General features: G+C 24.6%; 1 protein-coding gene across 1 annotated transcript; it reads right to left on the bottom strand.

Moving 5' to 3' along the window:
* Window positions 1-70,081: 70,081 nt before the first annotated feature.
* Window positions 70,082-70,783, bottom strand: LOC149057918 (uncharacterized). The gene has a single exon (XM_089221425.1). It carries the CDS (start codon window positions 70,781-70,783, stop codon window positions 70,082-70,084), a length of 702 nt encoding a protein of 233 aa, XP_089077551.1.
* Between the last annotated feature and the right edge of the window lie 73,396 nt (window positions 70,784-144,179).

Here is a 144,179-nt window from a genome sequence, read left to right as displayed (position 1 = left end):
ATCATACTTTTTATATTTTTAACGTTAAGTTCACATTATTTTACATCTAAAACACGTGTTTACAATACATTTGGGTGAATACAAAAAATAGAAAAAAAAATTTGTTAAAAAATGGTGATAATTCCGCTAAATATCGTTAAAAGTCATTTGTATTGACCTAATCATACTTTTTATATTTTTATCGTTAAGTTCACATTATTTTACATCTAAAACACGTATTTACAATACATTTGGGTGAATACAAAAAATAGAAAAAAAATTTGGGAAAAAATTTGGTAAAAAATGGTGATAATTCCGCTAAATATCGTTTAAAGTCATTTGTATTGAACTAATCATACTTTTTATATTTTTATCGTTAAGTTCACATTATAATACATCTAGAACACGTCTTTAAAATACATTTGGGTGAATATAAAAGGTCGTAAAAAAATTTTGAAATACAGGTGATGAATCCGCTAAATATCGTTAAAAGTCATTTGTATTGACCTAATCATACTTTTTATATTTTTATCGTTAAGTTCACTTTATTTTACATCTAAAACACGTATTTAGAATACATTTGGGTGAATACAAAAAATAGAAAAAAAATTTGGGAAAAAATTTGGTAAAAAATGGTGATAATTCCGCTAAATATCGTTTAAAGTCATTTGTATTGAACTAATCATACTTTTTATATTTTTATCGTTAAGTTCACATTATTTTACATCTAAAACACGTATTTACAATACATTTGGGTGAATACAAAAAATAGAAAAAAAATTTGGGAAAAAATTGGGTAAAAAATGGTGATAATTCCGCTAAATATCGTTTAAAGTCATTTGTATTGAACTAATCATACTTTTTATATTTTTATCGTTAAGTTCATATTATTTTACATCTAAAACACGTATTTACAATACATTTGGGTGAATACAAAAAATAGATAAAAAATTTGGGAAAAAATTTGGTAAAAAATGGTGATAATTCCGCTAAATATCGTTTAAAGTCATTTGTATTGAACTAATCATACTTTTTATATTTTTAACGTTAAGTTCACATTATTTTACATCTAAAACACGTGTTTACAATACATTTGGGTGAATACAAAAAATAGAAAAAAAAATTTGTTAAAAAATGGTGATAATTCCGCTAAATATCGTTAAAAGTCATTTGTATTGACCTAATCATACTTTTTATATTTTTATCGTTAAGTTCACATTATTTTACATCTAAAACACGTATTTACAATACATTTGGGTGAATACAAAAAATAGAAAAAAAATTTGGGAAAAAATTTGGTAAAAAATGGTGATAATTCCGCTAAATATCGTTTAAAGTCATTTGTATTGAACTAATCATACTTTTTATATTTTTATCGTTAAGTTCACATTATAATACATCTAGAACACGTCTTTAAAATACATTTGGGTGAATATAAAAGGTCGTAAAAAAATTTTGAAATACAGGTGATGAATCCGCTAAATATCGTTAAAAGTCATTTGTATTGACCTAATCATACTTTTTATATTTTTATCGTTAAGTTCACTTTATTTTACATCTAAAACACGTATTTAGAATACATTTGGGTGAATACAAAAAATAGAAAAAAAATTTGGGAAAAAATTTGGTAAAAAATGGTGATAATTCCGCTAAATATCGTTTAAAGTCATTTGTATTGAACTAATCATACTTTTTATATTTTTATCGTTAAGTTCACATTATTTTACATCTAAAACACGTATTTACAATACATTTGGGTGAATACAAAAAATAGAAAAAAAATTTGGGAAAAAATTGGGTAAAAAATGGTGATAATTCCGCTAAATATCGTTTAATGTCATTTGTATTGAACTAATCATACTTTTTATATTTTTATCGTTAAGTTCGCATTATTTTACATCTAAAACACGTCTTTACAATACATTTGGGTGAATATAAAAGGTCGTAAAAAAATTTTGAAATACAGGTGATGAATCCGCTAAATATCGTCTTAAGTCATTTCTATTAAACTAATCATACTTTTTATATTTTTAACGTTAAGTTCACATTATTTTACATCTAAAACACGTGTTTACAATACATTTGGGTGAATACAAAAAATAGAAAAAAAAATTTGTTAAAAAATGGTGATAATTCCGCTAAATATCGTTAAAAGTCATTTGTATTGACCTAATCATACTTTTTATATTTTTATCGTTAAGTTCACATTATTTTACATCTAAAACACGTATTTACAATACATTTGGGTGAATACAAAAAATAGAAAAAAAATTTGGGAAAAAATTTGGTAAAAAATGGTGATAATTCCGCTAAATATCGTTTAAAGTCATTTGTATTGAACTAATCATACTTTTTATATTTTTATCGTTAAGTTCACATTATAATACATCTAGAACACGTCTTTAAAATACATTTGGGTGAATATAAAAGGTCGTAAAAAAATTTTGAAATACAGGTGATGAATCCGCTAAATATCGTTAAAAGTCATTTGTATTGACCTAATCATACTTTTTATATTTTTATCGTTAAGTTCACTTTATTTTACATCTAAAACACGTATTTAGAATACATTTGGGTGAATACAAAAAATAGAAAAAAAATTTGGGAAAAAATTTGGTAAAAAATGGTGATAATTCCGCTAAATATCGTTTAAAGTCATTTGTATTGAACTAATCATACTTTTTATATTTTTATCGTTAAGTTCACATTATTTTACATCTAAAACACGTATTTACAATACATTTGGGTGAATACAAAAAATAGAAAAAAAATTTGGGAAAAAATTGGGTAAAAAATGGTGATAATTCCGCTAAATATCGTTTAAAGTCATTTGTATTGAACTAATCATACTTTTTATATTTTTATCATTAAGTTCGCATTATTTTACATCTAAAACACGTCTTTACAATACATTTGGGTGAATATAAAAGGTCGTAAAAAAATTTTGAAATACAGGTGATGAATCCGCTAAATATCGTCTTAAGTCATTTCTATTAAACTAATCATACTTTTTATATTTTTAACGTTAAGTTCACATTATTTTACATCTAAAACACGTGTTTACAATACATTTGGGTGAATACAAAAAATAGAAAAAAATTTGGGAAAAAATTGGGTAAAAAATGGTGATAATTCCGCTAAATATCGTTTAAAGTCATTTGTATTGAACTAATCATACTTTTTATATTTTTATCGTTAAGTTCACATTATAATACATCTAGAACACGTCTTTAAAATACATTTGGGTGAATATAAAAGGTCGTAAAAAAATTTTGAAATACAGGTGATGAATCCGCTAAATATCGTTAAAAGTCATTTGTATTGACCTAATCATACTTTTTATATTTTTATCGTTAAGTTCACTTTATTTTACATCTAAAACACGTATTTAGAATACATTTGGGTGAATACAAAAAATAGAAAAAAAATTTGGGAAAAAATTTGGTAAAAAATGGTGATAATTCCGCTAAATATCGTTTAAAGTCATTTGTATTGAACTAATCATACTTTTTATATTTTTATCGTTAAGTTCACATTATAATACATCTAGAACACGTCTTTAAAATACATTTGGGTGAATATAAAAGGTCGTAAAAAAATTTTGAAATACAGGTGATGAATCCGCTAAATATCGTCTTAAGTCATTTCTATTAAACTAATCATACTTTTTATATTTTTAACGTTAATTTCACATTATTTTACATCTAAAACACGTATTTACAATACATTTGGGTGAATACAACAAATAGAAAAAAAATTTGGGAAAAAATTGGGTAAAAAATGGTGATAATTCCGCTAAATATCGTTTAAAGTCATTTGTATTGAACTAATCATACTTTTTATATTTTTATCGTTAAGTTCACATAATTTTACATCTAAAACACGTCTTTACAATACATTTGGGTGAATATAAAAGGTCGTAAAAAAATTTTGAAATACAGGTGATGAATCCGCTAAATATCGTCTTAAGTCATTTCTATTAAACTAATCATACTTTTTATATTTTTAACGTTAAGTTCACATTATTTTACATCTAAAACACGTGTTTACAATACATTTGGGTGAATACAAAAAATAGAAAAAAAAATTTGTTAAAAAATGGTGATAATTCCGCTAAATATCGTTAAAAGTCATTTGTATTGACCTAATCATACTTTTTATATTTTTATCGATAAGTTCACATTATTTTACATCTAAAACACGTATTTACAATACATTTGGGTGAATACAAAAAATAGAAAAAAAATTTGGGAAAAAATTTGGTAAAAAATGGTGATAATTCCGCTAAATATCGTTTAAAGTCATTTGTATTGAACTAATCATACTTTTTATATTTTTATCGTTAAGTTCACATTATAATACATCTAGAACACGTCTTTAAAATACATTTGGGTGAATATAAAAGGTCGTAAAAAAATTTTGAAATACAGGTGATGAATCCGCTAAATATCGTTAAAAGTCATTTGTATTGACCTAATCATACTTTTTATATTTTTATCGTTAAGTTCACTTTATTTTACATCTAAAACACGTATTTAGAATACATTTGGGTGAATACAAAAAATAGAAAAAAAATTTGGGAAAAAATTTGGTAAAAAATGGTGATAATTCCGCTAAATATCGTTTAAAATCATTTGTATTGAACTAATCATACTTTTTATATTTTTATCGTTAAGTTCACATTATTTTACATCTAAAACACGTATTTACAATACATTTGGGTGAATACAAAAAATAGAAAAAAAATTTGGGAAAAAATTGGGTAAAAAATGGTGATAATTCCGCTAAATATCGTTTAAAGTCATTTGTATTGAACTAATCATACTTTTTATATTTTTATCGTTAAGTTCGCATTATTTTACATCTAAAACACGTCTTTACAATACATTTGGGTGAATATAAAAGGTCGTAAAAAAATTTTGAAATACAGGTGATGAATCCGCTAAATATCGTCTTAAGTCATTTCTATTAAACTAATCATACTTTTTATATTTTTAACGTTAAGTTCACATTATTTTACATCTAAAACACGTGTTTACAATACATTTGGGTGAATACAAAAAATAGAAAAAAATTTGGGAAAAAATTGGGTAAAAAATGGTGATAATTCCGCTAAATATCGTTTAAAGTCATTTGTATTGAACTAATCATACTTTTTATATTTTTATCGTTAAGTTCACATTATTTTACATCTAAAACACGTGTTTACAATACATTTGGGTGAATACAAAAAATAGAAAAAAAAATTTGTTAAAAAATGGTGATAATTCCGCTAAATATCGTTAAAAGTCATTTGTATTGACCTAATCATACTTTTTATATTTTTATCGTTAAGTTCACATTATTTTACATCTAAAACACGTATTTACAATACATTTGGGTGAATACAAAAAATAGAAAAAAAATTTGGGAAAAAATTTGGTAAAAAATGGTGATAATTCCGCTAAATATCGTTTAAAGTCATTTGTATTGAACTAATCATACTTTTTATATTTTTATCGTTAAGTTCACATTATAATACATCTAGAACACGTCTTTAAAATACATTTGGGTGAATATAAAAGGTCGTAAAAAAATTTTGAAATACAGGTGATGAATCCGCTAAATATCGTTAAAAGTCATTTGTATTGACCTAATCATACTTTTTATATTTTTATCGTTAAGTTCACTTTATTTTACATCTAAAACACGTATTTAGAATACATTTGGGTGAATACAAAAAATAGAAAAAAAATTTGGGAAAAAATTTGGTAAAAAATGGTGATAATTCCGCTAAATATCGTTTAAAGTCATTTGTATTGAACTAATCATACTTTTTATATTTTTATCGTTAAGTTCACATTATAATACATCTAGAACACGTCTTTAAAATACATTTGGGTGAATATAAAAGGTCGTAAAAAAATTTTGAAATACAGGTGATGAATCCGCTAAATATCGTCTTAAGTCATTTCTATTAAACTAATCATACTTTTTATATTTTTAACGTTAATTTCACATTATTTTACATCTAAAACACGTATTTACAATACATTTGGGTGAATACAACAAATAGAAAAAAAATTTGGGAAAAAATTGGGTAAAAAATGGTGATAATTCCGCTAAATATCGTTTAAAGTCATTTGTATTGAACTAATCATACTTTTTATATTTTTATCGTTAAGTTCACATAATTTTACATCTAAAACACGTCTTTACAATACATTTGGGTGAATATAAAAGGTCGTAAAAAAATTTTGAAATACAGGTGATGAATCCGCTAAATATCGTCTTAAGTCATTTCTATTAAACTAATCATACTTTTTATATTTTTAACGTTAAGTTCACATTATTTTACATCTAAAACACGTGTTTACAATACATTTGGGTGAATACAAAAAATAGAAAAAAAAATTTGTTAAAAAATGGTGATAATTCCGCTAAATATCGTTAAAAGTCATTTGTATTGACCTAATCATACTTTTTATATTTTTATCGATAAGTTCACATTATTTTACATCTAAAACACGTATTTACAATACATTTGGGTGAATACAAAAAATAGAAAAAAAATTTGGGAAAAAATTTGGTAAAAAATGGTGATAATTCCGCTAAATATCGTTTAAAGTCATTTGTATTGAACTAATCATACTTTTTATATTTTTATCGTTAAGTTCACATTATAATACATCTAGAACACGTCTTTAAAATACATTTGGGTGAATATAAAAGGTCGTAAAAAAATTTTGAAATACAGGTGATGAATCCGCTAAATATCGTTAAAAGTCATTTGTATTGACCTAATCATACTTTTTATATTTTTATCGTTAAGTTCACTTTATTTTACATCTAAAACACGTATTTAGAATACATTTGGGTGAATACAAAAAATAGAAAAAAAATTTGGGAAAAAATTTGGTAAAAAATGGTGATAATTCCGCTAAATATCGTTTAAAATCATTTGTATTGAACTAATCATACTTTTTATATTTTTATCGTTAAGTTCACATTATTTTACATCTAAAACACGTATTTACAATACATTTGGGTGAATACAAAAAATAGAAAAAAAATTTGGGAAAAAATTGGGTAAAAAATGGTGATAATTCCGCTAAATATCGTTTAAAGTCATTTGTATTGAACTAATCATACTTTTTATATTTTTATCGTTAAGTTCGCATTATTTTACATCTAAAACACGTCTTTACAATACATTTGGGTGAATATAAAAGGTCGTAAAAAAATTTTGAAATACAGGTGATGAATCCGCTAAATATCGTCTTAAGTCATTTCTATTAAACTAATCATACTTTTTATATTTTTAACGTTAAGTTCACATTATTTTACATCTAAAACACGTGTTTACAATACATTTGGGTGAATACAAAAAATAGAAAAAAATTTGGGAAAAAATTGGGTAAAAAATGGTGATAATTCCGCTAAATATCGTTTAAAGTCATTTGTATTGAACTAATCATACTTTTTATATTTTTATCGTTAAGTTCACATTATTTTACATCTAAAACACGTGTTTACAATACATTTGGGTGAATACAAAAAATAGAAAAAAAAATTTGTTAAAAAATGGTGATAATTCCGCTAAATATCGTTAAAAGTCATTTGTATTGACCTAATCATACTTTTTATATTTTTATCGTTAAGTTCACATTATTTTACATCTAAAACACGTATTTACAATACATTTGGGTGAATACAAAAAATAGAAAAAAAATTTGGGAAAAAATTTGGTAAAAAATGGTGATAATTCCGCTAAATATCGTTTAAAGTCATTTGTATTGAACTAATCATACTTTTTATATTTTTATCGTTAAGTTCACATTATAATACATCTAGAACACGTCTTTAAAATACATTTGGGTGAATATAAAAGGTCGTAAAAAAATTTTGAAATACAGGTGATGAATCCGCTAAATATCGTTAAAAGTCATTTGTATTGACCTAATCATACTTTTTATATTTTTATCGTTAAGTTCACTTTATTTTACATCTAAAACACGTATTTAGAATACATTTGGGTGAATACAAAAAATAGAAAAAAAATTTGGGAAAAAATTTGGTAAAAAATGGTGATAATTCCGCTAAATATCGTTTAAAGTCATTTGTATTGAACTAATCATACTTTTTATATTTTTATCGTTAAGTTCACATTATAATACATCTAGAACACGTCTTTAAAATACATTTGGGTGAATATAAAAGGTCGTAAAAAAATTTTGAAATACAGGTGATGAATCCGCTAAATATCGTCTTAAGTCATTTCTATTAAACTAATCATACTTTTTATATTTTTAACGTTAATTTCACATTATTTTACATCTAAAACACGTATTTACAATACATTTGGGTGAATACAACAAATAGAAAAAAAATTTGGGAAAAAATTGGGTAAAAAATGGTGATAATTCCGCTAAATATCGTTTAATGTCATTTGTATTGAACTAATCATACTTTTTATATTTTTATCGTTAAGTTCACATAATTTTACATCTAAAACACGTCTTTACAATACATTTGGGTGAATATAAAAGGTCGTAAAAAAATTTTGAAATACAGGTGATGAATCCGCTAAATATCGTCTTAAGTCATTTCTATTAAACTAATCATACTTTTTATATTTTTAACGTTAAGTTCACATTATTTTACATCTAAAACACGTGTTTACAATACATTTGGGTGAATACAAAAAATAGAAAAAAAAATTTGTTAAAAAATGGTGATAATTCCGCTAAATATCGTTAAAAGTCATTTGTATTGACCTAATCATACTATTTATATTTTTATCGTTAAGTTCACATTATTTTACATCTAAAACACGTATTTACAATACATTTGGGTGAATACAAAAAATAGAAAAAAAATTTGGGAAAAAATTTGGTAAAAAATGGTGATAATTCCGCTAAATATCGTTTAAAGTAATTTGTATTGAACTAATCATACTTTTTATATTTTTATCGTTAAGTTCACATTATAATACATCTAGAACACGTCTTTAAAATACATTTGGGTGAATATAAAAGGTCGTAAAAAAATTTTGAAATACAGGTGATGAATCCGCTAAATATCGTCTTAAGTCATTTCTATTAAACTAATCATACTTTTTATATTTTTAACGTTAATTTCACATTATTTTACATCTAAAACACGTATTTACAATACATTTGGGTGAATACAACAAATAGAAAAAAAATTTGGGAAAAAATTGGGTAAAAAATGGTGATAATTCCGCTAAATATCGTTTAAAGTCATTTGTATTGAACTAATCATACTTTTTATATTTTTATCGTTAAGTTCACATAATTTTACATCTAAAACACGTCTTTACAATACATTTGGGTGAATATAAAAGGTCGTAAAAAAATTTTGAAATACAGGTGATGAATCCGCTAAATATCGTCTTAAGTCATTTCTATTAAACTAATCATACTTTTTATATTTTTAACGTTAAGTTCACATTATTTTACATCTAAAACACGTGTTTACAATACATTTGGGTGAATACAAAAAATAGAAAAAAAAATTTGTTAAAAAATGGTGATAATTCCGCTAAATATCGTTTAAAGTCATTTGTATTGAACTAATCATACTTTTTATATTTTTATCGTTAAGTTCACATTATAATACATCTAGAACACGTCTTTAAAATACATTTGGGTGAATATAAAAGGTCGTAAAAAAATTTTGAAATACAGGTGATGAATCCGCTAAATATCGTTAAAAGTCATTTGTATTGACCTAATCATACTTTTTATATTTTTATCGTTAAGTTCACTTTATTTTACATCTAAAACACGTATTTAGAATACATTTGGGTGAATACAAAAAATAGAAAAAAAATTTGGGAAAAAATTTGGTAAAAAATGGTGATAATTCCGCTAAATATCGTTTAAAGTCATTTGTATTGAACTAATCATACTTTTTATATTTTTATCGTTAAGTTCACATTATAATACATCTAGAACACGTCTTTAAAATACATTTGGGTGAATATAAAAGGTCGTAAAAAAATTTTGAAATACAGGTGATGAATCCGCTAAATATCGTCTTAAGTCATTTCTATTAAACTAATCATACTTTTTATATTTTTAACGTTAATTTCACATTATTTTACATCTAAAACACGTATTTACAATACATTTGGGTGAATACAACAAATAGAAAAAAAATTTGGGAAAAAATTGGGTAAAAAATGGTGATAATTCCGCTAAATATCGTTTAATGTCATTTGTATTGAACTAATCATACTTTTTATATTTTTATCGTTAAGTTCACATAATTTTACATCTAAAACACGTCTTTACAATACATTTGGGTGAATATAAAAGGTCGTAAAAAAATTTTGAAATACAGGTGATGAATCCGCTAAATATCGTCTTAAGTCATTTCTATTAAACTAATCATACTTTTTATATTTTTAACGTTAAGTTCACATTATTTTACATCTAAAACACGTGTTTACAATACATTTGGGTGAATACAAAAAATAGAAAAAAAAATTTGTTAAAAAATGGTGATAATTCCGCTAAATATCGTTAAAAGTCATTTGTATTGACCTAATCATACTATTTATATTTTTATCGTTAAGTTCACATTATTTTACATCTAAAACACGTATTTACAATACATTTGGGTGAATACAAAAAATAGAAAAAAAATTTGGGAAAAAATTTGGTAAAAAATGGTGATAATTCCGCTAAATATCGTTTAAAGTAATTTGTATTGAACTAATCATACTTTTTATATTTTTATCGTTAAGTTCACATTATAATACATCTAGAACACGTCTTTAAAATACATTTGGGTGAATATAAAAGGTCGTAAAAAAATTTTGAAATACAGGTGATGAATCCGCTAAATATCGTCTTAAGTCATTTCTATTAAACTAATCATACTTTTTATATTTTTAACGTTAATTTCACATTATTTTACATCTAAAACACGTATTTACAATACATTTGGGTGAATACAACAAATAGAAAAAAAATTTGGGAAAAAATTGGGTAAAAAATGGTGATAATTCCGCTAAATATCGTTTAAAGTCATTTGTATTGAACTAATCATACTTTTTATATTTTTATCGTTAAGTTCACATAATTTTACATCTAAAACACGTCTTTACAATACATTTGGGTGAATATAAAAGGTCGTAAAAAAATTTTGAAATACAGGTGATGAATCCGCTAAATATCGTCTTAAGTCATTTCTATTAAACTAATCATACTTTTTATATTTTTAACGTTAAGTTCACATTATTTTACATCTAAAACACGTGTTTACAATACATTTGGGTGAATACAAAAAATAGAAAAAAAAATTTGTTAAAAAATGGTGATAATTCCGCTAAATATCGTTAAAAGTCATTTGTATTGACCTAATCATACTTTTTATATTTTTATCGTTAAGTTCACATTATTTTACATCTAAAACACGTATTTACAATACATTTGGGTGAATACAAAAAATAGAAAAAAAATTTGGGAAAAAATTTGGTAAAAAATGGTGATAATTCCGCTAAATATCGTTTAAAGTCATTTGTATTGAACTAATCATACTTTTTATATTTTTATCGTTAAGTTCACATTATAATACATCTAGAACACGTCTTTAAAATACATTTGGGTGAATATAAAAGGTCGTAAAAAAATTTTGAAATACAGGTGATGAATCCGCTAAATATCGTCTTAAGTCATTTCTATTAAACTAATCATACTTTTTATATTTTTAACGTTAAGTTCACATTATTTTACATCTAAAACACGTGTTTACAATACATTTGGGTGAATACAAAAAATAGAAAAAAAAATTTGTTAAAAAATGGTGATAATTCCGCTAAATATCGTTAAAAGTCATTTGTATTGACCTAATCATACTTTTTATATTTTTATCGATAAGTTCACATTATTTTACATCTAAAACACGTATTTACAATACATTTGGGTGAATACAAAAAATAGAAAAAAAATTTGGGAAAAAATTTGGTAAAAAATGGTGATAATTCCGCTAAATATCGTTTAAAGTCATTTGTATTGAACTAATCATACTTTTTATATTTTTATCGTTAAGTTCACATTATAATACATCTAGAACACGTCTTTAAAATACATTTGGGTGAATATAAAAGGTCGTAAAAAAATTTTGAAATACAGGTGATGAATCCGCTAAATATCGTTAAAAGTCATTTGTATTGACCTAATCATACTTTTTATATTTTTATCGTTAAGTTCACTTTATTTTACATCTAAAACACGTATTTAGAATACATTTGGGTGAATACAAAAAATAGAAAAAAAATTTGGGAAAAAATTTGGTAAAAAATGGTGATAATTCCGCTAAATATCGTTTAAAATCATTTGTATTGAACTAATCATACTTTTTATATTTTTATCGTTAAGTTCACATTATTTTACATCTAAAACACGTATTTACAATACATTTGGGTGAATACAAAAAATAGAAAAAAAATTTGGGAAAAAATTGGGTAAAAAATGGTGATAATTCCGCTAAATATCGTTTAAAGTCATTTGTATTGAACTAATCATACTTTTTATATTTTTATCGTTAAGTTCGCATTATTTTACATCTAAAACACGTCTTTACAATACATTTGGGTGAATATAAAAGGTCGTAAAAAAATTTTGAAATACAGGTGATGAATCCGCTAAATATCGTCTTAAGTCATTTCTATTAAACTAATCATACTTTTTATATTTTTAACGTTAAGTTCACATTATTTTACATCTAAAACACGTGTTTACAATACATTTGGGTGAATACAAAAAATAGAAAAAAATTTGGGAAAAAATTGGGTAAAAAATGGTGATAATTCCGCTAAATATCGTTTAAAGTCATTTGTATTGAACTAATCATACTTTTTATATTTTTATCGTTAAGTTCACATTATTTTACATCTAAAACACGTGTTTACAATACATTTGGGTGAATACAAAAAATAGAAAAAAAAATTTGTTAAAAAATGGTGATAATTCCGCTAAATATCGTTAAAAGTCATTTGTATTGACCTAATCATACTTTTTATATTTTTATCGTTAAGTTCACATTATTTTACATCTAAAACACGTATTTACAATACATTTGGGTGAATACAAAAAATAGAAAAAAAATTTGGGAAAAAATTTGGTAAAAAATGGTGATAATTCCGCTAAATATCGTTTAAAGTCATTTGTATTGAACTAATCATACTTTTTATATTTTTATCGTTAAGTTCACATTATAATACATCTAGAACACGTCTTTAAAATACATTTGGGTGAATATAAAAGGTCGTAAAAAAATTTTGAAATACAGGTGATGAATCCGCTAAATATCGTTAAAAGTCATTTGTATTGACCTAATCATACTTTTTATATTTTTATCGTTAAGTTCACTTTATTTTACATCTAAAACACGTATTTAGAATACATTTGGGTGAATACAAAAAATAGAAAAAAAATTTGGGAAAAAATTTGGTAAAAAATGGTGATAATTCCGCTAAATATCGTTTAAAGTCATTTGTATTGAACTAATCATACTTTTTATATTTTTATCGTTAAGTTCACATTATAATACATCTAGAACACGTCTTTAAAATACATTTGGGTGAATATAAAAGGTCGTAAAAAAATTTTGAAATACAGGTGATGAATCCGCTAAATATCGTCTTAAGTCATTTCTATTAAACTAATCATACTTTTTATATTTTTAACGTTAATTTCACATTATTTTACATCTAAAACACGTATTTACAATACATTTGGGTGAATACAACAAATAGAAAAAAAATTTGGGAAAAAATTGGGTAAAAAATGGTGATAATTCCGCTAAATATCGTTTAATGTCATTTGTATTGAACTAATCATACTTTTTATATTTTTATCGTTAAGTTCACATAATTTTACATCTAAAACACGTCTTTACAATACATTTGGGTGAATATAAAAGGTCGTAAAAAAATTTTGAAATACAGGTGATGAATCCGCTAAATATCGTCTTAAGTCATTTCTATTAAACTAATCATACTTTTTATATTTTTAACGTTAAGTTCACATTATTTTACATCTAAAACACGTGTTTACAATACATTTGGGTGAATACAAAAAATAGAAAAAAAAATTTGTTAAAAAATGGTGATAATTCCGCTAAATATCGTTAAAAGTCATTTGTATTGACCTAATCATACTATTTATATTTTTATCGTTAAGTTCACATTATTTTACATCTAAAACACGTATTTACAATACATTTGGGTGAATACAAAAAATAGAAAAAAAATTTGGGAAAAAATTTGGTAAAAAATGGTGATAATTCCGCTAAATATCGTTTAAAGTAATTTGTATTGAACTAATCATACTTTTTATATTTTTATCGTTAAGTTCACATTATAATACATCTAGAACACGTCTTTAAAATACATTTGGGTGAATATAAAAGGTCGTAAAAAAATTTTGAAATACAGGTGATGAATCCGCTAAATATCGTCTTAAGTCATTTCTATTAAACTAATCATACTTTTTATATTTTTAACGTTAATTTCACATTATTTTACATCTAAAACACGTATTTACAATACATTTGGGTGAATACAACAAATAGAAAAAAAATTTGGGAAAAAATTGGGTAAAAAATGGTGATAATTCCGCTAAATATCGTTTAAAGTCATTTGTATTGAACTAATCATACTTTTTATATTTTTATCGTTAAGTTCACATAATTTTACATCTAAAACACGTCTTTACAATACATTTGGGTGAATATAAAAGGTCGTAAAAAAATTTTGAAATACAGGTGATGAATCCGCTAAATATCGTCTTAAGTCATTTCTATTAAACTAATCATACTTTTTATATTTTTAACGTTAAGTTCACATTATTTTACATCTAAAACACGTGTTTACAATACATTTGGGTGAATACAAAAAATAGAAAAAAAAATTTGTTAAAAAATGGTGATAATTCCGCTAAATATCGTTAAAAGTCATTTGTATTGACCTAATCATACTTTTTATATTTTTATCGTTAAGTTCACATTATTTTACATCTAAAACACGTATTTACAATACATTTGGGTGAATACAAAAAATAGAAAAAAAATTTGGGAAAAAATTTGGTAAAAAATGGTGATAATTCCGCTAAATATCGTTTAAAGTCATTTGTATTGAACTAATCATACTTTTTATATTTTTATCGTTAAGTTCACATTATAATACATCTAGAACACGTCTTTAAAATACATTTGGGTGAATATAAAAGGTCGTAAAAAAATTTTGAAATACAGGTGATGAATCCGCTAAATATCGTTAAAAGTCATTTGTATTGACCTAATCATACTTTTTATATTTTTATCGTTAAGTTCACTTTATTTTACATCTAAAACACGTATTTAGAATACATTTGGGTGAATACAAAAAATAGAAAAAAAATTTGGGAAAAAATTTGGTAAAAAATGGTGATAATTCCGCTAAATATCGTTTAAAGTCATTTGTATTGAACTAATCATACTTTTTATATTTTTATCGTTAAGTTCACATTATTTTACATCTAAAACACGTATTTACAATACATTTGGGTGAATACAAAAAATAGAAAAAAAATTTGGGAAAAAATTGGGTAAAAAATGGTGATAATTCCGCTAAATATCGTTTAAAGTCATTTGTATTGAACTAATCATACTTTTTATATTTTTATCGTTAAGTTCGCATTATTTTACATCTAAAACACGTCTTTACAATACATTTGGGTGAATATAAAAGGTCGTAAAAAAATTTTGAAATACAGGTGATGAATCCGCTAAATATCGTCTTAAGTCATTTCTATTAAACTAATCATACTTTTTATATTTTTAACGTTAAGTTCACATTATTTTACATCTAAAACACGTGTTTACAATACATTTGGGTGAATACAAAAAATAGAAAAAAATTTGGGAAAAAATTGGGTAAAAAATGGTGATAATTCCGCTAAATATCGTTTAAAGTCATTTGTATTGAACTAATCATACTTTTTATATTTTTATCGTTAAGTTCACATTATTTTACATCTAAAACACGTATTTACAATACATTTGGGTGAATACAAAAAATAGATAAAAAATTTGGGAAAAAATTTGGTAAAAAATGGTGATAATTCCGCTAAATATCGTTTAAAGTCATTTGTATTGAACTAATCATACTTTTTATATTTTTATCGTTAAGTTCACATTATTTTACATCTAAAACACGTCTTTACAATACATTTGGGTGAATATAAAAGGTCGTAAAAAAAATTTGAAATACAGGTGATGAATCCGCTAAATATCGTCTTAAGTCATTTCTATTAAACTAATCATACTTTTTATATTTTTAACGTTAATTTCACATTATTTTACATCTAAAACACGTATTTACAATACATTTGGGTGAATACAACAAATAGAAAAAAAATTTGGTAAAAAATGGTGATAATTCCGCTAAATATCGTTTAAAGTCATTTGTATTGAACTAATCATACTTTTTATATTTTTATCGTTAAGTTCACATTATTTTACATCTAAAACACGTATTTACAATACATTTGGGTGAATACAAAAAATAGAAAAAAAATTTGGGAAAAAATTGGGTAAAAAATGGTGATAATTCCGCTAAATATCGTTTAAAGTCATTTGTATTGAACTAATCATACTTTTTATATTTTTATCGTTAAGTTCACATTATTTTACATCTAAAACACGTATTTACTATACATTTGGGTGAATACAAAAAATAGATAAAAAATTTGGGAAAAAATTTGATAAAAAATGGTGATAATTCCGCTAAATATCGTTTAAAGTCATTTGTATTGAACTAATCATACTTTTTATATTTTTATCGTTAAGTTCACATTATTTTACATCTAAAACACGTATTTACAATACATTTGGGTGAATACAAAAAATAGAAAAAAAATTTGGGAAAAAATTTGGTAAAAAATGGTGATAATTCCGCTAAATATCGTTTAAAGTCATTTGTATTGAACTAATCATACTTTTTATATTTTTATCGTTAAGTTCACATTATAATACATCTAGAACACGTCTTTAAAATACATTTGGGTGAATATAAAAGGTCGTAAAAAAATTTTGAAATACAGGTGATGAATCCGCTAAATATCGTTAAAAGTCATTTGTATTGACCTAATCATACTTTTTATATTTTTATCGTTAAGTTCACTTTATTTTACATCTAAAACACGTATTTAGAATACATTTGGGTGAATACAAAAAATAGAAAAAAATTTGGGAAAAAATTGGGTAAAAAATGGTGATAATTCCGCTAAATATCGTTTAAAGTCATTTGTATTGAACTAATCATACTTTTTATATTTTTATCGTTAAGTTCACATTATTTTACATCTAAAACACGTATTTACAATACATTTGGGTGAATACAAAAAATAGATAAAAAATTTGGGAAAAAATTTGGTAAAAAATGGTGATAATTCCGCTAAATATCGTTTAAAGTCATTTGTATTGAACTAATCATACTTTTTATATTTTTATCGTTAAGTTCACATTATTTTACATCTAAAACACGTATTTACAATACATTTGGGTGAATATAAAAGGTCGTAAAAAAATTTTGATATACAGGTGATGAATCCGCTAAATATCGTCTTAAGTCATTTCTATTAAACTAATCATACTTTTTATATTTTTAACGTTAAGTTCACATTATTTTACATCTAAAAAACATGTTTACAATACATTTGGGTGAATACAAAAAATAGAAAAAAAATTTGGTAAAAAATGGTGATAATTCCGCTAAATATCGTTTAAAGTCATTTGTATTGAACTAATCATACTTTTTATATTTTTATCGTTAAGTTCACATAATTTTACATCTAAAACACGTCTTTACAATACATTTGGGTGAATATAAAAGGTCGTAAAAAAATTTTGAAATACAGGTGATGAATCCGCTAAATATCGTCTTCAGTCATTTCTATTAAACTAATCATACTTTTTATATTTTTAACGTTAAGTTCACATTATTTTACATCTAAAACACGTGTTTACAATACATTTGGGTGAATACAAAAAATAGAAAAAAAATTTGTTAAAAAATGGTGATAATTCCGCTAAATATCGTTAAAAGTCATTTGTATTGACCTAATCATACTTTTTATATTTTTATCGTTAAGTTCACATTATTTTACATCTAAAACACGTATTTACAATACATTTGGGTGAATACAAAAAATAGAAAAAAAATTTGGGAAAAAATTTGGTAAAAAATGGTGATAATTCCGCTAAATATCGTTTAAAGTCATTTGTATTGAACTAATCATACTTTTTATATTTTTATCGTTAAGTTCACATTATTTTACATCTAAAACACGTCTTTACAATACATTTGGGTGAATATAAAAGGTCGTAAAAAAATTTAGAAATACAGGTGATGAATCCGCTAAATATCGTCTTAAGTAATTTCTATTAAACTAATCATACTTTTTATATTTTTAACGTTAAGTTCACATTATTTTACATCTAAAACACGTGTTTACAATACATTTGGGTGAATACAAAAAATAGAAAAAAAATTTGGTAAAAAATAGTGATAATTCTGCTAAATATCGTTTAAAGTCATTTGTATTGAACTAATCATACTTTTTATATTTTTATCGTTAAGTTCACATTATTTTACATCTAAAAAACATGTTTACAATACATTTGGGTGAATACAAAAAATAGAAAAAAAATTTGGTAAAAAATGGTGATAATTCCGCTAAATATCGTTTAAAGTCATTTGTATTAAACTAATCATACTTTTTATATTTTTAACGTTAAGTTCACATTATTTTACATCTAAAACACGTATTTACAATACATTTGGGTGAATATAAAAGGTCGTAAAAAAATTTTGAAATACAGGTGATGAATCCGCTAAATATCGTCTTAAGTCATTTCTATTAAACTAATCATACTTTTTATATTTTTAACGTTAAGTTCACATTATTTTACATCTAAAACACGTGTTTACAATACATTTGGGTGAATACAAAAAATAGAAAAAAAATTTGTTAAAAAATGGTGATAATTCCGCTAAATATCGTTAAAAGTCATTTGTATTGACCTAATCATACTTTTTATATTTTTATCGTTAAGTTCACATTATTTTACATCTAAAACACGTATTTACAATACATTTGGGTGAATACAAAAAATAGAAAAAAAATTTGGGAAAAAATTTGGTAAAAAATGGTGATAATTCCGCTAAATATCGTTTAAAGTCATTTGTATTGAACTAATCATACTTTTTATATTTTTATCGTTAAGTTCACATTATTTTACATCTAAAACACGTCTTTACAATACATTTGGGTGAATATAAAAGGTCGTAAAAAAATTTAGAAATACAGGTGATGAATCCGCTAAATATCGTCTTAAGTAATTTCTATTAAACTAATCATACTTTTTATATTTTAACGTTAAGTTCACATTATTTTACATCTAAAACACGTGTTTACAATACATTTGGGTGAATACAAAAAATAGAAAAAAAAATTGGTAAAAAATAGTGATAATTCCGCTAAATATCGTTTAAAGTCATTTGTATTGAACTAATCATACTTTTTATATTTTTATCGTTAAGTTCACATTATTTTACATCTAAAAAACATGTTTACAATACATTTGGGTGAATACAAAAAATAGAAAAAAAATTTGGTAAAAAATGGTGATAATTCCGCTAAATATCGTTTAAAGTCATTTGTATTAAACTAATCATACTTTTTATATTTTTAACGTTAAGTTCACATTATTTTACATCTAAAACACGTATTTACAATACATTTGGGTGAATACAAAAAATAGAAAAAAAATTTGGGAAAAAATTGGGTAAAAAATGGTGATAATTCCGCTAAATATCGTTTAAAGTCATTTGTATTGAACTAATCATACTTTTTATATTATTATCGTTAAGTTCACATAATTTTACATCTAAAACACGTCTTTACAATACATTTGGGTGAATATAAAAGGTCGTAAAAAAATTTTGAAATACAGGTGATGAATCCGCTAAATATCGTCTTAAGTCATTTCTATTAAACTAATCATACTTTTTATATTTTTATCGTTAAGTTCACATTATTTTACATCTAAAACACGTATTTACAATACATTTGGGTGAATACAAAAAATAGAAAAAAAATTTGGGAAAAAATTGGGTAAAAAATGGTGATAATTCCGCTAAATATCGTTTAAAGTCATTTGTATTGAACTAATCATACTTTTTATATTTTTATCGTTAAGTTCACATTATTTTACATCTAAAACACGTATTTACTATACATTTGGGTGAATACAAAAAATAGATAAAAAATTTGGGAAAAAATTTGGTAAAAAATGGTGATAATTCCGCTAAATATCGTTTAAAGTCATTTGTATTGAACTAATCATACTTTTTATATTTTTATCGTTAAGTTCACATTATTTTACATCTAAAAAACATGTTTACAATACATTTGGGTGAATACAAAAAATAGAAAAAAAATTTGGTAAAAAATGGTGATAATTCCGCTAAATATCGTTTAAAGTCATTTGTATTGAACTAATCATACTTTTTATATTTTTATCGTTAAGTTCACATTATTTTACATCTAAAACACGTATTTACAATACATTTGGGTGAATACAAAAAATAGAAAAAAAATTTGGGAAAAAATTTGGTAAAAAATGGTGATAATTCCGCTAAATATCGTTAAAAGTCATTTGTATTGAACTAATCATACTTTTTATATTTTTATCGTTAAGTTCACATTATTTTACATCTAAAACACGTCTTTACAATACATTTGGGTGAATATAAAAGGTCGTAAAAAAAATTTGAAATACAGGTGATGAATCCGCTAAATATCGTCTTAAGTCATTTCTATTAAACTAATCATACTTTTTATATTTTTAACGTTAATTTCACATTATTTTACATCTAAAACACGTATTTACAATACATTTGGGTGAATACAACAAATAGAAAAAAAATTTGGTAAAAAATGGTGATAATTCCGCTAAATATCGTTTAAAGTCATTTGTATTGAACTAATCATACTTTTTATATTTTTATCGTTAAGTTCACATTATTTTACATCTAAAACACGTATTTACAATACATTTGGGTGAATACAAAAAATAGAAAAAAAATTTGGGAAAAAATTGGGTAAAAAATGGTGATAATTCCGCTAAATATCGTTTAAAGTCATTTGTATTGAACTAATCATACTTTTTATATTTTTATCGTTAAGTTCACATTATTTTACATCTAAAACACGTATTTACTATACATTTGGGTGAATACAAAAAATAGATAAAAAATTTGGGAAAAAATTTGATAAAAAATGGTGATAATTCCGCTAAATATCGTTTAAAGTCATTTGTATTGAACTAATCATACTTTTTATATTTTTATCGTTAAGTTCACATTATTTTACATCTAAAACACGTATTTACTATACATTTGGGTGAATACAAAAAATAGATAAAAAATTTGGGAAAAAATTTGGTAAAAAATGGTGATAATTCCGCTAAATATCGTTTAAAGTCATTTGTATTGAACTAATCATACTTTTTATATTTTTATCGTTAAGTTCACATTATTTTACATCTAAAAAACATGTTTACAATACATTTGGGTGAATACAAAAAATAAAAAAAAAATTTGGTAAAAAATGGTGATAATTCCGCTAAATATCGTTTAAAGTCATTTGTATTGAACTAATCATACTTTTTATATTTTTATCGTTAAGTTCACATTATTTTACATCTAAAACACGTATTTACAATACATTTGGGTGAATACAAAAAATAGAAAAAAAATTTGGGAAAAAATTTGGTAAAAAATGGTGATAATTCCGCTAAATATCGTTAAAAGTCATTTGTATTGAACTAATCATACTTTTTATATTTTTATCGTTAAGTTCACATTATTTTACATCTAAAACACGTCTTTACAATACATTTGGGTGAATATAAAAGGTCGTAAAAAAAATTTGAAATACAGGTGATGAATCCGCTAAATATCGTCTTAAGTCATTTCTATTAAACTAATCATACTTTTTATATTTTTAACGTTAATTTCACATTATTTTACATCTAAAACACGTATTTACAATACATTTGGGTGAATACAACAAATAGAAAAAAAATTTGGTAAAAAATGGTGATAATTCCGCTAAATATCGTTTAAAGTCATTTGTATTGAACTAATCATACTTTTTATATTTTTATCGTTAAGTTCACATTATTTTACATCTAAAACACGTATTTACAATACATTTGGGTGAATACAAAAAATAGAAAAAAAATTTGGGAAAAAATTGGGTAAAAAATGGTGATAATTCCGCTAAATATCGTTTAAAGTCATTTGTATTGAACTAATCATACTTTTTATATTTTTATCGTTAAGTTCACATTATTTTACATCTAAAACACGTATTTACTATACATTTGGGTGAATACAAAAAATAGATAAAAAATTTGGGAAAAATTTGATAAAAAATGGTGATAATTCCGCTAAATATCGTTTAAAGTCATTTGTATTGAACTAATCATACTTTTTATATTTTTATCGTTAAGTTCACATTATTTTACATCTAAAAAACATGTTTACAATACATTTGGGTGAATACAAAAAATAGAAAAAAAATTTGGTAAAAAATGGTGATAATTCCGCTAAATATCGTTTAAAGTCATTTGTATTGAACTAATCATACTTTTTATATTTTTATCGTTAAGTTCACATTATTTTACATCTAAAACACGTATTTACAATACATTTGGGTGAATACAAAAAATAGAAAAAAAATTTGGGAAAAAATTTGGTAAAAAATGGTGATAATTCCGCTAAATATCGTTAAAAGTCATTTGTATTGAACTAATCATACTTTTTATATTTTTATCGTTAAGTTCACATTATTTTACATCTAAAACACGTCTTTACAATACATTTGGGTGAATATAAAAGGTCGTAAAAAAATTTTGAAATACAGGTGATGAATCCGCTAAATATCGTCTTAAGTCATTTCTATTAAACTAATCATACTTTTTATATTTTTAACGTTAAGTTCACATTATTTTACATCTAAAACACGTGTTTACAATACATTTGGGTGAATACAAAAAATAGAAAAAAAATTTGTTAAAAAATGGTGATAATTCCGCTAAATATCGTTAAAAGTCATTTGTATTGACCTAATCATACTTTTTATATTTTTATCGTTAAGTTCACATTATTTTACATCTTAAACACGTATTTACAATACATTTGGGTGAATACAAAAAATAGAAAAAAAATTTGGGAAAAAATTTGGTAAAAAATGGTGATAATTCCGCTAAATATCGTTTAAAGTCATTTGTATTGAACTAATCATACTTTTTATATTTTTATCGTTAAGTTCACATTATTTTACATCTAAAACACGTCTTTACAATACATTTGGGTGAATATAAAAGGTCGTAAAAAAATTTAGAAATACAGGTGATGAATCCGCTAAATATCGTCTTAAGTAATTTCTATTAAACTAATCATACTTTTTATATTTTTAACGTTAAGTTCACATTATTTTACATCTAAAACACGTGTTTACAATACATTTGGGTGAATACAAAAAATAGAAAAAAAATTTGGTAAAAAATAGTGATAATTCCGCTAAATATCGTTTAAAGTCATTTGTATTGAACTAATCATACTTTTTATATTTTTATCGTTAAGTTCACATTATTTTACATCTAAAAAACATGTTTACAATACATTTGGGTGAATACAAAAAATAGAAAAAAAATTTGGTAAAAAATGGTGATAATTCCGCTAAATATCGTTTAAAGTCATTTGTATTGAACTAATCATACTTTTTATATTTTTATCGTTAAGTTCACATTATTTTACATCTAAAACACGTATTTACAATACATTTGGGTGAATACAAAAAATAGAAAAAAAATTTGGGAAAAAATTTGGTAAAAAATGGTGATAATTCCGCTAAATATCGTTAAAAGTCATTTGTATTGAACTAATCATACTTTTTATATTTTTATCGTTAAGTTCACATTATTTTACATCTAAAACACGTCTTTACAATACATTTGGGTGAATATAAAAGGTCGTAAAAAAATTTTGAAATACAGGTGATGAATCCGCTAAATATCGTCTTAAGTCATTTCTATTAAACTAATCATACTTTTTATATTTTTATCGTTAAGTTCACATTATTTTACATCTAAAACACGTATTTACAATACATTTGGGTGAATACAAAAAATAGATAAAAAATTTGGGAAAAAATTTGGTAAAAAATGGTGATAATTCCGCTAAATATCGTTTAAAGTCATTTGTATTGAACTAATCATACTTTTTATATTTTTATCGTTAAGTTCACATTATTTTACATCTAAAACACGTATTTACAATACATTTGGGTGAATACAAAAAATAGAAAAAAAATTTGGGAAAAAATTGGGTAAAAAATGGTGATAATTCCGCTAAATATCGTTTAAAGTCATTTGTATTGAACTAATCATACTTTTTATATTTTTATCGTTAAGTTCACATTATTTTACATCTAAAACACGTATTTACTATACATTTGGGTGAATACAAAAAATAGATAAAAAATTTGGGAAAAAATTTGGTAAAAAATGGTGATAATTCCGCTAAATATCGTTTAAAGTCATTTGTATTGAACTAATCATACTTTTTATATTTTTATCGTTAAGTTCACATTATTTTACATCTAAAAAACATGTTTACAATACATTTGGGTGAATACAAAAAATAGAAAAAAAATTTGGTAAAAAATGGTGATAATTCCGCTAAATATCGTTTAAAGTCATTTGTATTGAACTAATCATACTTTTTATATTTTTATCGTTAAGTTCACATTATTTTACATCTAAAACACGTATTTACAATACATTTGGGTGAATACAAAAAATAGAAAAAAAATTTGGGAAAAAATTTGGTAAAAAATGGTGATAATTCCGCTAAATATCGTTAAAAGTCATTTGTATTGAACTAATCATACTTTTTATATTTTTATCGTTAAGTTCACATTATTTTACATCTAAAACACGTCTTTACAATACATTTGGGTGAATATAAAAGGTCGTAAAAAAAATTTGAAATACAGGTGATGAATCCGCTAAATATCGTCTTAAGTCATTTCTATTAAACTAATCATACTTTTTATATTTTTAACGTTAATTTCACATTATTTTACATCTAAAACACGTATTTACAATACATTTGGGTGAATACAACAAATAGAAAAAAAATTTGGTAAAAAATGGTGATAATTCCGCTAAATATCGTTTAAAGTCATTTGTATTGAACTAATCATACTTTTTATATTTTTATCGTTAAGTTCACATTATTTTACATCTAAAACACGTATTTACAATACATTTGGGTGAATACAAAAAATAGAAAAAAAATTTGGGAAAAAATTGGGTAAAAAATGGTGATAATTCCGCTAAATATCGTTTAAAGTCATTTGTATTGAACTAATCATACTTTTTATATTTTTATCGTTAAGTTCACATTATTTTACATCTAAAACACGTATTTACTATACATTTGGGTGAATACAAAAAATAGATAAAAAATTTGGGAAAAAATTTGATAAAAAATGGTGATAATTCCGCTAAATATCGTTTAAAGTCATTTGTATTGAACTAATCATACTTTTTATATTTTTATCGTTAAGTTCACATTATTTTACATCTAAAAAACATGTTTACAATACATTTGGGTGAATACAAAAAATAGAAAAAAAATTTGGTAAAAAATGGTGATAATTCCGCTAAATATCGTTTAAAGTCATTTGTATTGAACTAATCATACTTTTTATATTTTTATCGTTAAGTTCACATTATTTTACATCTAAAACACGTATTTACAATACATTTGGGTGAATACAAAAAATAGAAAAAAAATTTGGGAAAAAATTTGGTAAAAAATGGTGATAATTCCGCTAAATATCGTTAAAAGTCATTTGTATTGAACTAATCATACTTTTTATATTTTTATCGTTAAGTTCACATTATTTTACATCTAAAACACGTCTTTACAATACATTTGGGTGAATATAAAAGGTCGTAAAAAAAATTTGAAATACAGGTGATGAATCCGCTAAATATCGTCTTAAGTCATTTCTATTAAACTAATCATACTTTTTATATTTTTAACGTTAATTTCACATTATTTTACATCTAAAACACGTATTTACAATACATTTGGGTGAATACAACAAATAGAAAAAAAATTTGGGAAAAAATTGGGTAAAAAATGGTGATAATTCCGCTAAATAACGTTTAAAGTCATTTGTATTGAACTAATCATACTTTTTATATTTTTATCGTTAAGTTCACATAATTTTACATCTAAAACACGTCTTTACAATACATTTGGGTGAATATAAAAGGTCGTAAAAAAATTTTGAAATACAGGTGATGAATCCGCTAAATATCGTCTTAAGTCATTTCTATTAAACTAATCATACTTTTTATATTTTTAACGTTAAGTTCACATTATTTTACATCTAAAACACGTGTTTACAATACATTTGGGTGAATACAAAAAATAGAAAAAAAAATTTGTTAAAAAATGGTGATAATTCCGCTAAATATCGTTAAAAGTCATTTGTATTGACCTAATCATACTTTTTATATTTTTATCGTTAAGTTCACATTATTTTACATCTAAAACACGTATTTACAATACATTTGGGTGAATACAAAAAATAGAAAAAAAATTTGGGAAAAAATTTGGTAAAAAATGGTGATAATTCCGCTAAATATCGTTTAAAGTCATTTGTATTGAACTAATCATACTTTTTATATTTTTATCGTTAAGTTCACATTATTTTACATCTAAAACACGTCTTTAAAATACATTTGGGTGAATATAAAAGGTCGTAAAAAAATTTTGAAATACAGGTGATGAATCCGCTAAATATCGTTAAAAGTCATTTGTATTGACCTAATCATACTTTTTATATTTTTATCGTTAAGTTCACTTTATTTTACATCTAAAACACGTATTTAGAATACATTTGGGTGAATACAAAAAATAGAAAAAAAATTTGGTAAAAAATTTGGTAAAAAATGGTGATAATTCCGCTAAATATCGTTTAAAGTCATTTGTATTGAACTAATCATACTTTTTATATTTTTATCGTTAAGTTCACATTATTTTACATCTAAAACACGTATTTACAATACATTTGGGTGAATACAAAAAATAGAAAAAAAATTTGGGAAAAAATTGGGTAAAAAATGGTGATAATTCCGCTAAATATCGTTTAAAGTCATTTGTATTGAACTAATCATACTTTTTATATTTTTATCGTTAAGTTCACATTATTTTACATCTAAAACACGTCTTTAAAATACATTTGGGTGAATATAAAAGGTCGTAAAAAAATTTTGAAATACAGGTGATGAATCCGCTAAATATCGTCTTAAGTCATTTCTATTAAACTAATCATACTTTTTATATTTTTATCGTTAAGTTCACTTTATTTTACATCTAAAACACATATTTAGAATACATTTGGGTGAATACAAAAAATAGAAAAAAAATTTGGGAAAAAATTTGGTAAAAAATGGTGATAATTCCGCTAAATATCGTTTAAAGTCATTTGTATTGAACTAATCATACTTTTTATATTTTTATCGTTAAGTTCACATTATTTTACATCTAAAACACGTATTTACAATACATTTGGGTGAATACAAAAAATAGAAAAAAAATTTGGGAAAAAATTGGGTAAAAAATGGTGATAATTCCGCTAAATATCGTTTAAAGTCATTTGTATTGAACTAATCATACTTTTTATATTTTTATCGTTAAGTTCGCATTATTTTACATCTAAAACACGTCTTTACAATACATTTGGGTGAATATAAAAGGTCGTAAAAAAATTTTGAAATACAGGTGATGAATCCGCTAAATATCGTCTTAAGTCATTTCTATTAAACTAATCATACTTTTTATATTTTTAACGTTAAGTTCACATTATTTTACATCTAAAACACGTGTTTACAATACATTTGGGTGAATACAAAAAATAGAAAAAAATTTGGGAAAAAATTGGGTAAAAAATGGTGATAATTCCGCTAAATATCGTTTAAAGTCATTTGTATTGAACTAATCATACTTTTTATATTTTTATCGTTAAGTTCACATTATTTTACATCTAAAACACGTATTTACAATACATTTGGGTGAATACAAAAAATAGATAAAAAATTTGGGAAAAAATTTGGTAAAAAATGGTGATAATTCCGCTAAATATCGTTTAAAGTCATTTGTATTGAACTAATCATACTTTTTATATTTTTATCGTTAAGTTCACATTATTTTACATCTAAAACACGTATTTACAATACATTTGGGTGAATATAAAAGGTCGTAAAAAAATTTTGATATACAGGTGATGAATCCGCTAAATATCGTCTTAAGTCATTTCTATTAAACTAATCATACTTTTTATATTTTTAACGTTAAGTTCACATTATTTTACATCTAAAACACGTGTTTACAATACATTTGGGTGAATACAAAAAATAGAAAAAAAAATTTGTTAAAAAATGGTGATAATTCCGCTAAATATCGTTAAAAGTCATTTGTATTGACCTAATCATACTTTTTATATTTTTATCGTTAAGTTCACATTATTTTACATCTAAAACACGTATTTACAATACATTTGGGTGAATACAAAAAATAGAAAAAAAATTTGGGAAAAAATTTGGTAAAAAATGGTGATAATTCCGCTAAATATCGTTTAAAGTCATTTGTATTGAACTAATCATACTTTTTATATTTTTATCGTTAAGTTCACATTATTTTACATCTAAAACACGTCTTTAAAATACATTTGGGTGAATATAAAAGGTCGTAAAAAAATTTTGAAATACAGGTGATGAATCCGCTAAATATCGTTAAAAGTCATTTGTATTGACCTAATCATACTTTTTATATTTTTATCGTTAAGTTCACTTTATTTTACATCTAAAACACGTATTTACAATACTTTTGGGTGAATACAAAAAATAGAAAAAAAATTTGGGAAAAAATGGTGATAATTCCGCTAAATATCGTTAAATGTCATTTGTATTGACCTAATCATACTTTTTATATTTTTATCGTTAAGTTCACATTATTTTACATCTAAAACACGTATTTACAATACATTTGGGTGAATACAAAAAATAGAAAAAAAATTTGGGAAAAAATTTGGTAAAAAATGGTGATAATTCCGTTAAATATCGTTTAAAGTCATTTGTATTGAACTAATCATACTTTTTATATTTTTATCGTTAAGTTCACATTATTTTACATCTAAAACACGTATTTACAATACATTTGGGTGAATATAAAAGGTCGTAAAAAAATTTTGATATACAGGTGATGAATCCGCTAAATATCGTCTTAAGTCATTTCTATTAAACTAATCATACTTTTTATATTTTTAACGTTAAGTTCACATTATTTTACATCTAAAAAACATGTTTACAATACATTTGGGTGAATACAAAAATTAGAAAAAAAATTTGGTAAAAAATGGTGATAATTCCGCTAAATATCGTTTAAAGTCATTTGTATTGAACTAATCATACTTTTTATATTTTTATCGTTAAGTTCACATTATTTTACATCTAAAACACGTATTTACAATACATTTGGGTGAATATAAAAGGTCGTAAAAAAATTTTGATATACAGGTGATGAATCCGCTAAATATCGTCTTAAGTCATTTCTATTAAACTAATCATACTTTTTATATTTTTAACGTTAAGTTCACATTATTTTACATCTAAAACACGTGTTTACAATACATTTGGGTGAATACAAAAAATAGAAAAAAAAATTTGTTAAAAAATGGTGATAATTCCGCTAAATATCGTTAAAAGTCATTTGTATTGACCTAATCATACTTTTTATATTTTTATCGTTAAGTTCACATTATTTTACATCTAAAACACGTATTTACAATACATTTGGGTGAATACAAAAAATAGAAAAAAAATTTGGGAAAAAATTTGGTAAAAAATGGTGATAATTCCGCTAAATATCGTTTAAAGTCATTTGTATTGAACTAATCATACTTTTTATATTTTTATCGTTAAGTTCACATTATTTTACATCTAAAACACGTCTTTAAAATACATTTGGGTGAATATAAAAGGTCGTAAAAAAATTTTGAAATACAGGTGATGAATCCGCTAAATATCGTTAAAAGTCATTTGTATTGACCTAATCATACTTTTTATATTTTTATCGTTAAGTTCACTTTATTTTACATCTAAAACACGTATTTACAATACTTTTGGGTGAATACAAAAAATAGAAAAAAAATTTGGGAAAAAATGGTGATAATTCCGCTAAATATCGTTAAATGTCATTTGTATTGACCTAATCATACTTTTTATATTTTTATCGTTAAGTTCACATTATTTTACATCTAAAACACGTATTTACAATACATTTGGGTGAATACAAAAAATAGAAAAAAAATTTGGGAAAAAATTTGGTAAAAAATGGTGATAATTCCGTTAAATATCGTTTAAAGTCATTTGTATTGAACTAATCATACTTTTTATATTTTTATCGTTAAGTTCACATTATTTTACATCTAAAACACGTATTTACAATACATTTGGGTGAATATAAAAGGTCGTAAAAAAATTTTGATATACAGGTGATGAATCCGCTAAATATCGTCTTAAGTCATTTCTATTAAACTAATCATACTTTTTATATTTTTAACGTTAAGTTCACATTATTTTACATCTAAAAAACATGTTTACAATACATTTGGGTGAATACAAAAATTAGAAAAAAAATTTGGTAAAAAATGGTGATAATTCCGCTAAATATCGTTTAAAGTCATTTGTATTGAACTAATCATACTTTTTATATTTTTATCGTTAAGTTCACATAATTTTACATCTAAAACACGTCTTTACAATACATTTGGGTGAATATAAAAGGTCGTAAAAAAATTTTGAAATACAGGTGATGAATCCGCTAAATATCGTCTTAAGTCATTTCTATTAAACTAATCATACTTTTTATATTTTTAACGTTAAGTTCACATTATTTTACATCTAAAACACGTGTTTACAATACATTTGGGTGAATACAAAAAATAGAAAAAAAAATTTGTTAAAAAATGGTGATAATTCCGCTAAATATCGTTAAAAGTCATTTGTATTGACCTAATCATACTTTTTATATTTTTATCGTTAAGTTCACATTATTTTACATCTAAAACACGTATTTACAATACATTTGGGTGAATACAAAAAATAGAAAAAAAATTTGGGAAAAAATTTGGTAAAAAATGGTGATAATTCCGCTAAATATCGTTTAAAGTCATTTGTATTGAACTAATCATACTTTTTATATTTTTATCGTTAAGTTCACATTATTTTACATCTAAAACACGTCTTTAAAATACATTTGGGTGAATATAAAAGGTCGTAAAAAAATTTTGAAATACAGGTGATGAATCCGCTAAATATCGTTAAAAGTCATTTGTATTGACCTAATCATACTTTTTATATTTTTATCGTTAAGTTCACTTTATTTTACATCTAAAACACGTATTTACAATACATTTGGGTGAATACAAAAAATAGAAAAAAAATTTGGGAAAAAATTTGGTAAAAAATGGTGATAATTCCGCTAAATATCGTTTAAAGTCATTTGTATTGAACTAATCATACTTTTTATATTTTTATCGTTAAGTTCACATTATTTTACATCTAAAACACGTATTTACAATACATTTGGGTGAATACAAAAAATAGAAAAAAAATTTGGGAAAAAATTGGGTAAAAAATGGTGATAATTCCGCTAAATATCGTTTAAAGTCATTTGTATTGAACTAATCATACTTTTTATATTTTTATCGTTAAGTTCACATTATTTTACATCTAAAACACGTCTTTAAAATACATTTGGGTGAATATAAAAGGTCGTAAAAAAATTTTGAAATACAGGTGATGAATCCGCTAAATATCGTCTTAAGTCATTTCTATTAAACTAATCATACTTTTTATATTTTTATCGTTAAGTTCACTTTATTTTACATCTAAAACACGTATTTAGAATACATTTGGGTGAATACAAAAAATAGAAAAAAAATTTGGGAAAAAATTTGGTAAAAAATGGTGATAATTCCGCTAAATATCGTTTAAAGTCATTTGTATTGAACTAATCATACTTTTTATATTTTTATCGTTAAGTTCGCATTATTTTACATCTAAAACACGTCTTTACAATACATTTGGGTGAATATAAAAGGTCGTAAAAAAATTTTGAAATACAGGTGATGAATCCGCTAAATATCGTCTTAAGTCATTTCTATTAAACTAATCATACTTTTTATATTTTTAACGTTAAGTTCACATTATTTTACATCTAAAACACGTGTTTACAATACATTTGGGTGAATACAAAAAATAGAAAAAAATTTGGGAAAAAATTGGGTAAAAAATGGTGATAATTCCGCTAAATATCGTTTAAAGTCATTTGTATTGAACTAATCATACTTTTTATATTTTTATCGTTAAGTTCACATTATTTTACATCTAAAACACGTATTCACAATACATTTGGGTGAATACAAAAAATAGATAAAAAATTTGGGAAAAAATTTGGTAAAAAATGGTGATAATTCCGCTAAATATCGTTTAAAGTCATTTGTATTGAACTAATCATACTTTTTATATTTTTATCGTTAAGTTCACATTATTTTACATCTAAAACACGTATTTACAATACATTTGGGTGAATATAAAAGGTCGTAAAAAAATTTTGATATACAGGTGATGAATCCGCTAAATATCGTCTTAAGTCATTTCTATTAAACTAATCATACTTTTTATATTTTTAACGTTAAGTTCACATTATTTTACATCTAAAACACGTGTTTACAATACATTTGGGTGAATACAAAAAATAGAAAAAAAAATTTGTTAAAAAATGGTGATAATTCCGCTAAATATCGTTAAAAGTCATTTGTATTGACCTAATCATACTTTTTATATTTTTATCGTTAAGTTCACATTATTTTACATCTAAAACACGTATTTACAATACATTTGGGTGAATACAAAAAATAGAAAAAAAATTTGGGAAAAAATTTGGTAAAAAATGGTGATAATTCCGCTAAATATCGTTTAAAGTCATTTGTATTGAACTAATCATACTTTTTATATTTTTATCGTTAAGTTCACATTATTTTACATCTAAAACACGTCTTTAAAATACATTTGGGTGAATATAAAAGGTCGTAAAAAAATTTTGAAATACAGGTGATGAATCCGCTAAATATCGTTAAAAATCATTTGTATTGACCTAATCATACTTTTTATATTTTTATCGTTAAGTTCACTTTATTTTACATCTAAAACACGTATTTAGAATACATTTGGGTGAATACAAAAAATAGAAAAAAAATTTGGGAAAAAATGGTGATAATTCCGCTAAATATCGTTAAATGTCATTTGTATTGACCTAATCATACTTTTTATATTTTTATCGTTAAGTTCACATTATTTTACATCTAAAACACGTATTTACAATACATTTGGGTGAATACAAAAAATAGAAAAAAAATTTGGGAAAAAATTTGGTAAAAAATGGTGATAATTCCGTTAAATATCGTTTAAAGTCATTTGTATTGAACTAATCATACTTTTTATATTTTTATCGTTAAGTTCACATTATTTTACATCTAAAACACGTATTTACAATACATTTGGGTGAATATAAAAGGTCGTAAAAAAATTTTGATATACAGGTTATGAATCCGCTAAATATCGTCTTAAGTCATTTCTATTAAACTAATCATACTTTTTATATTTTTAACGTTAAGTTCACATTATTTTACATCTAAAACACGTGTTTACAATACATTTGGGTGAATACAAAAAATAGAAAAAAAAATTTGTTAAAAAATGGTGATAATTCCGCTAAATATCGTTAAAAGTCATTTGTATTGACCTAATCATACTTTTTATATTTTTATCGTTAAGTTCACATTATTTTACATCTAAAACACGTATTTACAATACATTTGGGTGAATATAAAAGGTCGTAAAAAAATTTTGATATACAGGTGATGAATCCGCTAAATATCGTCTTAAGTCATTTCTATTAAACTAATCATACTTTTTATATTTTTAACGTTAAGTTCACATTATTTTACATCTAAAAAACATGTTTACAATACATTTGGGTGAATACAAAAATTAGAAAAAAAATTTGGTAAAAAATGGTGATAATTCCGCTAAATATCGTTTAAAGTCATTTGTATTGAACTAATCATACTTTTTATATTTTTATCGTTAAGTTCACATTATTTTACATCTAAAACACGTCTTTAAAATACATTTGGGTGAATATAAAAGGTCGTAAAAAAATTTTGAAATACAGGTGATGAATCCGCTAAATATCGTTAAAAGTCATTTGTATTGACCTAATCATACTTTTTATATTTTTATCGTTAAGTTCACTTTATTTTACATCTAAAACACGTATTTAGAATACATTTGGGTGAATACAAAAAATAGAAAAAAAATTTGGGAAAAAATGGTGATAATTCCGCTAAATATCGTTAAATGTCATTTGTATTGACCTAATCATACTTTTTATATTTTTATCGTTAAGTTCACATTATTTTACATCTAAAACACGTATTTACAATACATTTGGGTGAATACAAAAAATAGAAAAAAAATTTGGGAAAAAATTTGGTAAAAAATGGTGATAATTCCGTTAAATATCGTTTAAAGTCATTTGTATTGAACTAATCATACTTTTTATATTTTTATCGTTAAGTTCACATTATTTTACATCTAAAACACGTATTTACAATACATTTGGGTGAATATAAAAGGTCGTAAAAAAATTTTGATATACAGGTGATGAATCCGCTAAATATCGTCTTAAGTCATTTCTATTAAACTAATCATACTTTTTATATTTTTAACGTTAAGTTCACATTATTTTACATCTAAAAAACATGTTTACAATACATTTGGGTGAATACAAAAATTAGAAAAAAAATTTGGTAAAAAATGGTGATAATTCCGCTAAATATCGTTTAAAGTCATTTGTATTGAACTAATCATACTTTTTATATTTTTATCGTTAAGTTCACATAATTTTACATCTAAAACACGTCTTTACAATACATTTGGGTGAATATAAAAGGTCGTAAAAAAATTTTGAAATACAGGTGATGAATCCGCTAAATATCGTCTTAAGTCATTTCTATTAAACTAATCATACTTTTTATATTTTTAACGTTAAGTTCACATTATTTTACATCTAAAACACGTGTTTACAATACATTTGGGTGAATACAAAAAATAGAAAAAAAAATTTGTTAAAAAATGGTGATAATTCCGCTAAATATCGTTAAAAGTCATTTGTATTGACCTAATCATACTTTTTATATTTTTATCGTTAAGTTCACATTATTTTACATCTAAAACACGTATTTACAATACATTTGGGTGAATACAAAAAATAGAAAAAAAATTTGGGAAAAAATTTGGTAAAAAATGGTGATAATTCCGCTAAATATCGTTTAAAGTCATTTGTATTGAACTAATCATACTTTTTATATTTTTATCGTTAAGTTCACATTATTTTACATCTAAAACACGTCTTTAAAATACATTTGGGTGAATATAAAAGGTCGTAAAAAAATTTTGAAATACAGGTGATGAATCCGCTAAATATCGTTAAAAGTCATTTGTATTGACCTAATCATACTTTTTATATTTTTATCGTTAAGTTCACTTTATTTTACATCTAAAACACGTATTTACAATACATTTGGGTGAATACAAAAAATAGAAAAAAAATTTGGGAAAAAATTTGGTAAAAAATGGTGATAATTCCGCTAAATATCGTTTAAAGTCATTTGTATTGAACTAATCATACTTTTTATATTTTTATCGTTAAGTTCACATTATTTTACATCTAAAACACGTATTTACAATACATTTGGGTGAATACAAAAAATAGAAAAAAAATTTGGGAAAAAATTGGGTAAAAAATGGTGATAATTCCGCTAAATATCGTTTAAAGTCATTTGTATTGAACTAATCATACTTTTTATATTTTTAACGTTAAGTTCACATTATTTTACATCTAAAAAACATGTTTACAATACATTTGGGTGAATACAAAAATTAGAAAAAAAATTTGGTAAAAAATGGTGATAATTCCGCTAAATATCGTTTAAAGTCATTTGTATTGAACTAATCATACTTTTTATATTTTTATCGTTAAGTTCACATTATTTTACATCTAAAACACGTCTTTAAAATACATTTGGGTGAATATAAAAGGTCGTAAAAAAATTTTGAAATACAGGTGATGAATCCGCTAAATATCGTTAAAAGTCATTTGTATTGACCTAATCATACTTTTTATATTTTTATCGTTAAGTTCACTTTATTTTACATCTAAAACACGTATTTAGAATACATTTGGGTGAATACAAAAAATAGAAAAAAAATTTGGGAAAAAATGGTGATAATTCCGCTAAATATCGTTAAATGTCATTTGTATTGACCTAATCATACTTTTTATATTTTTATCGTTAAGTTCACATTATTTTACATCTAAAACACGTATTTACAATACATTTGGGTGAATACAAAAAATAGAAAAAAAATTTGGGAAAAAATTTGGTAAAAAATGGTGATAATTCCGTTAAATATCGTTTAAAGTCATTTGTATTGAACTAATCATACTTTTTATATTTTTATCGTTAAGTTCACATTATTTTACATCTAAAACACGTATTTACAATACATTTGGGTGAATATAAAAGGTCGTAAAAAAATTTTGATATACAGGTGATGAATCCGCTAAATATCGTCTTAAGTCATTTCTATTAAACTAATCATACTTTTTATATTTTTAACGTTAAGTTCACATTATTTTACATCTAAAAAACATGTTTACAATACATTTGGGTGAATACAAAAATTAGAAAAAAAATTTGGTAAAAAATGGTGATAATTCCGCTAAATATCGTTTAAAGTCATTTGTATTGAACTAATCATACTTTTTATATTTTTATCGTTAAGTTCACATAATTTTACATCTAAAACACGTCTTTACAATACATTTGGGTGAATATAAAAGGTCGTAAAAAAATTTTGAAATACAGGTGATGAATCCGCTAAATATCGTCTTAAGTCATTTCTATTAAACTAATCATACTTTTTATATTTTTAACGTTAAGTTCACATTATTTTACATCTAAAACACGTGTTTACAATACATTTGGGTGAATACAAAAAATAGAAAAAAAAATTTGTTAAAAAATGGTGATAATTCCGCTAAATATCGTTAAAAGTCATTTGTATTGACCTAATCATACTTTTTATATTTTTATCGTTAAGTTCACATTATTTTACATCTAAAACACGTATTTACAATACATTTGGGTGAATACAAAAAATAGAAAAAAAATTTGGGAAAAAATTTGGTAAAAAATGGTGATAATTCCGCTAAATATCGTTTAAAGTCATTTGTATTGAACTAATCATACTTTTTATATTTTTATCGTTAAGTTCACATTATTTTACATCTAAAACACGTCTTTAAAATACATTTGGGTGAATATAAAAGGTCGTAAAAAAATTTTGAAATACAGGTGATGAATCCGCTAAATATCGTTAAAAGTCATTTGTATTGACCTAATCATACTTTTTATATTTTTATCGTTAAGTTCACTTTATTTTACATCTAAAACACGTATTTACAATACATTTGGGTGAATACAAAAAATAGAAAAAAAATTTGGGAAAAAATTTGGTAAAAAATGGTGATAATTCCGCTAAATATCGTTTAAAGTCATTTGTATTGAACTAATCATACTTTTTATATTTTTATCGTTAAGTTCACATTATTTTACATCTAAAACACGTATTTACAATACATTTGGGTGAATACAAAAAATAGAAAAAAAATTTGGGAAAAAATTGGGTAAAAAATGGTGATAATTCCGCTAAATATCGTTTAAAGTCATTTGTATTGAACTAATCATACTTTTTATATTTTTATCGTTAAGTTCACATTATTTTACATCTAAAACACGTCTTTAAAATACATTTGGGTGAATATAAAAGGTCGTAAAAAAATTTTGAAATACAGGTGATGAATCCGCTAAATATCGTCTTAAGTCATTTCTATTAAACTAATCATACTTTTTATATTTTTATCGTTAAGTTCACTTTATTTTACATCTAAAACACGTATTTAGAATACATTTGGGTGAATACAAAAAATAGAAAAAAAATTTGGGAAAAAATTTGGTAAAAAATGGTGATAATTCCGCTAAATATCGTTTAAAGTCATTTGTATTGAACTAATCATACTTTTTATATTTTTATCGTTAAGTTCGCATTATTTTACATCTAAAACACGTCTTTACAATACATTTGGGTGAATATAAAAGGTCGTAAAAAAATTTTGAAATACAGGTGATGAATCCGCTAAATATCGTCTTAAGTCATTTCTATTAAACTAATCATACTTTTTATATTTTTAACGTTAAGTTCACATTATTTTACATCTAAAACACGTGTTTACAATACATTTGGGTGAATACAAAAAATAGAAAAAAATTTGGGAAAAAATTGGGTAAAAAATGGTGATAATTCCGCTAAATATCGTTTAAAGTCATTTGTATTGAACTAATCATACTTTTTATATTTTTATCGTTAAGTTCACATTATTTTACATCTAAAACACGTATTTACAATACATTTGGGTGAATACAAAAAATAGATAAAAAATTTGGGAAAAAATTTGGTAAAAAATGGTGATAATTCCGCTAAATATCGTTTAAAGTCATTTGTATTGAACTAATCATACTTTTTATATTTTTATCGTTAAGTTCACATTATTTTACATCTAAAACACGTCTTTAAAATACATTTGGGTGAATATAAAAGGTCGTAAAAAAATTTTGAAATACAGGTGATGAATCCGCTAAATATCGTTAAAAATCATTTGTATTGACCTAATCATACTTTTTATATTTTTATCGTTAAGTTCACATTATTTTACATCTAAAACACGTATTTACAATACATTTGGGTGAATACAAAAAATAGAAAAAAAATTTGGGAAAAAATTTGGTAAAAAATGGTGATAATTCCGCTAAATATCGTTTAAAGTCATTTGTATTGAACTAATCATACTTTTTATATTTTTATCGTTAAGTTCACATTATTTTACATCTAAAACACGTCTTTAAAATACATTTGGGTGAATATAAAAGGTTGTAAAAAAATTTTGAAATACAGGTGATGAATCCGCTAAATATCGTTAAAAGTCATTTGTATTGACCTAATCATACTTTTTATATTTTTATCGTTAAGATCACTTTATTTTACATCTAAAACACGTATTTACAATACATTTGGGTGAATACAAAAAATAGAAAAAAAATTTGGGAAAAAATTTGGTAAAAAATGGTGATAATTCCGCTAAATATCGTTTAAAGTCATTTGTATTGAACTAATCATACTTTTTATATTTTTATCGTTAAGTTCACATTATTTTACATCTAAAACACGTCTTTAAAATACATTTGGGTGAATATAAAAGGTCGTAAAAAAATTTTGAAATACAGGTGATGAATCCGCTAAATATCGTTAAAAATCATTTGTATTGACCTAATCATACTTTTTATATTTTTATCGTTAAGTTCACTTTATTTTACATCTAAAACACGTATTTAGAATACATTTGGGTGAATACAAAAAATAGAAAAAAAATTTGGGAAAAAATGGTGATAATTCCGCTAAATATCGTTAAATGTCATTTGTATTGACCTAATCATACTTTTTATATTTTTATCGTTAAGTTCACATTATTTTACATCTAAAACACGTATTTACAATACATTTGGGTGAATACAAAAAATAGAAAAAAAATTTGGGAAAAAATTTGGTAAAAAATGGTGATAATTCCGTTAAATATCGTTTAAAGTCATTTGTATTGAACTAATCATACTTTTTATATTTTTATCGTTAAGTTCACATTATTTTACATCTAAAACACGTATTTACAATACATTTGGGTGAATATAAAAGGTCGTAAAAAAATTTTGATATACAGGTGATGAATCCGCTAAATATCGTCTTAAGTCATTTCTATTAAACTAATCATACTTTTTATATTTTTAACGTTAAGTTCACATTATTTTACATCTAAAAAACATGTTTACAATACATTTGGGTGAATACAAAAATTAGAAAAAAAATTTGGTAAAAAATGGTGATAATTCCGCTAAATATCGTTTAAAGTCATTTGTATTGAACTAATCATACTTTTTATATTTTTATCGTTAAGTTCACATAATTTTACATCTAAAACACGTCTTTACAATACATTTGGGTGAATATAAAAGGTCGTAAAAAAATTTTGAAATACAGGTGATGAATCCGCTAAATATCGTCTTAAGTCATTTCTATTAAACTAATCATACTTTTTATATTTTTAACGTTAAGTTCACATTATTTTACATCTAAAACACGTGTTTACAATACATTTGGGTGAATACAAAAAATAGAAAAAAAATTTGTTAAAAAATGGTGATAATTCCGCTAAATATCGTTAAAAGTCATTTGTATTGACCTAATCATACTTTTTATATTTTTATCGTTAAGTTCACATTATTTTACATCTAAAACACGTATTTACAATACATTTGGGTGAATACAAAAAATAGAAAAAAAATTTGGGAAAAAATTTGGTAAAAAATGGTGATAATTCCGCTAAATATCGTTTAAAGTCATTTGTATTGAACTAATCATACTTTTTATATTTTTATCGTTAAGTTCACATTATTTTACATCTAAAACACGTCTTTAAAATACATTTGGGTGAATATAAAAGGTTGTAAAAAAATTTTGAAATACAGGTGATGAATCCGCTAAATATCGTTAAAAGTCATTTGTATTGACCTAATCATACTTTTTATATTTTTATCGTTAAGTTCACTTTATTTTACATCTAAAACACGTATTTACAATACATTTGGGTGAATACAAAAAATAGAAAAAAAATTTGGGAAAAAATTTGGTAAAAAATGGTGATAATTCCGCTAAATATCGTTTAAAGTCATTTGTATTGAACTAATCATACTTTTTATATTTTTATCGTTAAGTTCACATTATTTTACATCTAAAACACGTATTTACAATACATTTGGGTGAATACAAAAAATAGAAAAAAAATTTGGGAAAAAATTGGGTAAAAAATGGTGATAATTCCGCTAAATATCGTTTAAAGTCATTTGTATTGAACTAATCATACTTTTTATATTTTTATCGTTAAGTTCGCATTATTTTACATCTAAAACACGTCTTTACAATACATTTGGGTGAATATAAAAGGTCGTAAAAAAATTTTGAAATACAGGTGATGAATCCGCTAAATATCGTCTTAAGTCATTTCTATTAAACTAATCATACTTTTTATATTTTTAACGTTAAGTTCAAATTATTTTACATCTAAAACACGTGTTTACAATACATTTGGGTGAATACAAAAAATAGAAAAAAATTTGGGAAAAAATTGGGTAAAAAATGGTGATAATTCCGCTAAATATCGTTTAAAGTCATTTGTATTGAACTAATCATACTTTTTATATTTTTATCGTTAAGTTCACATTATTTTACATCTAAAACACGTATTTACAATACATTTGGGTGAATATAAAAGGTCGTAAAAAAATTTTGATATACAGGTGATGAATCCGCTAAATATCGTCTTAAGTCATTTCTATTAAACTAATCATACTTTTTATATTTTTAACGTTAAGTTCACATTATTTTACATCTAAAACACGTGTTTACAATACATTTGGGTGAATACAAAAAATAGAAAAAAAAATTTGTTAAAAAATGGTGATAATTCCGCTAAATATCGTTAAAAGTCATTTGTATTGACCTAATCATACTTTTTATATTTTTATCGTTAAGTTCACATTATTTTACATCTAAAACACGTATTTACAATACATTTGGGTGAATACAAAAAATAGAAAAAAAATTTGGGAAAAAATTTGGTAAAAAATGGTGATAATTCCGCTAAATATCGTTTAAAGTCATTTGTATTGAACTAATCATACTTTTTATATTTTTATCGTTAAGTTCACATTATTTTACATCTAAAACACGTCTTTAAAATACATTTGGGTGAATATAAAAGGTCGTAAAAAAATTTTGAAATACAGGTGATGAATCCGCTAAATATCGTTAAAAATCATTTGTATTGACCTAATCATACTTTTTATATTTTTATCGTTAAGTTCACTTTATTTTACATCTAAAACACGTATTTAGAATACATTTGGGTGAATACAAAAAATAGAAAAAAAATTTGGGAAAAAATTTGGTAAAAAATGGTGATAATTCCGCTAAATATCGTTTAAAGTCATTTGTATTGAACTAATCATACTTTTTATATTTTTATCGTTAAGTTCACATTATTTTACATCTAAAACACGTCTTTAAAATACATTTGGGTGAATATAAAAGGTCGTAAAAAAATTTTGAAATACAGGTGATGAATCCGCTAAATATCGTTAAAAATCATTTGTATTGACCTAATCATACTTTTTATATTTTTATCGTTAAGTTCACTTTATTTTACATCTAAAACACGTATTTAGAATACATTTGGGTGAATACAAAAAATAGAAAAAAAATTTGGGAAAAAATGGTGATAATTCCGCTAAATATCGTTAAATGTCATTTGTATTGACCTAATCATACTTTTTATATTTTTATCGTTAAGTTCACATTATTTTACATCTAAAACACGTATTTACAATACATTTGGGTGAATACAAAAAATAGAAAAAAAATTTGGGAAAAAATTTGGTAAAAAATGGTGATAATTCCGTTAAATATCGTTTAAAGTCATTTGTATTGAACTAATCATACTTTTTATATTTTTATCGTTAAGTTCACATTATTTTACATCTAAAACACGTATTTACAATACATTTGGGTGAATATAAAAGGTCGTAAAAAAATTTTGATATACAGGTGATGAATCCGCTAAATATCGTCTTAAGTCATTTCTATTAAACTAATCATACTTTTTATATTTTTAACGTTAAGTTCACATTATTTTACATCTAAAACACGTGTTTACAATACATTTGGGTGAATACAAAAAATAGAAAAAAAAATTTGTTAAAAAATGGTGATAATTCCGCTAAATATCGTTAAAAGTCATTTGTATTGACCTAATCATACTTTTTATATTTTTATCGTTAAGTTCACATTATTTTACATCTAAAACACGTATTTACAATACATTTGGGTGAATACAAAAAATAGAAAAAAAATTTGGGAAAAAATTTGGTAAAAAATGGTGATAATTCCGCTAAATATCGTTTAAAGTCATTTGTATTGAACTAATCATACTTTTTATATTTTTATCGTTAAGTTCACATTATTTTACATCTAAAACACGTATTTACAATACATTTGGGTGAATACAAAAAATAGAAAAAAAATTTGGGAAAAAATTGGGTAAAAAATGGTGATAATTCCGCTAAATATCGTTTAAAGTCATTTGTATTGAACTAATCATACTTTTTATATTTTTATCGTTAAGTTCGCATTATTTTACATCTAAAACACGTCTTTACAATACATTTGGGTGAATATAAAAGGTCGTAAAAAAATTTTGAAATACAGGTGATGAATCCGCTAAATATCGTCTTAAGTCATTTCTATTAAACTAATCATACTTTTTATATTTTTAACGTTAAGTTCAAATTATTTTACATCTAAAACACGTGTTTACAATACATTTGGGTGAATACAAAAAATAGAAAAAAATTTGGGAAAAAATTGGGTAAAAAATGGTGATAATTCCGCTAAATATCGTTTAAAGTCATTTGTATTGAACTAATCATACTTTTTATATTTTTATCGTTAAGTTCACATTATTTTACATCTAAAACACGTATTTACAATACATTTGGGTGAATATAAAAGGTCGTAAAAAAATTTTGATATACAGGTGATGAATCCGCTAAATATCGTCTTAAGTCATTTCTATTAAACTAATCATACTTTTTATATTTTTAACGTTAAGTTCACATTATTTTACATCTAAAACACGTGTTTACAATACATTTGGGTGAATACAAAAAATAGAAAAAAAAATTTGTTAAAAAATGGTGATAATTCCGCTAAATATCGTTAAAAGTCATTTGTATTGACCTAATCATACTTTTTATATTTTTATCGTTAAGTTCACATTATTTTACATCTAAAACACGTATTTACAATACATTTGGGTGAATACAAAAAATAGAAAAAAAATTTGGGAAAAAATTTGGTAAAAAATGGTGATAATTCCGCTAAATATCGTTTAAAGTCATTTGTATTGAACTAATCATACTTTTTATATTTTTATCGTTAAGTTCACATTATTTTACATCTAAAACACGTCTTTAAAATACATTTGGGTGAATATAAAAGGTCGTAAAAAAATTTTGAAATACAGGTGATGAATCCGCTAAATATCGTTAAAAATCATTTGTATTGACCTAATCATACTTTTTATATTTTTATCGTTAAGTTCACTTTATTTTACATCTAAAACACGTATTTAGAATACATTTGGGTGAATACAAAAAATAGAAAAAAAATTTGGGAAAAAATGGTGATAATTCCGCTAAATATCGTTAAATGTCATTTGTATTGACCTAATCATACTTTTTATATTTTTATCGTTAAGTTCACATTATTTTACATCTAAAACACGTATTTACAATACATTTGGGTGAATACAAAAAATAGAAAAAAAATTTGGGAAAAAATTTGGTAAAAAATGGTGATAATTCCGTTAAATATCGTTTAAAGTCATTTGTATTGAACTAATCATACTTTTTATATTTTTATCGTTAAGTTCACATTATTTTACATCTAAAACACGTATTTACAATACATTTGGGTGAATATAAAAGGTCGTAAAAAAATTTTGATATACAGGTGATGAATCCGCTAAATATCGTCTTAAGTCATTTCTATTAAACTAATCATACTTTTTATATTTTTAACGTTAAGTTCACATTATTTTACATCTAAAACACGTGTTTACAATACATTTGGGTGAATACAAAAAATAGAAAAAAAAATTTGTTAAAAAATGGTGATAATTCCGCTAAATATCGTTAAAAGTCATTTGTATTGACCTAATCATACTTTTTATATTTTTATCGTTAAGTTCACATTATTTTACATCTAAAACACGTATTTACAATACATTTGGGTGAATATAAAAGGTCGTAAAAAAATTTTGATATACAGGTGATGAATCCGCTAAATATCGTCTTAAGTCATTTCTATTAAACTAATCATACTTTTTATATTTTTAACGTTAAGTTCACATTATTTTACATCTAAAACACGTGTTTACAATACATTTGGGTGAATACAAAAAATAGAAAAAAAAATTTGTTAAAAAATGGTGATAATTCCGCTAAATATCGTTAAAAGTCATTTGTATTGACCTAATCATACTTTTTATATTTTTATCGTTAAGTTCACATTATTTTACATCTAAAACACGTATTTACAATACATTTGGGTGAATACAAAAAATAGAAAAAAAATTTGGGAAAAAATTTGGTAAAAAATGGTGATAATTCCGCTAAATATCGTTTAAAGTCATTTGTATTGAACTAATCATACTTTTTATATTTTTATCGTTAAGTTCACATTATTTTACATCTAAAACACGTCTTTAAAATACATTTGGGTGAATATAAAAGGTCGTAAAAAAATTTTGAAATACAGGTGATGAATCCGCTAAATATCGTTAAAAATCATTTGTATTGACCTAATCATACTTTTTATATTTTTATCGTTAAGTTCACTTTATTTTACATCTAAAACACGTATTTAGAATACATTTGGGTGAATACAAAAAATAGAAAAAAAATTTGGGAAAAAATGGTGATAATTCCGCTAAATATCGTTAAATGTCATTTGTATTGACCTAATCATACTTTTTATATTTTTATCGTTAAGTTCACATTATTTTACATCTAAAACACGTATTTACAATACATTTGGGTGAATACAAAAAATAGAAAAAAAATTTGGGAAAAAATTTGGTAAAAAATGGTGATAATTCCGTTAAATATCGTTTAAAGTCATTTGTATTGAACTAATCATACTTTTTATATTTTTATCGTTAAGTTCACATTATTTTACATCTAAAACACGTATTTACAATACATTTGGGTGAATATAAAAGGTCGTAAAAAAATTTTGATATACAGGTGATGAATCCGCTAAATATCGTCTTAAGTCATTTCTATTAAACTAATCATACTTTTTATATTTTTAACGTTAAGTTCACATTATTTTACATCTAAAACACGTGTTTACAATACATTTGGGTGAATACAAAAAATAGAAAAAAAAATTTGTTAAAAAATGGTGATAATTCCGCTAAATATCGTTAAAAGTCATTTGTATTGACCTAATCATACTTTTTATATTTTTATCGTTAAGTTCACATTATTTTACATCTAAAACACGTATTTACAATACATTTGGGTGAATACAAAAAATAGAAAAAAAATTTGGGAAAAAATTTGGTAAAAAATGGTGATAATTCCGCTAAATATCGTTTAAAGTCATTTGTATTGAACTAATCATACTTTTTATATTTTTATCGTTAAGTTCACATTATTTTACATCTAAAACACGTCTTTAAAATACATTTGGGTGAATATAAAAGGTCGTAAAAAAATTTTGAAATACAGGTGATGAATCCGCTAAATATCGTTAAAAGTCATTTGTATTGACCTAATCATACTTTTTATATTTTTATCGTTAAGTTCACTTTATTTTACATCTAAAACACGTATTTACAATACATTTGGGTGAATACAAAAAATAGAAAAAAAATTTGGGAAAAAATTTGGTAAAAAATGGTGATAATTCCGCTAAATATCGTTTAAAGTCATTTGTATTGAACTAATCATACTTTTTATATTTTTATCGTTAAGTTCACATTATTTTACATCTAAAACACGTATTTACAATACATTTGGGTGAATACAAAAAATAGAAAAAAAATTTGGGAAAAAATTGGGTAAAAAATGGTGATAATTCCGCTAAATATCGTTTAAAGTCATTTGTATTGAACTAATCATACTTTTTATATTTTTATCGTTAAGTTCACATTATTTTACATCTAAAACACGTCTTTAAAATACATTTGGGTGAATATAAAAGGTCGTAAAAAAATTTTGAAATACAGGTGATGAATCCGCTAAATATCGTCTTAAGTCATTTCTATTAAACTAATCATACTTTTTATATTTTTATCGTTAAGTTCACTTTATTTTACATCTAAAACACGTATTTAGAATACATTTGGGTGAATACAAAAAATAGAAAAAAAATTTGGGAAAAAATTTGGTAAAAAATGGTGATAATTCCGCTAAATATCGTTTAAAGTCATTTGTATTGAACTAATCATACTTTTTATATTTTTATCGTTAAGTTCGCATTATTTTACATCTAAAACACGTCTTTACAATACATTTGGGTGAATATAAAAGGTCGTAAAAAAATTTTGAAATACAGGTGATGAATCCGCTAAATATCGTCTTAAGTCATTTCTATTAAACTAATCATACTTTTTATATTTTTAACGTTAAGTTCACATTATTTTACATCTAAAACACGTGTTTACAATACATTTGGGTGAATACAAAAAATAGAAAAAAATTTGGGAAAAAATTGGGTAAAAAATGGTGATAATTCCGCTAAATATCGTTTAAAGTCATTTGTATTGAACTAATCATACTTTTTATATTTTTATCGTTAAGTTCACATTATTTTACATCTAAAACACGTATTTACAATACATTTGGGTGAATACAAAAAATAGATAAAAAATTTGGGAAAAAATTTGGTAAAAAATGGTGATAATTCCGCTAAATATCGTTTAAAGTCATTTGTATTGAACTAATCATACTTTTTATATTTTTATCGTTAAGTTCACATTATTTTACATCTAAAACACGTCTTTAAAATACATTTGGGTGAATATAAAAGGTCGTAAAAAAATTTTGAAATACAGGTGATGAATCCGCTAAATATCGTTAAAAATCATTTGTATTGACCTAATCATACTTTTTATATTTTTATCGTTAAGTTCACTTTATTTTACATCTAAAACACGTATTTAGAATACATTTGGGTGAATACAAAAAATAGAAAAAAAATTTGGGAAAAAATGGTGATAATTCCGCTAAATATCGTTAAATGTCATTTGTATTGACCTAATCATACTTTTTATATTTTTATCGTTAAGTTCACATTATTTTACATCTAAAACACGTATTTACAATACATTTGGGTGAATACAAAAAATAGAAAAAAAATTTGGGAAAAAATTTGGTAAAAAATGGTGATAATTCCGTTAAATATCGTTTAAAGTCATTTGTATTGAACTAATCATACTTTTTATATTTTTATCGTTAAGTTCACATTATTTTACATCTAAAACACGTATTTACAATACATTTGGGTGAATATAAAAGGTCGTAAAAAAATTTTGATATACAGGTGATGAATCCGCTAAATATCGTCTTAAGTCATTTCTATTAAACTAATCATACTTTTTATATTTTTAACGTTAAGTTCACATTATTTTACATCTAAAAAACATGTTTACAATACATTTGGGTGAATACAAAAATTAGAAAAAAAATTTGGTAAAAAATGGTGATAATTCCGCTAAATATCGTTTAAAGTCATTTGTATTGAACTAATCATACTTTTTATATTTTTATCGTTAAGTTCACATAATTTTACATCTAAAACACGTCTTTACAATACATTTGGGTGAATATAAAAGGTCGTAAAAAAATTTTGAAATACAGGTGATGAATCCGCTAAATATCGTCTTAAGTCATTTCTATTAAACTAATCATACTTTTTATATTTTTAACGTTAAGTTCACATTATTTTACATCTAAAACACGTGTTTACAATACATTTGGGTGAATACAAAAAATAGAAAAAAAATTTGTTAAAAAATGGTGATAATTCCGCTAAATATCGTTAAAAGTCATTTGTATTGACCTAATCATACTTTTTATATTTTTATCGTTAAGTTCACATTATTTTACATCTAAAACACGTATTTACAATACATTTGGGTGAATACAAAAAATAGAAAAAAAATTTGGGAAAAAATTTGGTAAAAAATGGTGATAATTCCGCTAAATATCGTTTAAAGTCATTTGTATTGAACTAATCATACTTTTTATATTTTTATCGTTAAGTTCACATTATTTTACATCTAAAACACGTCTTTAAAATACATTTGGGTGAATATAAAAGGTTGTAAAAAAATTTTGAAATACAGGTGATGAATCCGCTAAATATCGTTAAAAGTCATTTGTATTGACCTAATCATACTTTTTATATTTTTATCGTTAAGTTCACTTTATTTTACATCTAAAACACGTATTTACAATACATTTGGGTGAATACAAAAAATAGAAAAAAAATTTGGGAAAAAATTTGGTAAAAAATGGTGATAATTCCGCTAAATATCGTTTAAAGTCATTTGTATTGAACTAATCATACTTTTTATATTTTTATCGTTAAGTTCGCATTATTTTACATCTAAAACACGTCTTTAAAATACATTTGGGTGAATATAAAAGGTCGTAAAAAAATTTTGAAATACAGGTGATGAATCCGCTAAATATCGTCTTAAGTCATTTCTATTAAACTAATCATACTTTTTATATTTTTATCGTTAAGTTCACTTTATTTTACATCTAAAACACGTATTTAGAATACATTTGGGTGAATACAAAAAATAGAAAAAAAATTTGGGAAAAAATTTGGTAAAAAATGGTGATAATTCCGCTAAATATCGTTTAAAGTCATTTGTATTGAACTAATCATACTTTTTATATTTTTATCGTTAAGTTCACATTATTTTACATCTAAAACACGTATTTACAATACATTTGGGTGAATACAAAAAATAGAAAAAAAATTTGGGAAAAAATTGGGTAAAAAATGGTGATAATTCCGCTAAATATCGTTTAAAGTCATTTGTATTGAACTAATCATACTTTTTATATTTTTATCGTTAAGTTCGCATTATTTTACATCTAAAACACGTCTTTACAATACATTTGGGTGAATATAAAAGGTCGTAAAAAAATTTTGAAATACAGGTGATGAATCCGCTAAATATCGTCTTAAGTCATTTCTATTAAACTAATCATACTTTTTATATTTTTAACGTTAAGTTCACATTATTTTACATCTAAAACACGTGTTTACAATACATTTGGGTGAATACAAAAAATAGAAAAAAATTTGGGAAAAAATTGGGTAAAAAATGGTGATAATTCCGCTAAATATCGTTTAAAGTCATTTGTATTGAACTAATCATACTTTTTATATTTTTATCGTTAAGTTCACATTATTTTACATCTAAAACACGTATTTACAATACATTTGGGTGAATACAAAAAATAGATAAAAAATTTGGGAAAAAATTTGGTAAAAAATGGTGATAATTCCGCTAAATATCGTTTAAAGTCATTTGTATTGAACTAATCATACTTTTTATATTTTTATCGTTAAGTTCACATTATTTTACATCTAAAACACGTATTTACAATACATTTGGGTGAATATAAAAGGTCGTAAAAAAATTTTGATATACAGGTGATGAATCCGCTAAATATCGTCTTAAGTCATTTCTATTAAACTAATCATACTTTTTATATTTTTAACGTTAAGTTCACATTATTTTACATCTAAAACACGTGTTTACAATACATTTGGGTGAATACAAAAAATAGAAAAAAAAATTTGTTAAAAAATGGTGATAATTCCGCTAAATATCGTTAAAAGTCATTTGTATTGACCTAATCATACTTTTTATATTTTTATCGTTAAGTTCACATTATTTTACATCTAAAACACGTATTTACAATACATTTGGGTGAATACAAAAAATAGAAAAAAAATTTGGGAAAAAATTTGGTAAAAAATGGTGATAATTCCGCTAAATATCGTTTAAAGTCATTTGTATTGAACTAATCATACTTTTTATATTTTTATCGTTAAGTTCACATTATTTTACATCTAAAACACGTCTTTAAAATACATTTGGGTGAATATAAAAGGTCGTAAAAAAATTTTGAAATACAGGTGATGAATCCGCTAAATATCGTTAAAAATCATTTGTATTGACCTAATCATACTTTTTATATTTTTATCGTTAAGTTCACTTTATTTTACATCTAAAACACGTATTTAGAATACATTTGGGTGAATACAAAAAATAGAAAAAAAATTTGGGAAAAAATGGTGATAATTCCGCTAAATATCGTTAAATGTCATTTGTATTGACCTAATCATACTTTTTATATTTTTATCGTTAAGTTCACATTATTTTACATCTAAAACACGTATTTACAATACATTTGGGTGAATACAAAAAATAGAAAAAAAATTTGGGAAAAAATTTGGTAAAAAATGGTGATAATTCCGTTAAATATCGTTTAAAGTCATTTGTATTGAACTAATCATACTTTTTATATTTTTATCGTTAAGTTCACATTATTTTACATCTAAAACACGTATTTACAATACATTTGGGTGAATATAAAAGGTCGTAAAAAAATTTTGATATACAGGTGATGAATCCGCTAAATATCGTCTTAAGTCATTTCTATTAAACTAATCATACTTTTTATATTTTTAACGTTAAGTTCACATTATTTTACATCTAAAAAACATGTTTACAATACATTTGGGTGAATACAAAAATTAGAAAAAAAATTTGGTAAAAAATGGTGATAATTCCGCTAAATATCGTTTAAAGTCATTTGTATTGAACTAATCATACTTTTTATATTTTTATCGTTAAGTTCACATAATTTTACATCTAAAACACGTCTTTACAATACATTTGGGTGAATATAAAAGGTCGTAAAAAAATTTTGAAATACAGGTGATGAATCCGCTAAATATCGTCTTAAGTCATTTCTATTAAACTAATCATACTTTTTATATTTTTAACGTTAAGTTCACATTATTTTACATCTAATACACGTGTTTACAATACATTTGGGTGAATACAAAAAATAGAAAAAAAATTTGTTAAAAAATGGTGATAATTCCGCTAAATATCGTTAAAAGTCATTTGTATTGACCTAATCATACTTTTTATATTTTTATCGTTAAGTTCACATTATTTTACATCTAAAACACGTATTTACAATACATTTGGGTGAATACAAAAAATAGAAAAAAAATTTGGGAAAAAATTTGGTAAAAAATGGTGATAATTCCGCTAAATATCGTTTAAAGTCATTTGTATTGAACTAATCATACTTTTTATATTTTTATCGTTAAGTTCACATTATTTTACATCTAAAACACGTCTTTAAAATACATTTGGGTGAATATAAAAGGTTGTAAAAAAATTTTGAAATACAGGTGATGAATCCGCTAAATATCGTTAAAAGTCATTTGTATTGACCTAATCATACTTTTTATATTTTTATCGTTAAGTTCACTTTATTTTACATCTAAAACACGTATTTACAATACATTTGGGTGAATACAAAAAATAGAAAAAAAATTTGGGAAAAAATTTGGTAAAAAATGGTGATAATTCCGCTAAATATCGTTTAAAGTCATTTGTATTGAACTAATCATACTTTTTATATTTTTATCGTTAAGTTCGCATTATTTTACATCTAAAACACGTCTTTACAATACATTTGGGTGAATATAAAAGGTCGTAAAAAAATTTTGAAATACAGGTGATGAATCCGCTAAATATCGTCTTAAGTCATTTCTATTAAACTAATCATACTTTTTATATTTTTAACGTTAAGCTCACATTATTTTACATCTAAAACACGTGTTTACAATACATTTGGGTGAATACAAAAAATAGAAAAAAAAATTTGTTAAAAAATGGTGATAATTCCGCTAAATATCGTTTAAAGTCATTTGTATTGAACTAATCATACTTTTTATATTTTTATCGTTAAGTTCACATAATTTTACATCTAAAACACGTCTTTACAATACATTTGGGTGAATATAAAAGGTCGTAAAAAAATTTTGAAATACAGGTGATGAATCCGCTAAATATCGTCTTAAGTCATTTCTATTAAACTAATCATACTTTTTATATTTTTAACGTTAAGTTCACATTATTTTACATCTAAAACACGTGTTTACAATACATTTGGGTGAATACAAAAAATAGAAAAAAAATTTGTTAAAAAATGGTGATAATTCCGCTAAATATCGTTAAAAGTCATTTGTATTGACCTAATCATACTTTTTATATTTTTATCGTTAAGTTCACATTATTTTACATCTAAAACACGTATTTACAATACATTTGGGTGAATACAAAAAATAGAAAAAAAATTTGGGAAAAAATTTGGTAAAAAATGGTGATAATTCCGCTAAATATCGTTTAAAGTCATTTGTATTGAACTAATCATACTTTTTATATTTTTAGCGTTAAGTTCACATTATTTTACATCTAAAACACGTCTTTAAAATACATTTGGGTGAATATAAAAGGTTGTAAAAAAATTTTGAAATACAGGTGATGAATCCGCTAAATATCGTTAAAAGTCATTTGTATTGACCTAATCATACTTTTTATATTTTTATCGTTAAGTTCACTTTATTTTACATCTAAAACACGTATTTACAATACATTTGGGTGAATACAAAAAATAGAAAAAAAATTCGGGAAAAAATTTGGTAAAAAATGGTGATAATTCCGCTAAATATCGTTTAAAGTCATTTGTATTGAACTAATCATACTTTTTATATTTTTATCGTTAAGTTCACATTATTTTACATCTAAAACACGTCTTTAAAATACATTTGGGTGAATATAAAAGGTCGTAAAAAAATTTTGAAATACAGGTGATGAATCCGCTAAATATCGTTAAAAGTCATTTCTATTAAACTAATCATACTTTTTATATTTTTATCGTTAAGTTCACTTTATTTTACATCTAAAACACGTATTTAGAATACATTTGGGTGAATACAAAAAATAGAAAAAAAATTTGGGAAAAAATTTGGGAAAAAATTTGGTAAAAAATGGTGATAATTCCGCTAAATATCGTTTAAAGTCATTTGTATTGAACTAATCATACTTTTTATATTTTTATCGTTAAGTTCACATTATTTTACATCTAAAACACGTATTTACAATACATTTGGGTGAATACAAAAAATAGAAAAAAAATTTGGGAAAAAATTGGGTAAAAAATGGTGATAATTCCGCTAAATATCGTTTAAAGTCATTTGTATTGAACTAATCATACTTTTTATATTTTTATCGTTAAGTTCGCATTATTTTACATCTAAAACACGTCTTTACAATACATTTGGGTGAATATAAAAGGTCGTAAAAAAATTTTGAAATACAGGTGATGAATCCGCTAAATATCGTCTTAAGTCATTTCTATTAAACTAATCATACTTTTTATATTTTTAACGTTAAGTTCACATTATTTTACATCTAAAACACGTGTTTACAATACATTTGGGTGAATACAAAAAATAGAAAAAAATTTGGGAAAAAATTGGGTAAAAAATGGTGATAATTCCGCTAAATATCGTTTAAAGTCATTTGTATTGAACTAATCATACTTTTTATATTTTTATCGTTAAGTTCACATTATTTTACATCTAAAACACGTATTTACAATACATTTGGGTGAATACAAAAAATAGATAAAAAATTTGGGAAAAAATTTGGTAAAAAATGGTGATAATTCCGCTAAATATCGTTTAAAGTCATTTGTATTGAACTAATCATACTTTTTATATTTTTATCGTTAAGTTCACATTATTTTACATCTAAAACATGTATTTACAATACATTTGGGTGAATATAAAAGGTCGTAAAAAAATTTTGATATACAGGTGATGAATCCGCTAAATATCGTCTTAAGTCATTTCTATTAAACTAATCATACTTTTTATATTTTTAACGTTAAGTTCACATTATTTTACATCTAAAACACGTGTTTACAATACATTTGGGTGAATACAAAAAATAGAAAAAAAAATTTGTTAAAAAATGGTGATAATTCCGCTAAATATCGTTAAAAGTCATTTGTATTGACCTAATCATACTTTTTATATTTTTATCGTTAAGTTCACATTATTTTACATCTAAAACACGTATTTACAATACATTTGGGTGAATACAAAAAATAGAAAAAAAATTTGGGAAAAAATTTGGTAAAAAATGGTGATAATTCCGCTAAATATCGTTTAAAGTCATTTGTATTGAACTAATCATACATTTTATATTTTTATCGTTAAGTTCACATTATTTTACATCTAAAACACGTCTTTAAAATACATTTGGGTGAATATAAAAGGTCGTAAAAAAATTTTGAAATACAGGTGATGAATCCGCTAAATATCGTTAAAAGTCATTTGTATTGACCTAATCATACTTTTTATATTTTTATCGTTAAGTTCACTTTATTTTACATCTAAAACACGTATTTAGAATACATTTGGGTGAATACAAAAAATAGAAAAAAAATTTGGGAAAAAATGGTGATAATTCCGCTAAATATCGTTAAATGTCATTTGTATTGACCTAATCATACTTTTTATATTTTTATCGTTAAGTTCACATTATTTTACATCTAAAACACGTATTTACAATACATTTGGGTGAATACAAAAAATAGAAAAAAAATTTGGGAAAAAATTTGGTAAAAAATGGTGATAATTCCGTTAAATATCGTTTAAAGTCATTTGTATTGAACTAATCATACTTTTTATATTTTTATCGTTAAGTTCACATTATTTTACATCTAAAACACGTATTTACAATACATTTGGGTGAATATAAAAGGTCGTAAAAAAATTTTGATATACAGGTGATGAATCCGCTAAATATCGTCTTAAGTCATTTCTATTAAACTAATCATACTTTTTATATTTTTAACGTTAAGTTCACATTATTTTACATCTAAAAAACATGTTTACAATACATTTGGGTGAATACAAAAAATAGAAAAAAAATTTGGTAAAAAATGGTGATAATTCCGCTAAATATCGTTTAAAGTCATTTGTATTCAACTAATCATACTTTTTATATTTTTATCGTTAAGTTCACATAATTTTACATCTAAAACACGTCTTTACAATACATTTGGGTGAATATAAAAGGTCGTAAAAAAATTTTGAAATACAGGTGATGAATCCGCTAAATATCGTCTTAAGTCATTTCTATTAAACTAATCATACTTTTTATATTTTTAACGTTAAGTTCACATTATTTTACATCTAAAACACGTGTTTACAATACATTTGGGTGAATACAAAAAATAGAAAAAAAATTTGTTAAAAAATGGTGATAATTCCGCTAAATATCGTTAAAAGTCATTTGTATTGACCTAATCATACTTTTTATATTTTTATCGTTAAGTTCACATTATTTTACATCTAAAACACGTATTTACAATACATTTGGGTGAATACAAAAAATAGAAAAAAAATTTGGGAAAAAATTTGGTAAAAAATGGTGATAATTCCGCTAAATATCGTTTAAAGTCATTTGTATTGAACTAATCATACTTTTTATATTTTTATCGTTAAGTTCACATTATTTTACATCTAAAACACGTCTTTAAAATACATTTGGGTGAATATAAAAGGTCGTAAAAAAATTTTGAAATACAGGTGATGAATCCGCTAAATATCGTTTAAAGTCATTTGTATTGAACTAATCATACTTTTTATATTTTTATCGTTAAGTTCACATTATTTTACATCTAAAACACGTATTTACAATACATTTGGGTGAATATAAAAGGTCGTAAAAAAATTTTGATATACAGGTGATGAATCCGCTAAATATCGTCTTAAGTCATTTCTATTAAACTAATCATACTTTTTATATTTTTAACGTTAAGTTCACATTATTTTACATCTAAAAAACATGTTTACAATACATTTGGGTGAATACAAAAAATAGAAAAAAAATTTGGTAAAAAATGGTGATAATTCCGCTAAATATCGTTTAAAGTCATTTGTATTGAACTAATCATACTTTTTATATTTTTATCGTTAAGTTCACATAATTTTACATCTAAAACACGTCTTTACAATACATTTGGGTGAATATAAAAGGTCGTAAAAAAATTTTGAAATACAGGTGATGAATCCGCTAAATATCGTCTTAAGTCATTTCTATTAAACTAATCATACTTTTTATATTTTTAACGTTAAGTTCACATTATTTTACATCTAAAACACGTATTTACAATACATTTGGGTGAATACAAAAAATAGAAAAAAAATTTGGGAAAAAATTGGGTAAAAAATGGTGATAATTCCGCTAAATATCGTTTAAAGTCATTTGTATTGAACTAATCATACTTTTTATATTTTTATCGTTAAGTTCACATAATTTTACATCTAAAACACGTCTTTACAATACATTTGGGTGAATATAAAAGGTCGTAAAAAAATTTTGAAATACAGGTGATGAATCCGCTAAATATCGTCTTAAGTCATTTCTATTAAACTAATCATACTTTTTATATTTTTATCGTTAAGTTCACATTATTTTACATCTAAAACACGTATTTACAATACATTTGGGTGAATACAAAAAATAGATAAAAAATTTGGGAAAAAATTTGGTAAAAAATGGTGATAATTCCGCTAAATATCGTCTTAAGTAATTTCTATTAAACTAATCATACTTTTTATATTTTTAACGTTAAGTTCACATTATTTTACATCTAAAACACGTGTTTACAATACATTTGGGTGAATACAAAAAATAGAAAAAAAATTTGGTAAAAAATAGTGATAATTCCGCTAAATATCGTTTAAAGTCATATGTATTGAACTAATCATACTTTTTATATTTTTATCGTTAAGTTCACATTATTTTACATCTAAAACACGTATTTACAATACATTTGGGTGAATACAAAAAATAGAAAAAAAATTTGGGAAAAAATTTGGTAAAAAATGGTGATAATTCCGCTAAATATCGTTAAAAGTCATTTGTATTGAACTAATCATACTTTTTATATTTTTATCGTTAAGTTCACATTATTTTACATCTAAAACACGTATTTACAATACATTTGGGTGAATATAAAAGGTCGTAAAAAAATTTTGATATACAGGTGATGAATCCGCTAAATATCGTCTTAAGTCATTTCTATTAAACTAATCATACTTTTTATATTTTTAACGTTAAGTTCACATTATTTTACATCTAAAAAACATGTTTACAATACATTTGGGTGAATACAAAAAATAGAAAAAAAATTTGGTAAAAAATGGTGATAATTCCGCTAAATATCGTTTAAAGTCATTTGTATTGAACTAATCATACTTTTTATATTTTTATCGTTAAGTTCACATAATTTTACATCTAAAACACGTCTTTACAATACATTTGGGTGAATATAAAAGGTCGTAAAAAAATTTTGAAATACAGGTGATGAATCCGCTAAATATCGTCTTAAGTCATTTCTATTAAACTAATCATACTTTTTATATTTTTAACGTTAAGTTCACATTATTTTACATCTAAAACACATGTTTACAATACATTTGGGTGAATACAAAAAATAGAAAAAAAATTTGTTAAAAAATGGTGATAATTCCGCTAAATATCGTTAAAAGTCATTTGTATTGACCTAATCATACTTTTTATATTTTTATCGTTAAGTTCACATTATTTTACATCTAAAACACGTATTTACAATACATTTGGGTGAATACAAAAAATAGAAAAAAAATTTGGGAAAAAATTTGGTAAAAAATGGTGATAATTCCGCTAAATATCGTTTAAAGTCATTTGTATTGAACTAATCATACTTTTTATATTTTTATCGTTAAGTTCACATTATTTTACATCTAAAACACGTCTTTACAATACATTTGGGTGAATATAAAAGGTCGTAAAAAAATTTAGAAATACAGGTGATGAATCCGCTAAATATCGTCTTAAGTAATTTCTATTAAACTAATCATACTTTTTATATTTTTAACGTTAAGTTCACATTATTTTACATCTAAAACACGTGTTTACAATACATTTGGGTGAATACAAAAAATAGAAAAAAAATTTGGTAAAAAATAGTGATAATTCCGCTAAATATCGTTTAAAGTCATATGTATTGAACTAATCATACTTTTTATATTTTTATCGTTAAGTTCACATTATTTTACATCTAAAACACGTATTTACAATACATTTGGGTGAATACAAAAAATAGAAAAAAAATTTGGGAAAAAATTTGGTAAAAAATGGTGATAATTCCGCTAAATATCGTTAAAAGTCATTTGTATTGAACTAATCATACTTTTTATATTTTTATCGTTAAGTTCACATTATTTTACATCTAAAACACGTCTTTACAATACATTCGGGTGAATATAAAAGGTCGTAAAAAAATTTTGAAATACAGGTGATGAATCCGCTAAATATCGTCTTAAGTCATTTCTATTAAACTAATCATACTTTTTATATTTTTAACGTTAAGTTCACATTATTTTACATCTAAAACACGTATTTACAATACATTTGGGTGAATACAAAAAATAGAAAAAAAATTTGGGAAAAAATTGGGTAAAAAATGGTGATAATTCCGCTAAATATCGTTTAAAGTCATTTGTATTGAACTAATCATACTTTTTATATTTTTATCGTTAAGTTCACATAATTTTACATCTAAAACACGTCTTTACAATACATTTGGGTGAATATAAAAGGTCGTAAAAAAATTTTGAAATACAGGTGATGAATCCGCTAAATATCGTCTTAAGTCATTTCTATTAAACTAATCATACTTTTTATATTTTTATCGTTAAGTTCACATTATTTTACATCTAAAACACGTATTTACAATACATTTGGGTGAATACAAAAAATAGATAAAAAATTTGGGAAAAAATTTGGTAAAAAATGGTGATAATTCCGCTAAATATCGTCTTAAGTAATTTCTATTAAACTAATCATACTTTTTATATTTTTAACGTTAAGTTCACATTATTTTACATCTAAAACACGTGTTTACAATACATTTGGGTGAATACAAAAAATAGAAAAAAAATTTGGTAAAAAATAGTGATAATTCCGCTAAATATCGTTTAAAGTCATATGTATTGAACTAATCATACTTTTTATATTTTTATCGTTAAGTTCACATTATTTTACATCTAAAACACGTATTTACAATACATTTGGGTGAATACAAAAAATAGAAAAAAAATTTGGGAAAAAATTTGGTAAAAAATGGTGATAATTCCGCTAAATATCGTTAAAAGTCATTTGTATTGAACTAATCATACTTTTTATATTTTTATCGTTAAGTTCACATTATTTTACATCTAAAACACGTCTTTACAATACATTCGGGTGAATATAAAAGGTCGTAAAAAAATTTTGAAATACAGGTGATGAATCCGCTAAATATCGTCTTAAGTCATTTCTATTAAACTAATCATACTTTTTATATTTTTAACGTTAAGTTCACATTATTTTACATCTAATACACGTATTTACAATACATTTGGGTGAATACAAAAAATAGAAAAAAAATTTGGGAAAAAATTGGGTAAAAAATGGTGATAATTCCGCTAAATATCGTTTAAAGTCATTTGTATTGAACTAATCATACTTTTTATATTTTTATCGTTAAGTTCACATAATTTTACATCTAAAACACGTCTTTACAATACATTTGGGTGAATATAAAAGGTCGTAAAAAAATTTTGAAATACAGGTGATGATTCCGCTAAATATCGTCTTAAGTCATTTCTATTAAACTAATCATACTTTTTATATTTTTATCGTTAAGTTCACATTATTTTACATCTAAAACACGTATTTACAATACATTTGGGTGAATACAAAAAATAGATAAAAAATTTGGGAAAAAATTTGGTAAAAAATGGTGATAATTCCGCTAAATATCGTTTAAAGTCATTTGTATTGAACTAATCATACTTTTTATATTTTTATCGTTAAGTTCACATTATTTTACATCTAAAACACGTATTTACAATACATTTGGGTGAATACAAAAAATAGAAAAAAAATTTGGGAAAAAATTTGGTAAAAAATGGTGATAATTCCGCTAAATATCGTCTTAAGTAATTTCTATTAAACTAATCATACTTTTTATATTTTTAACGTTAAGTTCACATTATTTTACATCTAAAACACGTGTTTACAATACATTTGGGTGAATACAAAAAATAGAAAAAAAATTTGGTAAAAAATAGTGATAATTCCGCTAAATATCGTTTAAAGTCATATGTATTGAACTAATCATACTTTTTATATTTTTATCGTTAAGTTCACATTATTTTACATCTAAAACACGTATTTACAATACATTTGGGTGAATACAAAAAATAGAAAAAAAATTTGGGAAAAAATTTGGTAAAAAATGGTGATAATTCCGCTAAATATCGTTAAAAGTCATTTGTATTGAACTAATCATACTTTTTATATTTTTATCGTTAAGTTCACATTATTTTACATCTAAAACACGTCTTTACAATACATTCGGGTGAATATAAAAGGTCGTAAAAAAATTTTGAAATACAGGTGATGAATCCGCTAAATATCGTCTTAAGTCATTTCTATTAAACTAATCATACTTTTTATATTTTTAACGTTAAGTTCACATTATTTTACATCTAATACACGTATTTACAATACATTTGGGTGAATACAAAAAATAGAAAAAAAATTTGGGAAAAAATTGGGTAAAAAATGGTGATAATTCCGCTAAATATCGTTTAAAGTCATTTGTATTGAACTAATCATACTTTTTATATTTTTATCGTTAAGTTCACATAATTTTACATCTAAAACACGTCTTTACAATACATTTGGGTGAATATAAAAGGTCGTAAAAAAATTTTGAAATACAGGTGATGATTCCGCTAAATATCGTCTTAAGTCATTTCTATTAAACTAATCATACTTTTTATATTTTTATCGTTAAGTTCACATTATTTTACATCTAAAACACGTATTTACAATACATTTGGGTGAATACAAAAAATAGATAAAAAATTTGGGAAAAAATTTGGTAAAAAATGGTGATAATTCCGCTAAATATCGTTTAAAGTCATTTGTATTGAACTAATCATACTTTTTATATTTTTATCGTTAAGTTCACATTATTTTACATCTAAAACACGTATTTACAATACATTTGGGTGAATACAAAAAATAGAAAAAAAATTTGGGAAAAAATTGGGTAAAAAATGGTGATAATTCCGCTAAATATCGTTTAAAGTCATTTGTATTGAACTAATCATACTTTTTATATTTTTATCGTTAAGTTCACATTATTTTACATCTAAAACACGTATTTACTATACATTTGGGTGAATACAAAAAATAGATAAAAAATTTGGAAAAAATTTGGTAAAAAATGGTGATAATTCCGCTAAATATCGTTTAAAGTCATTTGTATTGAACTAATCATACTTTTTATATTTTTATCGTTAAGTTCACATTATTTTACATCTAAAAAACATGTTTACAATACATTTGGGTGAATACAAAAAATAGAAAAAAAATTTGGTAAAAAATGGTGATAATTCCGCTAAATATCGTTTAAAGTCATTTGTATTGAACTAATCATACTTTTTATATTTTTATCGTTAAGTTCACATTATTTTACATCTAAAACACGTATTTACAATACATTTGGGTGAATACAAAAAATAGAAAAAAAATTTGGGAAAAAATTTGGTAAAAAATGGTGATAATTCCGCTAAATATCGTTAAAAGTCATTTGTATTGAACTAATCATACTTTTTATATTTTTATCGTTAAGTTCACATTATTTTACATCTAAAACACGTCTTTACAATACATTTGGGTGAATATAAAAGGTCGTAAAAAAAATTTGAAATACAGGTGATGAATCCGCTAAATATCGTCTTAAGTCATTTCTATTAAACTAATCATACTTTTTATATTTTTAACGTTAATTTCACATTATTTTACATCTAAAACACGTATTTACAATACATTTGGGTGAATACAACAAATAGAAAAAAAATTTGGTAAAAAATGGTGATAATTCCGCTAAATATCGTTTAAAGTCATTTGTATTGAACTAATCATACTTTTTATATTTTTATCGTTAAGTTCACATTATTTTACATCTAAAACACGTATTTACAATACATTTGGGTGAATACAAAAAATAGAAAAAAAATTTGGGAAAAAATTGGGTAAAAAATGGTGATAATTCCGCTAAATATCGTTTAAAGTCATTTGTATTGAACTAATCATACTTTTTATATTTTTATCGTTAAGTTCACATTATTTTACATCTAAAACACGTATTTACTATACATTTGGGTGAATACAAAAAATAGATAAAAAATTTGGGAAAAAATTTGATAAAAAATGGTGATAATTCCGCTAAATATCGTTTAAAGTCATTTGTATTGAACTAATCATACTTTTTATATTTTTATCGTTAAGTTCACATTATTTTACATCTAAAAAACATGTTTACAATACATTTGGGTGAATACAAAAAATAGAAAAAAAATTTGGTAAAAAATGGTGATAATTCCGCTAAATATCGTTTAAAGTCATTTGTATTGAACTAATCATACTTTTTATATTTTTATCGTTAAGTTCACATTATTTTACATCTAAAACACGTATTTACAATACATTTGGGTGAATACAAAAAATAGAAAAAAAATTTGGGAAAAAATTTGGTAAAAAATGGTGATAATTCCGCTAAATATCGTTAAAAGTCATTTGTATTGAACTAATCATACTTTTTATATTTTTATCGTTAAGTTCACATTATTTTACATCTAAAACACGTCTTTACAATACATTTGGGTGAATATAAAAGGTCGTAAAAAAATTTTGAAATACAGGTGATGAATCCGCTAAATATCGTCTTAAGTCATTTCTATTAAACTAATCATACTTTTTATATTTTTAACGTTAATTTCACATTATTTTACATCTAAAACACGTATTTACAATACATTTGGGTGAATACAACAAATAGAAAAAAAATTTGGTAAATAATGGTGATAATTCCGCTAAATATCGTTTAAAGTCATTTGTATTGAACTAATCATACTTTTTATATTTTTATCGTTAAGTTCACATTATTTTACATCTAAAACACGTATTTACAATACATTTGGGTGAATACAAAAAATAGAAAAAAAATTTGGGAAAAAATTGGGTAAAAAATGGTGATAATTCCGCTAAATATCGTTTAAAGTCATTTGTATTGAACTAATCATACTTTTTATATTTTTATCGTTAAGTTCACATTATTTTACATCTAAAACACGTATTTACTATACATTTGGGTGAATACAAAAAATAGATAAAAAATTTGGGAAAAAATTTGATAAAAAATGGTGATAATTCCGCTAAATATCGTTTAAAGTCATTTGTATTGAACTAATCATACGTTTTATATTTTTATCGTTAAGTTCACATTATTTTACATCTAAAAAACATGTTTACAATACATTTGGGTGAATACAAAAAATAGAAAAAAAATTTGGTAAAAAATGGTGATAATTCCGCTAAATATCGTTTAAAGTCATTTGTATTGAACTAATCATACTTTTTATATTTTTATCGTTAAGTTCACATTATTTTACATCTAAAACACGTATTTACAATACATTTGGGTGAATACAAAAAATAGAAAAAAAATTTGGGAAAAAATTGGGTAAAAAATGGTGATAATTCCGCTAAATATCGTTTAAAGTCATTTGTATTGAACTAATCATACTTTTTATATTTTTATCGTTAAGTTCACATTATTTTACATCTAAAACACGTATTTACTATACATTTGGGTGAATACAAAAAATAGATAAAAAATTTGGGAAAAAATTTGATAAAAAATGGTGATAATTCCGCTAAATATCGTTTAAAGTCATTTGTATTGAACTAATCATACTTTTTATATTTTTATCGTTAAGTTCACATTATTTTACATCTAAAAAACATGTTTACAATACATTTGGGTGAATACAAAAAATAGAAAAAAAATTTGGTAAAAAATGGTGATAATTCCGCTAAATATCGTTTAAAGTCATTTGTATTGAACTAATCATACTTTTTATATTTTTATCGTTAAGTTCACATTATTTTACATCTAAAACACGTATTTACAATACATTTAGGTGAATACAAAAAATAGAAAAAAAATTTGGGAAAAAATTTGGTAAAAAATGGTGATAATTCCGCCAAATATCGTTAAAAGTCATTTGTATTGAACTAATCATACTTTTTATATTTTTATCGTTAAGTTCACATTATTTTACATCTAAAACACGTCTTTACAATACATTTGGGTGAATATAAAAGGTCGTAAAAAAATTTTGAAATACAGGTGATGAATCCGCTAAATATCGTCTTAAGTCATTTCTATTAAACTAATCATACTTTTTATATTTTTAACGTTAATTTCACATTATTTTACATCTAAAACACGTATTTACAATACATGTGGGTGAATACAACAAATAGAAAAAAAATTTGGTAAAAAATGGTGATAATTCCGCTAAATATCGTTTAAAGTCATTTGTATTGAACTAATCATACTTTTTATATTTTTATCGTTAAGTTCACATTATTTTACATCTAAAACACGTATTTACAATACATTTGGGTGAATACAAAAAATAGAAAAAAAATTTGGGAAAAAATTGGGTAAAAAATGGTGATAATTCCGCTAAATATCGTTTAAAGTCATTTGTATTGAACTAATCATACTTTTTATATTTTTATCGTTAAGTTCACATTATTTTACATCTAAAACACGTATTTACTATACATTTGGGTGAATACAAAAAATAGATAAAAAATTTGGGAAAAAATTTGATAAAAAATGGTGATAATTCCGCTAAATATCGTTTAAAGTCATTTGTATTGAACTAATCATACTTTTTATATTTTTATCGTTAAGTTCACATTATTTTACATCTAAAAAACATGTTTACAATACATTTGGGTGAATACAAAAAATAGAAAAAAAATTTGGTAAAAAATGGTGATAATTCCGCTAAATATCGTTTAAAGTCATTTGTATTGTACTAATCATACTTTTTATATTTTTATCGTTAAGTTCACATTATTTTACATCTAAAACACGTATTTACAATACATTTGGGTGAATATAAAAGGTCGTAAAAAAATTTTGAAATACAGGTGATGAATCTGCTAAATATCGTCTTAAGTCATTTCTATTAAACTAATCATACTTTTTATATTTTTATTGTTAAGTTCACATAATTTTACATCTAAAACACGTCTTTACAATACATTTGGGTGAATATAAAAGGTCGTAAAAAAATTTTGAAATACAGGTGATGAATCCGCTAAATATCGTCTTAAGTCATTTCTATTAAACTAATCATACTTTTTATATTTTTAACGTTAAGTTCACATTATTTTACATCTAAAACACGTGTTTACAATACATTTGGGTGAATACAAAAAATAGAAAAAAAATTTGGGAAAAAATTGGGTAAAAAATGGTGATAATTCCGCTAAATATCGTTTAAAGTCATTTGTATTGAACTAATCATACTTTTTATATTTTTATCGTTAAGTTCACATTATTTTACATCTAAAACACATCTTTACAATACATTTGGGTGAATATAAAAGGTCGTAAAAAAATTTTGAAATACAGGTGATGAATCCGCTAAATATCGTCTTAAGTCATTTCTATTAAACTAATCATACTTTTTATATTTTTATCGTTAAGTTCACATTATTTTACATCTAAAACACGTGTTTACAATACATTTGGGTGAATACAAAAAATAGAAAAAAAATTTGGGAAAAAATTGGGTAAAAAATGGTGATAATTCCGCTAAATATCGTTTAAAGTCATTTGTATTGAACTAATCATACTTTTTATATTTTTATCGTTAAGTTCACATTATTTTACATCTAAAACACGTATTTACAATACATTTGGGTGAATACAAAAAATAGAAAAAAAATTTGGGAAAAAATTTGGTAAAAAATGGTGATAATTCCGCTAAATATCGTTTAAAGTCATTTTTATTGAACTAATCATACTTTTTATATTTTTATCGTTAAGTTCACATTATTTTACATCTAAAACACGTCTTTACAATACATTTGGGTGAATATAAAAGGTCGTAAAAAAATTTTGAAATACAGGTGATGAATCCGCTAAATATCGTCTTAAGTCATTTCTATTAAACTAATCATACTTTTTATATTTTTATCGTTAAGTTCACATTATTTTACATCTAAAACACGTATTTACAATACATTTGGGTGAATACAAAAAATAGATAAAAAATTTGGGAAAAAATTTGGTAAAAAATGGTGATAATTCCGCTAAATATCGTTTAAAGTCATTTGTATTGAACTAATCATACTTTTTATATTTTTATCGTTAAGTTCACATTATTTTACATCTTTTTTTTTTTTTTTTTTTTTTTTTTTTTTTTTTTACATTTTGAATCGAGCACTGGGGGTGGCACCGACGTGAGTCATTTCACCCCCCAGCACCCATCGTTTATTGAAACAAAAAGACAAAACATGACATATTACATTACATTGCGTGTTTTTTGAAAAGTACAGGTTCAGGGAGCCTCTAACACCCTTCCTTTGGCCTTCGGCCTACAGAATTAAACTTAACTAGTATTTTGATCATCGCCTTGTTGCCTCCGTCTTTCCTCTTCTGTTTTCTTTTGGAGCACGTCCTGGATGAAGGAGCTGATTGTGTTCCAGGTAGCCGTGTCTCTCAGCATCAATTCCGTCATGCAGTCTGGGGAAAGCGTCTTGCCCGTTAATGTCTCCACTCTTGACCTCCGTCTTTCCCATGCGTCGCATTTGAAAATTGTGTGGAAAGCGTCGTCGGTGTGGTGGCCGCAGTACCAGCACTCAGCGGAGGCTATTTTACCGTATTTGTGCAGGTAAGACCCGAAGCAACCGTGTCCGGTTAGCGCTTGCGTCAGCCAGTAGTTCACCGACCCGTGCTTCCGGTTCTTCCATGTCTCTATGTTTCTTATTAATCCGTGCGTCCACCGGCCCTTGGAGCTGCTGTCCCATCTGGACTGCCATGTTAGGGCTATTGTGTTGTCGGTTTCTTGCAGAGTGATCTGCAGCCCCGGGTTCTGACGTTGATCATGTAATGCCTTCCGTCTGATAGCTAGCAGGTCTATAGGGGTCGTGCCTGTCACGACTAGCACTGCGTCCGTGGATGTCGTTCGATAAGCGCACGCGACCCGTAGGGCGATACGTCTTTGGACTCTCGCGAGCTCGGCTAATCCCCTTTGACTCATTTTCCCTGCCCATACTGGCGCTCCGTATAATAGGAGAGAGTGCACGACGCTTGATACTAGGGTCCGTTTTGCCTGCTTTGCGGCGCTTACATTCGGTAGTATCCTAGACAGGTTCTGGACAGCTTTGTTGGCCTTGGCCGCCGTCAGTATTGCGTGCTCGGTAAAAGTCAGTTTCTGGTCCAATTGTAAGCCCAGGTACTTAATGTTCTGGCTTGCGTTGATTCGTGTCCCACTGATATCAATCGTCAATTGGTTATGTTTTCGCCTGTTTGTTATTACCATGGCCTCGGTTTTGTGGAGCGCCAAGTTGAGTCCCGCCGATTGTAGCCAGGTCCTTGTTGTTTCCGCTGCTGATTCAAGCATTCTTTTCAGGTCCCAGGTTTCTTTGCCCCGGGCTATGATGGCTACATCATCTGCGAAAGCCAAGAACATTGCGCCTAGAGGGAGTCTTAAATTGAGAAGCCCGTCGTACAGAATGTTCCACAGGGTTGGCCCGAGGACTGAACCCTGTGGTACGCCGCTTGAGAGGTTTATGGTGGATTCTGCTCCGCTCGGTTCTAGGTAATGAAGAGTCCTGTCTGTGAAATAATGGTCAATGATTCCGCAGAGGTAGGCTGGTAGTCCTTTGGAGCTCATGGCTTCCAGGATCTTTTCCCAAGGAGCAGAATTGAACGCGTTTTGTATGTCCAGCGTTAACATTCCCACTTTGTGATTGGAGCCAGCTTCGTTCACGAACTTGCATACCTGGTTTATTGCGTCTGTTGTGCTTCGGCCTCTGCGAAAGCCGTACTGATTGTCTGCGAGCCCGTCTTGGGCGCTAGATTCCAGGATGTCCCTCAGGCGGATGTCAATGATTTTCTCGAACAGCTTTCCAGTGCAGTTGAGTAGACACAGTGGCCTGTATGAGGAAGGCACTCCTGCAGGCTTACCGGGCTTCTTAATAAGTACCAGCCGAGATCTCTTCCACGCTCGTGGGAAGTGTCCCTCTTCTAGGCATTTGTTGTACAATTGTAGCAGGATATCTGGTTGGCGGCGAACGATCGCCTTGAGTACCTCGATAGTAATTCCATCGATGCCTGGGGAGATATTGTTCTTCATTGATTTGGCGGCTCTGGTCAGTTCTTCTAAAGTTATATTAGGTGCATTTTCCCTTGGCCAGGTGCGGCGATTTACGTGTGGATGCACGGGAAAGAGCCCGTTTACTACCGTTTGGAGGACTCCAGGTTGCTGCAATTCGATTGCTGGACGGCTTCTGGTAAGCTTGCCCATGACCAATTTATAAGGTTTGCCCCAGGGGTCGCGTTCTACCTCGTCGCATAGGTTCTTCCAGCCGCGCTCCTTAGCGTTTTTGATAGCTTTGGAAAGTTCTAACCTGGCCGCTTTCATCGCGTTGAGTTCCGCGACGCAGTCTTCTGGCCTGGCTCTTCTTTTCTTTCTCTGGTGGATTCTACGGGTGTGATTTGCTGTCTTCCTCAAGATGCTTAGTGCTGGTGACCACCAGTAGACAGACTTCCTCCGGCTCGGTGTTGTATGCATTTCCACTCCACAGACTTCTTTGATCATTACGGCGAAAGTTGTAGCACAGCTTTCGGCATCTAACGCTGTGGTACTAGTGAGAGCGCCAGCTTCTAGGAATTCTTCTAGTTTCCGGTAGTCGAATTTGAGTGGAGTTACTCTTGTTTGAGGGCCCGTGTTGATTGATTGCAGTGTAAATGTTATGTAGTTGTGATCGCTCAGCGAGGTAGCGTCCGAGACTTTCCAATTTTTTTATGTTAGCCGCTAGCCCTGGAGACGCTAGTGTAATGTCGACAACAGACTCTGAGTTTCCGCGCTGGAATGTCGGGGAGGAGCCTCTATTGCATATGACGAGTCCGAGGGAGGTGACCAGGTCTATCAAAGCCTCGCCTCTCTTATTGCTACTCCTGGATCCCCACGATGTGTGCCACGCGTTGAAGTCGCCAGCTATAATGACTTCAGTGCTCTTTCCCCTGACACTCCTCTCTAGCCTGGTCAGGAATTGCTCGTACTCCTGGAGTGTGGAGTTCGGGGACCAGTAACACGAGTAGAGTGTTATGCCTTCTGATTCGATCCATCTGAAACCGTTATCGCCTTGGCCAGCGTCGTTTATAAGGCGGTTTTGATGGCAGAGTATGGCTGCTTTACCGTTGCTGTCCGGGTACCAGTGTTGTGCGCCTGCTTTGTTGTATTCAGAGACGAAAATGTAGTCAATATCGTTCTCGATTGCTGATTGGCACATCAGGTCTTGCGCTGCTCTTGAGCAGTGCAAGTTTATTTGGAGGAAGTGCGTCATTTTTTCGCTTTGGCAGCTTCTAGCGCGCGTTTGTACGCGTGGCATCTGGAGCTGCCCAATGTATGGTCGCTAGAAGCTTCTTCTTTGCATAGCAGGCAACTGGCCTCATCTTTGCATTCTTTGCTTTTGTGCCCTTCTTTACCGCACTTCCAGCAGAAGTTGCTTCGTTCCTCGTTTGTGCAGGTTTGTCTCGTGTGACCGTATCCTTGACACCGGAAGCACTTCTTCACCTCGGTTTTTAATCTGGTTCTGCAGCTGGCAAATCCTATCCTTAACCGAGTTTTTAGTAGACTGTTCGCGACGATCGTGGGTACAGAAACAGTGACTACTAAGGTTCCACGGTCTATTTTTCTCTTGTCGGTGATTTTGATGCTTCCTTTACATTTTGTGTGTTCTTCAATGGCTTTTGTGATTTCGTCGTCTGTGGCTTCTTCGTCTGCGTCTCTGATTTCGATTAAGGATGTGTCAGAGAGCCTGGTGCAGCTGACGTTGTTGCCGATCGTGTTGGAGATGGCTCTTGTGAGGGTTTCTGTGTTTTCTGTTTCTCTGTTGAGCACCATCCTTAGGTGGCCGTCCCTTGTTTTGGTGATCATTGTTATGGATCCACCGACCCCCTTCACCTCATCACTTGATTTGATCTTCTTGAGCATTTCCACGTACGACATTTGATCAGCTTTCACGATAACGACGTCTGGCCTAGTCCGAATTTGTTCTCCTTTGTGTATCTTCTTTCGTCTGGTCGTGGCTTTCCTGTCGGTGACTGTCGTCCAGCTTGCTTTGTCCTCGTGGTCTGATTGCATGTCCCGTCCGATACTCTGTTGTTGGCTCTGCACCTGTTGTGGAGTCCTCGTCTTTGCGTTCTGAGGGGCGCTTTTGTTCTGTGTGTCGGGAGATGGGCCATGGTGCAATGCTACTTTAGAAGCATAGCTGGGTCCCAAAGCAGCCTGAGCGGTCTTTATTTCGTTTATTTCCGCTTGCTGCTTGTTTGCGCAGGCCTTAAGGTCTTCGCAGATCTTTAGAATGGCTTCTTGTATGTCTAGGCTCGCTGCGTTCTGGTCTGGTATGTTCGCTTTTGCTGCGGCCTTCTCCGCCTCGTAGAAGGCATTGTGGACGCAGCTTGTTGATGATCTTAGAGCCTCGGTAGAGCTCTCAACCTCGTCGATGGCTTTCACAACTGTTGGTGATTTCGTTTTTTCCTTGGTAAGTTTTAGGTGCTCCACGCTTGTTAGCAGAGCATTTAGTGTTTTGTACTGCTGCTTGATAGTGTTCTTAAGGTTTACCAACGTCGCTTGCAGGTTTGGCTCTTTTCCTCTCTTGGCGCTTGAGTTCAACAGTCCAGCGTGGAGTTTCGGGTTGTCGGATCTCTCCGGCAGCTGCGTGCCTTGTGTTGGCATGGCTACCTCAGCACTAGTAGTGTTGAGACTGACAGAGGCCTGGCTGTCCACCCCTGTAGTCCTGTGGTCGTTGGATGACGACCCCCGGGAGCCCACTTGCTCACTCCCGACTGCCGGCACCTGGGGGTCCGAATCCCCTGGTGCGGTAACCAAATTTCTGTTTTGAACGTCCATTTGTAGTTTTTTGAAGGGTGCCTCTCCCTTGCGTTTTAGCCCTGCCGCCAGGGGGATTTTATTTCGGTGTTACCTTCACCTATGTCCGTTTGCAGGCGCTTGCAGGTGGACAAGACCTGCCCGACCAGTTAAGGTCAGGCTCTGTGTGTGGGCCTAAGTAAGGCTGGGACCGCTCGGTAAGACCTAATTAAAGGCCCGCAAGCTCCCCCACCGCGTCAAGGTGGGTCCCGTCGGGGGAGACATTATTTTACATCTAAAACACGTATTTACTATACATTTGGGTGAATACAAAAAATAGATAAAAAATTTGGAAAAAATTTGGTAAAAAATGGTGATAATTCCGCTAAATATCGTTTAAAGTCATTTGTATTGAACTAATCATACTTTTTATATTTTTATCGTTAAGTTCACATTATTTTACATCTAAAAAACATGTTTACAATACATTTGGGTGAATACAAAAAATAGAAAAAAAATTTGGTAAAAAATGGTGATAATTCCGCTAAATATCGTTTAAAGTCATTTGTATTGAACTAATCATACTTTTTATATTTTTATCGTTAAGTTCACATTATTTTACATCTAAAACACGTATTTACAATACATTTGGGTGAATACAAAAAATAGAAAAAAAATTTGGGAAAAATTTGGGTAAAAAATGGTGATAATTCCGCTAAATATCGTTTAAAGTCATTTGTATTGAACTAATCATACTTTTTATATTTTTATCGTTAAGTTCACATTATTTTACATCTAAAACACGTCTTTACAATACATTTGGGTGAATATAAAAGGTCGTAAAAAAATTTTGAAATACAGGTGATGAATCTGCTAAATATCGTCTTAAGTCATTTCTATTAAACTAATCATACTTTTTATATTTTTAACGTTAAGTTCACATTATTTTACATCTAAAACACGTGTTTACAATACATTTGGGTAAATACAAAAAATAGAAAAAAAATTTGGTAAAAAATGGTGATAATTCCGCTAAATATCGTTTAAAGTCATTTGTATTGAACTAATCATACTTTTTATATTTTTATTGTTAAGTTCACATAATTTTACATCTAAAACACGTCTTTACAATACATTTGGGTGAATATAAAAGGTCGTAAAAAAATTTTGAAATACAGGTGATGAATCCGCTAAATATCGTCTTAAGTCATTTCTATTAAACTAATCATACTTTTTATATTTTTAACGTTAAGTTCACATTATTTTACATCTAAAACACGTGTTTACAATACATTTGGGTGAATACAAAAAATAGAAAAAAAATTTGGGAAAAAATTGGGTAAAAAATGGTGATAATTCCGCTAAATATCGTTTAAAGTCATTTGTATTGAACTAATCATACTTTTTATATTTTTATCGTTAAGTTCACATTATTTTACATCTAAAACACATCTTTACAATACATTTGGGTGAATATAAAAGGTCGTAAAAAAATTTTGAAATACAGGTGATGAATCCGCTAAATATCGTCTTAAGTCATTTCTATTAAACTAATCATACTTTTTATATTTTTATCGTTAAGTTCACATTATTTTACATCTAAAACACGTGTTTACAATACATTTGGGTGAATACAAAAAATAGAAAAAAAATTTGGTAAAAAATGGTGATAATTCCGCTAAATATCGTTTAAAGTCATTTGTATTGAACTAATCATACTTTTTATATTTTTATTGTTAAGTTCACATAATTTTACATCTAAAACACGTCTTTACAATACATTTGGGTGAATATAAAATGTCGTAAGAAAATTTTGAAATACAGGTGTTGAATCCGCTAAATATCGTCTTAAGTCATTTGTATTGAACTAATCATACTTTTTATATTTTTATCGTTAAGTTCACATAATTTTACATCTAAAACACGTCTTTACAATACATTTGGGTGAATATAAAAGGTCGTAAAAAAATTTTGAAATACAGGTGATGAATCCGCTAAATATCGTCTTAAGTCATTTCTATTAAACTAATCATACTTTTTATATTTTTAACGTTAAGTTCACATTATTTTACATCTAAAACACGTGTTTACAATACATTTGGGTGAATACAAAAAATAGAAAAAAAATTTGGGAAAAAATTGGGTAAAAAATGGTGATAATTCCGCTAAATATCGTTTAAAGTCATTTGTATTGAACTAATCATACTTTTTATATTTTTATCGTTAAGTTCACATTATTTTACATCTAAAACACGTATTTACAATACATTTGGGTGAATACAAAAAATAGAAAAAAAATTTGGGAAAAAATTTGGTAAAAAATGGTGATAATTCCGCTAAATATCGTTTAAAGTCATTTTTATTGAACTAATCATACTTTTTATATTTTTATCGTTAAGTTCACATTATTTTACATCTAAAACACGTCTTTACAATACATTTGGGTGAATATAAAAGGTCGTAAAAAAATTTTGAAATACAGGTGATGAATCCGCTAAATATCGTCTTAAGTCATTTCTATTAAACTAATCATACTTTTTATATTTTTAACGTTAAGTTCACATTATTTTACATCTAAAACACGTATTTACAATACATTTGGGTGAATACAAAAAATAGAAAAAAAATTTGGTAAAAAATGGTGATAATTCCGCTAAATATCGTTTAAAGTCATTTGTATTGAACTAATCATACTTTTTATATTTTTATTGTTAAGTTCACATAATTTTACATCTTAAACACGTCTTTACAATACATTTGGGTGAATATAAAAGGTCGTAAAAAAATTTTGAAATACAGGTGATGAATCCGCTAAATATCGTCTTAAGTCATTTCTATTAAACTAATCATACTTTTTATATTTTTAACGTTAAGTTCACATTATTTTACATCTAAAACACGTGTTTACAATACATTTGGGTGAATACAAAAAATAGAAAAAAAATTTGGTAAAAAATGGTGATAATTCCGCTAAATATCGTTTAAAGTCATTTGTATTGAACTAATCATACTTTTTATATTTTGATCGTTAAGTTCACATTATTTTACATCTAAAACACGTTTTTACAATACATTTGGGTGAATACAAAAAATAGAAAAAAAATTTGGGAAAAAATTTGGTAAAAAATGGTGATAATTCCGCTAAATATCGTTTAAAGTCATTTGTATTGAACTAATCATACTTTTTATATTTTTATCGTTAAGTTCACATTATTTTACATCTAAAACACGTGTTTACAATACATTTGGGTGAATACAAAAAATAGAAAAAAAATTTGGTAAAAAATGGTGATAATTCCGCTAAATATCGTTTAAAGTCATTTGTATTGAACTAATCATACTTTTTATATTTTGATCGTTAAGTTCACATTATTTTACATCTAAAACACGTATTTACAATACATTTGGGTGAATACAAAAAATAGAAAAAAAATTTGGGAAAAAATTTGGTAAAAAATGGTGATAATTCCGCTAAATATCGTTTAAAGTCATTTGTATTGAACTAATCATACTTTTTATATTTTTATCGTTAAGTTCACATTATTTTACATCTAAAACACGTAATTACAATACATTTGGGTGAATACAAAAAATAGAAAAAAAATTTGGGAAAAAATTTGGTAAAAAATGGTGATAATTCCGCTAAATATCGTTTAAAGTCATTTGTATTGAACTAATCATACTTTTTATATTTTTATCGTTAAGTTCACATTATTTTACATCTAAAACACGTATTTACAATACATTTGGGTGAATACAAAAAATAGAAAAAAAATTTGGGAAAAATTTGGGTAAAAAATGGTGATAATTCCGCTAAATATCGTTTAAAGTCATTTGTATTGAACTAATCATACTTTTTATATTTTTATCGTTAAGTTCACATTATTTTACATCTAAAACACGTCTTTACAATACATTTGGGTGAATATAAAAGGTCGTAAAAAAATTTTGAAATACAGGTGATGAATCCGCTAAATATCGTCTTAAGTCATTTCTATTAAACTAATCATACTTTTTATATTTTTAACGTTAAGTTCACATTATTTTACATCTAAAACACGTGTTTACAATACATTTGGGTGAATACAAAAAATAGAAAAAAAATTTGGTAAAAAATGGTGATAATTCCGCTAAATATCGTTTAAAGTCATTTGTATTGAACTAATCATACTTTTTATATTTTTATTGTTAAGTTCACATAATTTTACATCTAAAACACGTCTTTACAATACATTTGGGTGAATATAAAAGGTCGTAAAAAAATTTTGAAATACAGGTGTTGAATCCGCTAAATATCGTCTTAAGTCATTTGTATTGAACTAATCATACTTTTTATATTTTTATCGTTAAGTTCACATAATTTTACATCTAAAACACGTCTTTACAATACATTTGGGTGAATATAAAAGGTCGTAAAAAAATTTTGAAATACAGGTGATGAATCCGCTAAATATCGTCTTAAGTCATTTCTATTAAACTAATCATACTTTTTATATTTTTAACGTTAAGTTCACATTATTTTACATCTAAAACACGTGTTTACAATACATTTGGGTGAATACAAAAAATAGAAAAAAAATTTGGGAAAAAATTGGGTAAAAAATGGTGATAATTCCGCTAAATATCGTTTAAAGTCATTTGTATTGAACTAATCATACTTTTTATATTTTTATCGTTAAGTTCACATTATTTTACATCTAAAACACGTATTTACAATACATTTGGGTGAATACAAAAAATAGAAAAAAAATTTGGGAAAAAATTTGGTAAAAAATGGTGATAATTCCGCTAAATATCGTTTAAAGTCATTTTTATTGAACTAATCATACTTTTTATATTTTTATCGTTAAGTTCACATTATTTTACATCTATAACACGTATTTACAATACATTTGGGTGAATACAAAAAATAGAAAAAAAATTTGGGAAAAAATTGGGTAAAAAATGGTGATAATTCCGCTAAATATCGTTTAAAGTCATTTGTATTGAACTAATCATACTTTTTATATTTTTATCGTTAAGTTCACATTATTTTACATCTAAAACACGTCTTTACAATACATTTGGGTGAATATAAAAGGTCGTAAAAAAATTTTGAAATACAGGTGATGAATCCGCTAAATATCGTCTTAAGTCATTTCTATTAAACTAATCATACTTTTTATATTTTTAACGTTAAGTTCACATTATTTTACATCTAAAACACGTATTTACAATACATTTGGGTGAATACAAAAAATAGAAAAAAAATTTGGTAAAAAATGGTGATAATTCCGCTAAATATCGTTTAAATCATTTGTATTGAACTAATCATACTTTTTATATTTTTATTGTTAAGTTCACATAATTTTACATCTTAAACACGTCTTTACAATACATTTGGGTGAATATAAAAGGTCGTAAAAAAATTTTGAAATACAGGTGATGAATCCGCTAAATATCGTCTTAAGTCATTTCTATTAAACTAATCATACTTTTTATATTTTTAACGTTAAGTTCACATTATTTTACATCTAAAACACGTGTTTACAATACATTTGGGTGAATACAAAAAATAGAAAAAAAATTTGGTAAAAAATGGTGATAATTCCGCTAAATATCGTTTAAAGTCATTTGTATTGAACTAATCATACTTTTTATATTTTGATCGTTAAGTTCACATTATTTTACATCTAAAACACGTATTTACAATACATTTGGGTGAATACAAAAAATAGAAAAAAAATTTGGGAAAAAATTTGGTAAAAAATGGTGATAATTCCGCTAAATATCGTTTAAAGTCATTTGTATTGAACTAATCATACTTTTTATATTTTTATCGTTAAGTTCACATTATTTTACATCTAAAACACGTGTTTACAATACATTTGGGTGAATACAAAAAATAGAAAAAAAATTTGGGAAAAAATTTGGTAAAAAATGGTGATAATTCCGCTAAATATCGTTTAAAGTCATTTGTATTGAACTAATCATACTTTTTATATTTTTATCGTTAAGTTCACATTATTTTACATCTAAAAAACACGTCTTTACAATACATTTGGGTGAATATAAAAGGTCGTAAAAAAATTTTGAAATACAGGTGATGAATCCGCTAAATATCGTCTTAAGTCATTTCTATTAAACTAATCATACTTTTTATATTTTTAACGTTAAGTTCACATTATTTTACATCTAAAACACGTGTTTACAATACATTTGGGTGAATACAAAAAATAGAAAAAAAATTTGGTAAAAAATGGTGATAATTCCGCTAAATATCGTTTAAAGTCATTTGTATTGAACTAATCATACTTTTTATATTTTTATTGTTAAGTTCACATAATTTTACATCTAAAACACGTCTTTACAATACATTTGGGTGAATATAAAAGGTCGTAAAAAAATTTTGAAATACAGGTGTTGAATCCGCTAAATATCGTCTTAAGTCATTTGTATTGAACTAATCATACTTTTTATATTTTTATCGTTAAGTTCACATTATTTTACATCTAAAAAACGTGTTTACAATACATTTGGGTGAATACAAAAAATTTGGGAAAAAATTTGGTAAAAAATGGTGATAATTCCGCTAAATATCGTTTAAAGTCATTTGTATTGAACTAATCATACTTTTTATATTTTTATTGTTAAGTTCACATAATTTTACATCTTAAACACGTCTTTACAATACATTTGGGTGAATATAAAAGGTCGTAAAAAAATTTTGAAATACAGGTGATGAATCCGCTAAATATCGTCTTAAGTCATTTCTATTAAACTAATCATACTTTTTATATTTTTATCGTTAAGTTCACATAATTTTACATCTAAAACACGTCTTTACAATACATTTGGGTGAATATAAAAGGTCGTAAAAAAATTTTGAAATACAGGTGATGAATCCGCTAAATATCGTCTTAAGTCATTTCTATTAAACTAATCATACTTTTTATATTTTTAATGTTAAGGTCACATTATTTTACATCTAAAACACGTGTTTACAATACATTTGGGTGAATATAAAAGGTCGTAAAAAAATTTTGAAATACAGGTGATGAATCCGCTAAATATCGTCTTAAGTCATTTCTATTAAACTAATCATACTTTTTATATTTTTAACGTTAAGTTCACATTATTTTACATCTAAAACACGTATTTAAAGTACATTTGGGTGAATACAAAAAATAGAAAAAAAATTTGGGAAAAAATTGGGTAAAAAATGGTGATAATTCCGCTAAATATCGTTTAAAGTCATTTGTATTGAACTAATCATACTTTTTATATTTTTATTGTTAAGTTCACATAATTTTACATCTTAAACACGTCTTTACAATACATTTGGGTGAATATAAAAGGTCGTAAAAAAATTTTGAAATACAGGTGATGAATCCGCTAAATATCGTCTTAAGTCATTTCTATTAAACTAATCATACTTTTTATATTTTTAACGTTAAGTTCACATTATTTTACATCTAAAACACGTGTTTACAATACATTTGGGTGAATACAAAAAATAGAAAAAAAATTTGGTAAAAAATGGTGATAATTCCGCTAAATATCGTTTAAAGTCATTTGTATTGAACTAATCATACTTTTTATATTTTTATCGTTAAGTTCACATTATTTTACATCTAAAACACGTATTTACAATACATTTGGGTGAATACAAAAAATAGAAAAAAAATTTGGGAAAAAATTTGGTAAAAAATGGTGATAATTCCGCTAAATATCGTTTAAAGTCATTTGTATTGAACTAATCATACTTTTTATATTTTTATCGTTAAGTTCACATTATTTTACATCTAAAACACGTGTTTACAATACATTTGGGTGAATACAAAAAATAGAAAAAAAATTTGGGAAACAATTTGGTAAAAAATGGTGATAATTCCGCTAAATATCGTTTAAAGTCATTTGTATTGAACTAATCATACTTTTTATATTTTTATCGTTAAGTTCACATTATTTTACATCTAAAACACGTATTTACAATACATTTGGGTGAATACAAAAAATAGAAAAAAAATTTGGGAAAAATTTGGGTAAAAAATGGTGATAATTCCGCTAAATATCGTTTAAAGTCATTTGTATTGAACTAATCATACTTTTTATATTTTTATCGTTAAGTTCACATTATTTTACATCTAAAACACGTCTTTACAATACATTTGGGTGAATATAAAAGGTCGTAAAAAAATTTTGAAATACAGGTGATGAATCTGCTAAATATCGTCTTAAGTCATTTCTATTAAACTAATCATACTTTTTATATTTTTAACGTTAAGTTCACATTATTTTACATCTAAAACACGTGTTTACAATACATTTGGGTGAATACAAAAAATAGAAAAAAAATTTGGTAAAAAATGGTGATAATTCCGCTAAATATCGTTTAAAGTCATTTGTATTGAACTAATCATACTTTTTATATTTTTATTGTTAAGTTCACATAATTTTACATCTAAAACACGTCTTTACAATACATTTGGGTGAATATAAAAGGTCGTAAAAAAATTTTGAAATACAGGTGTTGAATCCGCTAAATATCGTCTTAAGTCATTTGTATTGAACTAATCATACTTTTTATATTTTTATCGTTAAGTTCACATAATTTTACATCTAAAACACGTCTTTACAATACATTTGGGTGAATATAAAAGGTCGTAAAAAAATTTTGAAATACAGGTGATGAATCCGCTAAATATCGTCTTAAGTCATTTCTATTAAACTAATCATACTTTTTATATTTTTAACGTTAAGTTCACATTATTTTACATCTAAAAAACGTGTTTACAATACATTTGGGTGAATACAAAAAATTTGGGAAAAAATTTGGTAAAAAATGGTGATAATTCCGCTAAATATCGTTTAAAGTCATTTGTATTGAACTAATCATACTTTTTATATTTTTATTGTTAAGTTCACATAATTTTACATCTTAAACACGTCTTTACAATACATTTGGGTGAATATAAAAGGTCGTAAAAAAATTTTGAAATACAGGTGATGAATCCGCTAAATATCGTCTTAAGTCATTTCTATTAAACTAATCATACTTTTTATATTTTTAACGTTAAGTTCACATTATTTTACATCTAAAACACGTGTTTACAATACATTTGGGTGAATACAAAAAATAGAAAAAAAATTTGGTAAAAAATGGTGATAATTCCGCTAAATATCGTTTAAAGTCATTTGTATTGAACTAATCATACTTTTTATATTTTTATCGTTAAGTACACATTATTTTACATCTAAAACACGTATTTACAATACATTTGGGTGAATACAAAAAATAGAAAAAAAATTTGGGAAAAAATTTGGTAAAAAATGGTGATAATTCCGCTAAATATCGTTTAAAGTCATTTTTATTGAACTAATCATACTTTTTATATTTTTATCGTTAAGTTCACATTATTTTACATCTAAAACACGTGTTTACAATACATTTGGGTGAATACAAAAAATAGAAAAAAAATTTGGGAAAAAATTGGGTAAAAAATGGTGATAATTCCGCTAAATATCGTTTAAAGTCATTTGTATTGAACTAATCATACTTTTTATATTTTTATCGTTAAGTTCACATTATTTTACATCTAAAACACGTATTTACAATACATTTGGGTGAATACAAAAAATAGAAAAAAAATTTGGGAAAAAATTTGGTAAAAAATGGTGATAATTCCGCTAAATATCGTTTAAAGTCATTTGTATTGAACTAATCATACTTTTTATATTTTGATCGTTAAGTTCACATTATTTTACATCTAAAACACGTATTTACAATACATTTGGGTGAATACAAAAAATAGAAAAAAAATTTGGGAAAAAATTTTGTAAAAAATGGTGATAATTCCGCTAAATATCGTTTAAAGTCGTTTGTATTGAACTAATCATACTTTTTATATTTTTATCGTTAAGTTCACATTATTTTACATCTAAAACACGTATTTACAATACATTTGGGTGAATACAAAAAATAGAAAAAAAATTTGGGAAAAATTTGGGTAAAAAATGGTGATAATTCCGCTAAATATCGTTTAAAGTCATTTGTATTGAACTAATCATACTTTTTATATTTTTATCGTTAAGTTCACATTATTTTACATCTAAAACACGTCTTTACAATACATTTGGGTGAATATAAAAGGTCGTAAAAAAATTTTGAAATACAGGTGATGAATCCGCTAAATATCGACTTAAGTCATTTCTATTAAACTAATCATACTTTTTATATTTTTATCGTTAAGTTCACATTATTTTACATCTAAAACACGTGTTTACAATACATTTGGGTGAATACAAAAAATAGAAAAAAAATTTGGTAAAAAATGGTGATAATTCCGCTAAATATCGTTTAAAGTCGTTTGTATTGAACTAATCATACTTTTTATATTTTTATCGTTAAGTTCACATTATTTTACATCTAAAACACGTATTTACAATACATTTGGGTGAATACAAAAAATAGAAAAAAAATTTGGGAAAAATTTGGGTAAAAAATGGTGATAATTCCGCTAAATATCGTTTAAAGTCATTTGTATTGAACTAATCATACTTTTTATATTTTTATCGTTAAGTTCACATTATTTTACATCTAAAACACGTCTTTACAATACATTTGGGTGAATATAAAAGGTCGTAAAAAAATTTTGAAATACAGGTGATGAATCCGCTAAATATCGACTTAAGTCATTTCTATTAAACTAATCATACTTTTTATATTTTTATCGTTAAGTTCACATTATTTTACATCTAAAACACGTGTTTACAATACATTTGGGTGAATACAAAAAATAGAAAAAAAATTTGGTAAAAAATGGTGATAATGCCGCTAAATATCGTCTTAAGTCATTTCTTTTAAACTAATCATACTTTTTATATTTTTAACGTTAAGTTCACATTATTTTACATCTAAAACACGTGTTTACAATACATTTGGGTGAATACAAAAAATAGAAAAAAAATTTGGGAAAAAATTGGGTAAAAAATGGTGATAATTCCGCTAAATATCGTTTAAAGTCATTTGTATTGAACTAATCATACTTTTTATATTTTTATCGTTAAGTACACATTATTTTACATCTAAAACACGTATTTACAATACATTTGGGTGAATACAAAAAATAGAAAAAAAATTTAGGAAAAAATTTGGTAAAAAATGGTGATAATTCCGCTAAATATCGTTTAAAGTCATTTTTATTGAACTAATCATACTTTTTATATTTTTATCGTTAAGTTCACATTATTTTACATCTAAAACACGTGTTTACAATACATTTGGGTGAATACAAAAAATAGAAAAAAAATTTGGGAAAAAATTGGGTAAAAAATGGTGATAATTCCGCTAAATATCGTTTAAAGTCATTTGTATTGAACTAATCATACTTTTTATATTTTTATCGTTAAGTTCACATTATTTTACATCTAAAACACGTATTTACAATACATTTGGGTGAATACAAAAAATAGAAAAAAAATTTGGTAAAAAATGGTGATAATTCCGCTAAATATCGTTTAAAGTCATTTGTATTGAACTAATCATACTTTTTATATTTTGATCGTTAAGTTCACATTATTTTACATCTAAAACACGTATTTACAATACATTTGGGTGAATATAAAAAATAGAAAAAAAATTTGGGAAAAAATTTTGTAAAAAATGGTGATAATTCCGCTAAATATCGTTTAAAGTCGTTTGTATTGAACTAATCATACTTTTTATATTTTTATCGTTAAGTTCACATTATTTTACATCTAAAACACGTCTTTACAATACATTTGGGTGAATATAAAAGGTCGTAAAAAAATTTTGAAATACAGGTGATGAATCCGCTAAATATCGACTTAAGTCATTTCTATTAAACTAATCATACTTTTTATATTTTTATCGTTAAGTTCACATTATTTTACATCTAAAACACGTGTTTACAATACATTTGGGTGAATACAAAAAATAGAAAAAAAATTTGGTAAAAAATGGTGATAATTCCGCTAAATATCGTCTTAAGTCATTTCTATTAAACTAATCATACTTTTTATATTTTTAACGTTAAGTTCACATTATTTTACATCTAAAACACGTGTTTACAATACATTTGGGTGAATACAAAAAATAGAAAAAAATTTGGTAAAAAATGGTGATAATTCCGCTAAATATCGTTTAAAGTCATTTGTATTGAACTAATCATACTTTTTATATTTTTATTGTTAAGTTCACATAATTTTACATCTAAAACACGTCTTTACAATACATTTGGGTGAATATAAAAGGTCGTAAAAAAATTTTGAAATACAGGTGTTGAATCCGCTAAATATCGTCTTAAGTCATTTGTATTGAACTAATCATACTTTTTATATTTTTATCGTTAAGTTCATATAATTTTACATCTAAAACACGTATTTACAATACATTTGGGTGAATATAAAAGGTCGTAAAAAAATTTTGAAATACAGGTGATGAATCCGCTAAATATCGTCTTAAGTCATTTCTATTAAACTAATCATACTTTTTATATTTTTAACGTAAAGTTCACATTATTTTACATCTAAAAAACGTGTTTACAATACATTTGGGTGAATACAAAAAATTTGGGAAAAAATTTGGTAAAAAATGGTGATAATTCCGCTAAATATCGTTTAAAGTCATTTGTATTGAACTAATCATACTTTTTATATTTTTATCGTTAAGTTCACATTATTTTACATCTAAAACACGTCTTTACAATACATTTGGGTGAATATAAAAGGTCGTAAAAAAATTTTGAAATACAGGTGATGAATCCGCTAAATATCGACTTAAGTCATTTCTATTAAACTAATCATACTTTTTATATTTTTATCGTTAAGTTCACATTATTTTACATCTAAAACACGTGTTTACAATACATTTGGGTGAATACAAAAAATAGAAAAAAAATTTGGTAAAAAATGGTGATAATTCCGCTAAATATCGTTTAAAGTCGTTTGTATTGAACTAATCATACTTTTTATATTTTTATCGTTAAGTTCACATTATTTTACATCTAAAACACGTATTTACAATACATTTGGGTGAATACAAAAAATAGAAAAAAAATTTGGGAAAAATTTGGGTAAAAAATGGTGATAATTCCGCTAAATATCGTTTAAAGTCATTTGTATTGAACTAATCATACTTTTTATATTTTTATCGTTAAGTTCACATTATTTTACATCTAAAACACGTCTTTACAATACATTTGGGTGAATATAAAAGGTCGTAAAAAAATTTTGAAATACAGGTGATGAATCCGCTAAATATCGACTTAAGTCATTTCTATTAAACTAATCATACTTTTTATATTTTTATCGTTAAGTTCACATTATTTTACATCTAAAACACGTGTTTACAATACATTTGGGTGAATACAAAAAATAGAAAAAAAATTTGGTAAAAAATGGTGATAATTCCGCTAAATATCGTCTTAAGTCATTTCTTTTAAACTAATCATACTTTTTATATTTTTAACGTTAAGTTCACATTATTTTACATCTAAAACACGTGTTTACAATACATTTGGGTGAATACAAAAAATAGAAAAAAAATTTGGGAAAAAATTGGGTAAAAAATGGTGATAATTCCGCTAAATATCGTTTAAAGTCATTTGTATTGAACTAATCATACTTTTTATATTTTTATCGTTAAGTACACATTATTTTACATCTAAAACACGTATTTACAATACATTTGGGTGAATACAAAAAATAGAAAAAAAATTTAGGAAAAAATTTGGTAAAAAATGGTGATAATTCCGCTAAATATCGTTTAAAGTCATTTTTATTGAACTAATCATACTTTTTATATTTTTATCGTTAAGTTCACATTATTTTACATCTAAAACACGTGTTTACAATACATTTGGGTGAATACAAAAAATAGAAAAAAAATTTGGGAAAAAATTGGGTAAAAAATGGTGATAATTCCGCTAAATATCGTTTAAAGTCATTTGTATTGAACTAATCATACTTTTTATATTTTTATCGTTAAGTTCACATTATTTTACATCTAAAACACGTATTTACAATACATTTGGGTGAATACAAAAAATAGAAAAAAAATTTGGTAAAAAATGGTGATAATTCCGCTAAATATCGTTTAAATTCATTTGTATTGAACTAATCATACTTTTTATATTTTGATCGTTAAGTTCACATTATTTTACATCTAAAACACGTATTTACAATACATTTGGGTGAATATAAAAAATAGAAAAAAAATTTGGGAAAAAATTTTGTAAAAAATGGTGATAATTCCGCTAAATATCGTTTAAAGTCGTTTGTATTGAACTAATCATACTTTTTATATTTTTATCGTTAAGTTCACATTATTTTACATCTAAAACACGTCTTTACAATACATTTGGGTGAATATAAAAGGTCGTAAAAAAATTTTGAAATACAGGTGATGAATCCGCTAAATATCGACTTAAGTCATTTCTATTAAACTAATCATACTTTTTATATTTTTATCGTTAAGTTCACATTATTTTACATCTAAAACACGTATTTACAATACATTTGGGTGAATATAAAAGGTCGTAAAAAAATTTTGAAATACAGGTGATGAATCCGCTAAATATCGTCTTAAGTCATTTCTATTAAACTAATCATACTTTTTATATTTTTAACGTAAAGTTCACATTATTTTACATCTAAAAAACGTGTTTACAATACATTTGGGTGAATACAAAAAATTTGGGAAAAAATTTGGTAAAAAATGGTGATAATTCCGCTAAATATCGTTTAAAGTCATTTGTATTGAACTAATAATACTTTTTATATTTTTATTGTTAAGTTCACATAATTTTTCATCTTAAACACGTCTTTACAATACATTTGGGTGAATATAAAAGGTCGTAAAAAAATTTTGAAATACAGGTGATGAATCCGCTAAATATCGTCTTAAGTCATTTCTATTAAACTAATCATACTTTTTATATTTTTAACGTTAAGTTCACATTATTTTACATCTAAAACACGTGTTTACAATACATTTGGGTGAATACAAAAAATAGAAAAAAAATTTGGTAAAAAATGGTGATAATTCCGCTAAATATCGTTTAAAGTCATTTGTATTGAACTAATCATACTTTTTATATTTTGATCGTTAAGTTCACATTATTTTACATCTAAAACACGTATTTACAATACATTTGGGTGAATACAAAAAATAGAAAAAAAATTTGGGAAAAAATTTGGTAAAAAATGGTGATAATTCCGCTAAATATCGTTTAAAGTCATTTGTATTGAACTAATCATACTTTTTATATTTTTATCGTTAAGTTCACATTATTTTACATCTAAAACACGTGTTTACAATACATTTGGGTGAATACAAAAAATAGAAAAAAAATTTGGGAAACAATTTGGTAAAAAATGGTGATAATTCCGCTAAATATCGTTTAAAGTCATTTGTATTGAACTAATCATACTTTTTATATTTTGATCGTTAAGTTCACATTATTTTACATCTAAAACACGTATTTACAATACATTTGGGTGAATACAAAAAATAGAAAAAAAATTTGGGAAAAATTTGGGTAAAAAATGGTGATAATTCCGCTAAATATCGTTTAAAGTCATTTGTATTGAACTAATCATACTTTTTATATTTTTATCGTTAAGTTCACATTATTTTACATCTAAAACACGTCTTTACAATACATTTGGGTGAATATAAAAGGTCGTAAAAAAATTTTGAAATACAGGTGATGAATCCGCTAAATATCGTCTTAAGTCATTTCTATTAAACTAATCATACTTTTTATATTTTTAACGTTAAGTTCACATTATTTTACATCTAAAACACGTGTTTACAATACATTTGGGTGAATACAAAAAATAGAAAAAAAATTTGGTAAAAAATGGTGATAATTCCGCAAAATATCGTTTAAAGTCATTTGTATTGAACTAATCATACTTTTTATATTTTTATTGTTAATTTCACATAATTTTACATCTAAAACACGTCTTTACAATACATTTGGGTCAATATAAAAGGTCGTAAAAAAATTTTGAAATACAGGTGTTGAATCCGCTAAATATCGTCTTAAGTCATTTGTATTGAACTAATCATACTTTTTATATTTTTATCGTTAAGTTCACATAATTTTACATCTAAAACACGTCTTTACAATACATTTGGGTGAATATAAAAGGTCGTAAAAAAATTTTGAAATACAGGTGATGAATCCGCTAAATATCGTCTTAAGTCATTTCTATTAAACTAATCATACTTTTTATATTTTTAACGTTAAGTTCACATTATTTTACATCTAAAACACGTGTTTACAATACATTTGGGTGAATACAAAAAATAGAAAAAAAATTTGGGAAAAAATTGGGTAAAAAATGGTGATAATTCCGCTAAATATCGTTTAAAGTCATTTGTATTGAACTAATCATACTTTTTATATTTTTATCGTTAAGTACACATTATTTTACATCTAAAACACGTATTTACAATACATTTGGGTAAATACAAAAAATAGAAAAAAAATTTGGGAAAAAATTTGGTAAAAAATGGTGATAATTCCGCTAAATAACGTTTAAAGTCATTTCTATTAAACTAATCATACTTTTTATATTTTTAACGTTAAGTTCACATTATTTTACATCTAAAAAACGTGTTTACAATACATTTGGGTGAATACAAAAAATTTGGGAAAAAATTTGGTAAAAAATGGTGATAATTCCGCTAAATATCGTTTAAAGTCATTTGTATTGAACTAATAATACTTTTTATATTTTTATTGTTAAGTTCACATAATTTTTCATCTTAAACACGTCTTTACAATACATTTGGGTGAATATAAAAGGTCGTAAAAAAATTTTGAAATACAGGTGATGAATCCGCTAAATATCGTCTTAAGTCATTTCTATTAAACTAATCATACTTTTTATATTTTTAACGTTAAGTTCACATTATTTTACATCTAAAACACGTGTTTACAATACATTTGGGTGAATACAAAAAATAGAAAAAAAATTTGGTAAAAAATGGTGATAATTCCGCTAAATATCGTTTAAAGTCATTTGTATTGAACTAATCATACTTTTTATATTTTGATCGTTAAGTTCACATTATTTTACATCTAAAACACGTATTTACAATACATTTGGGTGAATTTAAAAAAAATAGAAAAAAAATTTGGGAAAAATTTGGGTAAAAAATGGTGATAATTCCGCTAAATATCGTTTAAAGTCATTTGTATTGAACTAATCATACTTTTTATATTTTTATCGTTAAGTTCACATTATTTTACATCTAAAACACGTCTTTACAATACATTTGGGTGAATATAAAAGGTCGTAAAAAAATTTTGAAATACAGGTGATGAATCCGCTAAATATCGTCTTAAGTCATTTCTATTAAACTAATCATACTTTTTATATTTTTAACGTTAAGTTCACATTATTTTACATCTAAAACACGTGTTTACAATACATTTGGGTGAATACAAAAAATAGAAAAAAAATTTGGTAAAAAATGGTGATAATTCCGCTAAATATCGTTTAAAGTCATTTGTATTGAACTAATCATACTTTTTATATTTTTATTGTTAATTTCACATAATTTTACATCTAAAACACGTCTTTACAATACATTTGGGTCAATATAAAAGATCGTAAAAAAATTTTGAAATACAGGTGTTGAATCCGCTAAATATCGTCTTAAGTCATTTGTATTGAACTAATCATACTTTTTATATTTTTATCGTTAAGTTCACATAATTTTACATCTAAAACACGTCTTTACAATACATTTGGGTGAATATAAAAGGTCGTAAAAAAAATTTTGAAATACAGGTGATGAATCCGCTAAATATCGTCTTAAGTCATTTCTATTAAACTAATCATACTTTTTATATTTTTAACGTTAAGTTCACATTATTTTACATCTAAAACACGTGTTTACAATACATTTGGGTGAATACAAAAAATAGAAAAAAAATTTGGGAAAAAATTGGGTAAAAAATGGTGATAATTCCGCTAAATATCGTTTAAAGTCATTTGTATTGAACTAATCATACTTTTTATATTTTTATCGTTAAGTACACATTATTTTACATCTAAAACACGTATTTACAATACATTTGGGTAAATACAAAAAATAGAAAAAAAATTTGGGAAAAAATTTGGTAAAAAATGGTGATAATTCCGCTAAATAACGTTTAAAGTCATTTTTATTGAACTAATCATACTTTTTATATTTTTATCGTTAAGTTCACATTATTTTACATCTAAAACACGTGTTTACAATACATTTGGGTGAATACAAAAAATAGAAAAAAAATTTGGGAAAAAATTGGGTAAAAAATGGTGATAATTCCGCTAAATATCGTTTAAAGTCATTTGTATTGAACTAATCATACTTTTTATATTTTTATCGTTAAGTTCACATTATTTTACATCTAAAACACGTCTTTACAATACATTTGGGTGAATATAAAAGGTCGTAAAAAAATTTTGAAATACAGGTGATGAATCCGCTAAATATCGACTTAAGTCATTTCTATTAAACTAATCATACTTTTTATATTTTTAACGTTAAGTTCACATTATTTTACATCTAAAACACGTGTTTACAATACATTTGGGTGAATACAAAAAATAGAAAAAAAATTTGGTAAAAAATGGTGATAATTCCGCTAAATATCGTTTAAAGTCATTTGTATTGAACTAATCATACTTTTTATATTTTGATCGTTAAGTTCACATTATTTTACATCTAAAACACGTATTTACAATACATTTGGGTGAATACAAAAAATAGAAAAAAAATTTGGGAAAAAATTTGGTAAAAAATGGTGATAATTCCGCTAAATATCGTTTAAAGTCATTTGTATTGAACTAATCATACTTTTTATATTTTTATCGTTAAGTTCACATTATTTTACATCTAAAATACGTGTTTACAATACATTTGGGTGAATACAAAAAATAGAAAAAAAATTTGGGAAACAATTTGGTAAAAAATGGTGATAATTCCGCTAAATATCGTTTAAAGTCATTTGTATTGAACTAATCATACTTTTTATATTTTGATCGTTAAGTTCACATTATTTTACATCTAAAACACGTGTTTACAATACATTTGGGTGAATACAAAAAATAGAAAAAAAATTTGGTAAAAAATGGTGATAATTCCGCTAAATATCGTCTTAAGTCATTTGTATTGAACTAATCATACTTTTTATATTTTTATCGTTAAGTTCACATAATTTTACATCTAAAACACGTCTTTACAATACATTTGGGTGAATATAAAAGGTCGTAAAAAAATTTTGAAATACAGGTGATGAATCCGCTAAATATCGTCTTAAGTCATTTCTATTAAACTAATCATACTTTTTATATTTTTAACGTTAAGTTCACATTATTTTACATCTAAAACACGTGTTTACAATACATTTGGGTGAATACAAAAAATAGAAAAAAAATTTGGGAAAAAATTGGGTAAAAAATGGTGATAATTCCGCTAAATATCGTTTAAAGTCATTTGTATTGAACTAATCATACTTTTTATATTTTTATCGTTAAGTACACATTATTTTACATCTAAAACACGTATTTACAATACATTTGGGTAAATACAAAAAATAGAAAAAAAATTTGGGAAAAAATTTGGTAAAAAATGGTGATAATTCCGCTAAATAACGTTTAAAGTCATTTTTATTGAACTAATCATACTTTTTATATTTTTATCGTTAAGTTCACATTATTTTACATCTAAAACACGTGTTTACAATACATTTGGGTGAATACAAAAAATAGAAAAAAAATTTGGGAAAAAATTGGGTAAAAAATGGTGATAATTCCGCTAAATATCGTTTAAAGTCATTTGTATTGAACTAATCATACTTTTTATATTTTTATCGTTAAGTTCACATTATTTTACATCTAAAACACGTATTTACAATACATTTGGGTGAATACAAAAAATAGAAAAAAAATTTGGGAAAAAATTTGGTAAAAAATGGTGATAATTCCGCTAAATATCGTTTAAAGTCATTTGTATTGAACTAATCATACTTTTTATATTTTGATCGTTAAGTTCACATTATTTTACATCTAAAACACGTATTTACAATACATTTGGGTGAATACAAAAAATAGAAAAAAAATTTGGGAAAAAATTTTGTAAAAAATGGTGATAATTCCGCTAAATATCGTTTAAAGTCGTTTGTATTGAACTAATCATACTTTTTATATTTTTATCGTTAAGTTCACATTATTTTACATCTAAAACACGTATTTACAATACATTTGGGTGAATACAAAAAATAGAAAAAAAATTTGGGAAAAATTTGGGTAAAAAATGGTGATAATTCCGCTAAATATCGTTTAAAGTCATTTGTATTGAACTAATCATACTTTTTATATTTTTATCGTTAAGTTCACATTATTTTACATCTAAAACACGTCTTTACAATACATTTGGGTGAATATAAAAGGTCGTAAAAAAATTTTGAAATACAGGTGATGAATCCGCTAAATATCGACTTAAGTCATTTCTATTAAACTAATCATACTTTTTATATTTTTAACGTTAAGTTCACATTATTTTACATCTAAAACACGTGTTTACAATACATTTGGGTGAATACAAAAAATAGAAAAAAAATTTGGTAAAAAATGGTGATAATTCCGCTAAATATCGTTTAAAGTCATTTGTATTGAACTAATCATACTTTTTATATTTTGATCGTTAAGTTCACATTATTTTACATCTAAAACACGTATTTACAATACATTTGGGTGAATACAAAAAATAGAAAAAAAATTTGGGAAAAAATTTGGTAAAAAATGGTGATAATTCCGCTAAATATCGTTTAAAGTCATTTGTATTGAACTAATCATACTTTTTATATTTTTATCGTTAAGTTCACATTATTTTACATCTAAAACACGTGTTTACAATACATTTGGGTGAATACAAAAAATAGAAAAAAAATTTGGGAAACAATTTGGTAAAAAATGGTGATAATTCCGCTAAATATCGTTTAAAGTCATTTGTATTGAACTAATCATACTTTTTATATTTTGATCGTTAAGTTCACATTATTTTACATCTAAAACACGTGTTTACAATACATTTGGGTGAATACAAAAAATAGAAAAAAAATTTGGTAAAAAATGGTGATAATTCCGCTAAATATCGTCTTAAGTCATTTCTATTAAACTAATCATACTTTTTATATTTTTAACGTTAAGTTCACATTATTTTACATCTAAAACACGTGTTTACAATACATTTGGGTGAATACAAAAAATAGAAAAAAAATTTGGTAAAAAATGGTGATAATTCCGCTAAATATCGTTTAAAGTCATTTGTATTGAACTAATCATACTTTTTATATTTTTATTGTTAAGTTCACATAATTTTACATCTAAAACACGTCTTTACAATACATTTGGGTGAATATAAAAGGTCGTAAAAAAATTTTGAAATACAGGTGTTGAATCCGCTAAATATCGTCTTAAGTCATTTGTATTGAACTAATCATACTTTTTATATTTTTATCGTTAAGTTCACATAATTTTACATCTAAAACACGTATTTACAATACATTTGGGTGAATATAAAAGGTCGTAAAAAAATTTTGAAATACAGGTGATGAATCCGCTAAATATCGTCTTAAGTCATTTCTATTAAACTAATCATACTTTTTATATTTTTAACGTTAAGTTCACATTATTTTACATCTAAAAAACGTGTTTACAATACATTTGGGTGAATACAAAAAATTTGGGAAAAAATTTGGTAAAAAATGGTGATAATTCCGCTAAATATCGTTTAAAGTCATTTGTATTGAACTAATCATACTTTTTATATTTTTATTGTTAAGTTCACATAATTTTACATCTTAAACACGTCTTTACAATACATTTGGGTGAATATAAAAGGTCGTAAAAAAATTTTGAAATACAGGTGATGAATCCGCTAAATATCGTCTTAAGTCATTTCCATTAAACTAATCATACTTTTTATATTTTTAACGTTAAGTTCACATTATTTTACATCTAAAACACGTGTTTACAATACATTTGGGTGAATACAAAAAATAGAAAAAAAATTTGGTAAAAAATGGTGATAATTCCGCTAAATATCGTTTAAAGTCATTTGTATTGAACTAATCATACTTTTTATATTTTGATCGTTAAGTTCACATTATTTTACATCTAAAACACGTATTTACAATACATTTGGGTGAATACAAAAAATAGAAAAAAAATTTGGGAAAAAATTTGGTAAAAAATGGTGATAATTCCGCTAAATATCGTTTAAAGTCATTTGTATTGAACTAATCATACTTTTTATATTTTTATCGTTAAGTTCACATTATTTTACATCTAAAACACGTGTTTACAATACATTTGGGTGAATACAAAAAATAGAAAAAAAATTTGGGAAAAAATTTGGTAAAAAATGGTGATAATTCCGCTAAATATCGTTAAAAGTCATTTGTATTGAACTAATCATACTTTTTATATTTTTATCGTTAAGTTCACATTATTTTACATCTAAAACACGTCTTTACAATACATTTGGGTGAATATAAAAGGTCGTAAAAAAATTTTGAAATACAGGTGATGAATCCGCTAAATATCGTCTTAAGTCATTTCTATTAAACTAATCATACTTTTTATATTTTTAACGTTAATTTCACATTATTTTACATCTAAAACACGTATTTACAATACATTTGGGTGAATACAAAAAATAGAAAAAAAATTTGGGAAAAAATTTGGTAAAAAATGGTGATAATTCCGCTAAATATCGTTTAAAGTCATTTGTATTGAACTAATCATACTTTTTATATTTTTATCGTTAAGTTCACATTATTTTACATCTAAAACACGTCTTTAAAATACATTTGGGTGAATATAAAAGGTCGTAAAAAAATTTTGAAATACAGGTGATGAATCCGCTAAATATCGTTAAAAGTCATTTGTATTGACCTAATCATACTTTTTATATTTTTATCGTTAAGTTCACTTTATTTTACATCTAAAACACGTATTTAGAATACATTTGGGTGAATACAAAAAATAGAAAAAAAATTTGGGAAAAAATTTGGTAAAAAATGGTGATAATTCCGCTAAATATCGTTTAAAGTCATTTGTATTGAACTAATCATACTTTTTATATTTTTATCGTTAAGTTCACATTATTTTACATCTAAAACACGTATTTACAATACATTTGGGTGAATACAAAAAATAGAAAAAAAATTTGGGAAAAAATTGGGTAAAAAATGGTGATAATTCCGCTAAATATCGTTTAAAGTCATTTGTATTGAACTAATCATACTTTTTATATTTTTATCGTTAAGTTCACATTATTTTACATCTAAAACACGTCTTTAAAATACATTTGGGTGAATATAAAAGGTCGTAAAAAAATTTTGAAATACAGGTGATGAATCCGCTAAATATCGTCTTAAGTCATTTCTATTAAACTAATCATACTTTTTATATTTTTATCGTTAAGTTCACTTTATTTTACATCTAAAACACGTATTTAGAATACATTTGGGTGAATACAAAAAATAGAAAAAAAATTTGGGAAAAAATTTGGTAAAAAATGGTGATAATTCCGCTAAATATCGTTTAAAGTCATTTGTATTGAACTAATCATACTTTTTATATTTTTATCGTTAAGTTCACATTATTTTTCATCTAAAACACGTATTTACAATACATTTGGGTGAATACAAAAAATAGAAAAAAAATTTGGGAAAAAATTGGGTAAAAAATGGTGATAATTCCGCTAAATATCGTTTAAAGTCATTTGTATTGAACTAATCATACTTTTTATATTTTTATCGTTAAGTTCGCATTATTTTACATCTAAAACACGTCTTTACAATACATTTGGGTGAATATAAAAGGTCGTAAAAAAATTTTGAAATACAGGTGATGAATCCGCTAAATATCGTCTTAAGTCATTTCTATTAAACTAATCATACTTTTTATATTTTTAACGTTAAGTTCACATTATTTTACATCTAAAACACGTATTTACAATACATTTGGGTGAATATAAAAGGTCGTAAAAAAAATTTGAAATACAGGTGATGAATCCGCTAAATATCGTCTTAAGTCATTTCTATTAAACTAATCATACTTTTTATATTTTTAACGTTAATTTCACATTATTTTACATCTAAAACACGTATTTACAATACATTTGGGTGAATACAACAAATAGAAAAAAAATTTGGTAAAAAATGGTGATAATTCCGCTAAATATCGTTAAAAGTCATTTGTATTGAACTAATCATACTTTTTATATTTTTATCGTTAAGTTCACATTATTTTACATCTAAAACACGTCTTTACAATACATTTGGGTGAATATAAAAGGTCGTAAAAAAAATTTGAAATACAGGTGATGAATCCGCTAAATATCGTCTTAAGTCATTTCTATTAAACTAATCATACTTTTTATATTTTTAACGTTAATTTCACATTATTTTACATCTAAAACACGTATTTACAATACATTTGGGTGAATACAACAAATAGAAAAAAAATTTGGTAAAAAATGGTGATAATTCCGCTAAATATCGTTTAAAGTCATTTGTATTGAACTAATCATACTTTTTATATTTTTATCGTTAAGTTCACATTATTTTACATCTAAAACACGTATTTACAATACATTTGGGTGAATACAAAAAATAGAAAAAAAATTTGGGAAAAAATGGTGATAATTCCGCTAAATATCGTTTAAAGTCATTTGTATTGAACTAATCATACTTTTTATATTTTTATCGTTAAGTTCACATTATTTTACATCTAAAACACGTATTTACAATACATTTGGGTGATTACAAAAAATAGAAAAAAAATTTGGGAAAAAATTTGGTAAAAAATGGTGATAATTCCGCTAAATATCGTTAAAAGTCATTTGTATTGAACTAATCATACTTTTTATATTTTTATCGTTAAGTTCACATTATTTTACATCTAAAACACGTCTTTACAATACATTTGGGTGAATATAAAAGGTCGTAAAAAAATTTTGAAATACAGGTGATGAATCCGCTAAATATCGTCTTAAGTCATTTCTATTAAACTAATCATACTTTTTATATTTTTAACGTTAATTTCACATTATTTTACATCTAAAACACGTATTTACAATACATTTGGGTGAATACAAAAAATAGAAAAAAAAATTTGTTAAAAAATGGTGATAATTCCGCTAAATATCGTTAAAAGTCATTTGTATTGACCTAATCATACTTTTTATATTTTTATCGTTAAGTTCACATTATTTTACATCTAAAACACGTATTTACAATACATTTGGGTGAATACATAAAATAGAAAAAAAATTTGGGAAAAAATTTGGTAAAAAATGGTGATAATTCCGCTAAATATCGTTTAAAGTCATTTGTATTGAACTAATCATACTTTTTATATTTTTATCGTTAAGTTCACATTATTTTACATCTAAAACACGTCTTTAAAATACATTTGGGTGAATATAAAAGGTCGTAAAAAAATTTTGAAATACAGGTGATGAATCCGCTAAATATCGTTAAAAGTCATTTGTATTGACCTAATCATACTTTTTATATTTTTATCGTTAAGTTCACTTTATTTTACATCTAAAACACGTATTTAGAATACATTTGGGTGAATACAAAAAATAGAAAAAAAATTTGGGAAAAAATGGTGATAATTCCGCTAAATATCGTTAAAAGTCATTTGTATTGACCTAATCATACTTTTTATATTTTTATCGTTATGTTCACATTATTTTACATCTAAAACACGTATTTACAATACATTTGGGTTAATACAAAAAATAGAAAAAAAATTTGGGAAAAAATTTGGTAAAAAATGGTGATAATTCCGCTAAATATCGTTTAAAGTCATTTGTATTGAACTAATCATACTTTTTATATTTTTATCGTTAAGTTCACATTATTTTACATCTAAAACACGTATTTACAATACATTTGGGTGAATATAAAAGGTCGTAAAAAAATTTTGATATACAGGTGATGAATCCGCTAAATATCGTCTTAAGTCATTTCTATTAAACTAATCATACTTTTTATATTTTTAACGTTAAGTTCACATTATTTTACATCTAAAAAACATGTTTACAATACATTTGGGTGAATACAAAAAATAGAAAAAAAATTTGGTAAAAAATGGTGATAATTCCGCTAAATATCGTTTAAAGTCATTTGTATTGAACTAATCATACTTTTTATATTTTTATCGTTAAGTTCACATAATTTTACATCTAAAACACGTCTTTACAATACATTTGGGTGAATATAAAAGGTCGTAAAAAAATTTTGAAATACAGGTGATGAATCCGCTAAATATCGTCTTAAGTCATTTCTATTAAACTAATCATACTTTTTATATTTTTAACGTTAAGTTCACATTATTTTACATCTAAAACACGTGTTTACAATACATTTGGGTGAATACAAAAAATAGAAAAAAATTTGGGAAAAAATTGGGTAAAAAATGGTGATAATTCCGCTAAATATCGTTTAAAGTCATTTGTATTGAACTAATCATACTTTTTATATTTTTATCGTTAAGTTCACATTATTTTACATCTAAAACACGTATTTACAATACATTTGGGTGAATACAAAAAATAGATAAAAAATTTGGGAAAAAATTTGGTAAAAAATGGTGATAATTCCGCTAAATATCGTTTAAAGTCATTTGTATTGAACTAATCATACTTTTTATATTTTTATCGTTAAGTTCACATTATTTTACATCTAAAACACGTATTTACAATACATTTGGGTGAATATAAAAGGTCGTAAAAAAATTTGGTAAAAAATGGTGATAATTCCGCTAAATATCGTTTAAAGTCATTTGTATTGAACTAATCATACTTTTTATATTTTTATCGTTAAGTTCACTTTATTTTACATCTAAAACACGTATTTAGAATACATTTGGGTGAATACAAAAAATAGAAAAAAAATTTGGGAAAAAATGGTGATAATTCCGCTAAATATCGTTAAAAGTCATTTGTATTGACCTAATCATACTTTTTATATTTTTATCGTTATGTTCACATTATTTTACATCTAAAACACGTATTTACAATACATTTGGGTGAATACAAAAAATAGAAAAAAAATTTGGGAATAAATTTGGTAAAAAATGGTGATAATTCCGCTAAATATCGTTTAAAGTCATTTGTATTGAACTAATCATACTTTTTATATTTTTATCGTTAAGTTCACATTATTTTACATCTAAAACACGTATTTACAATACATTTGGGTGAATATAAAAGGTCGTAAAAAAATTTTGATATACAGGTGATGAATCCGCTAAATATCGTCTTAAGTCATTTCTATTAAACTAATCATACTTTTTATATTTTTAACGTTAAGTTCACATTATTTTACATCTAAAAAACATGTTTACAATACATTTGGGTGAATACAAAAAATAGAAAAAAAATTTGGTAAAAAATGGTGATAATTCCGCTAAATATCGTTTAAAGTCATTTGTATTGAACTAATCATACTTTTTATATTTTTATCGTTAAGTTCACATTATTTTACATCTAAAAAACATGTTTACAATATATTAGGGTGAATACAAAAAATAGAAAAAAAATTTGGTAAAAAATGGTGATAATTCCGCTAAATATCGTTTAAAGTCATTTTTATTGAACTAATCATACTTTTTATATTTTTATCGTAAAGTTCACATTATTTTACATCTAAAACACGTATTTACAATACATTTGGGTGAATACAAAAAATAGAAAAAAAATTTGGGAAAAAATTTGGTAAAAAATGGTGATAATTCCGCTAAATATCGTTAAAAGTCATTTGTATTGAACTAATCATACTTTTTATATTTTTATCGTTAAGTTCACATTATTTTACATCTAAAACACGTCTTTACAATACATTTGGGTGAATATAAAAGGTCGTAAAAAAAATTTGAAATACAGGTGATGAATCCGCTAAATATCGTCTTAAGTCATTTCTATTAAACTAATCATACTTTTTATATTTTTAACGTTAATTTCACATTATTTTACATCTAAAACACGTATTTACAATACATTTGGGTGAATACAACAAATAGAAAAAAAATTTGGTAAAAAATGGTGATAATTCCGCTAAATATCGTTTAAAGTCATTTGTATTGAACTAATCATACTTTTTATATTTTTATCGTTAAGTTCACATTATTTTACATCTAAAACACGTATTTACAATACATTTGGGTGAATACAAAAAATAGAAAAAAAATTTGGGAAAAAATGGTGATAATTCCGCTAAATATCGTTTAAAGTCATTTGTATTGAACTAATCATACTTTTTATATTTTTATCGTTAAGTTCACATTATTTTACATCTAAAACACGTATTTACAATACATTTGGGTGATTACAAAAAATAGAAAAAAAATTTGGGAAAAAATTTGGTAAAAAATGGTGATAATTCCGCTAAATATCGTTAAAAGTCATTTGTATTGAACTAATCATACTTTTTATATTTTTATCGTTAAGTTCACATTATTTTACATCTAAAACACGTCTTTACAATACATTTGGGTGAATATAAAAGGTCGTAAAAAAATTTTGAAATACAGGTGATGAATCCGCTAAATATCGTCTTAAGTCATTTCTATTAAACTAATCATACTTTTTATATTTTTAACGTTAATTTCACATTATTTTACATCTAAAACACGTATTTACAATACATTTGGGTGAATACAAAAAATAGAAAAAAAAATTTGTTAAAAAATGGTGATAATTCCGCTAAATATCGTTAAAAGTCATTTGTATTGAACTAATCATACTTTTTATATTTTTATCGTTAAGTTCACATTATTTTACATCTAAAACACGTATTTACAATACATTTGGGTGAATATAAAAGGTCGTAAAAAAATTTGGTAAAAAATGGTGATAATTCCGCTAAATATCGTTTAAAGTCATTTGTATTGAACTAATCATACTTTTTATATTTTTATCGTTAAGTTCACATTATTTTACATCTAAAACACGTCTTTAAAATACATTTGGGTGAATATAAAAGGTCGTAAAAAAATTTTGAAATACAGGTGATGAATCCGCTAAATATCGTTAAAAGTCATTTGTATTGACCTAATCATACTTTTTATATTTTTATCGTTAAGTTCACTTTATTTTACATCTAAAACACGTATTTAGAATACATTTGGGTGAATACAAAAAATAGAAAAAAAATTTGGGAAAAAATGGTGATAATTCCGCTAAATATCGTTAAAAGTCATTTGTATTGACCTAATCATACTTTTTATATTTTTATCGTTATGTTCACATTATTTTACATCTAAAACACGTATTTACAATACATTTGGGTGAATACAAAAAATAGAAAAAAAATTTGGGAATAAATTTGGTAAAAAATGGTGATAATTCCGCTAAATATCGTTTAAAGTCATTTGTATTGAACTAATCATACTTTTTATATTTTTATCGTTAAGTTCACATTATTTTACATCTAAAACACGTATTTACAATACATTTGGGTGAATATAAAAGGTCGTAAAAAAATTTTGATATACAGGTGATGAATCCGCTAAATATCGTCTTAAGTCATTTCTATTAAACTAATCATACTTTTTATATTTTTAACGTTAAGTTCACATTATTTTACATCTAAAAAACATGTTTACAATACATTTGGGTGAATACAAAAAATAGAAAAAAAATTTGGTAAAAAATGGTGATAATTCCGCTAAATATCGTTTAAAGTCATTTGTATTGAACTAATCATACTTTTTATATTTTTATCGTTAAGTTCACATAATTTTACATCTAAAACACGTCTTTACAATACATTTGGGTGAATATAAAAGGTCGTAAAAAAATTTTGAAATACAGGTGATGAATCCGCTAAATATCGTCTTAAGTCATTTCTATCAAACTAATCATACTTTTTATATTTTTAACGTTAAGTTCACATTATTTTACATCTAAAACACGTGTTTACAATACATTTGGGTGAATACAAAAAATAGAAAAAAATTTGGGAAAAAATTGGGTAAAAAATGGTGATAATTCCGCTAAATATCGTTTAAAGTCATTTGTATTGAACTAATCATACTTTTTATATTTTTATCGTTAAGTTCACATTATTTTACATCTAAAACACGTATTTACAATACATTTGGGTGAATACAAAAAATAGATAAAAAATTTGGGAAAAAATTTGGTAAAAAATGGTGATAATTCCGCTAAATATCGTTTAAAGTCATTTGTATTGAACTAATCATACTTTTTATATTTTTATCGTTAAGTTCACATTATTTTACATCTAAAACACGTATTTACAATACATTTGGGTGAATATAAAAGGTCGTAAAAAAATTTTGATATACAGGTGATGAATCCGCTAAATATCGTCTTAAGTCATTTCTATTAAACTAATCATACTTTTTATATTTTTAACGTTAAGTTCACATTATTTTACATCTAAAACACGTGTTTACAATGCATTTGGGTGAATACAAAAAATAGAAAAAAAAATTTGTTAAAAAATGGTGATAATTCCGCTAAATATCGTTAAAAGTCATTTGTATTGACCTAATCATACTTTTTATATTTTTATCGTTAAGTTCACATTATTTTACATCTAAAACACGTATTTACAATACATTTGGGTGAATACAAAAAATAGAAAAAAAATTTGGGAAAAAATTTGGTAAAAAATGGTGATAATTCCGCTAAATATCGTTTAAAGTCATTTGTATTGAACTAATCATACTTTTTATATTTTTATCGTTAAGTTCACATTATTTTACATCTAAAACACGTCTTTAAAATACATTTGGGTGAATATAAAAGGTCGTAAAAAAATTTTGAAATACAGGTGATGAATCCGCTAAATATCGTTAAAAGTCATTTGTATTGACCTAATCATACTTTTTATATTTTTATCGTTAAGTTCACTTTATTTTACATCTAAAACACGTATTTAGAATACATTTGGGTGAATACAAAAAATAGAAAAAAAATTTGGGAAAAAATGGTGATAATTCCGCTAAATATCGTTAAAAGTCATTTGTATTGACCTAATCATACTTTTTATATTTTTATCGTTAAGTTCACATTATTTTACATCTAAAACACGTATTTACAATACATTTGGGTGAATACAAAAAATAGAAAAAAAATTTGGGAAAAAATTTGGTAAAAAATGGTGATAATTCCGCTAAATATCGTTTAAAGTCATTTGTATTGAACTAATCATACTTTTTATATTTTTATCGTTAAGTTCACATTATTTTACATCTAAAACACGTATTTACAATACATTTGGGTGAATATAAAAGGTCGTAAAAAAATTTTGATATACAGGTGATGAATCCGCTAAATATCGTCTTAAGTCATTTCTATTAAACTAATCATACTTTTTATATTTTTAACGTTAAGTTCACATTATTTTACATCTAAAAAACATGTTTACAATACATTTGGGTGAATACAAAAAATAGAAAAAAAATTTGGTAAAAAATGGTGATAATTCCGCTAAATATCGTTTAAAGTCATTTGTATTGAACTAATCATACTTTTTATATTTTTATCGTTAAGTTCACATAATTTTACATCTAAAACACGTCTTTACAATACATTTGGGTGAATATAAAAGGTCGTAAAAAAATTTTGAAATACAGGTGATGAATCCGCTAAATATCGTTAAAAGTCATTTGTATTGACCTAATCATACTTTTTATATTTTTATCGTTAAGTTCACTTTATTTTACATCTAAAACACGTATTTAGAATACATTTGGGTGAATACAAAAAATAGAAAAAAAATTTGGGAAAAAATGGTGATAATTCCGCTAAATATCGTTAAAAGTCATTTGTATTGACCTAATCATACTTTTTATATTTTTATCGTTATGTTCACATTATTTTACATCTAAAACACGTATTTACAATACATTTGGGTGAATACAAAAAATAGAAAAAAAATTTGGGAATAAATTTGGTAAAAAATGGTGATAATTCCGCTAAATATCGTTTAAAGTCATTTGTATTGAACTAATCATACTTTTTATATTTTTATCGTTAAGTTCACATTATTTTACATCTAAAACACGTATTTACAATACATTTGGGTGAATATAAAAGGTCGTAAAAAAATTTTGATATACAGGTGATGAATCCGCTAAATATCGTCTTAAGTCATTTCTATTAAACTAATCATACTTTTTATATTTTTAACGTTAAGTTCACATTATTTTACATCTAAAAAACATGTTTACAATACATTTGGGTGAATACAAAAAATAGAAAAAAAATTTGGTAAAAAATGGTGATAATTCCGCTAAATATCGTTTAAAGTCATTTGTATTGAACTAATCATACTTTTTATATTTTTATCGTTAAGTTCACATAATTTTACATCTAAAACACGTCTTTACAATACATTTGGGTGAATATAAAAGGTCGTAAAAAAATTTTGAAATACAGGTGATGAATCCGCTAAATATCGTCTTAAGTCATTTCTATTAAACTAATCATACTTTTTATATTTTTAACGTTAAGTTCACATTATTTTACATCTAAAACACGTGTTTACAATACATTTGGGTGAATACAAAAAATAGAAAAAAATTTGGGAAAAAATTGGGTAAAAAATGGTGATAATTCCGCTAAATATCGTTTAAAGTCATTTGTATTGAACTAATCATACTTTTTATATTTTTATCGTTAAGTTCACATTATTTTACATCTAAAACACGTATTTACAATACATTTGGGTGAATACAAAAAATAGATAAAAAATTTGGGAAAAAATTTGGTAAAAAATGGTGATAATTCCGCTAAATATCGTTTAAAGTCATTTGTATTGAACTAATCATACTTTTTATATTTTTATCGTTAAGTTCACATTATTTTACATCTAAAACACGTATTTACAATACATTTGGGTGAATATAAAAGGTCGTAAAAAAATTTTGATATACAGGTGATGAATCCGCTAAATATCGTCTTAAGTCATTTCTATTAAACTAATCATACTTTTTATATTTTTAACGTTAAGTTCACATTATTTTACATCTAAAACACGTGTTTACAATGCATTTGGGTGAATACAAAAAATAGAAAAAAAAATTTGTTAAAAAATGGTGATAATTCCGCTAAATATCGTTAAAAGTCATTTGTATTGACCTAATCATACTTTTTATATTTTTATCGTTAAGTTCACATTATTTTACATCTAAAACACGTATTTACAATACATTTGGGTGAATACAAAAAATAGAAAAAAAATTTGGGAAAAAATTTGGTAAAAAATGGTGATAATTCCGCTAAATATCGTTTAAAGTCATTTGTATTGAACTAATCATACTTTTTATATTTTTATCGTTAAGTTCACATTATTTTACATCTAAAACACGTCTTTAAAATACATTTGGGTGAATATAAAAGGTCGTAAAAAAATTTTGAAATACAGGTGATGAATCCGCTAAATATCGTTAAAAGTCATTTGTATTGACCTAATCATACTTTTTATATTTTTATCGTTAAGTTCACTTTATTTTACATCTAAAACACGTATTTAGAATACATTTGGGTGAATACAAAAAATAGAAAAAAAATTTGGGAAAAAATGGTGATAATTCCGCTAAATATCGTTAAAAGTCATTTGTATTGACCTAATCATACTTTTTATATTTTTATCGTTAAGTTCACATTATTTTACATCTAAAACACGTATTTACAATACATTTGGGTGAATACAAAAAATAGAAAAAAAATTTGGGAAAAAATTTGGTAAAAAATGGTGATAATTCCGCTAAATATCGTTTAAAGTCATTTGTATTGAACTAATCATACTTTTTATATTTTTATCGTTAAGTTCACATTATTTTACATCTAAAACACGTATTTACAATACATTTGGGTGAATATAAAAGGTCGTAAAAAAATTTTGATATACAGGTGATGAATCCGCTAAATATCGTCTTAAGTCATTTCTATTAAACTAATCATACTTTTTATATTTTTAACGTTAAGTTCACATTATTTTACATCTAAAAAACATGTTTACAATACATTTGGGTGAATACAAAAAATAGAAAAAAAATTTGGTAAAAAATGGTGATAATTCCGCTAAATATCGTTTAAAGTCATTTGTATTGAACTAATCATACTTTTTATATTTTTATCGTTAAGTTCACATAATTTTACATCTAAAACACGTCTTTACAATACATTTGGGTGAATATAAAAGGTCGTAAAAAAATTTTGAAATACAGGTGATGAATCCGCTAAATATCGTTAAAAGTCATTTGTATTGACCTAATCATACTTTTTATATTTTTAACGTTAAGTTCACATTATTTTACATCTAAAAAACATGTTTACAATACATTTGGGTGAATACAAAAAATAGAAAAAAAATTTGGTAAAAAATGGTGATAATTCCGCTAAATATCGTTTAAAGTCATTTGTATTGAACTAATCATACTTTTTATATTTTTATCGTTAAGTTCACATAATTTTACATCTAAAACACGTCTTTACAATACATTTGGGTGAATATAAAAGGTCGTAAAAAAATTTTGAAATACAGGTGATGAATCCGCTAAATATCGTTAAAAGTCATTTGTATTGACCTAATCATACTTTTTATATTTTTATCGTTAAGTTCACTTTATTTTACATCTAAAACACGTATTTACAATACATTTGGGTGAATACAAAAAATAGAAAAAAAATTTGGGAAAAAATTTGGTAAAAAATGGTGATAATTCCGCTAAATATCGTTTAAAGTCATTTGTATTGAACTAATCATACTTTTTATATTTTTATCGTTAAGTTCACATTATTTTACATCTAAAACACGTATTTACAATACATTTGGGTGAATACAAAAAATAGAAAAAAAATTTGGGAAAAAATTGGGTAAAAAATGGTGATAATTCCGCTAAATATCGTTTAAAGTCATTTGTATTGAACTAATCATACTTTTTATATTTTTATCGTTAAGTTCACATTATTTTACATCTAAAACACGTCTTTACAATACATTTGGGTGAATATAAAAGGTCGTAAAAAAATTTTAAAATACAGGTGATGAATCCGCTAAATATCGTCTTAAGTCATTTCTATTAAACTAATCATACTTTTTATATTTTTAACGTTAAGTTCACATTATTTTACATCTAAAACACGTGTTTACAATACATTTGGGTGAATACAAAAAATAGAAAAAAATTTGGGAAAAAATTGGGTAAAAAATGGTGATAATTCCGCTAAATATCGTTTAAAGTCATTTGTATTGAACTAATCATACTTTTTATATTTTTATCGTTAAGTTCACATTATTTTACATCTAAAACACGTATTTACAATACATTTGGGTGAATACAAAAAATAGAAAAAAAATTTGGGAAAAAATTTGGTAAAAAATTGTGATAATTCCGCTAAATATCGTTTAAAGTCATTTGTATTGAACTAATCATACTTTTTATATTTTTATCGTTAAGTTAACATTATTTTACATCTAAAACACGTATTTACAATACATTTGGGTGAATATAAAAGGTCGTAAAAAAATTTTGATATACAGGTGATGAATCCGCTAAATATCGTCTTAAGTCATTTCTATTAAACTAATCATACTTTTTAACGTTAAGTTCACATTATTTTACATCTAAAAAACATGTTTACAATACATTTGGGTGAATACAAAAAATAGAAAAAAAATTTGGTAAAAAATGGTGATAATTCCGCTAAATATCGTTTAAAGTCATTTGTATTGAACTAATCATACTTTTTATATTTTTATCGTTAAGTTCACATTATTTTACATCTAAAACACGTCTTTACAATACATTTGGGTGAATATAAAAGGTCGTAAAAAAATTTTGAAATACAGGTGTTGAATCCGCTAAATATCGTCTTAAGTCATTTCTATTAAACTAATCATACTTTTTATATTTTTAACGTTAAGTTCACATTATTTTACATCTAAAACACGTATTTACAATACATTTGGGTGAATACAAAAAATAGAAAAAAAATTTGGGAAAAAATTTGGTAAAAAATGGTTATAATTCCGCTAAATATCGTTAAAAGTCATTTGTATTGAACTAATCATACTTTTTATATTTTTATCGTTAAGTTCACATTATTTTACATCTAAAACACGTCTTTACAATACATTTGGGTGAATATAAAAGGTCGTAAAAAAAATTTGAAATACAGGTGATGAATCCGCTAAATATCGTCTTAAGTCATTTCTATTAAACTAATCATACTTTTTATATTTTTAACGTTAATTTCACATTATTTTACATCTAAAACACGTATTTACAATACATTTGGGTGAATACAACAAATAGAAAAAAAATTTGGTAAAAAATGGTGATAATTCCGCTAAATATCGTTTAAAGTCATTTGTATTGAACTAATCATACTTTTTATATTTTTATCGTTAAGTTCACATTATTTTACATCTAAAACACGTCTTTACAATACATTTGGGTGAATATAAAAGGTCGTAAAAAAATTTTGAAATACAGGTGTTGAATCCGCTAAATATCGTCTTAAGTCATTTCTATTAAACTAATCATACTTTTTATATTTTTAACGTTAAGTTCACATTATTTTACATCTAAAACACGTATTTACAATACATTTGGGTGAATACAAAAAATAGAAAAAAAATTTGGGAAAAAATTTGGTAAAAAATGGTTATAATTCCGCTAAATATCGTTAAAAGTCATTTGTATTGAACTAATCATACTTTTTATATTTTTATCGTTAAGTTCACATTATTTTACATCTAAAACACGTCTTTACAATACATTTGGGTGAATATAAAAGGTCGTAAAAAAAATTTGAAATACAGGTGATGAATCCGCTAAATATCGTCTTAAGTCATTTCTATTAAACTAATCATACTTTTTATATTTTTAACGTTAATTTCACATTATTTTACATCTAAAACACGTATTTACAATACATTTGGGTGAATACAACAAATAGAAAAAAAATTTGGTAAAAAATGGTGATAATTCCGCTAAATATCGTTTAAAGTCATTTGTATTGAACTAATCATACTTTTTATATTTTTATCGTTAAGTTCACATTATTTTACATCTAAAACACGTATTTACAATACATTTGGGTGAATATAAAAGGTCGTAAAAAAATTTTGAAATACAGGTGATGAATCCGCTAAATATCGTCTTAAGTCATTTCTATTAAACTAATCATACTTTTTATATTTTTAACGTTAAGTTCACATTATTTTACATCTAAAACACGTGTTTACAATACATTTGGGTGAATACAAAAAATAGAAAAAAAAATTTGTTAAAAAATGGTGATAATTCCGCTAAATATCGTTAAAAGTCATTTGTATTGACCTAATCATACTTTTTATATTTTTATCGTTAAGTTCACATTATTTTACATCTAAAACACGTCTTTACAATACATTTGGGTGAATATAAAAGGTCGTAAAAAAATTTTGAAATACAGGTGATGAATCCGCTAAATATCGTCTTAAGTCATTTCTATTAAACTAATCATACTTTTTATATTTTTAACGTTAAGTTCACATTATTTTACATCTAAAACACGTGTTTACAATACATTTGGGTGAATACAAAAAATAGAAAAAAATTTGGGAAAAAATTGGGTAAAAAATGGTGATAATTCCGCTAAATATCGTTTAAAGTCATTTGTATTGAACTAATCATACTTTTTATATTTTTATCGTTAAGTTCACATTATTTTACATCTAAAACACGTATTTACAATACATTTGGGTGAATACAAAAAATAGAAAAAAAATTTGGGAAAAAATTTGGTAAAAAATTGTGATAATTCCGCTAAATATCGTTTAAAGTCATTTGTATTGAACTAATCATACTTTTTATATTTTTATCGTTAAGTTAACATTATTTTACATCTAAAACACGTATTTACAATACATTTGGGTGAATATAAAAGGTCGTAAAAAAATTTTGATATACAGGTGATGAATCCGCTAAATATCGTCTTAAGTCATTTCTATTAAACTAATCATACTTTTTATATTTTTAACGTTAAGTTCACATTATTTTACATCTAAAAAACATGTTTACAATACATTTGGGTGAATACAAAAAATAGAAAAAAAATTTGGTAAAAAATGGTGATAATTCCGCTAAATATCGTTTAAAGTCATTTGTATTGAACTAATCATACTTTTTATATTTTTATCGTTAAGTTCACATTATTTTACATCTAAAACACGTCTTTACAATACATTTGGGTGAATATAAAAGGTCGTAAAAAAATTTTGAAATACAGGTGTTGAATCCGCTAAATATCGTCTTAAGTCATTTCTATTAAACTAATCATACTTTTTATATTTTTAACGTTAAGTTCACATTATTTTACATCTAAAACACGTATTTACAATACATTTGGGTGAATACAAAAAATAGAAAAAAAATTTGGGAAAAAATTTGGTAAAAAATGGTTATAATTCCGCTAAATATCGTTAAAAGTCATTTGTATTGAACTAATCATACTTTTTATATTTTTATCGTTAAGTTCACATTATTTTACATCTAAAACACGTCTTTACAATACATTTGGGTGAATATAAAAGGTCGTAAAAAAAATTTGAAATACAGGTGATGAATCCGCTAAATATCGTCTTAAGTCATTTCTATTAAACTAATCATACTTTTTATATTTTTAACGTTAATTTCACATTATTTTACATCTAAAACACGTATTTACAATACATTTGGGTGAATACAACAAATAGAAAAAAAATTTGGTAAAAAATGGTGATAATTCCGCTAAATATCGTTTAAAGTCATTTGTATTGAACTAATCATACTTTTTATATTTTTATCGTTAAGTTCACATTATTTTACATCTAAAACACGTATTTACAATACATTTGGGTGAATATAAAAGGTCGTAAAAAAATTTTGAAATACAGGTGATGAATCCGCTAAATATCGTCTTAAGTCATTTCTATTAAACTAATCATACTTTTTATATTTTTAACGTTAAGTTCACATTATTTTACATCTAAAACACGTGTTTACAATACATTTGGGTGAATACAAAAAATAGAAAAAAAAATTTGTTAAAAAATGGTGATAATTCCGCTAAATATCGTTAAAAGTCATTTGTATTGACCTAATCATACTTTTTATATTTTTATCGTTAAGTTCACATTATTTTACATCTAAAACACGTATTTACAATACATTTGGGTGAATACAAAAAATAGAAAAAAAATTTGGGAAAAAATTTGGTAAAAAATGGTGATAATTCCGCTAAATATCGTTTAAAGTCATTTGTATTGAACTAATCATACTTTTTATATTTTTATCGTTAAGTTCACATTATTTTACATCTAAAACACGTCTTTACAATACATTTGGGTGAATATAAAAGGTCGTAAAAAAATTTTGAAATACAGGTGTTGAATCCGCTAAATATCGTCTTAAGTCATTTCTATTAAACTAATCATACTTTTTATATTTTTAACGTTAAGTTCACATTATTTTACATCTAAAACACGTATTTACAATACATTTGGGTGAATACAAAAAATAGAAAAAAAATTTGGGAAAAAATTTGGTAAAAAATGGTTATAATTCCGCTAAATATCGTTAAAAGTCATTTGTATTGAACTAATCATACTTTTTATATTTTTATCGTTAAGTTCACATTATTTTACATCTAAAACACGTCTTTACAATACATTTGGGTGAATATAAAAGGTCGTAAAAAAATTTGAAATACAGGTGATGAATCCGCTAAATATCGTCTTAAGTCATTTCTATTAAACTAATCATACTTTTTATATTTTTAACGTTAATTTCACATTATTTTACATCTAAAACACGTATTTACAATACATTTGGGTGAATACAACAAATAGAAAAAAAATTTGGTAAAAAATGGTGATAATTCCGCTAAATATCGTTTAAAGTCATTTGTATTGAACTAATCATACTTTTTATATTTTTATCGTTAAGTTCACATTATTTTACATCTAAAACACGTATTTACAATACATTTGGGTGAATACAAAAAATAGAAAAAAAATTTGGGAAAAAATGGTGATAATTCCGCTAAATATCGTTTAAAGTCATTTGTATTGAACTAATCATACTTTTTATATTTTTATCGTTAAGTTCACATTATTTTACATCTAAAACACGTATTTACAATACATTTGGGTGATTACAAAAAATAGAAAAAAAATTTGGGAAAAAATTTGGTAAAAAATGGTGATAATTCCGCTAAATATCGTTAAAAGTCATTTGTATTGAACTAATCATACTTTTTATATTTTTATCGTTAAGTTCACATTATTTTACATCTAAAACACGTCTTTACAATACATTTGGGTGAATATAAAAGGTCGTAAAAAAATTTTGAAATACAGGTGATGAATCCGCTAAATATCGTCTTAAGTCATTTCTATTAAACTAATCATACTTTTTATATTTTTAACGTTAATTTCACATTATTTTACATCTAAAACACGTATTTACAATACATTTGGGTGAATACAACAAATAGAAAAAAAATTTGGGAAAAAATTGGGTTAAAAATGGTGATAATTCCGCTAAATATCGTTTAAAGTCATTTGTATTGAACTAATCATACTTTTTATATTTTTATCGTTAAGTTCACATAATTTTACATCTAAAACACGTCTTTACAATACATTTGGGTGAATATAAAAGGTCGTAAAAAAATTTTGAAATACAGGTGATGAATCCGCTAAATATCGTCTTAAGTCATTTCTATTAAACTAATCATACTTTTTATATTTTTAACGTTAAGTTCACATTATTTTACATCTAAAACACGTGTTTACAATACATTTGGGTGAATACAAAAAATAGAAAAAAAATTTGGGAAAAAATTTGGTAAAAAATGGTGATAATTCCGCTAAATATCGTTTAAAGTCATTTGTATTGAACTAATCATACTTTTTATATTTTTATCGTTAAGTTCACATTATTTTACATCTAAAACACGTCTTTAAAATACATTTGGGTGAATATAAAAGGTCGTAAAAAAATTTTGAAATACAGGTGATGAATCCGCTAAATATCGTTAAAAGTCATTTGTATTGACCTAATCATACTTTTTATATTTTTATCGTTAAGTTCAATTTATTTTACATCTAGAACACGTATTTAGAATACATTTGGGTGAATACAAAAAATAGAAAAAAAATTTGGGAAAAAATGGTGATAATTCCGCTAAATATCGTTAAAAGTCATTTGTATTGACCTAATCATACTTTTTATATTTTTATCGTTAAGTTCACATTATTTTACATCTAAAACACGTATTTACAATACATTTGGGTGAATACAAAAAATAGAAAAAAAATTTGGGAAAAAATTTGGTAAAAAATGGTGATAATTCCGCTAAATATCGTTTAAAGTCATTTGTATTGAACTAATCATACTTTTTATATTTTTATCGTTAAGTTCACATTATTTTACATCTAAAACACGTATTTACAATACATTTGGGTGAATATAAAAGGTCGTAAAAAAATTTTGATATACAGGTGATGAATCCGCTAAATATCGTCTTAAGTCATTTCTATTAAACTAATCATACTTTTTATATTTTTAACGTTAAGTTCACATTATTTTACATCTAAAAAACATGTTTACAATACATTTGGGTGAATACAAAAAATAGAAAAAAAATTTGGTAAAAAATGGTGATAATTCCGCTAAATATCGTTTAAAGTCATTTGTATTGAACTAATCATACTTTTTATATTTTTATCGTTAAGTTCACATAATTTTACATCTAAAACACGTCTTTACAATACATTTGGGTGAATATAAAAGGTCGTAAAAAAATTTTGAAATACAGGTGATGAATCCGCTAAATATCGTTAAAAGTCATTTGTATTGACCTAATCATACTTTTCATATTTTTATCGTTAAGTTCACTTTATTTTACATCTAAAACACGTATTTACAATACATTTGGGTGAATACAAAAAATAGAAAAAAAATTTGGGAAAAAATTTGGTAAAAAATGGTGATAATTCCGCTAAATATCGTTTAAAGTCATTTGTATTGAACTAATCATACTTTTTATATTTTTATCGTTAAGTTCACATTATTTTACATCTAAAACACGTATTTACAATACATTTGGGTGAATACAAAAAATAGAAAAAAAATTTGGGAAAAAATTGGGTAAAAAATGGTGATAATTCCGCTAAATATCGTTTAAAGTCATTTGTATTGAACTAATCATACTTTTTATATTTTTATCGTTAAGTTCACATTATTTTACATCTAAAACACGTCTTTACAATACATTTGGGTGAATATAAAAGGTCGTAAAAAAATTTTGAAATACAGGTGATGAATCCGCTAAATATCGTCTTAAGTCATTTCTATTAAACTAATCATACTTTTTATATTTTTAACGTTAAGATCACATTATTTTACATCTAAAACACGTGTTTACAATACATTTGGGTGAATACAAAAAATAGAAAAAAATTTGGGAAAAAATTGGGTAAAAAATGGTGATAATTCCGCTAAATATCGTTTAAAGTCATTTGTATTGAACTAATCATACTTTTTATATTTTTATCGTTAAGTTCACATTATTTTACATCTAAAACACGTATTTACAATACATTTGGGTGAATACAAAAAATAGAAAAAAAATTTGGGAAAAAATTTGGTAAAAAATTGTGATAATTCCGCTAAATATCGTTTAAAGTCATTTGTATTGAACTAATCATACTTTTTATATTTTTATCGTTAAGTTAACATTATTTTACATCTAAAACACGTATTTACAATACATTTGGGTGAATATAAAAGGTCGTAAAAAAATTTTGATATACAGGTGATGAATCCGCTAAATATCGTCTTAAGTCATTTCTATTAAACTAATCATACTTTTTATATTTTTAACGTTAAGTTCACATTATTTTACATTTAAAAAACATGTTTACAATACATTTGGGTGAATACAAAAAATAGAAAAAAAATTTGGTAAAAAATGGTGATAATTCCGCTAAATATCGTTTAAAGTCATTTGTATTGAACTAATCATACTTTTTATATTTTTATCGTTAAGTTCACATTATTTTACATCTAAAACACGTCTTTACAATACATTTGGGTGAATATAAAAGGTCGTAAAAAAATTTTGAAATACAGGTGTTGAATCCGCTAAATATCGTCTTAAGTCATTTCTATTAAACTAATCATACTTTTTATATTTTTAACGTTAAGTTCACATTATTTTACATCTAAAACACGTATTTACAATACATTTGGGTGAATACAAAAAATAGAAAAAAAATTTGGGAAAAAATTTGGTAAAAAATGGTTATAATTCCGCTAAATATCGTTAAAAGTCATTTGTATTGAACTAATCATACTTTTTATATTTTTATCGTTAAGTTCACATTATTTTACATCTAAAACACGTCTTTACAATACATTTGGGTGAATATAAAAGGTCGTAAAAAAAATTTGAAATACAGGTGATGAATCCGCTAAATATCGTCTTAAGTCATTTATATTAAACTAATCATACTTTTTATATTTTTAACGTTAATTTCACATTATTTTACATCTAAAACACGTATTTACAATACATTTGGGTGAATACAACAAATAGAAAAAAAATTTGGTAAAAAATGGTGATAATTCCGCTAAATATCGTTTAAAGTCATTTGTATTGAACTAATCATACTTTTTATATTTTTATCGTTAAGTTCACATTATTTTACATCTAAAACACGTATTTACAATACATTTGGGTGAATACAAAAAATAGAAAAAAAATTTGGGAAAAAATGGTGATAATTCCGCTAAATATCGTTTAAAGTCATTTGTATTGAACTAATCATACTTTTTATATTTTTATCGTTAAGTTCACATTATTTTACATCTAAAACACGTATTTACAATACATTTGGGTGATTACAAAAAATAGAAAAAAAATTTGGGAAAAAATTTGGTAAAAAATGGTGATAATTCCGCTAAATATCGTTAAAAGTCATTTGTATTGAACTAATCATACTTTTTATATTTTTATCGTTAAGTTCACATTATTTTACATCTAAAACACGTCTTTACAATACATTTGGGTGAATATAAAAGGTCGTAAAAAAATTTTGAAATACAGGTGATGAATCCGCTAAATATCGTCTTAAGTCATTTCTATTAAACTAATCATACTTTTTATATTTTTAACGTTAATTTCACATTATTTTACATCTAAAACACGTATTTACAATACATTTGGGTGAATACAACAAATAGAAAAAAAATTTGGGAAAAAATTGGGTTAAAAATGGTGATAATTCCGCTAAATATCGTTTAAAGTCATTTGTATTGAACTAATCATACTTTTTATATTTTTATCGTTAAGTTCACATAATTTTACATCTAAAACACGTCTTTACAATACATTTGGGTGAATATAAAAGGTCGTAAAAAAATTTTGAAATACAGGTGATGAATCCGCTAAATATCGTCTTAAGTCATTTCTATTAAACTAATCATACTTTTTATATTTTTAACGTTAAGTTCACATTATTTTACATCTAAAACACGTGTTTACAATACATTTGGGTGAATACAAAAAATAGAAAAAAAAATTTGTTAAAAAATGGTGATAATTCCGCTAAATATCGTTAAAAGTCATTTGTATTGACCTAATCATACTTTTTATATTTTTATCGTTAAGTTCACATTATTTTACATCTAAAACACGTATTTACAATACATTTGGGTGAATACAAAAAATAGAAAAAAAATTTGGGAAAAAATTTGGTAAAAAATGGTGATAATTCCGCTAAATATCGTTTAAAGTCATTTGTATTGAACTAATCATACTTTTTATATTTTTATCGTTAAGTTCACATTATTTTACATCTAAAACACGTCTTTAAAATACATTTGGGTGAATATAAAAGGTCGTAAAAAAATTTTGAAATACAGGTGATGAATCCGCTAAATATCGTTAAAAGTCATTTGTATTGACCTAATCATACTTTTTATATTTTTATCGTTAAGTTCACTTTATTTTACATCTAAAACACGTATTTAGAATACATTTGGGTGAATACAAAAAATAGAAAAAAAATTTGGGAAAAAATTTGGTAAAAAATGGTGATAATTCCGCTAAATATCGTTTAAAGTCATTTGTATTGAACTAATCATACTTTTTATATTTTTATCGTTAAGTTCACATTATTTTACATCTAAAACACGTATTTACAATACATTTGGGTGAATACAAAAAATAGAAAAAAAATTTGGGAAAAAATTGGGTAAAAAATGGTGATAATTCCGCTAAATATCGTTTAAAGTCATTTGTATTGAACTAATCATACTTTTTATATTTTTATCGTTAAGTTCACATTATTTTACATCTAAAACACGTCTTTAAAATACATTTGGGTGAATATAAAAGGTCGTAAAAAAATTTTGAAATACAGGTGATGAATCCGCTAAATATCGTCTTAAGTCATTTCTATTAAACTAATCATACTTTTTATATTTTTATCGTTAAGTTCACTTTATTTTACATCTAAAACACGTATTTAGAATACATTTGGGTGAATACAAAAAATAGAAAAAAAATTTGGGAAAAAATTTGGTAAAAAATGGTGATAATTCCTCTAAATATCGTTTAAAGTCATTTGTATTGAACTAATCATACTTTTTATATTTTTATCGTTAAGTTCACATTATTTTTCATCTAAAACACGTATTTACAATACATTTGGGTGAATACAAAAAATAGAAAAAAAATTTGGGAAAAAATTTGGTAAAAAATGGTGATAATTCCGCTAAATATCGTTTAAAGTCATTTGTATTGAACTAATCATACTTTTTATATTTTTATCGTTAAGTTCACATTATTTTACATCTAAAACACGTCTTTACAATACATTTGGGTGAATATAAAAGGTCGTAAAAAAATTTTGAAATACAGGTGATGAATCCGCTAAATATCGTCTTAAGTCATTTCTATTAAACTAATCATACTTTTTATATTTTTATCGTTAAGTTCACATTATTTTACATCTAAAACACGTATTTACAATACATTTGGGTGAATACAAAAAATAGATAAAAAATTTGGGAAAAAATTTGGTAAAAAATGGTGATAATTCCGCTAAATATCGTTTAAAGTCATTTGTATTGAACTAATCATACTTTTTATATTTTTATCGTTAAGTTCACATTATTTTACATCTAAAACACGTATTTACAATACATTTGGGTGAATATAAAAGGTCGTAAAAAAATTTTGATATACAGGTGATGAATCCGCTAAATATCGTCTTAAGTCATTTCTATTAAACTAATCATACTTTTTATATTTTTAACGTTAAGTTCACATTATTTTACATCTAAAACACGTGTTTACAATACATTTGGGTGAATACAAAAAATAGAAAAAAAAATTTGTTAAAAAATGGTGATAATTCCGCTAAATATCGTTAAAAGTCATTTGTATTGACCTAATCATACTTTTTATATTTTTATCGTTAAGTTCACATTATTTTACATCTAAAACACGTATTTACAATACATATGGGTGAATACATAAAATAGAAAAAAAATTTGGGAAAAAATTTGGTAAAAAATGGTGATAATTCCGCTAAATATCGTTTAAAGTCATTTGAATTGAACTAATCATACTTTTTATATTTTTATCGTTAAGTTCACATTATTTTACATCTAAAACACGTCTTTAAAATACATTTGGGTGAATATAAAAGGTCGTAAAAAAATTTTGAAATACAGGTGATGAATCCGCTAAATATCGTTAAAAGTCATTTGTATTGACCTAATCATACTTTTTATATTTTTATCGTTAAGTTCACTTTATTTTACATCTAAAACACGTATTTAGAATACATTTGGGTGAATACAAAAAATAGAAAAAAAATTTGGGAAAAAATGGTGATAATTCCGCTAAATATCGTTAAAAGTCATTTGTATTGACCTAATCATACTTTTTATATTTTTATCGTTAAGTTCACTTTATTTTACATCTAAAACACGTATTTAGAATACATTTGGGTGAATACAAAAAATAGAAAAAAAATTTGGGAAAAAATGGTGATAATTCCGCTAAATATCGTTAAAAGTCATTTGTATTGACCTAATCATACTTTTTATATTTTTATCGTTATGTTCACATTATTTTACATCTAAAACACGTATTTACAATACATTTGGGTGAATACAAAAAATAGAAAAAAAATTTGGGAAAAAATTTGGTAAAAAATGGTGATAATTCCGCTAAATATCGTTTAAAGTCATTTGTATTGAACTAATCATACTTTTTATATTTTTATCGTTAAGTTCACATTATTTTACATCTAAAACACGTCTTTACAATACATTTGGGTGAATATAAAAGGTCGTAAAAAAATTTTGAAATACAGGTGATGAATCCGCTAAATATCGTTAAAAGTCATTTGTATTGACCTAATCATACTTTTTATATTTTTATCGTTAAGTTCACTTTATTTTACATCTAAAACACGTATTTACAATACATTTGGGTGAATACAAAAAATAGAAAAAAAATTTGGGAAAAAATTTGGTAAAAAATGGTGATAATTCCGCTAAATATCGTTTAAAGTCATTTGTATTGAACTAATCATACTTTTTATATTTTTATCGTTAAGTTCACATTATTTTACATCTAAAACACGTATTTACAATACATTTGGGTGAATACAAAAAATAGAAAAAAAATTTGGGAAAAAATTGGGTAAAAAATGGTGATAATTCCGCTAAATATCGTTTAAAGTCATTTGTATTGAACTAATCATACTTTTTATATTTTTATCGTTAAGTTCACATTATTTTACATCTAAAACACGTCTTTACAATACATTTGGGTGAATATAAAAGGTCGTAAAAAAATTTTGAAATACAGGTGATGAATCCGCTAAATATCGTCTTAAGTCATTTCTATTAAACTAATCATACTTTTTATATTTTTAACGTTAAGTTCACATTATTTTACATCTAAAACACGTGTTTACAATACATTTGGGTGAATACAAAAAATAGAAAAAAATTTGGGAAAAAATTGGGTAAAAAATGGTGATAATTCCGCTAAATATCGTTTAAAGTCATTTGTATTGAACTAATCATACTTTTTATATTTTTATCGTTAAGTTCACATTATTTTACATCTAAAACACGTATTTACAATACATTTGGGTGAATACAAAAAATAGAAAAAAAATTTGGGAAAAAATTTGGTAAAAAATTGTGATAATTCCGCTAAATATCGTTTAAAGTCATTTGTATTGAACTAATCATACTTTTTATATTTTTATCGTTAAGTTAACATTATTTTACATCTAAAACACGTATTTACAATACATTTGGGTGAATATAAAAGGTCGTAAAAAAATTTTGATATACAGGTGATGAATCCGCTAAATATCGTCTTAAGTCATTTCTATTAAACTAATCATACTTTTTATATTTTTAACGTTAAGTTCACATTATTTTACATCTAAAAAACATGTTTACAATACATTTGGGTGAATACAAAAAATAGAAAAAAAATTTGGTAAAAAATGGTGATAATTCCGCTAAATATCGTTTAAAGTCATTTGTATTGAACTAATCATACTTTTTATATTTTTATCGTTAAGTTCACATTATTTTACATCTAAAACACGTCTTTACAATACATTTGGGTGAATATAAAAGGTCGTAAAAAAATTTTGAAATACAGGTGTTGAATCCGCTAAATATCGTCTTAAGTCATTTCTATTAAACTAATCATACTTTTTATATTTTTAACGTTAAGTTCACATTATTTTACATCTAAAACACGTATTTACAATACATTTGGGTGAATACAAAAAATAGAAAAAAAATTTGGGAAAAAATGGTGATAATTCCGCTAAATATCGTTTAAAGTCATTTGTATTGAACTAATCATACTTTTTATATTTTTATCGTTAAGTTCACATTATTTTACATCTAAAACACGTATTTACAATACATTTGGGTGAATACAAAAAATAGAAAAAAAATTTGGGAAAAAATGGTGATAATTCCGCTAAATATCGTTTAAAGTCATTTGTATTGAACTAATCATACTTTTTATATTTTTATCGTTAAGTTCACATTATTTTACATCTAAAACACGTATTTACAATACATTTGGGTGATTACAAAAAATAGAAAAAAAATTTGGGAAAAAATTTGGTAAAAAATGGTGATAATTCCGCTAAATATCGTTAAAAGTCATTTGTATTGAACTAATCATACTTTTTATATTTTTATCGTTAAGTTCACATTATTTTACATCTAAAACACGTCTTTACAATACATTTGGGTGAATATAAAAGGTCGTAAAAAAATTTTGAAATACAGGTGATGAATCCGCTAAATATCGTCTTAAGTCATTTCTATTAAACTAATCATACTTTTTATATTTTTAACGTTAAGTTCACATTATTTTACATCTAAAACACGTATTTACAATACATTTGGGTGAATACAAAAAATAGAAAAAAAATTTGGGAAAAAATTGGGTAAAAAATGGTGATAATTCCGCTAAATATCGTTTAAAGTCATTTGTATTGAACTAATCATACTTTTTATATTTTTATCGTTAAGTTCACATTATTTTACATCTAAAACACGTCTTTAAAATACATTTGGGTGAATATAAAAGGTCGTAAAAAAATTTTGAAATACAGGTGATGAATCCGCTAAATATCGTCTTAAGTCATTTCTATTAAACTAATCATACTTTTTATATTTTTATCGTTAAGTTCACTTTATTTTACATCTAAAACACGTATTTAGAATACATTTGGGTGAATACAAAAAATAGAAAAAAAATTTGGGAAAAAATTTGGTAAAAAATGGTGATAATTCCTCTAAATATCGTTTAAAGTCATTTGTATTGAACTAATCATACTTTTTATATTTTTATCGTTAAGTTCACATTATTTTTCATCTAAAACACGTATTTACAATACATTTGGGTGAATACAAAAAATAGAAAAAAAACTTGGGAAAAAATTTGGTAAAAAATGGTGATAATTCCGCTAAATATCGTTTAAAGTCATTTGTATTGAACTAATCATACTTTTTATATTTTTATCGTTAAGTTCACATTATTTTACATCTAAAACACGTATTTACAATACATTTGGGTGAATACAAAAAATAGAAAAAAAATTTGGGAAAAAATGGTGATAATTCCGCTAAATATCGTTTAAAGTCATTTGTATTGAACTAATCATACTTTTTATATTTTTATCGTTAAGTTCACATTATTTTACATCTAAAACACGTATTTACAATACATTTGGGTGATTACAAAAAATAGAAAAAAAATTTGGGAAAAAATTTGGTAAAAAATGGTGATAATTCCGCTAAATATCGTTAAAAGTCATTTGTATTGAACTAATCATACTTTTTATATTTTTATCGTTAAGTTCACATTATTTTACATCTAAAACACGTCTTTACAATACATTTGGGTGAATATAAAAGGTCGTAAAAAAATTTTGAAATACAGGTGATGAATCCGCTAAATATCGTCTTAAGTCATTTCTATTAAACTAATCATACTTTTTATATTTTTAACGTTAATTTCACATTATTTTACATCTAAAACACGTATTTACAATACATTTGGGTGAATACAACAAATAGAAAAAAAATTTGGGAAAAAATTGGGTTAAAAATGGTGATAATTCCGCTAAATATCGTTTAAAGTCATTTGTATTGAACTAATCATACTTTTTATATTTTTATCGTTAAGTTCACATAATTTTACATCTAAAACACGTCTTTACAATACATTTGGGTGAATATAAAAGGTCGTAAAAAAATTTTGAAATACAGGTGATGAATCCGCTAAATATCGTCTTAAGTCATTTCTATTAAACTAATCATACTTTTTATATTTTTAACGTTAAGTTCACATTATTTTACATCTAAAACACGTGTTTACAATACATTTGGGTGAATACAAAAAATAGAAAAAAAAATTTGTTAAAAAATGGTGATAATTCCGCTAAATATCGTTAAAAGTCATTTGTATTGACCTAATCATACTTTTTATATTTTTATCGTTAAGTTCACATTATTTTACATCTAAAACACGTATTTACAATACATTTGGGTGAATACAAAAAATAGAAAAAAAATTTGGGAAAAAATTTGGTAAAAAATGGTGATAATTCCGCTAAATATCGTTTAAAGTCATTTGTATTGAACTAATCATACTTTTTATATTTTTATCGTTAAGTTCACATTATTTTACATCTAAAACACGTCTTTAAAATACATTTGGGTGAATATAAAAGGTCGTAAAAAAATTTTGAAATACAGGTGATGAATCCGCTAAATATCGTTAAAAGTCATTTGTATTGACCTAATCATACTTTTTATATTTTTATCGTTAAGTTCACTTTATTTTACATCTAAAACACGTATTTAGAATACATTTGGGTGAATACAAAAAATAGAAAAAAAATTTGGGAAAAAATTTGGTAAAAAATGGTGATAATTCCGCTAAATATCGTTTAAAGTCATTTGTATTGAACTAATCATACTTTTTATATTTTTATCGTTAAGTTCACATTATTTTACATCTAAAACACGTATTTACAATACATTTGGGTGAATACAAAAAATAGAAAAAAAATTTGGGAAAAAATTGGGTAAAAAATGGTGATAATTCCGCTAAATATCGTTTAAAGTCATTTGTATTGAACTAATCATACTTTTTATATTTTTATCGTTAAGTTCACATTATTTTACAACTAAAACACGTATTTACAATACATTTGGGTGAATATAAAAGGTCGTAAAAAAAATTTGAAATACAGGTGATGAATCCGCTAAATATCGTCTTAAGTCATTTCTATTAAACTAATCATACTTTTTATATTTTTAACGTTAATTTCACATTATTTTACATCTAAAACACGTATTTACAATACATTTGGGTGAATACAACAAATAGAAAAAAAATTTGGTAAAAAATGGTGATAATTCCGCTAAATATCGTTTAAAGTCATTTGTATTGAACTAATCATACTTTTTATATTTTTATCGTTAAGTTCACATTATTTTACATCTAAAACACGTCTTTAAAATACATTTGGGTGAATATAAAAGGTCGTAAAAAAATTTTGAAATACAGGTGATGAATCCGCTAAATATCGTTAAAAGTCATTTGTATTGACCTAATCATACTTTTTATATTTTTATCGTTAAGTTCACTTTATTTTACATCTAAAACACGTATTTAGAATACATTTGGGTGAATACAAAAAATAGAAAAAAAATTTGGGAAAAAATTTGGTAAAAAATGGTGATAATTCCGCTAAATATCGTTTAAAGTCATTTGTATTGAACTAATCATACTTTTTATATTTTTATCGTTAAGTTCACATTATTTTACATCTAAAACACGTATTTACAATACATTTGGGTGAATACAAAAAATAGAAAAAAAATTTGGGAAAAAATTGGGTAAAAAATGGTGATAATTCCGCTAAATATCGTTTAAAGTCATTTGTATTGAACTAATCATACTTTTTATATTTTTATCGTTAAGTTCACATTATTTTACAACTAAAACACGTATTTACAATACATTTGGGTGAATATAAAAGGTCGTAAAAAAAATTTGAAATACAGGTGATGAATCCGCTAAATATCGTCTTAAGTCATTTCTATTAAACTAATCATACTTTTTATATTTTTAACGTTAATTTCACATTATTTTACATCTAAAACACGTATTTACAATACATTTGGGTGAATACAACAAATAGAAAAAAAATTTGGTAAAAAATGGTGATAATTCCGCTAAATATCGTTTAAAGTCATTTGTATTGAACTAATCATACTTTTTATATTTTTATCGTTAAGTTCACATTATTTTACATCTAAAACACGTATTTACAATACATTTGGGTGAATACAAAAAATAGAAAAAAAATTTGGGAAAAAATGGTGATAATTCCGCTAAATATCGTTTAAAGTCATTTGTATTGAACTAATCATACTTTTTATATTTTTATCGTTAAGTTCACATTATTTTACATCTAAAACACGTATTTACAATACATTTGGGTGATTACAAAAAATAGAAAAAAAATTTGGGAAAAAATTTGGTAAAAAATGGTGATAATTCCGCTAAATATCGTTAAAAGTCATTTGTATTGAACTAATCATACTTTTTATATTTTTATCGTTAAGTTCACATTATTTTACATCTAAAACACGTCTTTACAATACATTTGGGTGAATATAAAAGGTCGTAAAAAAATTTTGAAATACAGGTGATGAATCCGCTAAATATCGTCTTAAGTCATTTCTATTAAACTAATCATACTTTTTATATTTTTAACGTTAATTTCACATTATTTTACATCTAAAACACGTATTTACAATACATTTGGGTGAATACAACAAATAGAAAAAAAATTTGGGAAAAAATTGGGTTAAAAATGGTGATAATTCCGCTAAATATCGTTTAAAGTCATTTGTATTGAACTAATCATACTTTTTATATTTTTATCGTTAAGTTCACATAATTTTACATCTAAAACACGTCTTTACAATACATTTGGGTGAATATAAAAGGTCGTAAAAAAATTTTGAAATACAGGTGATGAATCCGCTAAATATCGTCTTAAGTCATTTCTATTAAACTAATCATACTTTTTATATTTTTAACGTTAAGTTCACATTATTTTACATCTAAAACACGTGTTTACAATACATTTGGGTGAATACAAAAAATAGAAAAAAAAATTTGTTAAAAAATGGTGATAATTCCGCTAAATATCGTTAAAAGTCATTTGTATTGACCTAATCATACTTTTTATATTTTTATCGTTAAGTTCACATTATTTTACATCTAAAACACGTATTTACAATACATTTGGGTGAATACAAAAAATAGAAAAAAAATTTGGGAAAAAATTTGGTAAAAAATGGTGATAATTCCGCTAAATATCGTTTAAAGTCATTTGTATTGAACTAATCATACTTTTTATATTTTTATCGTTAAGTTCACATTATTTTACATCTAAAACACGTCTTTAAAATACATTTGGGTGAATATAAAAGGTCGTAAAAAAATTTTGAAATACAGGTGATGAATCCGCTAAATATCGTTAAAAGTCATTTGTATTGACCTAATCATACTTTTTATATTTTTATCGTTAAGTTCACTTTATTTTACATCTAAAACACGTATTTAGAATACATTTGGGTGAATACAAAAAATAGAAAAAAAATTTGGGAAAAAATTTGGTAAAAAATGGTGATAATTCCGCTAAATATCGTTTAAAGTCATTTGTATTGAACTAATCATACTTTTTATATTTTTATCGTTAAGTTCACATTATTTTACATCTAAAACACGTATTTACAATACATTTGGGTGAATACAAAAAATAGAAAAAAAATTTGGGAAAAAATTGGGTAAAAAATGGTGATAATTCCGCTAAATATCGTTTAAAGTCATTTGTATTGAACTAATCATACTTTTTATATTTTTATCGTTAAGTTCACATTATTTTACAACTAAAACACGTATTTACAATACATTTGGGTGAATATAAAAGGTCGTAAAAAAAATTTGAAATACAGGTGATGAATCCGCTAAATATCGTCTTAAGTCATTTCTATTAAACTAATCATACTTTTTATATTTTTAACGTTAATTTCACATTATTTTACATCTAAAACACGTATTTACAATACATTTGGGTGAATACAACAAATAGAAAAAAAATTTGGTAAAAAATGGTGATAATTCCGCTAAATATCGTTTAAAGTCATTTGTATTGAACTAATCATACTTTTTATATTTTTATCGTTAAGTTCACATTATTTTACATCTAAAACACGTCTTTAAAATACATTTGGGTGAATATAAAAGGTCGTAAAAAAATTTTGAAATACAGGTGATGAATCCGCTAAATATCGTTAAAAGTCATTTGTATTGACCTAATCATACTTTTTATATTTTTATCGTTAAGTTCACTTTATTTTACATCTAAAACACGTATTTAGAATACATTTGGGTGAATACAAAAAATAGAAAAAAAATTTGGGAAAAAATTTGGTAAAAAATGGTGATAATTCCGCTAAATATCGTTTAAAGTCATTTGTATTGAACTAATCATACTTTTTATATTTTTATCGTTAAGTTCACATTATTTTACATCTAAAACACGTATTTACAATACATTTGGGTGAATACAAAAAATAGAAAAAAAATTTGGGAAAAAATTGGGTAAAAAATGGTGATAATTCCGCTAAATATCGTTTAAAGTCATTTGTATTGAACTAATCATACTTTTTATATTTTTATCGTTAAGTTCACATTATTTTACAACTAAAACACGTATTTACAATACATTTGGGTGAATATAAAAGGTCGTAAAAAAAATTTGAAATACAGGTGATGAATCCGCTAAATATCGTCTTAAGTCATTTCTATTAAACTAATCATACTTTTTATATTTTTAACGTTAATTTCACATTATTTTACATCTAAAACACGTATTTACAATACATTTGGGTGAATACAACAAATAGAAAAAAAATTTGGTAAAAAATGGTGATAATTCCGCTAAATATCGTTTAAAGTCATTTGTATTGAACTAATCATACTTTTTATATTTTTATCGTTAAGTTCACATTATTTTACATCTAAAACACGTATTTACAATACATTTGGGTGAATACAAAAAATAGAAAAAAAATTTGGGAAAAAATGGTGATAATTCCGCTAAATATCGTTTAAAGTCATTTGTATTGAACTAATCATACTTTTTATATTTTTATCGTTAAGTTCACATTATTTTACATCTAAAACACGTATTTACAATACATTTGGGTGATTACAAAAAATAGAAAAAAAATTTGGGTAAAAATTTGGTAAAAAATGGTGATAATTCCGCTAAATATCGTTAAAAGTCATTTGTATTGAACTAATCATACTTTTTATATTTTTATCGTTAAGTTCACATTATTTTACATCTAAAACACGTCTTTACAATACATTTGGGTGAATATAAAAGGTCGTAAAAAAATTTTGAAATACAGGTGATGAATCCGCTAAATATCGTCTTAAGTCATTTCTATTAAACTAATCATACTTTTTATATTTTTAACGTTAATTTCACATTATTTTACATCTAAAACACGTATTTACAATACATTTGGGTGAATACAACAAATAGAAAAAAAATTTGGGAAAAAATTGGGTTAAAAATGGTGATAATTCCGCTAAATATCGTTTAAAGTCATTTGTATTGAACTAATCATACTTTTTATATTTTTATCGTTAAGTTCACATAATTTTACATCTAAAACACGTCTTTACAATACATTTGGGTGAATATAAAAGGTCGTAAAAAAATTTTGAAATACAGGTGATGAATCCGCTAAATATCGTCTTAAGTCATTTCTATTAAACTAATCATACTTTTTATATTTTTAACGTTAAGTTCACATTATTTTACATCTAAAACACGTGTTTACAATACATTTGGGTGAATACAAAAAATAGAAAAAAAAATTTGTTAAAAAATGGTGATAATTCCGCTAAATATCGTTAAAAGTCATTTGTATTGACCTAATCATACTTTTTATATTTTTATCGTTAAGTTCACATTATTTTACATCTAAAACACGTATTTACAATACATTTGGGTGAATACAAAAAATAGAAAAAAAATTTGGGAAAAAATTTGGTAAAAAATGGTGATAATTCCGCTAAATATCGTTTAAAGTCATTTGTATTGAACTAATCATACTTTTTATATTTTTATCGTTAAGTTCACATTATTTTACATCTAAAACACGTCTTTAAAATACATTTGGGTGAATATAAAAGGTCGTAAAAAAATTTTGAAATACAGGTGATGAATCCGCTAAATATCGTTAAAAGTCATTTGTATTGACCTAATCATACTTTTTATATTTTTATCGTTAAGTTCACTTTATTTTACATCTAAAACACGTATTTAGAATACATTTGGGTGAATACAAAAAATAGAAAAAAAATTTGGGAAAAAATTTGGTAAAAAATGGTGATAATTCCGCTAAATATCGTTTAAAGTCATTTGTATTGAACTAATCATACTTTTTATATTTTTATCGTTAAGTTCACATTATTTTACATCTAAAACACGTATTTACAATACATTTGGGTGAATACAAAAAATAGAAAAAAAATTTGGGAAAAAATTGGGTAAAAAATGGTGATAATTCCGCTAAATATCGTTTAAAGTCATTTGTATTGAACTAATCATACTTTTTATATTTTTATCGTTAAGTTCACATTATTTTACAACTAAAACACGTCTTTAAAATACATTTGGGTGAATATAAAAGGTCGTAAAAAAATTTTGAAATACAGGTGATGAATCCGCTAAATATCGTCTTAAGTCATTTCTATTAAACTAATCATACTTTTTATATTTTTATCGTTAAGTTCACTTTATTTTACATCTAAAACACGTATTTAGAATACATTTGGGTGAATACAAAAAATAGAAAAAAAATTTGGGAAAAAATTTGGTAAAAAATGGTGATAATTCCTCTAAATATCGTTTAAAGTCATTTGTATTGAACTAATCATACTTTTTATATTTTTATCGTTAAGTTCACATTATTTTTCATCTAAAACACGTATTTACAATACATTTGGGTGAATACAAAAAATAGAAAAAAAATTTGGGAAAAAATTTGGTAAAAAATGGTGATAATTCCGCTAAATATCGTTTAAAGTCATTTGTATTGAACTAATCATACTTTTTATATTTTTATCGTTAAGTTCACATTATTTTACATCTAAAACACGTCTTTACAATACATTTGGGTGAATATAAAAGGTCGTAAAAAAATTTTGAAATACAGGTGATGAATCCGCTAAATATCGTCTTAAGTCATTTCTATTAAACTAATCATACTTTTTATATTTTTATCGTTAAGTTCACATTATTTTACATCTAAAACACGTATTTACAATACATTTGGGTGAATACAAAAAATAGATAAAAAATTTGGGAAAAAATTTGGTAAAAAATGGTGATAATTCCGCTAAATATCGTTTAAAGTCATTTGTATTGAACTAATCATACTTTTTATATTTTTATCGTTAAGTTCACATTATTTTACATCTAAAACACGTATTTACAATACATTTGGGTGAATATAAAAGGTCGTAAAAAAATTTTGATATACAGGTGATGAATCCGCTAAATATCGTCTTAAGTCATTTCTATTAAACTAATCATACTTTTTATATTTTTAACGTTAAGTTCACATTATTTTACATCTAAAACACGTGTTTACAATACATTTGGGTGAATACAAAAAATAGAAAAAAAAATTTGTTAAAAAATGGTGATAATTCCGCTAAATATCGTTAAAAGTCATTTGTATTGACCTAATCATACTTTTTATATTTTTATCGTTAAGTTCACATTATTTTACATCTAAAACACGTATTTACAATACATTTGGGTGAATACATAAAATAGAAAAAAAATTTGGGAAAAAATTTGGTAAAAAATGGTGATAATTCCGCTAAATATCGTTTAAAGTCATTTGTATTGAACTAATCATACTTTTTATATTTTTATCGTTAAGTTCACATTATTTTACATCTAAAACACGTCTTTACAATACATTTGGGTGAATATAAAAGGTCGTAAAAAAATTTTGAAATACAGGTGATGAATCCGCTAAATATCGTCTTAAGTCATTTCTATTAAACTAATCATACTTTTTATATTTTTATCGTTAAGTTCACATTATTTTACATCTAAAACACGTATTTACAATACATTTGGGTGAATACAAAAAATAGATAAAAAATTTGGGAAAAAATTTGGTAAAAAATGGTGATAATTCCGCTAAATATCGTTTAAAGTCATTTGTATTGAACTAATCATACTTTTTATATTTTTATCGTTAAGTTCACATTATTTTACATCTAAAACACGTATTTACAATACATTTGGGTGAATATAAAAGGTCGTAAAAAAATTTTGATATACAGGTGATGAATCCGCTAAATATCGTCTTAAGTCATTTCTATTAAACTAATCATACTTTTTATATTTTTAACGTTAAGTTCACATTATTTTACATCTAAAACACGTGTTTACAATACATTTGGGTGAATACAAAAAATAGAAAAAAAAATTTGTTAAAAAATGGTGATAATTCCGCTAAATATCGTTAAAAGTCATTTGTATTGACCTAATCATACTTTTTATATTTTTATCGTTAAGTTCACATTATTTTACATCTAAAACACGTATTTACAATACATTTGGGTGAATACATAAAATAGAAAAAAAATTTGGGAAAAAATTTGGTAAAAAATGGTGATAATTCCGCTAAATATCGTTTAAAGTCATTTGTATTGAACTAATCATACTTTTTATATTTTTATCGTTAAGTTCACATTATTTTACATCTAAAACACGTCTTTAAAATACATTTGGGTGAATATAAAAGGTCGTAAAAAAATTTTGAAATACAGGTGATGAATCCGCTAAATATCGTTAAAAGTCATTTGTATTGACCTAATCATACTTTTTATATTTTTATCGTTAAGTTCACTTTATTTTACATCTAAAACACGTATTTAGAATACATTTGGGTGAATACAAAAAATAGAAAAAAAATTTGGGAAAAAATGGTGATAATTCCGCTAAATATCGTTAAAAGTCATTTGTATTGACCTAATCATACTTTTTATATTTTTATCGTTATGTTCACATTATTTTACATCTAAAACACGTATTTACAATACATTTGGGTGAATACAAAAAATAGAAAAAAAATTTGGGAAAAAATTTGGTAAAAAATGGTGATAATTCCGCTAAATATCGTTTAAAGTCATTTGTATTGAACTAATCATACTTTTTATATTTTTATCGTTAAGTTCACATTATTTTACATCTAAAACACGTATTTACAATACATTTGGGTGAATATAAAAGGTCGTAAAAAAATTTTGATATACAGGTGATGAATCCGCTAAATATCGTCTTAAGTCATTTCTATTAAACTAATCATACTTTTTATATTTTTAACGTTAAGTTCACATTATTTTACATCTAAAAAACATGTTTACAATACATTTGGGTGAATACAAAAAATAGAAAAAAAATTTGGTAAAAAATGGTGATAATTCCGCTAAATATCGTTTAAAGTCATTTGTATTGAACTAATCATACTTTTTATATTTTTATCGTTAAGTTCACATAATTTTACATCTAAAACACGTCTTTACAATACATTTGGGTGAATATAAAAGGTCGTAAAAAAATTTTGAAATAAAGGTGATGAATCCGCTAAATATCGTCTTAAGTCATTTCTATTAAACTAATCATACTTTTTATATTTTTAACGTTAAGTTCACATTATTTTACATCTAAAACACGTGTTTACAATACATTTGGGTGAATACAAAAAATAGAAAAAAATTTGGGAAAAAATTGGGTAAAAAATGGTGATAATTCCGCTAAATATCGTTTAAAGTCATTTGTATTGAACTAATCATACTTTTTATATTTTTATCGTTAAGTTCACATTATTTTACATCTAAAACACGTATTTACAATACATTTGGGTGAATACAAAAAATAGATAAAAAATTTGGGAAAAAATTTGGTAAAAAATGGTGATAATTCCGCTAAATATCGTTTAAAGTCATTTGTATTGAACTAATCATACTTTTTATATTTTTATCGTTAAGTTCACATTATTTTACATCTAAAACACGTATTTACAATACATTTGGGTGAATATAAAAGGTCGTAAAAAAATTTTGATATACAGGTGATGAATCCGCTAAATATCGTCTTAAGTCATTTCTATTAAACTAATCATACTTTTTATATTTTTAACGTTAAGTTCACATTATTTTACATCTAAAACACGTGTTTACAATGCATTTGGGTGAATACAAAAAATAGAAAAAAAAATTTGTTAAAAAATGGTGATAATTCCGCTAAATATCGTTAAAAGTCATTTGTATTGACCTAATCATACTTTTTATATTTTTATCGTTAAGTTCACATTATTTTACATCTAAAACACGTATTTACAATACATTTGGGTGAATACAAAAAATAGAAAAAAAATTTGGGAAAAAATTTGGTAAAAAATGGTGATAATTCCGCTAAATATCGTTTAAAGTCATTTGTATTGAACTAATCATACTTTTTATATTTTTATCGTTAAGTTCACATTATTTTACATCTAAAACACGTCTTTAAAATACATTTGGGTGAATATAAAAGGTCGTAAAAAAATTTTGAAATACAGGTGATGAATCCGCTAAATATCGTTAAAAGTCATTTGTATTGACCTAATCATACTTTTTATATTTTTATCGTTAAGTTCACTTTATTTTACATCTAAAACACGTATTTAGAATACATTTGGGTGAATACAAAAAATAGAAAAAAAATTTGGGAAAAAATGGTGATAATTCCGCTAAATATCGTTAAAAGTCATTTGTATTGACCTAATCATACTTTTTATATTTTTATCGTTAAGTTCACATTATTTTACATCTAAAAAACATGTTTACAATACATTTGGGTGAATACAAAAAATAGAAAAAAAATTTGGTAAAAAATGGTGATAATTCCGCTAAATATCGTTTAAAGTCATTTGTATTGAACTAATCATACTTTTTATATTTTTATCGTTAAGTTCACATTATTTTACATCTAAAACACGTCTTTAAAATACATTTGGGTGAATATAAAAGGTCGTAAAAAAATTTTGATATACAGGTGATGAATCCGCTAAATATCGTCTTAAGTCATTTCTATTAAACTAATCATACTTTTTATATTTTTAACGTTAAGTTCACATTATTTTACATCTAAAAAACATGTTTACAATACATTTGGGTGAATACAAAAAATAGAAAAAAAATTTGGTAAAAAATGGTGATAATTCCGCTAAATATCGTTTAAAGTCATTTGTATTGAACTAATCATACTTTTTATATTTTTATCGTTAAGTTCACATAATTTTACATCTAAAACACGTCTTTACAATACATTTGGGTGAATATAAAAGGTCGTAAAAAAATTTTGAAATACAGGTGATGAATCCGCTAAATATCGTCTTAAGTCATTTCTATTAAACTAATCATACTTTTTATATTTTTAACGTTAAGTTCACATTATTTTACATCTAAAACACGTGTTTACAATACATTTGGGTGAATACAAAAAATAGAAAAAAAATTTGTTAAAAAATGGTGATAATTCCGCTAAATATCGTTAAAAGTCATTTGTATTGACCTAATCATACTTTTTATATTTTTATCGTTAAGTTCACATTATTTTACATCTAAAACACGTCTTTAAAATACATTTGGGTGAATATAAAAGGTCGTAAAAAAATTTTGAAATACAGGTGATGAATCCGCTAAATATCGTTAAAAGTCATTTGTATTGACCTAATCATACTTTTTATATTTTTATCGTTAAGTTCACTTTATTTTACATCTAAAACACGTATTTAGAATACATTTGGGTGAATACAAAAAATAGAAAAAAAATTTGGGAAAAAATGGTGATAATTCCGCTAAATATCGTTAAAAGTCATTTGTATTGACCTAATCATACTTTTTATATTTTTATCGTTATGTTCACATTATTTTACATCTAAAACACGTATTTACAATACATTTGGGTGAATACAAAAAATAGAAAAAAAATTTGGGAAAAAATTTGGTAAAAAATGGTGATAATTCCGCTAAATATCGTTTAAAGTCATTTGTATTGAACTAATCATACTTTTTATATTTTTATCGTTAAGTTCACATTATTTTACATCTAAAACACGTATTTACAATACATTTGGGTGAATATAAAAGGTCGTAAAAAAATTTTGATATACAGGTGATGAATCCGCTAAATATCGTCTTAAGTCATTTCTATTAAACTAATCATACTTTTTATATTTTTAACGTTAAGTTCACATTATTTTACATCTAAAAAACATGTTTACAATACATTTGGGTGAATACAAAAAATAGAAAAAAAATTTGGTAAAAAATGGTGATAATTCCGCTAAATATCGTTTAAAGTCATTTGTATTGAACTAATCATACTTTTTATATTTTTATCGTTAAGTTCACATAATTTTACATCTAAAACACGTCTTTACAATACATTTGGGTGAATATAAAAGGTCGTAAAAAAATTTTGAAATAAAGGTGATGAATCCGCTAAATATCGTCTTAAGTCATTTCTATTAAACTAATCATACTTTTTATATTTTTAACGTTAAGTTCACATTATTTTACATCTAAAACACGTGTTTACAATACATTTGGGTGAATACAAAAAATAGAAAAAAATTTGGGAAAAAATTGGGTAAAAAATGGTGATAATTCCGCTAAATATCGTTTAAAGTCATTTGTATTGAACTAATCATACTTTTTATATTTTTATCGTTAAGTTCACATTATTTTACATCTAAAACACGTATTTACAATACATTTGGGTGAATACAAAAAATAGATAAAAAATTTGGGAAAAAATTTGGTAAAAAATGGTGATAATTCCGCTAAATATCGTTTAAAGTCATTTGTATTGAACTAATCATACTTTTTATATTTTTATCGTTAAGTTCACATTATTTTACATCTAAAACACGTATTTACAATACATTTGGGTGAATATAAAAGGTCGTAAAAAAATTTTGATATACAGGTGATGAATCCGCTAAATATCGTCTTAAGTCATTTCTATTAAACTAATCATACTTTTTATATTTTTAACGTTAAGTTCACATTATTTTACATCTAAAACACGTGTTTACAATGCATTTGGGTGAATACAAAAAATAGAAAAAAAAATTTGTTAAAAAATGGTGATAATTCCGCTAAATATCGTTAAAAGTCATTTGTATTGACCTAATCATACTTTTTATATTTTTATCGTTAAGTTCACATTATTTTACATCTAAAACACGTATTTACAATACATTTGGGTGAATACAAAAAATAGAAAAAAAATTTGGGAAAAAATTTGGTAAAAAATGGTGATAATTCCGCTAAATATCGTTTAAAGTCATTTGTATTGAACTAATCATACTTTTTATATTTTTATCGTTAAGTTCACATTATTTTACATCTAAAACACGTCTTTAAAATACATTTGGGTGAATATAAAAGGTCGTAAAAAAATTTTGAAATACAGGTGATGAATCCGCTAAATATCGTTAAAAGTCATTTGTATTGACCTAATCATACTTTTTATATTTTTATCGTTAAGTTCACTTTATTTTACATCTAAAACACGTATTTAGAATACATTTGGGTGAATACAAAAAATAGAAAAAAAATTTGGGAAAAAATGGTGATAATTCCGCTAAATATCGTTAAAAGTCATTTGTATTGACCTAATCATACATTTTATATTTTTATCGTTAAGTTCACATTATTTTACATCTAAAAAACATGTTTACAATACATTTGGGTGAATACAAAAAATAGAAAAAAAATTTGGTAAAAAATGGTGATAATTCCGCTAAATATCGTTTAAAGTCATTTGTATTGAACTAATCATACTTTTTATATTTTTATCGTTAAGTTCACATTATTTTACATCTAAAACACGTCTTTAAAATACATTTGGGTGAATATAAAAGGTCGTAAAAAAATTTTGATATACAGGTGATGAATCCGCTAAATATCGTCTTAAGTCATTTCTATTAAACTAATCATACTTTTTATATTTTTAACGTTAAGTTCACATTATTTTACATCTAAAAAACATGTTTACAATACATTTGGGTGAATACAAAAAATAGAAAAAAAATTTGGTAAAAAATGGTGATAATTCCGCTAAATATCGTTTAAAGTCATTTGTATTGAACTAATCATACTTTTTATATTTTTATCGTTAAGTTCACATAATTTTACATCTAAAACACGTCTTTACAATACATTTGGGTGAATATAAAAGGTCGTAAAAAAATTTTGAAATACAGGTGATGAATCCGCTAAATATCGTCTTAAGTCATTTCTATTAAACTAATCATACTTTTTATATTTTTAACGTTAAGTTCACATTATTTTACATCTAAAACACGTGTTTACAATACATTTGGGTGAATACAAAAAATAGAAAAAAAATTTGTTAAAAAATGGTGATAATTCCGCTAAATATCGTTAAAAGTCATTTGTATTGACCTAATCATACTTTTTATATTTTTATCGTTAAGTTCACATTATTTTACATCTAAAACACGTATTTACAATACATTTGGGTGAATACAAAAAATAGAAAAAAAATTTGGGAAAAAATTTGGTAAAAAATGGTGATAATTCCGCTAAATATCGTTTAAAGTCATTTGTATTGAACTAATCATACTTTTTATATTTTTATCGTTAAGTTCACATTATTTTACATCTAAAACACGTCTTTAAAATACATTTGGGTGAATATAAAAGGTCGTAAAAAAATTTTGAAATACAGGTGATGAATCCGCTAAATATCGTTAAAAGTCATTTGTATTGACCTAATCATACTTTTTATATTTTTATCGTTAAGTTCACTTTATTTTACATCTAAAACACGTATTTACAATACATTTGGGTGAATACAAAAAATAGAAAAAAAATTTGGGAAAAAATTTGGTAAAAAATGGTGATAATTCCGCTAAATATCGTTTAAAGTCATTTGTATTGAACTAATCATACTTTTTATATTTTTATCGTTAAGTTCACATTATTTTACATCTAAAACACGTATTTACAATACATTTGGGTGAATACAAAAAATAGAAAAAAAATTTGGGAAAAAATTGGGTAAAAAATGGTGATAATTCCGCTAAATATCGTTTAAAGTCATTTGTATTGAACTAATCATACTTTTTATATTTTTATCGTTAAGTTCACATTATTTTACATCTAAAACACGTCTTTACAATACATTTGGGTGAATATAAAAGGTCGTAAAAAAATTTTGAAATACAGGTGATGAATCCGCTAAATATCGTCTTAAGTCATTTCTATTAAACTAATCATACTTTTTATATTTTTATCGTTAAGTTCACATTATTTTACATCTAAAACACGTATTTACAATACATTTGGGTGAATACAAAAAATAGAAAAAAAATTTGGTAAAAAATGGTGATAATACCGCTAAATATCGTTTAAAGTCATTTGTATTGAACTAATCATAGTTTTTATATTTTTATCGTTAAGTTCACATTATTTTACATCTAAAACACGTATTTACAATACATTTGGGTGAATACAAAAAATAGAAAAAAAATTTGGGAAAAAATTGGGTAAAAAATGGTGATAATTCCGCTAAATATCGTTTAAAGTCATTTGTATTGAACTAATCATACTTTTTATATTTTTATCGTTAAGTTCACATTATTTTACATCTAAAACACGTATTTACAATACATTTGGGTGAATACAACAAATAGAAAAAAAATTTGGGAAAAAATTGGGTAAAAAATGGTGATAATTCCGCTAAATATCGTTTAAAGTCATTTGTATTGAACTAATCATACTTTTTATATTTTTGTCGTTAAGTTCACATAATTTTACATCTAAAACACGTCTTTACAATACATTTGGGTGAATATAAAAGGTCGTAAAAAAATTTTGAAATACAGGTGATGAATCCGCTAAATATCGTCTTAAGTCATTTCTATTACACTAATCATACTTTTTATATTTTTAACGTTAAGTTCACATTATTTTACATCTAAAACACGTGTTTACAATACATTTGGGTGAATACAAAAAATAGAAAAAAAATTTGTTAAAAAATGGTGATAATTCCGCTAAATATCGTTAAAAGTCATTTGTATTGACCTAATCATACTTTTTATATTTTTATCGTTAAGTTCACATTATTTTACATCTAAAACACGTATTTAGAATACATTTGGGTGAATACAAAAAATAGAAAAAAAATTTGGTAAAAAATGGTGATAATTCCGCTAAATATCGTTTAAAGTCATTTGTATTGAACTAATCATACTTTTTATATTTTTATCGTTAAGTTCACATTATTTTACATCTAAAACACGTATTTACAATACATTTGGGTGAATACAAAAAATAGAAAAAAAATTTGGGAAAAAATTTGGTAAAAAATGGTGATAATTCCGCTAAATATCGTTTAAAGTCATTTGTATTGAACTAATCATACTTTTTATATTTTTATCGTTAAGTTCACATTATTTTACATCTAAAACACGTCTTTAAAATACATTTGGGTGAATATAAAAGGTCGTAAAAAAATTTTGAAATACAGGTGATGAATCCGCTAAATATCGTTAAAAGTCATTTGTATTGACCTAATCATACTTTTTATATTTTTATCGTTAAGTTCACTTTATTTTACATCTAAAACACGTATTTAGAATACATTTGGGTGAATACAAAAAATAGAAAAAAAATTTGGGAAAAAATGGTGATAATTCCGCTAAATATCGTTAAAAGTCATTTGTATTGACCTAATCATACTTTTTATATTTTTATCGTTAAGTTCACATTATTTTACATCTAAAAAACATGTTTACAATACATTTGGGTGAATACAAAAAATAGAAAAAAAATTTGGTAAAAAATGGTGATAATTCCGCTAAATATCGTTTAAAGTCATTTGTATTGAACTAATCATACTTTTTATATTTTTATCGTTAAGTTCACATTATTTTACATCTAAAACACGTCTTTAAAATACATTTGGGTGAATATAAAAGGTCGTAAAAAAATTTTGATATACAGGTGATGAATCCGCTAAATATCGTCTTAAGTCATTTCTATTAAACTAATCATACTTTTTATATTTTTAACGTTAAGTTCACATTATTTTACATCTAAAAAACATGTTTACAATACATTTGGGTGAATACAAAAAATAGAAAAAAAATTTGGTAAAAAATGGTGATAATTCCGCTAAATATCGTTTAAAGTCATTTGTATTGAACTAATCATACTTTTTATATTTTTATCGTTAAGTTCACATAATTTTACATCTAAAACACGTCTTTACAATACATTTGGGTGAATATAAAAGGTCGTAAAAAAATTTTGAAATACAGGTGATGAATCCGCTAAATATCGTCTTAAGTCATTTCTATTAAACTAATCATACTTTTTATATTTTTAACGTTAAGTTCACATTATTTTACATCTAAAACACGTGTTTACAATACATTTGGGTGAATACAAAAAATAGAAAAAAAATTTGTTAAAAAATGGTGATAATTCCGCTAAATATCGTTAAAAGTCATTTGTATTGACCTAATCATACTTTTTATATTTTTATCGTTAAGTTCACATTATTTTACATCTAAAACACGTATTTACAATACATTTGGGTGAATACAAAAAATAGAAAAAAAATTTGGGAAAAAATTTGGTAAAAAATGGTGATAATTCCGCTAAATATCGTTTAAAGTCATTTGTATTGAACTAATCATACTTTTTATATTTTTATCGTTAAGTTCACATTATTTTACATCTAAAACACGTCTTTAAAATACATTTGGGTGAATATAAAAGGTCGTAAAAAAATTTTGAAATACAGGTGATGAATCCGCTAAATATCGTTAAAAGTCATTTGTATTGACCTAATCATACTTTTTATATTTTTATCGTTAAGTTCACTTTATTTTACATCTAAAACACGTATTTACAATACATTTGGGTGAATACAAAAAATAGAAAAAAAATTTGGGAAAAAATTTGGTAAAAAATGGTGATAATTCCGCTAAATATCGTTTAAAGTCATTTGTATTGAACTAATCATACTTTTTATATTTTTATCGTTAAGTTCACATTATTTTACATCTAAAACACGTATTTACAATACATTTGGGTGAATACAAAAAATAGAAAAAAAATTTGGGAAAAAATTTGGTAAAAAATGGTGATAATTCCGCTAAATATCGTTTAAAGTCATTTGTATTGAACTAATCATACTTTTTATATTTTTATCGTTAAGTTCACATTATTTTACATCTAAAACACGTCTTTAAAATACATTTGGGTGAATATAAAAGGTCGTAAAAAAATTTTGAAATACAGGTGATGAATCCGCTAAATATCGTTAAAAGTCATTTGTATTGACCTAATCATACTTTTTATATTTTTATCGTTAAGTTCACTTTATTTTACATCTAAAACACGTATTTAGAATACATTTGGGTGAATACAAAAAATAGAAAAAAAATTTGGGAAAAAATGGTGATAATTCCGCTAAATATCGTTAAAAGTCATTTGTATTGACCTAATCATACTTTTTATATTTTTATCGTTAAGTTCACATTATTTTACATCTAAAAAACATGTTTACAATACATTTGGGTGAATACAAAAAATAGAAAAAAAATTTGGTAAAAAATGGTGATAATTCCGCTAAATATCGTTTAAAGTCATTTGTATTGAACTAATCATACTTTTTATATTTTTATCGTTAAGTTCACATTATTTTACATCTAAAACACGTCTTTAAAATACATTTGGGTGAATATAAAAGGTCGTAAAAAAATTTTGATATACAGGTGATGAATCCGCTAAATATCGTCTTAAGTCATTTCTATTAAACTAATCATACTTTTTATATTTTTAACGTTAAGTTCACATTATTTTACATCTAAAAAACATGTTTACAATACATTTGGGTGAATACAAAAAATAGAAAAAAAATTTGGTAAAAAATGGTGATAATTCCGCTAAATATCGTTTAAAGTCATTTGTATTGAACTAATCATACTTTTTATATTTTTATCGTTAAGTTCACATAATTTTACATCTAAAACACGTCTTTACAATACATTTGGGTGAATATAAAAGGTCGTAAAAAAATTTTGAAATACAGGTGATGAATCCGCTAAATATCGTCTTAAGTCATTTCTATTAAACTAATCATACTTTTTATATTTTTAACGTTAAGTTCACATTATTTTACATCTAAAACACGTGTTTACAATACATTTGGGTGAATACAAAAAATAGAAAAAAAATTTGTTAAAAAATGGTGATAATTCCGCTAAATATCGTTAAAAGTCATTTGTATTGACCTAATCATACTTTTTATATTTTTATCGTTAAGTTCACATTATTTTACATCTAAAACACGTATTTACAATACATTTGGGTGAATACAAAAAATAGAAAAAAAATTTGGGAAAAAATTTGGTAAAAAATGGTGATAATTCCGCTAAATATCGTTTAAAGTCATTTGTATTGAACTAATCATACTTTTTATATTTTTATCGTTAAGTTCACATTATTTTACATCTAAAACACGTCTTTAAAATACATTTGGGTGAATATAAAAGGTCGTAAAAAAATTTTGAAATACAGGTGATGAATCCGCTAAATATCGTTAAAAGTCATTTGTATTGACCTAATCATACTTTTTATATTTTTATCGTTAAGTTCACTTTATTTTACATCTAAAACACGTATTTACAATACATTTGGGTGAATACAAAAAATAGAAAAAAAATTTGGGAAAAAATTTGGTAAAAAATGGTGATAATTCCGCTAAATATCGTTTAAAGTCATTTGTATTGAACTAATCATACTTTTTATATTTTTATCGTTAAGTTCACATTATTTTACATCTAAAACACGTATTTACAATACATTTGGGTGAATACAAAAAATAGAAAAAAAATTTGGGAAAAAATTGGGTAAAAAATGGTGATAATTCCGCTAAATATCGTTTAAAGTCATTTGTATTGAACTAATCATACTTTTTATATTTTTATCGTTAAGTTCACATTATTTTACATCTAAAACACGTCTTTACAATACATTTGGGTGAATATAAAAGGTCGTAAAAAAATTTTGAAATACAGGTGATGAATCCGCTAAATATCGTCTTAAGTCATTTCTATTAAACTAATCATACTTTTTATATTTTTATCGTTAAGTTCACATTATTTTACATCTAAAACACGTATTTACAATACATTTGGGTGAATACAAAAAATAGAAAAAAAATTTGGTAAAAAATGGTGATAATACCGCTAAATATCGTTTAAAGTCATTTGTATTGAACTAATCATAGTTTTTATATTTTTATCGTTAAGTTCACATTATTTTACATCTAAAACACGTATTTACAATACATTTGGGTGAATACAAAAAATAGAAAAAAAATTTGGGAAAAAATTGGGTAAAAAATGGTGATAATTCCGCTAAATATCGTTTAAAGTCATTTGTATTGAACTAATCATACTTTTTATATTTTTATCGTTAAGTTCACATTATTTTACATCTAAAACACGTATTTACAATACATTTGGGTGAATACAACAAATAGAAAAAAAATTTGGGAAAAAATTGGGTAAAAAATGGTGATAATTCCGCTAAATATCGTTTAAAGTCATTTGTATTGAACTAATCATACTTTTTATATTTTTGTCGTTAAGTTCACATAATTTTACATCTAAAACACGTCTTTACAATACATTTGGGTGAATATAAAAGGTCGTAAAAAAATTTTGAAATACAGGTGATGAATCCGCTAAATATCGTCTTAAGTCATTTCTATTACACTAATCATACTTTTTATATTTTTAACGTTAAGTTCACATTATTTTACATCTAAAACACGTGTTTACAATACATTTGGGTGAATACAAAAAATAGAAAAAAATTTGGGAAAAAATTGGGTAAAAAATGGTGATAATTCCGCTAAATATCGTTTAAAGTCATTTGTATTGAACTAATCATACTTTTTATA

Source organism: Diuraphis noxia, unplaced genomic scaffold (genome assembly GCF_037042655.1).
Source record: "Diuraphis noxia isolate RWA-SAM2 unplaced genomic scaffold, SU_Dnox_SAM2 contig0002, whole genome shotgun sequence".
Classification (NCBI taxonomy): domain Eukaryota; kingdom Metazoa; phylum Arthropoda; class Insecta; order Hemiptera; family Aphididae; genus Diuraphis; species Diuraphis noxia.
The sequence above is the reverse complement of the archived record's forward strand: the minus strand, read 5'-3'. Positions and strand labels throughout refer to the sequence as shown.

Bases quoted from the DNA above. Each gene is read 5' to 3' on its own strand.
- LOC149057918 (XM_089221425.1), bottom strand. From the start codon at position 70,783: ATGACGCACTTCCTCCAAATAAACTTGCACTGCTCAAGAGCAGCGCAA.